Below are 144,179 nucleotides of genomic sequence, written 5' to 3' on the forward strand. Positions count from 1 at the left end.
TGAAAAGAAGAAAGCACAGACATTTTGCACAAAAGCTGAAAAAAGTATTAACTAAAGAAAATAGACTTCCTTTGCAGGAGATACATTTCACTTAATACTAAATGGCATATCATGAAATCAGTTAAAATATTTGTAGCATATCATCAAGTATTTACCAGTTGGGTATTTTCATGGGTCTCCTTAGAGTTTTAGTAGTGACTCTAGGTGTGCTGCTAGATGTAGACAAAATACCCAGTTGCTTATGGCAACAAATTGGAAGAAAGGAAGAGAGAAAAGCAAATAAATTACTTCAGATCTTAGCTCTGCCTTGCTGCTCCCACTAATGTCAGTCACCAAAATCAGAGCAGTGTCTAGGGGACCCATCACCCCACCATAAATCTCAGCTTTCAGGATCTTTTTCCATTTTGCCTTCCAGGTTCTGTCTCTCCTCAGTTGTCCATAACAGAGGCAGTCAAGGTTCTGTCATGGCTGCACACAATTAACCTTTGTCTACAATTCAGAGATGCTTTGAGCCACCTCAGATGCATGTATGAGCATAGGTCCAGATGCATAAATGGGCTTTGCCATCCTTGTATTTAACTTTTTCCTAGCTGACTCCCAGAGGAAACTCTAGGACTCAAATATGAGTGCAAATATATGAGCACTCAAATATTTTGGGCATCTTAGTGGCCAGCATGAGTTCATGAGAACCCCAGGTTACTGAGGGAGGAGCCATCTCTGCTTGGCAGTAAGAAATACTGGGGATCTGGAATCCTAAATTCCCAGTACAGGGACTGGATGAACCATCAGGTGAGACTGTGCAGTATGTGGGCAGGGCTGCCCTTCTCTTTGCTCTTCTGCAACTGAATAAAGCCAGCCAGGCACAGATATTGTTTCCCTCCAGCAGCCAGGCATAACCCAGACTTGTTTACCTACCTAGCAACAGATTAATTACATCCCAGTGAGCTGGTGATATAGAATCCAGTATTCAGGCTATCGGCATCATCTGATTAGTCTATGTGTTTTGATTATTAAATACTGCAGAAGAAAAGTACCTAAAACTTTCATGAGGCATAGGACTGCTCCTACCTTTACACACCACATTGAAATATTCATGGCATTTATAATTTTAAATGGATTTGGATTGCAAGTAACAACTTGGTGTAAACATTTTTAATCTTGTAAATTGGAAGCAAAATGGGTCCAATTTGAAAATTAGCTAGTATTTCAGTGTTTCCCCTATTTTTCTAATTAAGATTTAAAAAGTTATTGAGCAAACAAATAGATTTAGTTCATTCAAGTGGATACTACTGTCACATTGGGTTTTTTCTAATTGGCTGCTCTTCATGGTAAAAAATTAAATACTGTCTTCCTCAATTCTGAATGAGAGGCAAGTGTAAAAGAGTAAGACTGAAAATAAACAGAAAAAATACACCAAAACACTTTGCACAGTTCTTACAGTTCGCAACAGCAGAAGTAGAAATGGTTAGGGAAGAAAATGAGCTTGTGATGCCACATGTTGCACACCTGTATCCATGTGAGATCACACCTCTGATCTTTACAACTCTACCTCTTTGTAGCCCCCCTGCATACCATGCCTGGGGAGCTGCAGACTTGCCTGTTCTCACAGCCTGCTTGCTGATGGCCTGGATTGGCTGCAGGGTCAAACTGGGGGCAAGTGTTCTCCAAGCATCCCATTCTTTCTGCTGCACTCTCCTCCAGCTTTTTAAATTCCATTTTCAAATGCAGCTCTTAACTTATCTCTTCTATTTTACAGCTTACCTTTGCACAGAACCATCTGCTTCTCCATGCTGGTGTCTGCATGGCAAGGGCTGTGGGCTGTACAGCACTGAAGAGGGTTAGGCATATACATGCATAATGAAAACATATCAAAGCATTAAAAAAATGTGTATGATAAATACAAATCTTTGTGCTTAAAATATGGGTGATAAGGATAGAGAGACTATTATTGCTAGTAAAGATTTCAGTTCTTTAAACCATCTGTTTTTGATGATTGTTGGAAGCAAGATACAAGACTTACATCAAATACAAGTTCAAACTGGTTTCAGCACTGCTCAGTTCCTCAGATCCTGGGGTCTCTAGCCCCAAAAAGTAAAAAAAAAAAAAAAAAAAAAAAAAAAAAAAAAAAAAAAAAAAAACAACAAAACCAAACAACAAAAAACAACTTAATAATAGGAACCAACAATTAAATAATTATTACAAATATATAAGTATTTTGCCTTTTTATGTATATTTTTATTCTGGGACCTTTCTCAAACTATGTATGTGAATGAGAATTAGTGGTGACAGATTTTTGGATAAAGACAGCGTTGACACAGGTACTGCAGGAGCTGTGACTGATACTGAGCAATTACTTCTGCCCATCCAATCTCCAGATCAGTCCAATTTACTCCCATCAGCTCTGCAATCAGTTCTCCCACTAGCCTTTTACACTTCCCCCTATCAATGTGCCTGCTGTTTCCTTCTCTTTGCAGGGAGGCTGCAGGTACAGCCAAGATACTTTTATTTCTCTCATTCTGAATGGAGCAATAGATACATTAATTATTTTTTATCTCTTGACCATTTCAGTAGTTTTTCCAAAATGAAAGTTTTTGGAGTTTTCTTTTTGTCTGTTTCAGATAGTTCTTTACCCACAAACAAAAAAGAACTCTTTCCTGTGACAGATGTGCCACAGGGTGGTAAGAAACAGATTAACAGTATAATTTAGGATGCACACCTATGGCATGCAGAATTACATGGAATTAAGAAGTGTCTATAGACATAGTGTCTTCCCTATGAAGACCATAGAAAATCAGACTCTATTATATAAACTCTCCAATTTATATGCAGAGTTTCTTTTGATTTTACGGTAAGATTTTACCCTTCATAATTTTACAACTTTGTGCAAAATAAAATACTCTGTCAAGTGTGCAACAACTTGACAGAGCAACTTACGTAAACTATAGATAGTAGACAAGCTTTAATTACAAAACGAATACATCAGGTCTAGGCTAGAAGGCAAGTTTGAATAAATCTCTTGGAAGTTGGAGGTACAGCAGAAACAGCATCAAGCATGGTTTTGACCTTGCAATGTCAGACCACAAGGACAATTAAGTTAATTAATACAAGCCTTTATGGGCTCTCATGCTGGTTCTTCCAGTCAGTCTGGGCGAGCAACCCTCACTTCACCATTGCTTGGTGTTGAAATGCTGAAACTGGTATTTAAGCCAGCTTTTATATTAAGTGCACTTACATACACACATCCATACATGTGAATGTGTATCCATGCACGTGTGCCCACACAGACACTTATCTAAGCGTGCTTTCAAGGATTTCAAGGAATGAATGGCCAGTCCAGCTGTCAAGACAAATACACTTCTCACCAGGGAGAACTTGGCTATCATGTTTTGCTTTTCTCATTTTTATTTTGTTATTTAATGCAGGATTGCAAGGTGTTAAATACAAGTTAGAGTAAATAACATAGATACAAAGAAAGCTTGCCCTCACCAACACCTAAAAGTAGCTTCATTGAAAAATCTAATCTTAGGGTGTGACATTCTATGTCCCACTGATGTGTGGCCTCACAGCACAGCACAAAACTGAAAGCAGAATCAGGGACCTGGGTTTATAGAATGGGCATTCCTTGAAGAGAGAGGAGACAGAAGCCAAGGCCCATAGCTTCTCTCATCTCCAAGCTTTTTAAACTTCCTACAACCACTAAATCAACAAAACCTCTTAAAAAAACAGTGCTCGTAACAGGAACTACTTTAAATAAGTTCTTTCTGTATTGATGCCCAACCTCTCTTGCAGCAGGACCAGCCATTCCTTTGAAAGTGAGATTTATCATCTCACAGCATTATTTTAAGCACCATTTCATCCCTTTTTAATATAAAACTGTCAGAGGCATTCCTCTGGTTTATTGAGGAGTGTGTCTTTCTAGTCATGTGAACACAAAGTTCTCTACAGAATTACAAAAATAACATGTAAACAAGTATTTAATTTGTACCTCCTGTTGTCATCACATTTTCCTTCCCTGTGCCTCTAAGTTTCTAAGGCAGAATAGCTATTTAATGATCAAACAAACTAACTGGCACTGTTCATTCCTAGAAGAAAAACACATCAATAAAACAAGAAATACTTCAGTTCAGTGATAATAGACCAGGTGCCACAGTTCGGAAAGTAATTACCTGTAGATAACAGAAGATTACAGCTGAAAAGAATTAGATACGTTTTCTATTATTACTGACAAAGAGAAGACACTACCTGGCCTCAATTTAACAGCTGGAATTACATCAAGAAATGTAATAAAAAATACTCCTCTATTCTGAAAATTGTACTTAATAGCTGCCTATTTGTTCACCTGAAGCTCAAATTCCCACTGTTTTACAGCATGGAAATGAAAATAACACATATAATGAAAATATAATGTATGTACATAACTATCATGGCATATGATATAGCAATATATTATATGTATTATAAATCATGTTTGAGTGTGTGTGTATATACATACACACACATAATAATAGTAATGTTAGCATTATGAAGCATTAGTGTTGAACCTACCAGTTTTTCTGTCTGTTAACAGAGGAACAGGAAAAGAATAACTGAGTTGCTCCCATTTTCCTCAACTTTGGAAACAGTAGTCAATTTTTTATTTTATTTTATTTTATTCTAAACCCAAGGTGGTATTCACAAGGCAGAATACAGAGCCATCAGTGATGATGCATTTTGATTTGAATGGAGATGTCATAAGCTGAGTGTTCCCCAGCAAAGAGGCTGGGCAAGGTCTCTCTCTGCACTTGGACTGACAGCAGGCCCAGGAAACAACTGATGATCCTGTGCCAGCTGCCTACTGGTGTTACTGACGTTGTTAACTGTGCTTTTATTGAAATGATGAACTGCTTCATACACAGCATGTCTGGAGGAGCAGTTCACCACCAGGTGGCAGATACCACAACTTGAATTCCAAACGCTAGAGACCAAACGGCAGCACTGATTCAGAAAAACCCTATCTGTTGCACATGTATTTTAGAAAAGTAAACAACATACTCACTCTTCTTCTTTGACCAAGTCCAAGGATGTACTGCATGGACCCTACTGTGCTCCAAGTTACAGACTAATTATAGTTGATTACAGTGTTATAATACATTTTAATTCCCAGATGAATTCTTGTTAAGAAAAAAATAAAAGCCTTTTTGGTTCACTACAGACCTTCCTAGTGTAAGAGTAAATATCTCATCCAACACTTGCTTATTTATACCTGTATCGTTCTGTAGGCTAAACTCTACATTCTTACCAATTTGAAACATACTGGTTCAGAATAGTGAGATAAAATTGGTTCCTGATAACATTCATGGATAGAATGAAGGGCAGAAAATGAAAATATTACCAAGGTATTTCAAGAGTGCTTAATTCACTCTACTAAAGCTATTCAGTCCTCCCTGTAAAAAAGCATTACGAGCAATTTCCAAATGCTCGTCCTTCCTTTGTTATCTGTTTATCGCAGATCAGTACCACAAGTTTGTATAATTTGTCTAAAATGTTAGATTGCAAATGCTCTGAGGCAATAACCAGTTTTTGTCCCTGAATTTGCAGAGGGTTTAGCATGCTGGTATCCTGACAGAGCACTGAATCAAATAGTAATAGGTCATTATCACTGTAAGTCAAGGTGGTTTACAGACAGTTTAAAAAGCTTTGAGAAGCAAGTATTTGAGCAGGAAAAAAGTGGGAGTTGAGGGACAACCATGAAGCAAATGCACTCTTAATAAGTGTATTGACTCCCAACAGTGCTAACATTTCACGAAGTCTGTGGTATAAATGAACCTGAACTTTGAAGATTTGTTTCTAGTATTTTTTTTTAAGACAAATGTATTTTCATTACTTTTGTAAGCTTTGTCAGTACAAACTTGCATTTTTTTCCCTACCAATATCTCCCATCAAAAAATAAGAAGACAATGGCTTTTCGATTATCTTCTACATGGACTTGGAGCTGCTGTTGTCAAGACCTATTCAAGTTATACTTTGTTCTCTGTGTTTTGTAAGTGTTAATAGTACTTGGTTCACTGTGGAAGTGCAATATAAAAGCAAGAAAATTTCTCTGTATTTTACTGATATATCTGCCTCAGGAATTTTTTGAAAATTAAAACACGGAACTTATCACTGGACTTTAGATTAGGCATAACATACTCCAATCTTAAATCTTAAACTGTTACCTGAACTGCATTAACTCTGTTCCAGCTTCATTTAGCATATGGCCCAGGTGTGGATATAGAGAAATACTATTACACCAATTAAAAAATACTATTTTAAAGAAGATTTGAAACATACCCTCATTGTGTTTGTTCAAGTATATTTGCTGTATTAGGACCACAAATTATCAAATGAACATAAAACCAACACAATTAAAGAAACAAACCACTGCAATTTAATAGCAACAATCTCACTTTACAAGATAGCAATGATGGAAACTTTGCAAAGGAATGTGAAAAAATAATGTAATTAAAAATGACAGATTTAAGACAACAGAAAACTGGAAATTAAATAGCACAAAAATTCTAGTATGCAGAAATTTTATTCAGAATGTTTACTTATGCAGCATTCTGATTAATAAGTGACACTGTATTACCAGCACTTACTGACATCTGATAAATACTATGCCCTTAAAGTCGTATTTTTCTGTTCAGACCTTGCACAAACTGACAATAAGTAACCCAGAGCCCAAAATCAATTCACAGGTGGTCATTACAAAATTCATAAACAGAACAGGAAAGGACCTGCCACATACACAATGAGTAAAATGTAATTTAGTGCTAATATGGTGATTTCAATATTCAATGCACTCCACAATATTTTAGATTCCTTTTACAACATATACCACTTTCAAACATGAATCAAAACAAAAGGTGATCTGGCTTTGAGGATGGAAAGGAGCATTGACCTGGGAACTAGGAAATCAGGATTCAACTCCTGGCTAGAGATCAGGTTCCCAGGTAAGACATACAGTAATATGGAAATTACAAGACTCGCTTTCTATGAAAACCTTGAAATTTACTGAAAATAAAGTAATGAATGTTAGTTGGGGCTTATTATTACAAATTAAATAGGAACTATATAGCACTTAAATCACTTTGGAATAATGTATAACTTTAGTAAGCATGACTGCTGCTAATCTGCATAAAAATAACTGAATAAAACATGATAAACTGAATGTATACAAAGGATTCCACATGGAAATCACATACTTCCTCTTCTTTGAACCCAATTCATGAAAAAGTGAGAAGAGTGCAGTAAGTGTGAGTACCCACAGAAATCTCAGAAAGAAAACTGGCCCACGGGAAGTGTGACTCCAAAGGGAATTTTGGTGATACCAGGATTTCATTTCCAATGTATTCAGTGATACTTAAGCAAGTCATTATGTATTTATCAAGATACAGAGTATGCTTTTCTGAAAAGGGGTCTAAATTTCAGTATTCACTTAAGATCATGAGAACTGCAAAAGAAAGTAAGTCACATGAGCATAAATATGCACAGGAAAAATGAAATCAAAGTATTTTTAAATACCATAAAATAATGTGATAACCATGAACAGAGAAAATAAATTCACTAAGATACTTTTTGCAGTTTATTTTCAATTATAATTTTTGGATAACCAAGCAGCTCTGTATGGAAAAAGCACAGAAGAGTAATTCTGGCACTTTTGGATAGTACATTTGTGTTTTCCTCAAATTTTTCTAAACACATTCAGTCCAGTTGCTCGGTCGATAGTCCATTTTATATGAGCATGATTAGCTCATGGGATTCCAGAGGAAACTAATATATACAGTCAATGGAACTATCTTCTTGGCTACTCTGGGCCCTTTAAAATGTCTTCTAAGTCTATCCTGGCTAAACAGAATCCACAATATACATGATAGCTATAGAATACACTGTATTGAAATGAAAAATGCTTAGCACAAAATGGGACTCTTGGCATGCAGCTTAAAATAAAAGGTAGAAGTTCAGAAGTTTATAAAATCTCAAATGGGGTCAATTAAAAGGACTTAGCAAAAGAAGGGACTGTTCATTGTTACTGTAAAAAAGGCACTTTGAGAAAATGGTACTAGAATTGGAGGAATCTTAGTCGACACAAAGTTCAGTTTGGTTTCATAAAAAGGCTTCAATGCTAAGGGATGCTACTCAAGTTTCCTGCAGTTGTACATTAAAATAAATTGTTGAGTAGTTCATAATAAAGGACATAATATGTTTACAACCAACTTGTAAAATTAAGAAAAGCATAGTATAAGCAAAATATTACTAAAAGCAGCAATGCATAGCCTTTCATTGAGATAATGCACAATTTTGGACACCATGTGCCAAACTCCTGTTTTTAAGATACTTTCAGTAGCATTATCAACATAAAATTGGCCTACAAAACAAAAGCTTTACCAGCTCCTATTCATAAGGAGATTGAGGTCATAAACCAACCAAAACAATTTGTCAATATTTTCAACATCCTGGATGACCAATATCAAGTATATGGAATAACAATCACACTCTTTGTTCAGCTATCTCACTGGAGGCAGCTGTTAAATCAGAGGAATGATTTTAATTCTTTTCTAACATTTACACAGTAATGCATTTAAGTTCTTTCAAATGTTGCTCACCACAGTTTGTTTTTCTCTTTTCTCTCCACAATATTAAAAAAAAAAAAAAAAAGAAAAAAAAAATATCAAGCACTTCCACAGAAAGGATATTTGGCAATTTTATACTCCACTGTAGGGTGGATTTTCACAATAGCTCATTTTAGATTGAAAGTCATTAGTGGTCTTTCCTCTCGTTTCTGCCAAGGACTCTTCTTATCTTCACCTTGGTCATCTTCCTCATCCTCCTCATCTTCATCATCATCATCTTGAATGGATGTTCCATGTTCAGGACTAGTTAATGGCTCTGGTTTGGTATCCACAGTTCTGGTTTCCTCCTGCAGGCTGGGCAGCTGCACACCACTTCTCTTACTGGTGCCTTCTAGGAGGCATCGGAGAGCATTGTCCTCAGGGCTACAAACTGCTGTTCCACACTCGCTGCCACTTTGGTCCATATCATCCAAGTACACAAGCTGTGTGTAAGCTGTGCTATCTGAAACATTCCGCTCTCTCTGCTGGTGCTCCTGCACGGGGGGGTGGCTCTGTGGTGCAGACAGATGATCTCCTCTTCCCTTTCGGGCAGATTTCGGTTCATTCATGTCAACACCAGAGTCCAAGCTGGCATCGTTACTCCCGTTCCTACCAGCTCTTTGGAGATCAATGTATGAATGTCTGACGTGAGCATTTGAACGCCCGTCCAAAGAAACAAACCATGCTCGAGGATGAGGCAATGGCTTTCCACCTCCTAATTCCATCAAAGCCTTTTCTGTAAGAAGCTGCACTTCGCTATTCATCTGAGCCAGGGATGCATCGTTCAGAGAGGCAGGAATGGAAATAGATTCAGACATGGAAGCATTTTGCTGACTCCACTCAGCTGCACCTGCATCTTGCAAATGTTGCTGAGATATTGCTTGGGATGCCAACTGCTGGGGCTGCAGCTGCTGGGCAGGGTGTGGGAAAAGCCGTGCGTGAGGGTTGGGAAGCTCAGCCTGAAGTCTTTCTATATCAATCTGCTGGTCAGCTGGGACAACCAGGGGCTGGCTAACAAAAGGGTGTTCTCCAGGCAGCTTCATGTAATGACCTGGGATGACCAGTGCAGGCAAAACCTTTCTGTAAACACTGTCGTTGACTTGGTCGACAGAATTGCAGCAGATTAACTGACCTGGTCGAGGGAAAGACGCAGGCCTTTCAAGGTGATCAACTGAACGAGACATCATACAATCAGTAGGTCTGCAGTCCAGCAGCTCTTTTTCAGGGGCTGAAGGTGTGGGGTATATTTGTTCCTGAATATTGTATTTACTTCCAGTAGCAATATGGTTCATAGATACTTGAATTTCTCTCTCTTGCTTTTCAAATAAAGGCTGAGACAGCATAGCATTGTAACTTCTCCTATACTCATCTTTGATAGGGGACTCATAGCCTTCAGCTGTTTCTGTAGATTTTCTTGTCTTTAGAGGAAAACTATCTGCTGACTTGTGGTAGTCTTTTCTTAGAGACCCACTGGGAGTCAGGTCATCCAAGGAAATTCTGCTCTTGTCTTTCTCCTTGTCAGAGAGCAGTTCCTCTCGGGAGCTAAACTCCTGGGAAGTACTGAAGGAGTGTTTGAGCATAGGTGTATGCATATCTGCTTCTCCAGTAGGTGATACCATCTCCATGTGGACAGCACTGATTAATTCCTTTGCCCCTGAGTTTTCAGCGTGTCCGTTGCTAGCAACGGACAATCCACCTGGAAATTCTGACTCACGACGTGAAAATATTAAATTTATATGGGACATTGAGGTTGCTTGATCCTTCTTAGAAGTGTCCAGTGCTGTTGAAAGCTGTAGTTTCTTATGATGTTGACGTGGTCTTAGACATTTTCTTCTATAAAAGGCAGTAACAAAAGACGTTAGAAATTTATGAAGAAACAAGAGAAATAAGTGTGTCTTAACAGAAGATTTTAAAGCAGTGATTAGTATTAGGGGAATTGAACTTTTATTACATAATCTAAAAATTAAAAGCTTATCCCAGCAGCGAAGATAAAATTAAAGAATAACTAATGTCATTTGGGAAACATTTCAAGTGCCAATTACAACTGGAGTAAATGTCTAGAGAAGGCAAGTATAAAATCACTCATTAGTACGCATTTGCTGATAATTTAGCATTCATTTTACTACAACACTAATAGATCATTTTCAAATGCATAAAGGTACAGAGATCTTGAACCTATGCCCATGTTTGATAGGAAATTACATAGAGAACATAGGTACAGATGTGTGTGATTCACTTGACTACCATCCTCCCAAAGGCAGAGATTTATATGCTGTACGTAACTAGGAACACAGGAAATTTGATGTTTCTTTCTTTTTCAAGTGTTTGCTTGCCTTTTTTCCCCACAAAGGAAAAATGTTTCAATACATAAGTTTTTCATTTCATAAACACAAAAAAGCTTGTATTTTCAACAAGAACTAAGTAACCAGGATGGTGACTCTTACCTGCAATAATACAAAAGCAGACACAGCAAGACTAGAAGTATGAGAGCCATCCCTCCTAAAATTGCCAAAAGAAACATTGTGTGATAGCTGGTAATGTCGTGTGTTACAACGGGACCTGGAAGCCAGAAAAGAGAATTTAGACCTGTACCAATCTGCAAATAGGAAGAGGAACAACAGTTGAACAAGGAGAGGGACACTCTCCCTTATTATGAGGGTGTTAAGCAAGTGCTGCTCATAGCCCTGATGCCTACTGAACAGACCATCTCTGGAGAAGGGAGCAAGCTGTGGAGAAAGCATGTGCTGGTTTTCATGACTTTAAGTCCAAGTAGCTCATTCTGTGGAAAAGCAGTTAGTTTCAATGGGAGCATGCATCAGTGAATACTGCTTTCCAGGTCCTAATGTTGACACCGTGTGCCAAAAAGCTCTTGCCACTGGAGAAAATCCATCTCAGTATCTCCCAGCACTGTAATGCACAAAGCAACACTGTGGGCAACAGCTGCTCTGCTCATCTGTGGCTCTTCACACCAAACAGTACAGACAGTGTGTACAGGATTCACTGGAGGATGTGTCTGAAGTCTAGATCAAGCCAAGCCAAGCAGATCTTCTGTAGCTTTAATTAAAGGCCACTAGTGAAACAGTGTTGTAACTCCAGGTTTAAATAATGCTTAGTAAATGTTCTAACAAACAAAGGAATGCACACATGTGGACATCTGTTCACAATTATGCATGTGTGACCCAGTTGGTTTGTAAAATCCTTATGATGGGCAAGGAGGTACAGCACCAGCTGGCAGACTAACATGCATGTACTGTGAAGGACAACAAACTTGGCCAACTTAGAGGGTCTAGTCATAAAGCTTGCAAAACCTCATTTGTTGATCTTGAGTGGTCTGTAGAGCCACTGCTAGGAAAACAAAGATAATTTTTGTCCATTTTTGAGATTAGAAATCAAATAGATTCAATAAGGAGATAAAATATGCAAAATTAATTAACTTATTAAAATATTGCATTTGGGAAATCTAAATATTTATACATTCTGTCCCACCACTACCATTACATAATTGATTTTACAATTGCTTTAGGACATTAAGGAAAAGGAAGACAAGATGAATCACTTGAATTTTTCATGAAAATGTTGTTTTCATTGCAATAAAGTTTTAGGAACTCAGATCTAGCCCTAGAAGGAAGAAAAAGTAAAACACAAGTAGAAACTCTGCCATACAAGGTAAATCACAAGGACAAATAAGCATTCTCTTGTTAAGAGTTACAGGCCTTGTAATCTCAGAATTACAAGCACAATTCCATGACTATTGTAACTTCCTTGCAATCTGGGGCAGAGCTGTACTGGGAAATGTTTGGCTCAGAGCAGTTACTTTTTCTTCAAGAACAATTATTTTGTAAAATTTTGTAAAATTCCAATAGATTTAGGATGAAAGCTTATTCAGATCTGCACCCACCTCTAAATTCTGTTCAGCAATGAATCAGCTGAATATTCCAGCATTTAATATCTATCATTTAAAAGAACCTCAAATAAAAAGCTCACATATTATGAAACAACTTAATGATACGTATGAGGAGACTTTAAAATCTGTCCTTATGCAAGAGTTTGGTTTTGTTGGTTATATTTAGTTTATTGAGCTTGCACAGCCAAGGCAAGCATGTTTTCATTTCTATTGGATTAGGTTGTTATCTGGAAAGCCTAATACAATCTGTAAGGAGTTCTGGGTTGGATTTTTTTTTATTGATTGATTGGCTGATTGCCTCATTTATACACAGAGGTATTCCAGATTATTGCTGACTGAAGAGCTTCTACCAAGAAATCTGAGGCAGACACAGACAGAAAAAAGGAAGCAGAAGTTGCTTTGCAGCATAAATAAAGCTGCAAAGCACATATAATTAATACCTCTTTCAAAGCCATTTTTTACAGTTATGTGAAGAGGTTTGCAGATGGCAACCAATCAGCTCTGTACTAATGCCACAGTAAAATACCTCCTGGAACTTCTAGGCTAAGTTATTCACAGTGTAAATTAATCAGTCACCAAGAGGATGCAAAACACAACTCAGGGCAAAATGGGCATCTTCAGTGCAAAAGGAAAAAAGTGTCAGTCCATCCATCCATCCATCCATCCATCCATCCATCCATCCATCCATCCATCCAAAGTGTCTAACCCAGGATAATGCTGGTTTTGGGCAAGTTCATATCTCTGAGTTTCTGTACAGAAACTTCACAGCACCTGTTCTACCTGCTGGAACACCAACACACTGATGCTATCACTCCAACTGTTTTCTAGTAATGGCTCTACCAGGCAGTGGTGACACAAATGCATCAAAGCAGAAGCACATTGAAATGTTCCCCATTCAGATATTTTGAGGGTTGCCCCACACAATCCTGAAAAGATTTAACTCTTTACTTTCAGATTTCTGTTTTCTAATAATCCATTAGTGATCAAGCTGTGGCATCTTAGATGAGGTCATTCTGAAAAACATAAACATTATATATAAATAAATAATTACCCAGTGCTGCAAATATCAGTAAAATCCAATTCCATCTTACCTGGGATAGTAGGTGACATAGCTGCAACCCAGTAGCCCAGCTGAGGTGCAATGTAAGTCCAGGTCAACTGATTTCCTTCTTGTTGTACAATGCCCAAACTACTCTTCAGCCATGTCCCTGTAAATGTAGAAGTTGTAGGAAGATGTTACAGATATTCACATATTTCTCTGCAAGCAAGAGGAAAATCAAGCAGTAACAATGTCCACTATCCATGTGCACTAGGGCCTGTGTGTGTGAAGTGAAGTGGGAAGTTGTGCCTTCTGGTCACTGGCATTTGAGAGCACCCATGGTTTTCTCAGAAGCAAAAAACCCCAAACCCAAAACCTTTAAGATTAAATAAAACTAGTAAATCTTCAAAACCTGTCAAAAGAAAATATTTATTGTCCTATTGGGTTCCCCTCTTTTGAAGATGGATATTCCTGAAGCTGATTATATGCAGATAGCCCACTTAAAAAATATAGTTCAAGAGACATCTCTCTGACTACACTTGATATCTACACACCACCTTTCTACCAGCCCTGGCTGGCAACTTCTAGAAGACAGAGGAAAAGGTTTCCTCAAAATGGCTTTCCTATACAGACAGCAAGCTTAGTTACTGTCAGTGAGGAGAATTACATTGCATCATTGCTGTGATTAACTCTGTTAATCATTCAGTATCTGTATAATACCCCCAGGAATACTGTTTGGTAACAGTTGATGAGTTTTTTAAAACATGTTTCTCAAATGAAACAAAATTAATTTTTTTTTAGAATTATAAACTGATAATTCCAAAATAAGTAAGACTAACAATTTTAAAGCAATGTGTTTAAATTCACATAACGCTTGTGTGGTCCAGATTGGCAATCTGCACTAGTTGAGAATTCATCTACTTCATGAAGATTACTTTTATTCCAAGAGTTGGGTTATGAAGACCTTCATAACTGAACCAGCTGAACGCCCTATTGTAATTCATTAATATCCCTGATTCTGGGACTGTCACATCAGTTTCTGATGTAATAAATACCCAGAATGGGTTTTAGACTGCTCCTATATTCATCCTCTTTGAACAAACCACAGAACTGCTGGCCTCGACATGAAGGGCAATCACTGAGAGGCCAGGCAGTGTTTCCCAAACCTTCAGTCCTGGCTTGGCACCTCCAGTAGGTGCCATAATAGAAGGCTTGGCCTCCTTAAGGCCTCACATATTTTGATGGCCACTACCAGGATGCTGCTCTGTGTACACAGAAGGGACAAACCCCTCTGCATTTCTGTAGTGCAGTTCTCTATTTCTGTGCTGAAGGGGGAGGAATGCTGTGTTTCCCTTACCCAGCTTCAAATGCTCACTTGAAAGGCAAGCTGCATCGTGTACTTGTGATTCCCCTTCCTTTAAATAAGTCTCCTACTTGTAATTCCCAAAATGGTGCTTTTCATTAGATGTCACTTAGGATTAAGGAACAGCATTTTAATGGATAACAGTCATCTGAACACTCAGTATTAAGTACAGAACACACAGAAGAGGTGCTGCAGCTGGGTTTGTTGTTTTTATAATACATTAAAGATCCTGATGATTACTTCTCTGTTCCTTAGATTATCCACCTGTGCAAACCCTCTACAAGAATGGCTTTTTTGAGTATTTATTTCCTCCCTATTACTGATTTTTCCTATGTAAGACCACTGTCTTAGGCTAATAATAAATCCAACTGAATACAGTGAAAGGTTTAGAAGAATACGTGATTGAGAGGGTTTCTAGACTTAGATGACTACTACTGCCAGATGCCAATTGTATTTGCAACCAAACTGAATTTGTTCAGGGAAAAGGAATTACTGATGTAATTATCAGTTTTTCAAGTATAATTTCCAGTCTGTAGAGGGTAGCAATAATCTCTTATTTCATAAAGAAAGCCATGCAAGACTAGTAATTTTAATTTACAGTACTAAAAGGACCAAAATCTGTGTACACAGATTTGCATATGTGGCATGTATTACTGTAACAGAACATCTTCATGTAGTCATTCATTTACCTCTCTTAGGGAAACATTTTCAGGAAAAATAGAATGGAATTGTCCACAGTTACAGGGAGTTTCTGGAAAATCTACGAGAAGTAGATTCATTTTTCTCTATTAACATGGCCACTAACCCTATCCATGCACTTCCAGGGAAGAAGTCATACTAATAGCCCTGAAGGTGAAAAATAGCCTTTAAGGTCACAAATTGCTCTTATCTTGTCTCTAAAATGCCATTTGGTTAAAAAACTCTGTAATCTTTAACCTTGTCATTTTTCTTTTTCTGCAAGATCTGGATGATGAGAATACTACCGATTATTGAACTACACAACAATGTGAAATAAAATTTTAACAGAGACATAGAGTGCTGATTAAAAATAAAAGGAAGGACCAGGGTGATGAATACATAAAGTTTACCATATTTTTCCTATAACCTCCAAGCCCTTTAAATTCACAAGCAGAGTGCAGACGTGTACATAATCTGGTGAAGTTCAGTACCTTCCATGTCTATTTCTACAGCTGCCTCCTGGAGCAGAAGCTGTTACTGATCCTCTCACTAGGGGGAACTTGTGTCCAGCATGCCTTACCCACAGGATGCTGCCTCCCGAAAAGCCTTTTGCTCAGTAATACTCTGCATAATGCAGCCATCAAGAAGCTCAGAGGGGCTGCAGGCTTATTGCCATGAGCAGAGCTCTGCTGCTGTCCTGCCAAACCAGCAGCAGCTCAGGTCGCTCATATTTTAGCAACAAGAATCCCTTATTTGCAATGGAAGCAAAGAAGAGACTACTGAATAAGCCTCAGACAGGTTTCACACTTGTCTGCTGCTCACTTAGTTCACCTGTTCATAGTAACCACTGGATTTACTCCAGGCAATATGGTGCTCTGCATAAATTAAGGAAAAATGTAATTCTGTCTCTCTGTTATGGATAGTTAAGACAATTCAAATACATAAAAGATATATCCAAAATTGGTCATCTTTAACCAAAAGATATGCAGCTTTTGTTGACCATACCCGACAAATTGGTGTATTATGACAGAAAATAGTAACTTCTAAATGGCGCCACCCAAAGTTCCTTCACCAGGGTGACACCAAGTGTGGGTTCCTGTGAACCATGAGTACACAATTTCATCATCAGCCCTTTTTTAATACTTTAATTGTCCAACACTATGGTGCTAAATTTGCCTAAAAAAGTTTCACCATCTCTTACCAGTAGTTCACTAATAAAACAGAGCATCCTCCTACATCATGGGACGAAGAAAGCAAAGAACTCCATCCTCTACAACAGCAGCCAGCAGCAACAAAACAGGTTTGAGTGGAAACAGCTGAAAACACAAAGTCCTGTACTGTTTCTTTTGTGAACAAAGAGCTGAAAGCCAACCTGGTGTTACTGGAGGGAACTGATATACCTCCAGTATTCTGCAAATCCATCAGCATTTCCAGGTCTCTCGTATTTCATTCTTTATAGGTTCTGATTTCCTGGTTGCTTTTTAAGTATCATTAAAAAAGCAGTGCTCTTGCAGTTCCTTACATGCAATGCCCTGCTGTAAAGACTAATGTTGGACCTTCTATTGAGCAAAACTCAATTGCTTGGTAGTGACTGGCTGTGCTCCTACATTTCACACTGTCTTATGTGATCAAGAGTTCATTGCTGTGCAGCCTTGAGAACAAATTCTCTATCCTGCCTCAGATTCCTCCTTGGAGTGGAAAACAAGATGCTGTCCTGTTCTAAAAATGAAGCTAATGACCCTCTGTGTCCTCACACACTTGCTGCTGTAAGCAAAGGAGGGGCAGTCAGTAAAGATCTTTGTCCATTTTTCTATCAATTCCTATGCAGTAGCCTGCAAATGGAAGAAGAGCAAGCACCATTCATTCTTTCTGTGTTGTCAGGATTACAATTGCAGAACTAAGCAGAAGCATTTAGAAGGGAAAAGAGGTCTTATTTCCCTGTATGCTGTGTTCTAGTAATTTAATTTATTTTCCGATTATCCTGTAACATCTACTTCTTCCTTCCACCCAAATCAGCAAAATCAATGAGCTTCACTGCTTATTAATATTTACACTTGATTTGTAATAACTGTTAAGTAACAAGAAATATAGGATTATTAAAAAACCTGAAACCAGTAAAATGAGCTGGATGTAATGGAAGTGATAATTTTTGTTCAAGACTGTCATTCCAACGAAAACTTGTCTATGTCTCTTTGGAGCAGAAACAGCAAGCTCAGTGTAGTTTGTAAGCACTGCATGATTTGGGCCAATTCACCATTAATTCTTAAAGACTGGCTGGTGCTTCATGGAAAACTTATACTATATATAGAGACATTCTTGCTTATAGATAATTTTTACATTTCTCTTCCTGTTTTTCCTCTCTTACTGCTCAGTGGAGCCAACATGCTGATCCAAGATTCAAGTCAGGGGAGCTGTCTTCTGGCAGCAGGGGGAGAACCTACATGCTTAATGCTTTTCTTACCAAAATTATACTGCCTGTTACTGACTTTTTGGAATAAATGATGTAATTTAACAAATTTATTCTTCATTCTTTCTTAAAAAGCTTTTGAAGCATCTACCCATCATATGTTCATATATAGAACTCAAAAGCAAGGTAAGAGAACACAGCAAAGAATGTAAAAATCAGAGTACTTCAAAGATACACAAATCAAAAAACAATCAGATAAGGAAAGCTGATGTCCATCGGACTGCAAAAATACTGGAGACGTTCAAGACTTCAGCAGAGCAGGAGATAAATTCTGCTAGAGAGAAGCATCTTCATACTTCACAGTAACTTTGATTGTAATGAACACACTCATTTATCTCAGGCAGCTTTTAGAATTTGCCAATGGAGGCCAGAGGGGTCCTCCACTGAACAAATTTAACAAAAAATGGCTTGCAATTATGAATAAATCTAACAAAAAATGGTTTTCACATTAAATCCCTATTTCAAGATACATTCTGCATTAGACAACATATTTTTCTAATTTATTTTGGTTTAGTTTGGAATCAGAGTGAAAAATGGCACTTTGAGCAAGGAGTGCCCAGATGGACAGCTACTGCAGAGAAGCCACTGAAGAACAGGTATTCTAGACTATCCCCCAGCACAATCAGGTCACTGCAAGTATGGCTGGTTTGCCCAGAAAAGAGATGTCCTGTTTTCTTCAAAGACATCAACGATTTGATGTGGCAGCCTGCTGGAACCAGGCAGCAAGAAGGAATACATGATGCCTCTGAGTAAGACATTGCTCCCATATTTTAAAGCTAGGCTTTATTATTTTAAATTGATCTGTAGTGAAATCCAGGGAATTGTCCCTCTGGCTTCCATGTGTGACTGTGCATGCTGACAATCCCACGCTGCTCCAGCTCAAGCAAATGGCCAACTTCCCACTGGCCTTGATGAGGCAGGAGTGCCCCACAGCACCATCTGCTCTAGGGAGAGATGCATGGGACTCTTGCTACAGCCGAGGAGAAGCAGGACAACCTCCCCTCCTGTGATCTGCCTGCGAGGGACGTTCTCTTGCTGGCACCCCAGCACAGAGCTTGGCTCTCTGGAAGGATGTATAATGCTGCTTGCTTCAGGTTTAACGTCCCAAGCTGACCATTTCAGAGCCTTCCAGATCACCACTGCTGCAGGGACTTCTGCTGACTTTGATTGTGCTTTCTTTCTATCACTGACCAAAACAGTTCTAGTAAATGACTGTCAGATGGATGTGCTGCAGCCAGCAGGTTCCCCCAAGGACAGTCATAAAGCCTAAATATTGCTTGTGTTTAATATATGGTAGCTATGCTGGTTTATTTCCATAAATTATTTTACATGTAAGCTTTTGGTAAGAAAATTCTTCCATTGATCAAACACTGTTTGCTTTTAATTTTGTTTCTTTTAACTGGCAATAGGATCATCCAATTCCACTCAAGCAGGGAACCAAAACTGGTTATTTACAACACTAATTATTTCCATCCAAGAGGTTTGACAAAGAAGAGTATTTGAGAGAGCAAATAAGACAAATTTGAGACAAATTGAGAGCAAATTTGACAAGTAAGAGGTAAGAGAGTAAATTAAACATAATCCCACATAATATTAATTTATTTTCAATCACAAGATGAGCTTCCCTGGACAAAAGCCCTTTGGAAAGAAAAGAAAGGTACTTTTAACTGTACTGCTTAATAGCATAGATGTTTTAAATAAATATTCCTTAATGAGAAGTGCTTTTCTTTCAGTATGGATCTCTTGTGCTGTCTATGATGTCTCTTAAGATCGCCCTGCTTAGGCAGAGATTCACAGTTAAACAGAGATACATGTGTCAAAAGGAATGAGGCAGGTTGTTACCAGACAGTGTAGGACAGCAAAGGATATTCAAAACATACTAAAAGTGCTTCTAAAAGTAATTGATTTAGACACTGCAAACAGCAGCATTATTAGGAAGAGTTAATCAAGGGCAAGTTTGTGAAAAGAACTTCCTAAAGCATGTTATGACATACATAAATTGTAGCTTTTCATTCCACCAGTTTAAAGCTGCTTATCAGATTTCTTCTTCCAACTGAAAATCACCTTTAATCTGCATCAGGAGAGGAAGTTTTACTAGAGAGGGATGATTTGGGATGTTTTGATTTTGTTCATTTTCTAAAAAGCTAAAAGCTTGAAATGGAAGTTAAAAATTCCTTCCTGAATATTGTTGGCGCTTACTCTCCTCCTCACCTTCCCCCAAATACACATGGGTTTAAAAATTCATAGTATTCAAGTTAATATTACAATTTTGTTTTCAGGGTTGCTAGGCAACATCAAAAAATAAACGTCCCTGCTCTGAGAGCCCAACACCCTCATTATTCTTCCACTCCTACAGAATTTGTTATACAATTCTTCCAGGGCTAAATCCTGCTCCTGTTTTATCATCATTATTTCGTTAACTAAAAAGGAGATGATTTTACCATTCTTGAATATTTTAGCAAGGAAATCAAGTAGTTCCATTTATTGTTTGTGCCTGAGAAACTCTGTGGGTTTTTCCATCTCTTCTCAATTTTTCCCCTTAAATCACCTGTCAAGTGCTTAACAAAAGAAAAAAAACATTTACATTATTTAATAATCTTAATTATATCTGGGCAGAAGGCAGGGCACATTGTATACAGACCTGCTCACACTGCTTTGGTCCCCTTGGAGTATTTCCTTCCAGAATGTTGGAACAGACATGACTTATGAAAATTACTTCCACACGTAATTACTGGTTAATAACTGTATTTCAAAAGGAACAACTTAGTTATGCCTGTTGGACCACCATCCCTAGTTACTGGTATACATGAAATATATAAAGATACTGCCTTTAGAATCTGCTTTATCACATTATTAATCCTATTCAGTCAGTTACTGACAAAACTATTAGAACATGTAATAAATAAATGCACTTGCACAAAATACTGCATGCCTTTTCCTTCATTCAGCCTCACATCAGACTCACATTCAGTTTCTATTTTTCCAACTGGAAGTGGAAGGAGAGGCACACTGGGATTTGATCTAACATTGCAAGGCTGCAGAGGGAGCAGTTCCCAGGTTCTCAGCCTCTCCAGCCCCATCCCGGCACTACCCACTCCTGCCTGAATTCCCACCAATCTCCAGGTCTTCTTCAACTGAGGCAGTTGCATAAGCACAAAGGCATTTTCTCAATTTCTGAAGTTTTGATGCTTGCCTCTTCCTACCTTCTCCTGCCATGGCTTCTATAGGTGGAGCTATAGGGCTGTCTACATGACACTACATTATTCAAACCTGCTCCCAGAAGCCAGGGATCTGTTTCCAGTTTTATTTCCTTGACTACATATTCGTAGATTATTTGCACAAAGATCACTACATTTTGGCACCAATGTGATTCCTTCAATGGTCTCTTAAGCATCATCTTCATGCTATACCTCATCAGCTCAAATGATGTACAAGGTGGGCAGAGGACTAAGCAATGCATTCATGCCCTTTCATATGTGTAAGCCACAACATTCATTTTGAAAACACACACTGATAAATAAGCACAACCGTCTCCTGTGAGTCTCTCCAGAAGAATCCTGAGAGTGAGAACATACCTGAGTGAGCTACATTGTGAAGCATCAGAGGAAGAGCTTCTTTTTCTTTCAATGCTGAGGTCTGTCTAAAACTCTGAATGGTATCTGCACCTATTATGCAGACACTGTACATGGTAAAAAGCTGTGTTTGGTAGCTGCCATTTCTATGGCAACATACAAATTATGAAATTCTGTGAGAGCAGTCAGTTAAGAACCTGTATTCTTTAGTGTATTTAGTCTTTAAGAATAATTTAAGCTTTCCAGCTGAGATTAAAAAGGAAGTCAAAATCAAATAGACAAGGAATTTTTAAACTACAGATGTAGCTTAACCTTGAACTTCTGTGGTTTTCACCTTTGCAAACCAATCTCCATGATACCACTGAATCTGGTCTAGAACCACATGTTCTGGATCTGATTATACTAAGCTCAAACCTTTGTGGGCAAGGAATGTGATTTCCTGAGCACGTTCATTTCTCATGCATAGAAAACCCACTAAAAGTCATGGAGAAGTGTATGAAGTCCCAGGCCATGTGTGCAGCTGCATGCACTCCAAAGGCAGACCATCTCTCCAAGGTCAGAGGCACAAATCACACCAGTGTCAGATCAAGTGACAGGCTGTGAATGTTTCTGCTAAATTATTATTTTCTGTCAGTCACACAGAGTTATGAATGTGGCGGCAGTCAGAAATCGATCAAATTCACAACAAAAAGAAATGTTTTATTTTTAAACTAAAAGACAATATCTTCTTTGGGTGGATTATCACTGCTACCACCTGGGAAACTCAAATCCAAGACTTTTATAAATAAATCATCCTATTTGCAAACAATGCACAGTGAACTAGACTGGTAGATGTACAGTAATCTGCTTACATTTTCTGCCTGGCAGTAGCTGTTGCTCTCTCCCTATAAACACTAAGAACAAAAAACAAACATAAGTTCACCTCTATGAAATTGCAGTCAAGTTTAAGTAGGCACCAATACTGCTTACACATAAGTATATCCTCGTGACTTCTTCTGAGCACAGAAAATATTATCTTGATTTTGCTGAGGAAGGAACCTCTGGAAATTCTGGTTCTACAAAAATCAATACAAATTTTACCACTGACAGCAGAACGTTACCCAGAAAAAGAAAGTACCAGACTTTTAAATGCTTTTAGAAATCTATTATGGAATTAATGCAGTCAGAAAGCAGCAACCAAGAAGAGGGGAGTACATAAAGAATTGTTTTTTTATGAAGTCATAAAGAGTTCCCCAAGATACTTTTCTCCATATTCTGCCATGACTTTACATGAACACACAGCTGAAATTTCAGGCACTGGGGAAACAACCTTCTCTGCAAAGAAGCCAGTCATTTAAAGACAACAAGGTCACACCCAAGATGTACAACCAAGTGCTTGGGGAGAAGGAAGAACAGACACATGGTATTCTGAACTTTATTTACATGTAGTGCACAAGAAAGAACATATTTTAAGGAGGATGAACAAAAGGACTAAGGATTAACCCTTCCACTCCAGAGTCCTTTGCCACAAAACTGAAAACAGTGTTGAAAATATTTTCCTATTATTGGATGGGAATAATTAACTAGCAGCTGGATCATATTAATAAATCTCATTTTCATATTATGCACACTGGAATATTTGGTAGAATTTTGAAGTCCCTCATACAGCTCCAAATGTGGATCTAGAGGTCTAGCTGCAACACAGTGCTTTCATATCACACAGAATGAAACAGAGGACTTAAAATGGAGAATGCTGGTCTTAACAGTTTTGCTCCCTGAATCCAATGAAAACCAGACACCTTAACATAAAACATAAAGCATTTCAATGGGGGCTGAGGAGAATACAGCTGAGCAAGTGCTGTGTTATTCAGTCCAGCTGGTGGGAACTGGAGATGACATAGGAGGCAGAAAGTTTCATTTCTACTGGGATATGTGGTATTTCTGACTTAAGAGGACAAGGCTAGAAAGAAGTTTTGAACAGAAATTTGGTGTCCAACAACATAGAGATTAATTATACTTCTGTAAATCCTACTGACATCAAGGCAAATATACATGGAAGAAGTCATGATCCCAACCATCTGTTTACAGATAAAGAAGAAATTATTTTTTCAGCCCCCTCAGATTTTGAGAAATCCAACACAGCACTTGTTAGGGAAAAAAACCCCAAACCCCAGAAAACGCCACTGAGCACTCCTGATCATAAAAATGAGAATTCCTGTCTTTTTGTTCAAACCTTTTAAGTGCATACCATGAAATAAAACCACTGTCCCACAGTACTGTGAGACACAAGACGTGGGCATGTCCACAGCATGCAGTGATTAAGTTGCATTTCAGCATGTAATATCTCTGTAACATCAATGCATCTGTGTTTATTACTGCCAGCACTCAGAAATGCTGCAGGAAATGGTGGTGGACCAACACAAGAACAAGGTTACATGTATTCACTTATCCTTAAAACACCTCCAGGGCATTGAACTGATCTTCACTTTATTAACTATTCACAATGGTATTATTGCTTTAATTTGCTTGCTGTGCACACAAGGCAGTAGGTTTGTTTCATAATGAAAAATCTCATTTGGAACAGTATGAAATAGATGCAGCAGATTGTCTTGTTTTGATGTCAGCCTGTTTTTTCTGGCTGCTTGTTTCATCAGTGTCAGTGGAGCCACTCTCAGCCTTAAGCAGACTATGCTGCTTCATGTGCTTCTCTCCCAAGGATAGAAAGCATGGCTATGAAAATACAGATTGTTTATGGTAAACATCCTAAAAAGCCATTAGTTATTTCTGGCTACCGTAAGATGCCTCGTTTTTGTGGAAACTACAAAAATCTCTGCACTTCCAGTCAGATGCCTCTGGGTTCATATTAGTTCATCATGAGCTCAGCAAAAATGTATGAGATGCTAAGGATTAAAATATATCTGTAGTATTTCTGTCACTTCTCTATGTCCTCTAAAAGTGAGAAGTACTTCTGCTTTTTAGAGCAGAAATTGTATTCCATTCAGTAATGATGACAACCTCATGGACCCTAAACAAATGCAATGGCTTGCACGAACAAGTGCCTGCTGCACTGCTAATCCACGAGAGAGAAGTGCTGTATGAGCCTGGTAAGACAGTCACAGTTTTCTGTCTGTGGCATTTACTCACTGTTCAGATAAAAGCATGAACATTTATGCCAATGGAAATTTACTAAGGAGAGACCAGAACATAACCAGCACTGAAGAAAAACAGCCATGAAATGAAAGACAAAATCAGAATAATAAAGCTGGAGGTCCTGTCCTGACAAGGCACAGATCTGGCAGTGCAAATGGGTTACAACAACTTATCTGCCAGCTAAGGATTCCTCCAGTATGGAGCCATCCCAATCGTTATCCATCCATCTCCCTTCACAGTCCAAGCAACACAGGGATGTGGAATGACAGGATGCCACCATGTTCATGATACATATGGTTAGTTTGACAGAGCTAGGGTGTTAAAGTAGCTTGCACAAGACAGTGTGGCTGCTCTTGGGATATGACCAAAATTCTAGTAGAACTGGCATGCTGCAGTCAGGGCTTAAAATGCATCTTTGTTCAACACCTTTGGTTGCACAGAAGGTTGTTTACTTCAGCTGAAGTGTGAGCTGGATCCTGAGCATATCATCTTCAATACCTTGCTCTCCACAGCTTTGTGAAGCTAAGTGGCCTGACAAAGATGCATTCTGTTTAGCAGTCCTCATGCCTTCTCCTCCCAATAACACATGTGCTCCAGTAGTTTGTCATGAATCAAGCAAGGCTGGACTCGTCTCAAGATTGGAAGCCTCAAGCCTGCAACACGAATTAACTGCTTATATTGCTCTATACTAATATATATACTGCACACAACAGGGTAACTAGCTCTTTACATACAAAATTAAAAACTGTATTCCATACTAAAAGAGCACCTTTGTGGCCTCACTACAGGGGCATGGAAATTTGGCCATAAGTGAGAAAGCTACATAATCACAATCAGAACCATTTACTTGCAATGAGTAACTAGCAATGAGGCAGGCTGCAGCTCTAGCACAGCTGACAGGAAGTACTGGAGAAGGACTGCTTCTTATAGGGAAAGTAAACTCATTCTTCCGTTTTGTTTTGTTTTTGTTTTTTCTTTTTTTTTTTTTTAACAAGGGAAAACAAAATAGTTTCCATAAGAATTGTTCAGTTTCAGGAAGAAAGTAGTGAAATTTATTGCCAGTGTTATTATATTGTATTCAAATTTACTCTTCACTAAATTGTACTGCTTTACCCTCTAATACAGGCCACTTCTCACAGAAGATTCATAGACATGCTTTTTGAAAATACATCCTTTTTTTTCAGCAAACCAAGGTAGGTAATAATCAAAACCATTTTTTCCCCCTTCACCTCTCTCTTCCTCCCTTCCTCCAACATGCTGCTTTCATGCCTGTTCCTCTACTTGTAAGTGTGATCATCAGCTGGCTCAAACCATTTGTTTGCAGGACAAACCCCCACTGATTGTCTATACAGACCCATATTTCTGGCTCCTTTTTGTCTCAGCATCTACCTTTCTCACCTTCCATTCTCCTTTTTATTAACAACCATGTGGCACATACTTCAGAAGGCACAGTACAATAACTGAAGAGGGATCACCAAGACAAGACTTAGGCACTCCTTTGCCCTTTAAAATCTGAAGCTGTAAGGAAGGCCAGTACAGTGTACCAGCTAGACAAAAAAATGAAGAAAATAAATCTTAAAAAGAGCCTAAAACATGTATTTCTGGGAAAACTCCTCTTCACAGTGGCAAACACTATTCAGTAATACAAAAATTTGAGTGCATTGTACAAATTATATTAATTAATCATTCTGTCCTTTCAAAATATTTCATTAGTTTTTCTTCTCAAAAATTCATTTAAATAATTTAATGTATTTTCCTGACAGTATTAGAAAATCTCAAAGTGATTTAAAAAGAAATCAGTACTATATTTCCTATCTGGCAGGCAGGAAACAGAGCCTGAGCCAAGAGGAGGACCCAAGGTCAGATAGCTGGCTGCTGGCAAAGATAAGGCACGTTTCCATTTCTACACACTTCCAATTCAATGCTGTAGTGAATACATCTCTCCTCAGTCTCTGGGTAAAATGAAGTTCTCTCAAGTTTTTAAATAAAATATTTAATAATTGAAAAATGGTACATTTACAAAAACCTTTGGTTAAAACTGGCACACAATGCTAACTATATTTGCATATATACCATATATTACTTGATAAGTAAAACTCAATTGTCTCTTCTTTTAGATAGAAAACAAAAGCCATCTAGGAAGCCACAACGAGAAGTTACCTACCAAATTTTTGGTCAAACCTCCATGCTGGAACGTGTGCATTGTGTTTCAAGTTGCTGTTTGCTGGCAGAGGCACTGTTACATAGATGGGGCCGTTCACGGGGACGGGGGTCCCGTCGCTGCTGAGCAGGTGGACGCTGACGGCAGTGACTGGGGTGAGGTCATACCTGGTGCTGTTTCCTGACGGGAGAGTGAATGAACACCTTGAGTACAGAATGCACAGAATTTAAGGGACACCTGTGTGGTTCCACACTGCAGTACTGCATCAGTGCAATTCTCAAGGGATGGGAGCAGCAATTTCCTCCCTGCCTTACAGAAGAACTTTGTATCAACCAACCAGCCAGCCAATCAATAACCCTCCCCCTTCCAAAAAGACCAAACTCAAGCCACAAAATTGAAGGAAGATGTATATGGTCTATTTTTCACCTAATTTTGGAAAAATGTGAAGACAAAAAAACTACAGAGTAAAAATCTCCTGCATATATTTTTCATGTTAATTCATCTTAAATAAATCTGTATGAGTAACACAGTTTCATGGAAAAAAAATATTTTACAAGTCTTTATTGTAACTGCAAATGCCCATATTGTTAACTAACAAACACCAAAATAACCACTGGCACTTCACAAATGATCAGTCACATGTTTAAGAATGCTAAGTTGCATTTCCTTTGGCCTTTCACTGAAAAGAATCATACTAAATGGATTATTAGCATATACTCCTTATGTTTAAACTGGATGCCAATGAATGTTACTTCATGACAACATATTTCTAAAAAGCATTGTAACCCTTCAATGATTTAACCAAACGAACCAATGACAGGGATAAATATCACAGGTATATGTACACACAGGCGAAAAAAATCCACTTGAGTTTAAAAACCAAGATGTGGAGCTCAAAGCAATGGCAGGTTCAAATTGGAAGAGATGGAGTTCCAGTTTTGCAAGGGGCTGGAGCCCCACAGGCCCGTGCAGCTGCCAAGAGCACCATCCCTGCTGCCTGTGCCGTGCTGGCTCCAGGGTTCCCAGCCGCTCCTCCTGCCGGCGGTGAGCGAGGGGTGCCCGGCTGGCAGGGATGGGTAAGCCTGGAGCCTTAGGCTGCACACTGCCTGTGAGGGCATCTTCAACCCAGCTGGGCTGGCACGGGGCCTTTGGTATCCTCAGGTATCCCGGCGACAGTGCTCAACAGGATGAGTACATTTCAGGGAATGGTGGCAGAGCACTGAGACCTTTATGATTTCTCATAACTCTGGTTAAAGCTCTAGGAATAGCCTTTATTAAATCTGGGGTCTCTGAGTAACAGCTCACCAAATAAAGACATCACCAGGAAAGGGGTTGGGAAGTGGTAAAGCGAAGGAGAAAAAAAGGTGACAAAAAACTTTGCCGAATTTTAAATTCCTTGGCTTTTGTAAGACTGCCAAACTGAAGGAATGGAAAATAACCAGAAGTAATGTTGCACGTGGCTCATTTATGAAAGCATCTAGTCTGATGCACACTTTGCCCAGATTTCCAGGTGGGTGTCACTGTTACACAGCTGATGTGCAAGGGACACACATGCTGCCTTCACTGACTGTGAATGGAGGGGCAGATGCTGACCTTACAGAGGGATTAAAGTATTGAGAAAACAGGTACTGTGAAGGTGGCCATGTAGGAGAGACACAGACCTAACAGATTTAAAACAGACAAGTAAGCTTTGAAAATTCAGCTGGGGTGTAGGGGAAGGTTGCCAGCCTACCCATGCATCTGTAAATATAGGCTCCAATGATAACCATTATTGTCACCTTAACACTTCAGAAGACAAAACAGCGAAACAGAGGAAGGAACTGGTGAGGGAAAAGTTGTTTATTCCTGATCATTCACTACACTGCCTCTGCCATGCACCTGTAACTTCTGTCAGATTGATGCTTGAACCCTGGACTTAGGCCACTACGGTTCTCAGGCTGGTATCAGAGAAATCCCTCTTGCCAAGTACTGTGTCCTGATGACATTCTTGTATATACAAATTCCAAACAAAAAATTGTGTAACTTCAGATTTTAGATTCATATAAAGGATTAAACAGTGTTTTATATTTTGCATCTTTTTAGATATTGAAAGTGTTGAATTTTTCTTTTATTACTGTCTTGATATAGTATATATCTGTAAAAATTAGTTTTCAGTCCCAGAAAAAGCATTCGGATGGTGAAATACAATTTTTAATTAAGATGCACTAATACTTTGCTCAGCACTGGACTGAATAATTTATATTAGAAGATGAAAAACATCCTGAAATCCACTGACCTCTAGCAAGAAGAAATAATTTTCCAACTTGCCACCTTGTATAGTATAATAATGCTCATTAAAAAGATAAAATGTTTCTCATTTTTGTTGTGAAGGCAAATTAAAATCAGTGCCTACGAAACTCTTGTATGCTGTAAAACTGATAAGCACACACACAGATTAAAAGGGAATGGACTTCGATAAATGTCAGCTTTCATTTATTTCTTGTCATTTTTGACATCTGGTGACCTGTAAAGAGCTTTAAAAATAATCAGATAAAATTCACTGTCAGTTCAGACATGATGCTTTATAAAGAAACAAGCAGCCACAAAATGCAAGTGGAATAATGGTTATCAGCCAGCTTGGTCCACTGAGGCTGATGATAGAAAGTTTTATTTAGTTGGGTTAAAAGGACAAGATTTTGTGAAACCATCCTCCTGGTCTCTAACTGGTGATTAATATGAACAATAAATTAACACTTTGCAGGCTTTGCAGTGAAATTCACTGCAGAATTTGCAGTGAAATTCTTCAAATTTTTATGTTTATAACATGCTGATTCATGCAATTAATTGTCACTGTTCTGTATTACTAATTACCCAATTGGGATTTTATGAAAAATGCTGAACTCACAGAGAATAGGTTTTAGCTAAAATTACTACAAAAGCCATTCTGGACAAATACTCCCTAAATGGAGGGACCTTGTCAAAATGCTACAGACATGTAAATAAACTGTAGAAGAACAGAGAAGTAATTGTGGGGGAAGGAGAGGAGGAAGAGAGGGAAGAGACAGTGTTCTGCAGAATTCCAAAATTTCCCATGCACATCAATGCTAAGATTTTTTAGAATTTTAAAATTATTTTTAAAATATTTTAAATATTTTTAAATATTTTAAATATTCTTTTTCTCTTGATAACAAAAGTATTAAAAAATCTCCAGCAGATGCTGACCTCATTTTTTGTGCTTTCAAAAGTTTTCCAGGCTAAGCCTTCACCAAGTCACTTGTAGATATAGAAAAAGATGTTAATCCCACTTCAGGATTTTAAAGTTACATGCTTCCTCATCAGGAGAGTCTTCTACTACAGACAGAGGACATTTCACTTCTACTATACTGCATAATAAAATACATTACATTTACAGTCTGTGTTACACCATACTGAATACCCCAGTATTTGGAAGACAAGGCTCTTCTCAGTCTCTTAAACACCATTTCTTTGCCAGTCATTTTGGTCTTTTATAACACAGTTTTGCCTGAAAACTGAAAGTCAAATCCAGGGTCCCTGTGCTCAAGCAGAGGTTTCTGTCACGCAAGAATACAGAAGACTGAAAAACCTAAGACTGCAATTATTGTTTTATAGGGGGCTAGGAGGTAAAACAGGAGAAAGACAATACCCTGGTTGTGCAGTTCCCATGAGATGGGATCATCTGAAGCCTTGGCAAGACCTGTGATCACTAAATAAATGCAAGAATGGGAAACTGGGTTGCTGAGTACTTAGGAAAGATTTAGGAAAGAGGAATCCCACACACATTGCCAGCAGTTTGTTCAGTTGTTTTGCAGATAAAAGAAGATGAGAAAGTAGACAAATGAGGGAGATCAAATGCATTCCTTCATTTTAAAAAAGCTAAAGAGGTTTTGATCATGTCTGAGTATGAAAAGTCAGAGAAAACTGAAGGTTGAAGATGAGAATAGGGAAATGACAGGGAGGTAGAATGAGATAGGATAAGATGTGCTCACTGGAGCAGACAGAAGGAGTGGAGTAAGGTTGCAGACACATTTCTTGTTGTAATAGAAAAGGAGATGTGCAGATTTGTACAAAGGGAAGAAGGGGGAAGCTAGCAAGCTACCATTTACACACATGACCTAGCATTCAAAGTCACTTAGATCAACACATCACAAGTAAATGCATCCTGAGAAACAGCAGGGAGAGACCTCAAGGGGATATTCAGGCTGCTTCAAAGCAGGCTCAGCTATGCCTCTGCCATCCTCACAGGTTACTGTCTCACTCTGTTCAACACCCTCAAAAAAGTAATTCTACAGCTTACATTATTCCCACCATAGCAAGGTTTTCCTAATCACTAGTCTGAATCTCTCTTGCTACACTGCATGGCCACTGATAACTTTAACTCATTACAGGCACAGAAAACAAATTACTCTCCTTTTCACACCAGCCTTTTAAGAATTTGAAGGCTTCTGCTCTTTATTCTGCTATTCTTCTCTTACCTATGAAACACCAATTATTTGACTCAAGACTGAATGAAAACTGGAAAAAGACTAGCAGGCAGCCGCAGTCATAAAAATGTATTACAACTTTGAATTTAACAGTGGTTGTTTCTACTATGAATATTCATTGTTTTCTCTTTGGTGCTAGACAAATTTGCACATTTTGGCTACATTCAAAAGTATCCACAAAGCCATTGAAACAACACAGTATTAAAATCTTGATATGTAGGCATTTTATTTATTTTTAGAAAAAAATATTAAGAATTTTATGGCATCCTCAGGTTAAATTCTCTCTTGCTCCTTCACATTGATTTCCATCTTTTATGTGCACAGGCAGTGCATTTGGACACTCAGCTCTGAACTAGAAGTGTGACCAACTTGTCTGATCTCCCAAGGACAAGAGTTTTCATCTTTGCTATTCAGTGGCCTCATTTAAGGGATGGGAGACATTACCCTCTTGTTCACTGGAACAGCATATTGGTAGGGCAGTGGAAAATGTCATGTCACCCATATTTGAAAGAATGTTTGCTGGAATGGGGAATGGAAAAAATTATAGGATCAAAAGTCGAGCCCTAGACCAATATGAAATGAGAACAAAACCAAGGTAGTGGGTTACCTGTTCCATTTCCATCTAATCCCTGCAAATAAGGGAAACTGTCCACTTCCCAGGGTGAACTGGCTGCAGTCAGATATGCTGTCAAATCACTGTAGCTAGTGTTCTCTGGCAACTTCACAGATCTTCTCTGAAAGTGAACTTGTGGCTGAGTCCGTGCACCTAAAAATATTAAAAGTGACTTTATATCCAAGGTGGGCAGAATATTTAGGTGTTCATATTCATGGAAGCAATCTTACATTTTTTTCATTATAAATTGCAGCAGCTTGAGAAGGACAGAGACATCAGAAAGCTATTATGAAAGGCAGTCATTTTTTTACATTTTAGATTTATTTTGCAGTTTCCATTATTTCTCTCCAGAGCAAAATTGTGGAGGCACCTACTGTCTGAAGCTTTACTGGCTATGTTGCTTCTCCTCCACTTCCATTACATGCCTCGTTTAATTAGTAGAACTGAAACTAAAGCTAAGTTCAGAGGTAGGGTATGCAAAAGCATACCATGAACTGGAAAGCATCCAGTTCACCATATTCGTTCAAATTTTGTTTTCCCTGAAACAGCAAGATAAATGCAGTTTATAATTTTCAAAATTATTTTCTAAGAGATAGTTCTACCTATAGTCTCAATTAAGTTATGTAACTTCTGTAAAGCTTTGGCCATGAAAACTCTAGAACTGAGACTGATCACTACTGGAATCACTAGACTAAAAGATTAACTTGACAAACCTTGGGTGAAAAGATTTTCCATATTTCCCCACGCAAAGAACACATCTAAATAGAAACAGATTACTTGGCATGTAAGATTTCTCTCATTTTCTTTGTCTTGTACAGTGTTAGGGCTTCTTTCAAGCTCACTAGGTGTTAATTGAAGGGCCTTTGCTGCAACGTGATTTAAGACTGTTTCATGTACTATAGCATTTCATGTCTCATTTAAATCCCAGCTTATAAAGTCAATAGTCTTTTTCAAAGGATACTCACCATTAATACTGTTTAGCAACACACAGCAAGACTCCATCTGCAAGTTTGTGTGCACAACATGCAAATTAATTTTTAAATCAAAACCTATTGTATTCTCCAGAGCTCATTTTGAATACACACAGTACACTTCCCACACAGCACAAAATCAAGAGGCAAGCAGTTTTCTTCTTAATTCACATTGGACTATGTGATTCAAAGATGTCAACTTGAAACAATTTTGCATTTTTTCCCCCTTTAGTCTCTGGCAGCACTTTTAGGTTACATGAAGCTTCACTGTGAGAAAGAATAACGAGCTTGACTTCCTCCTAAGCTTTGTAACTACCACTGTCATTAACCTAGAGACTGGAATCTTTCTTGCATAATTTTCCAGCAAGAGTTCTAGCTGTGAGAAAACAAAACTTAACAGAACAAAATGTTGTATTGGCTAAGAAAAATGCCTGTGTACAGGAGTAAGCAGCCCCAAAGAGCTGATCATTTTTTTGCTGTCATTTCTTTGGTAATTCTGCAAGAAAAAACTATGAAATTGCTTTTATTTCTTAATTTCTTGAACATTTTAGTGTTTACAGCAGGCTCTCAATACTGGCAGTATCCTTAAGTGTTAAAAATCGTCATTAAACACCTGTGAGGCATGGTAAGAAATCTCCCTTATCTGATTTCTAAGCATAAATGGAAAACTATATAAAAGATTAAATAAATTGACTGCAACAAACTCAGGCAGGATTTATCTCCTGTGTGCTGTGCAAGTAGCAGTTTGCTGTGCCTCAGGGACTGATGTGCTCAGGCACTTTGGAACCCTCTGACTGCACTGCTGAGTGGGTTCCTACAGCCCATGGGTATACATATCCACAGTAACAACACAGGGTAAAAAAACCCACAACAAAGGAACTGGCCTTAGGATTATCACCAATAGTTCACTGTAAAATTGTAGGATTTTCTGCTGTTTAAATGTCTGGTTAAGATGCATTATTCAAGTTGCCAATAACTGGTGTTTTATTTCCAAAGATACAAACTAAGCAAAAATTAGAAACCAAGTAACTATTGTTGAGTCTGTAATACATTAGTTTGTGGGTTTTCTATTAAAAAAAAATTGATGGATTTTAGCACTGAGAGAGCTAGATAAGAAGGGTTTGGAAAGCCAACCTCAGTTCCTTCAATCCTACAAGCAGTACAAAGCCTTCTAATGGCTGAGTCCAAAACCTGGCAATAAATCTGCACACCAATGAACCCACCTATAAGCTTTGAGGGTGAAGAAACAGCCTCCTCTGTGACAGTACATACACAGACATTTAATACATCAGTGCTGAGTAGCTTATTCACACCCTAGAAAAACAAATTCCTCCATACTGATGTTCACCAAAAACCTGCCACTCACCCTGACTCTCCCTTCAGTTCCTCAGTTGGGTCTCCCATACCTGGCAAGACTCCAAATGGGCAGAAGACTGGGAGCTTCCAGAAGAAGGCGTGTGAGGAAAGCAGCTACCAAGGCTTTCACCTTCTGTCACCACCTTGCTGGAAGATAATCCAATGTTCTCCTTTATCAGAGGCCGTAGTGGATTTTGGGGCATATGTCTGGGCACAGATTTATTAAGGGAATTGGAAATGGTAGAAACTTGTACTGATCAGACTCTTAAAAATATTTTTTAAACAAGTGATCACTTATCACTGGGAGTGGGTTATTAGTATTGCTTCTATTACTGAAGATACCTATTTTTTACTTATAAAAACCAAGCACATTTGAGTGTAAAATGTGCATGTGAGCTCTTCCCACATGATATGTGCTGTGAAGTAAAGACTAAGTACTGATCTTACCTTCTTTAAACAGCCTCTTGTCAACACATCAGCCAGATTTAAATGCTGTCACCTCCAGTTTGCCAGTACACTCCTGAGGAAGTAACCTCAAGGAGTCCCTGTAAGGTACCTCTTGTCACACTACATATGTGACAAGTGGCACCACACCAGCATTTGAGGTTTAATCTATGTGAAGTAACATCTGAAGTCTCACCAATTCATGCTCTGATTGCTCATGGGTCAGAGACAGAGTCCCCATGCAGGTTCCATTCGCTGCACACTGAAATTCAGCCTGTCATTGTGCTGGCTTTAAATAACTTAAATGACCCAGGGGCTGGCAAGCCCCATCCCTCACAATTACTGACAGCACAGCAGTGGATTGTAATGCCATCCTGAAAATGAAGCTGCCTGCATCAACTCACACAAACTTCTCAACTGCATAATACATTGCTTGCTTGATTAATTATTCAAATGCAATTGGTAAGTTAGTGCACCAAGACAGGCCTTTCTTTCCCTTTGACTGGTGCTTCAAACACCAGTGTTCCCAGTCTGTTCCTGCTATAATGAGTTCTGGTTTGCTCTCAGTTTTACACTAAGGTAACTCCTGATCAGCTCTTTTGAAATAGCGTGAGGTTACTGGGAAGTAAATTAGAGAAATAACAGAGAAAAACTAGGTCACAAGGATTTTGGATGGAGACTAGAGAGGCTCCATTCAAATACTGGAACAATGTCTAGGCTGTCTTTCTTTTAGGCTTCATCACAAGAGAAGTCCCAGGAAAAGAAATGAGGACTGGACCCATAAAAAAGATTTTACTGGGCAGGACTGCAAGTTCAAATCCCAGTCCTTAGAATACTTCAGGTACCCCTTTCTTCCTTTATCCTTTTTTTCTGCTATCCCGTAGAAGTAGAAGCAGTTAAATTATTCTCATTAATATATATTGTTAACACATTGGATCAATATACTGAAGGAAAGAAGATTATGTTGAAAATATTTATGAGTCTCACTCAGCTGTTAAATGTCCCTCTAGTCCTTTAGCACCCCCTGTTTTTTTGAAGGAAGCTGTGAACATGAAAATACTGTTCTTTTCCAGTTAATTGAATAATATTAGCACATTTGCATAACAATAAGAATATTTAATACAGCATGATAATGGAATACTGTTGGTAAACAATGTTTCATGTCTTGCCTAATGGAATCCCTTGTGTTTTAACAGAGTTCACCATCCATCTAATTTACCCCATTAGACAATGTCCAGCTCTCAAACTGCACAATATATGTACAGCAGCTTTTTCTCCAGTTCCTTCAGAGCATTCCATCAGCTACCTAATTTGTTTAATGCATTTTCAGCTCCAGCCATATCTAGTGCTATCACTAATGAAAAGCCTATTGAGTCTGGATGGCTTCTAACTAAAAAATATGTTAGGAAGGCATAATTGTATTATTTTCTCTCAGACAGAACAAGGTTATCTTGGAATACTATTGAGGGCACTATTTCCTTGTTTATTAACTATCCAGTAGAGTTTAAAATTATGGAAAGCATAAAATTTATTCTGAATAAGACAGCATTTATGCCCAATAAGAGTGCCCAAAGGAAGGATATTCCCATGTTCTGATTCAAAGTATCTTTAAAATCACCTGTTCTTTATTAACAGACTTACCTCAGCCAGCACATTAGTTGGACTAATTTATGTCAGACCCCTAAGTCAAATGAAAATTTTATTCTTCCCTGTGCAGTTCAGAAAACACTGTTCCTCTAACTGATAACTACAGTTACTTTAACATCTGTGTTTAGTCCTACAAAAAGGTTATCTTAACTTTATTTTTCTAATACGGTGGGTTTCAATGTGTAGGACTTAGGTTTGCAGGCAGTCTGACAAGGGGTCCACACAGGCTATACAACAATGCAGATACAACAAAATTTTCAGTTTTCTATGCCCTAAACAGCTAATTCATGCACTCTAGGAAGCAAGAAAAAAAATAAAACCAGAGAAAAATCTTAGACATAAAGAACACCAGAAAATGTCTCCTTCAAGGATGGTTAAGTAAGGCTAGATGAAAAAACATCCAACAGACAGTTTAAGAAATTTAATCTCTAGCTCTCAAATGGCACACTAAAATCCAAACTCATTTATTACTGTGTAACTTGAATTCCCTAGTCACAGCAGTGAGGGATGAATTCAGCTATTAATTTGGTAAAACAATCCCACAGAGAAGCATTCCCCAGGGAATTCAGAACTCCCCACAGAACACCAGTCTCACTCACAGGACAGAGTTCAGAAAGCACTGCGCTGTCAGCCTTTTTCTTCAGTGTCCCTCAAATTTCAATTCTGACTTCCCAAAGCCAGCATACCTTGAAATCCTGAGACAATCTGGACTACATCATCATAGACCATGAGAGTAGCTGAGCGTTCAGGAAGAAGGCCAAGGCTCAGGGAAGAGAACACTGTGGGAGAGAAGCGGTTTAAGTGGCATATATTTAAATTCTTATAAGCATAATCCAATAACAACAGCGCTTACTTTCTTCACATTTTTGCAAAAGCAGGCCACCCAAACTATTAAAATCATATTGTATACATGACAGAAACCACATGCATTTTCTGAACCAAAGAGTTAAACTGCCAGAGTAACTACTGAACTAAACAAAATGTTCTACTCTTTGACTCCTGCACGTCATGCATGGTAGCTCAAAGCACTGGAGAGTGCAGTGTGAAGTAGGGTTTCATGCCTTACATGAAGCATTTCCCATCTCCACAGAAAGACAAGATATACATAAAGAGAACTGAAATGCTAACTCAGTCTGGCTGAGTTATTTTTCTGTGCAACAGCTATACTTCTTACCTCAGAAAGATTTGAATGAAATTTAAGTTTTAAGTACTTTGAGATACTTACATAAGTTATACAGAAATGCAAAATATGATGATTAAGTCTGAATTATTTGCTTTAAAATGCAGCATGTACTGAGTCACCACCCACACCAGAGAAGTGCTATTTACAGCAGAACTCCTGTCATCCTACCAGTGGTGTGAAAGAGGACAGATCAATGGTATTTGCTGCAAGAAGTCTACCTGCAAGGACCATCTTCCCCACTGGGTACTGACACTCCTTGTAGGGGGTTGTGTCAGTATGCACACACATCTTTGCAGAATGAAAAATAAGATATAATTTCATGCCAAGTTATTCAGTCCCAGAAGACCCAAAATATGGAAGGAATTAGCCACAGAGCCCACCTGCCTCCTGCAACTATGAAAACAGTAAGGAGCATGACTGCCTGCAGTCCACATGTGGCTTTCAAAGATAGAACAAGAGAAGACTAATGCAGACTAGTTATTTTTGGTAATAACTTGCTACTATTAATAACTAGTAATAACTGGGCAGCATCCCATACCTGAATGGGACTCTCCTAGTCTGAAGTAAACACAAGTTGAGGAAGGCATTCTCAGAAACAGTCAACAGAAGTACAACACAAACTCTTCTGATTTTCCGGAATTTTATGAACTTCCTCTAAATTAATACACATTAATGAATCCAAGAAACCACACAGATGTTAGCTACCAGTAGGAAGACTACACTATTTCTATTTTAAGAAATATATTCTCCTTTTAAAGAGCAGAAATTTTAGTGTTTGGGAGAAGTATGGGAGAAAGGAGAAAAAACTATGAGAAACACACTGAAAATAACTACCACCTAAAAGATAGTCTTAACAATATATACAATTATTAAAAGAAAAAAAAAAAAGAATTAGATATAATGTTATTGCAAGTACAGCTGGGCATTTTCTTTCCACTGCCCAAATGTGAAACAGATCTATACATTAGGCAGCATAAGTCAGAAAGCCTAGTGCAAGTAGCACTAAGGCCACACAATTACAAAATTTGTCTTTACTCCAATAACTTAATTTGTATGAAGAAAGCTAATATAATTTAGACACCCTGGGGAGCTCAATACAATCAACCATGCCAACATCTTCTTCCATATGTGCCAGACTATAACGAATATATAACCTCTAAACTTCCCTTGGGCTTTTCTGCACAATCTTTTCTCAGCATGACAATGACAGAAAGACACAGCTTTTAAGGCCAGAAGGATGACAGCGACGATCCAGCCTTATTCCTGTATAATTACAGCCTTCCTGAATTAATTATTGCTGCAGATTCAATAGCTGTACCAAAACTTGAAAACATGTTGTAGAAAAACTCCAATTTTATTTTACAGGTGTCCAGTGGTGAAGAACACACGACATCAATGTTCTAATAAATAATTATGAGGGAAGTTAAACAGTGTGCCTCTCTACCCATCAAAATTTATACAGGTTCGATTTCCAGCCATTTGATCTTCTTTTTATACAGGCCTGCTAGACAGAAGAATTCTCTCTTACCCGTTTCCTGTTCTCTATGAGGGCATTGATGGACTATGATCACATTACCCATGAACTTTCTCACTAATGAAGAAAATAAATTAAGCACTTTCAAGTCTTTCCCTGTATACTGCATTTTCCAATCTTTTAATCACCCCTGATAAAAGTCCACAGTTTTAAACATTCTTCTTGAAGCATGGATCCAGAGCTGGACACACATTTTCCTGAATGGCTATGCCAAGGACAAGTCCTGAAATACTATACTCTGCTTTCCCAGTTTTTAACTTTATTTTACAGGTAAACAATTCCAGATGAGCTCTCCTCTCCCAGAAATACCACAATAATCATCCTCCACTCCTAAAACTGTATTTCACCACAGTGAATACCATAGTTTTCTCTGACTGAGTGTCCTGGTTTCAGCCAAGATGCAGCTATTTTGTTCTCTGCTGTTGGTACAGGGCAGTGTTTTGGATTCCGCATGACAATGTCAGCAACACACCGATGGTGTGGGTGCTGCTGAGTCGTGCTTACCCTAAGTCAAGGACTCTGCAATTTTTCATATATTGTCAGTGAGAAGCTTCTCAAGAAGCTGGGAGGGAGCACAGCCAGGACAACTGACCCAGACTAGCCAAAGGGAAATTTCATACCATAGAATGTTGTGGCCAGTATATAAACTGGGGGAGTTGTCTGGCAGGGGTCACCTGCTGCTCAGGGATGGGCTGGGCAATTAATTGTATTGTGCATCACTTACTTTAACTGGGTTTTACTCCCCACTCTCTTTTGGTTAAGTCTCATTCTTATTATTCTTCTTATTATAAAATTTTACTTTATTTTAATTATTACACCGTTCTTCTCTCAACCCAGATTTTTGACCTTTTTATGATTCTCCTCCCCATGCCATGGAGGCTGGGGGTGAGGAAGCAGATTGATGGTACTTAGTTGACGACTGGAGTTAAACCATGACACTCTACCAACGTATTCTGAGCTGTGCTGTCTCAGCAACTCCCTCTCTTCATTGCATATGCTGCTCCAAAAGAAGTGTCCTTTTAAATAAGGCTAACCAGTCACAAACGTTTTCTTCCAAATTTTTTACGAAGAAAAATCTAAGCACAGTTAAGAGCAGACAGATGAACACATCTTCCATCATGAACACTTCAACAACTCAAGTGATGTTAAATTTATGAACTGTTAATAAGTGGAGTCATGGCTCTGCTGATAAATATTTTAATGGAAGAAGAGATCTTAAATCTTTTCCTCCTACCATTTATCACTATGTAAACAAATAATCCTTCTGCTTAAGCAGCAAAGAGGTAGTAATTATTTTTGTTAATATAAGAGAAGTTAATTTCTGCCAAATTATAAGAACAGAAAACCCTTGATGTTTACTCCTTGGAGGTACTACAATAATATCACAAGTTCAGTGGATGCAGAGCTTTTCAGCATAACACTATTACTAATGCATATTGCCTGTGATAGAGGAATCCTGATCCTTTGGCCAAGTTCTGCTACAGGACGTTACCACCCTTTAGCTTTCAAACCTACCTGCTCATGTTTATAATTTTCCCATTTGTGGTAAAATGGCCATAGTTCATTTACCACAGCACACAGGATGGCACATCAGCTTAAATACTGCCCTGGGTGGAATGCTTCTCAGAATGGGGGGATCTGCTCTGCGGAGGACAGCTCCTAGGACTGTTAACAAGCATTTCTGGGAAATGAGGATGCAGCTGTACGGGTGTGCCCAGACTGCACACTGCAGAATGAAGACTGAGATATGCTGCCTGTTCCCCATCATTCAAACCACCTTAAAAATAACAACAAAACAACTTGAACATTTTTCCAAAGTTCTATATTGTGCTCATTAAAAGCATAATAGGTATTTAAATACAAACAGTCCTTGGAAAGTTTTTTAAAGACTAGAGGCGTCTTAGTCAATACGAAATATAAAAGCTTAAGTATCTCACCTTGTATGTCATGTACCTTTTCAGGACTAATTAAAAGAACAACCCTATTAAAGCCTATTAAATTATCTAGTTGTAACTTGCTTCTATTATCAAAGAAAGGAACAAGTTCAAGGTACAGAGAGCAAAATAAAGGACTCTCCTTCCAATTAAATCAATGGCAAACTATCTACCAGTTTAAGCAGGGGATGATCAGAGGTGAAACGAATCTACTTTCAGAGCTAAGCTCACATTTCAGCCATGGAAAGAAAGATTTGTGGAACCTATTCAATTACTGCTCTTTAACTTCAATGATTAGCTAAAAAAAAAATGCCCTGTTTCATTCCCCTCCCTCAAAATCAGAATTTAAGAAAAACAACAAGCGAAAAACTAACCAAACTCCAGGCTATGGAAGAGTACATTTCATTCAAAAGTCCTAAGGTATAAGCCAAAGACAAGACACAAGGCAAAGTTATTGCATACTTTCATCATTTAAAAGCACATGAAGTATGCTGAGAAAGCAACACTTCATCTTATTTAAAGAGAAGAAAACTCAAAGGAAATTTCTAAAGAGTCACAGAACCATTACGGCCGGAAGGGACCTCTGTATGTCACCTCTTCCACCAAGCAGGAGTTGTCCAGTTGGGTTCTGAATGTCTTTAAAGGGGGACATTTCACAACCTTTCTGCATGACCTATTCCAGTTTTGCTCTTGTAACAGGGGAGGGGTGGGTCAGAGACAGAGACCACACACACCCAAGGTCCCTGTGGCAATAGTGAGACCTTTATTGTTTGAACCCAGCTTTATATGGCAGGTTTGAAATATCCCAGTCTATACTGCTTTTAACACCTCCCAGTTTCCTGACCAGTGAGATGTCTGCAGCTTAGGAAGTTCATGAGGTAATCTGATCATAGTCCATTGGTGACTGGTTGAAGTCCCTGTGTGTCAACCCAGGGGCCAGTTTATATAACCAGGCTGGGTTTCTTACTTATAACTGAATTAATTGCTCAGCCACAGACTAGCTGTGACAGCTGCTGTAATGAATTGTTGCCTTTTACTTATTTGAAACTCTCTTGACTGCAACTCTTTCAGTTGCATCTTATTCTTCCACCACACCCAAAAGAGCTTGACTTAGTCGTTGCTATTAGCTCCATTAAGTAGCTGAAAAACAGTGGAATACAGTATATAAAATGTGGAAGAAGGAATTCTTATCTGAAGCAAGTGAAAGCAGATAAGTAAACAGCACATTGAAATGCCTAAAGCATAGTTCTGGGTTTGAAGAGATTTATGTTCCTTTCCCCTTCTGAAAATACATTTGCTACTCGACCTTGCAGCAAGTCACGCAGCCCTTCTGGCTATGTTGATATTAATAAATAAAATGGAGCCAAAGCATGGAATTCAACACTGCCCTGGGAACATATACACTATTTAAATACTAGTGCACTTAAAACCTCACCTGCCTTTGGCCCTAATTATCAAACCTGAGGCGTGTGTTTAGGTGTGATTTGGGTATAATACAAGCCTGGGACCATTCCCAAATTAAATGGACCCTAATTGGAGCTGAGGATTACAAGAAAGGTAGATGAAACTCAGGATATGATCTTCATATAGATGTTACATCTCGAGTTTTGAAAGCCACCCTCAATCTGTTCTTTTTAGCAGTCAGAAATAGGCTTCATGACTCAATTTTTCCTCTCATGTAAGGTTCTGAGGCATTCTGATAAAAACTAACACACAAGTATTATTGTTATACTTGTTTGCCTGTGGAAGAAGCAAAGCCATGCTAATCAAGTTAGTAAAAATCCTTATATTTGAATAACATAACTGCAGATTAAAACAGGTTTTTTGACATGGCTAAGAGCTAAAAGACCAGGACATTTTTGTACACTACAGCCTATGTGTGTAAGAGATGCTATACCTTGGAAGAGAAGCAAGAGTACATCACAGCTGCTAAAACAAGGTTCTTGGAAACAGAGTTCCCATAAAGAAAAAGATCTGGAATAGATTTCTATTTTCTATGGAGCTGGAGGAGCACCAACAGTTGTTTGAAAATTGATGTAGCACTGTATTTAGGACCTCCAGAATGAGAATGAACCTCTGCTCAGCCTTGATGCTGCAGTTTAACTTAGGAAGAAATGTTACTATTTTTGAAACGTGCAGATGTTTCTCCTCCCACCCAGGATCTCAAGTATTGAAACACATCATACAAAACTGGAGCTTCCTTTAGATGCAATATCTTACCTCAGAACAAAAATAAAGGTCTCTTACCAGGCAATCTTACAGGTTTCCATGGTGCAGAATTTGGCACATATGCATGTTTACTAGCAGTCACTATCAGCTGATTGCCCAGCTTATACTGAAACTTGAGGAAGGCGGTGCCATCTGCTCCTGAGGTTCCAGATGCAATGGAGATCTGGTTGGTAAAAATCTCAATGAAGGCTTCAGTTACTGGCTGATGAGTGCTGGCATCGCTTACATGGACCTTCAGCGTTACTTCTGTAATGACAAACAAACACAGTGATTATTGTCTGAAAAGCTTCTGTGGGAGGCAGCAGTTAGAACAGGCTGACACACCAGGGACTGTAAAGACACCAGCTCTGACATTGTGGTGTCATGTACCATGTACCACTTCTTATACTCTCCTGAAGCTCTCCATCTCAGGCAGTCACTCTTCAGAGACACTGCAGATTCTGCTACAAACTAGACCAGGTCCTGAATTATTGCCTACAGCTAATTTCAGCTGTGGAGGCACCTATCTTCCACCTGTGACCCACATGCACCTGGGCAGCAAATCTCCAGGCAGACAACACTCCCTTTGAGGGGCAAAATGTCAATCATAGAGTACTGCTGTACTGTGCAATTCCAAATGTGTACTATCAAACATCCTGTGGCAGTCATGGACAGCAGGGCATGGAAACTCTCTGTAAGGTCCCTGCCTTGCCATGCCTCTGCTCCAGCCAGCCTTCTCCAGCAGCAGTGGGGAGAGGGAAAGGCTGCAAGGGGGGTTTGCTCCTCACTCCTCCGCAAAGCAATTCTCTCTGTGTAGCAATGGAATGGAGGAAATCTGCTGTGATGAAAGCCAAGGAAGAAAGTGGGCAATAGAGCAGGCTGTGCTGCAGTTGGGTATTTTCAGCTCTGGTGGGAGAGAGTGCCCCAGCTGGCACAGGACTTCCTTGGTGATGTGTAACCAAGGTGGAGAATTCCCACAGGATCATGTCCATGTCCTCAAAGCACAGAACAACCAGGTGGGAGTGCTAGCAGTGACAGCAGCAGCCCTGACACTACTGTATCACCTGTCCCCACATACTACTGGTGAGAAGCAAAGAAGTGATGGTTAAGGCAGTCAGGAGAATCATACATCCTGCAGATATGCAGTCTGAAGACAACACAATTGACTACATTTTTTTCTTTAGTAATTTGCCATTTTTCCAGAAACTAATTACTAGTTTAAATGTTTCCAGATGTACAATATTTGTCCACTCTGGGCACTATGACTAAACCATGCATTGTGTCACCAGGCTTTTGTTACATAAAATGGAGTGGCTTGTGCAAGACAGTCCCTCTGGAAGGCATTCTTCTGTATCTATGATTACTTTTCTGTTCCTACAATAGTTCAATTGCCTCATGCTCTAAAGCAGCAGCTGTTGCCTTCCTGCAATAACTATGACTTAAATGCAATGCTGTGTTGAAAAGACCCAGCAATGATCTACTGCTTCCACCAAGACATTTCTTGGGCTCTTTTCACTTCCAGTTGCCTCTTCCTCATAAATGAACACCTCCCTCCCTCTTTTCTCTCCAACTCTCTCCTTTCTCTCATTCCCATCATAATATCTGGAAATTCTGTTGTTCTTGCATGAAGTTCCCTATATCAGCTTACTCCATTGCCTAAGGTAGTAGATCGTATGTTGCAAACTCCCTTTTTGTGTCAGGAACCTTCAGCCTTTCACAGCCAAGATCCTCCTACTCCATGTGCAAACATTCCTGCATGTGATGCCCAGGAAAGAGGGTATGACCTCCTGTTCATATATATTCAGAAACATTACACTGATTTCTACAGAACAGTCCTGGTGGTACAGTTCTGTTCTGTTACTAATGCCTTATAAGAACTTACTGTGGTTTAAGCCCTAAGACAGCAGGACATGACACCAAGAAGAAAACACTGAACTTAACAAAATGTTTGTGGCAAGTTTCAATAGTAAAATGACACAACTGAGTATGGGGAGAAACACACTGTAACAACCTAGAAGTTTAAAAGGACACGAGGACCTAATACAAAGTATCATCACATCTGTCCTAAGGGCGTTCCAGCCAGAAAGATCAGTATCTTGGGCCCTTTCATAAGCAGAGACCTTCTCTCTGAATCCTACAGTACTGAAAACATCAATATCAAGCAGACCTGAACAAAAATCCCATTAAAGAAATTAATCATCATCGCAGTCATTGCTTTAGAACTTGGCAATGGAGGATGCCAATTTAGATGGGATCAGCATGAAATATATTCCAGCTATTAAAGATTCTGGACTTCTTCCCAGTTTTGCATTTAGTAGTCAAAGGAAGCAAAGTACACTGAAAAGCAGTGTCCACATACTCTGGTGCCCAGTACAGAGGGCCTCCTTAAAAACCTTGCCTTGACCACCAAGCAACTTGTATATGTGAAAGGAAGCCACATTAATCAATGAAGGAAAACATATATATTAATGTATTTACACACATGAGGACAACAAATAATGCAAGTTCTCATTTTCAAAGTGGAGTGATATGCTTAGATCCAAAGCCAGATAGGTGTGCTCTTAGCATTTTTCACTTTGAATTTCCTAGCAAAGAATGCAAGAATAGATGAGGTTAAGAATAACGGGTGATGCATTAAAGAAAAAGCAAGAGAACAGGACAAGCTGAACATTGCCATTAGCAATTTCAGTAACATGGAAATTCAGCCTTCTCTAAAAGCAACCACATATAAGAAGGAACCAGGGAGCTCTGGAATATTAAATAATATTTAAGGAAGAGGGTAAGAAAACAACAGAAGTATCCTATCAATTTAATTCCTTATATACATCCAAGATTCTAGAAAAGAGACTACTACTAAAACTGATTATGAGAAAAAACCTAAGATTTTCCTGTATACACAAATCCATCTTTCTCTTCCCAAATTGGAGAGCTAGCCATGGGTATCTCCAATAGGAAATTTCTTTATCTCCCACTCCATAGCTATGTACAGGCTTCTGTCTGCATACTTCTCTCTTTCTGCATCCCTCTCTCTTTCTGATAAGGAAGGACAGGGGGCTTCCAAAATCCTTCTTATAAACAGAAATGACAAAGGCAGACCCAAGACAGAATGCTGATGTCCTGAAAGGCAGCATATTGGAACTGCTGTTCCAAACCACACAGTCCCTAGATCAGACACTGGGCTTGTTTTCTCCTTTTTGATATTTAACATGTTTTTTTTCCTGAGCAGATAGATAAAACCCTAGCAGCCTGACCAATCCTAATTCCTTTTCATGTGTTATCTTCCCTGACAAACATGTGAAATGTATACAACTTGCTTAATTCAGGGCCTTCTCCCACGCAACAGCTCCTTTTTCTTATCTAATGCAGCAGTGAAGTCAGGAACACTAAACCTACGTTATCACTGTAATTTCCAAAGCAACTGAATGATTAAAAGCTTAAAACCAGAAAGAATTTTTGAAGAAAACATCCTCTCAAACAGTGGCGTAATGAAAACAACCTATAAAAAGAGACAGCAAGTTTCAGAATTGCTAGGATATATTCAGGCACTTCTTGCAGATCAGAGGAACTGAAGAAGGGAATTCAGACAGCAGAGTAGGACAACAAGTGACCCAAGATCAGTCTGATCTCTAAGAAGTAGGGAAGTCTTAGATTGAAAGACTAGGTATACTAGATGAAATCAACTAGAAGCTGTTTAGAAGACTTACTTTAAATTAAGGAATAGAATATTTAAAATATCTGGCAAACTTTTTAGTTGGAACTCTCGGCAAACAGTGGGTATAAGGCAGGTACATTATTCTTGAGTTTTGCAGCCTACACAGCAAGGAGCTCACACAGAATTAAAGACACATGGACTCAGAGAAGAAGCACAGCTGCAGATGAAGGCAGGGAACTGAAAGCACTGCAAAAGATGAACTGCTAAAGGGAAGCCAAACCTGCTTCATTCTCATACTACTGTATATACAGTAGAAGTATTTGCTAAGTTCTGCAGGAGCTTTGTTCTGTACTGCTAGTGAGGTCCTGGAGGGAGGAATGGGACATAAAGGTGAAGAATGCTGAGCCTTCCTCATTTAAGAGCAAAGCAGAGATGGTTGAGGTGATAGACCCTGGGCTGAGGAACTCACCCAGGGCAGCTGTAGTCTCTCTCACTTCCCCAGACAAGCCAGCCACAGTGAGGACAGGCTATGCTTGAGCCATAGCCCTGTCTGATGCACCTGGCTCCTGACTGGTGTGGTGTGAATGTGTATTTTTCAGACCTCATCTGTCTGGCATGTACTTCCCTGTTGGCTGGTGGGCACAGGTACAGAGGCAGAGTCACTTGTCTGCACCACTGTGTGTGTTCTGCCATTGTACCCTTACAGCAAAGATTCAAGTCCAAAACAAGAAGCACTTACAACTGTCATTTCCAGGAGAAAAAACACAGGTAAAAACACCCTTTCTGGAAGGGCAAAAAGTCTGTGTCTCCCTGTTTAGAAGTGCAGGTAGGAATGGGCCACTCGCAGATGTTAAATAGAGCAACCCTTCAACTCTGCTTCAAGAATTCCAAAAGAAAAGAAGGTTAGTGGGAAAAGAGCAAATAAAACAAGCAAATGGAAGGACAAATTCCACAAAAAGATCAAGGCTTATGTATAGGTATGCTCAAGCAGGTCTACTGTAAATCTGTTCTCTTATAGTCCTTTGTCTTCTTTTAAACACTAAACCTCCTGCTTTTCAAATGAGGGCAAACCAAAACTACTAGTTATTGTGAAAACAGCTGCTTAAGTGCAGCACCCTCCTAGTTTTCTAGTACTAAATTTATTGTAAGCTATATAAAAAACTCCAGCATCTTCAAGGTTATAATATGGGAAAGTGAAAAAAAAGACCAAAAAAAAAAAAAAAAAAAAATTCCTAAATGGCAGCATTCCAATCCAGAATCCCATCTGTCTTCTTAATCTGATTTTTGAGATTTTACTAAGTTTAAACATTCTCTGAGCAATCCTTCCTGTGCCATCTGCTCTATGAACTCTACTGCCTCTCCTGAAATACAATTAACCTTAAGAAAACTATTTCTTCACTTGTAATCCTTTCTCATACTCACAACTGCTCTTTACATTGCTGTGACCTCTCAGTTTGCAAATGGTTTCCTTCAGAACTGCCAGCATCACTGCTGTCTTCTATAACTGAACTCTTGAAAAGTGAAAAGCACTGGTTTTAGGTGGTTTGGGGTTTTGTTTGTTTGTTGTTTTTTTTTTTTTAAGTCAGTTATTACACAGAAAATAAAATCCTAAATAACCTGAGCAAAGGCAAACTGTCAGATTCCACATACTGGAATAAACACAGAAAAGTTATGACACAGATTGAAAATCCAAGATCACAACCCTGTTTAGATCCCAAGCCTGCAATTTGGTTTCTGTGCACACACCCCTCTGTCAGGCAGACTCCCACTGACGTCTGCTGGACAGATGATCTCTTTTGGGAACAGGCTGACACAGGCATCTGCGATCACTTGGCTTTTCCTTTGGGGGTCCCTTGTTCATGGACAATGTCAGGATATCACCAAAGAAAGAGATATTTTAATTACCTAGGTTTTGATTAGAAAAAGAAAGCTTCCTGCTCATTTAAAAAAAGCCATTATGAACTTTATGTAAAATTGTGTCCACTGCTCTGAACTGAGCTTACTGGCAACATGCCTGGCTTTGAATCCTATGTGCCAAATGGATAAGCCTTTCTGTCTCTTAACCTTTTGCCCATGTGTGAGGTCAATCCTCAGCCAAACAATAGATTTTCATTTATCTAAAAGAAAACATTTTCCTAGAAAAAGGAGTGTTCCCCTGCTTTAGCCACAGATATCAACTCTAGCATTTACATATTGTATCATTCTAATGTTCTGCATCAAGAAGGCTCTACTGACAATAACACTTCAAAATAGCAGCAGGCTAAGTTTGTATGAAGAAAAGGAAACGTGTATGTAACATCCCTCCAGAAGCACACAGACTGATCTTCACTGATGTTGTCAGCTGGAAGTTCTCAAGTAGCACCTCAAATAGCAAACTACATGTGCTTGAACAAGATTTGCAGTGAAGATGATGACATTTTCTATTCAGAACTAGCGCTGGCCCTCATTACAGGAAAATCAATAGTGCTACATGACCTTCCCCTCCACCACAGGTTTCAGCAGGACTCAGGTTTCAGCTGGGCTGAGTGTCCAGCACTGATTTCTAGGGAACCATGCAGAGGATGGGACAAGGAGGTCTGCTCAGTGCCTGTTCAGTGATTCTCCAAATGATACCAAGGCTGCTTCAGTCCCTGGCATGAAGAAAAATGTTCCTTACTGCACTAGTCAGAAATCCAGTAAGGACTATACAACACAGCTTGGTTCTCAGAGCCAGATTCAGAAGGGATTTAGAAAGCAGAGTAGTTCAGATAAGAGACACAAAAAAACCCAGGGCACAGTGAAGCAGCCTTGGGACTGGCCATCTGAAGAGCATGACCTCCTCTTCTGAAAGAGAAGGCTGGATCACTGTGCATAACAAGGAAACTGCAAAAGATCAAGTCAGCTGAGGACCTTTAGTCTTGCTGACAGAGACAGCCAACAGCTGTACACTAAACCTAAAAAAATTCAGGTGTCATTTCTTGGCAACAAGAGAACAGCTTACTAGATAATAGACTCACTCAGGCTGTGAGAAAAAAAAAATTGGGTTAATAGCTCTAATTTTAGTTCTAGGTGTTTAATTAAGGCTTACAATCAATGTTAAGAGTTAAGAGAATTAATGTTTGGTTCTAGAACATTTATGAAGCCATCCCAAGTGGTTGCATGTGGTGCTTCTTTTTAGCACTGCAATCTGAATTTGCTTAACCCTTTGTACTTTAGAGGTCAAGGGGATGACTTTCAGTAGGGTCCTCTCCACACTCAGTACTTGCAGTGTGATGACCAGAATTCACCTCACACCTCAGAAGTCAAGAAGGAACTTTCTTCCTCAAATGCACAACCGATGGATTTCTGAGTTTTTATTTTATTCCCCTCTCTTGCTCTTCCTCAGAAACAGCAGAATGCAATGAGAACTGCATATTACGCTCTCTTGGCTGACACAGAGAAGCTCCTATGATGCCTGATCAGAGCATTCTGTTCACCTCATCTCTGCAGACAATCAGGATCCAGGATTGTGGAGGAAGCTACACCCGGGGAGCACTTGAGGCTTTTTCACCCTTCTCTGCAGCTCAAGTTGATTCATCCATATTTCTCATCTAACAATCCTTGCTGCTCCAAGTGCCTCAGGCATTGCTGGCTGTGGCTGGTTCCCCTAGTGCACAAGAATTTAATTTCCAGGGGATTTAAATCGTTTATCTTAAATAATTAGTCTTAATCTTCAGTCTTCAAATACAGCACAGTTGTCTTTGATATGAAGGTCAGACAGGTGCCTTACTTACCTCTTCAGGTTTAAATTCCATTAAACAAACTAAAATGATAAACTAAAATGATAAATAAACTAAAATGATAAATACATTATTTCACAATTCATTATCTCATAGGGATAATGCACACAATTTTTAGTAAAATGTCCCAAAAAGTTTTCTACTATATGAACTAGAGCAATTTATGCCAAATATGATGAAAATCAGGCTACTATACAACCCCTGCATTCAAAGGGGAGGGAGGGGCAGTTACAGGATTATAAAATAAAGACATCCATCATGCAACAGTCCAACATGTAAAAGAAGATTTGCATATCCTGACCTGCTAGAGCCTAGAGCATTACCACCAAAATTAATTTCTTGGGAAAAAAGGTAGGAATTTGCTTTAATTAAGAAAAGTGGGAGCTATATGCATTATGCCTAGATGAGACTCCGATACCCTATTGTTAAGTGATTAAACAAGCATTTATAATTAACTTGAAACTCACACGGCTATGAAACTCATGAATAGCAATAGTTGCATTAACAGGTCTGCCTTTGATCTCTACAGGAACTGTGCATGACACAAACTAATTTCATTTCCAAACTTTGTCTCTTAGACATGGAATTAAATAAAATACTGTCATGGAGTGCAGATGGAAGTTGAGTTTTAAAGCTCTAGTTTGCCACACGCATAATGTGTTCTTTAGAAAATAAGAAAAAGTAATCCCGACTTAAACCCTTCTTTTTTTTTTTTTTTTGTTATAGAGTTCTTTGAAACTCTGGAGATCAATATGGAATGAGAAGTTAATGTACTGTTATTTTCCAGTTGCTCAGCATTAGAGTTCTCCCCTGACTCAAGATCCCAGCTGATTTTTGACATCAGCTCTGAGGATAACACCACACTGAGCTCAGGTGCTTGGGGTTTTAAGCCAACTTTCCTGCTAGACCATCAGTCTAGTTTGGAGGAGGGCAGAAAGGAAAAACTTGGATTTGCTGAGCCATAAAAGCACGTTACATTTTCTGAAAATAACTTTATCCTAAGTCTATTAATAAAAGTATGCATCTGATGAAAGCAGTTTAAAGCAGATGTATTCTATGTCCAATGTATGCTCAATGGGCCAGTGATGAGACAAGCACTTTTTTCCCCCCTCATTTTCAAGCAGTTTTAATCTTAATAGGTTTAATCTCTAATTTCCAAAGCCTGTTGTGAAAGCAAAGCTAGATATCACTTTGGAAGAGGGTATTTTTACTTGCGTTGTTTGTTTTTAAACAAACCACTCTAACAATTCAAACAAGCCCATCTCAAGGGCCTCTCTGCATTCCCATTGCAGCCTGCAGTGCAAACTTGCACTTTTATCTCAGTAATCCACTGACGTAAGCTCATGCACATACAGAGGCAAACTACTGTGCTAAAATTTTATCTAGGCACTTGCACGTACCCTTTCTTCAAATAACTCGACAGTCGATTTATAATCGCTTCATTCCTTGCAGAGGTTATCCCCAGCTGGCAGACAGGAAAATCAAATTGTAGGTGAAGCTACACATGGTAACCATCTCATTCCTCCAACTCAGCCAGCCTGAGCAGAGAGCTCTGCAGAGTGATAAGGAGTGCAGCACTACTGTTCAGCTACTCCACAGCAAAACCAGGAGCATCCCTTCCCTCCCCACCTCTCTGGTCTGGCTGTGGATTCTTGCTCCTTCTCTTGGGCTACCCCGCTTCTCCTTGGGCCTGCTGCAGCTTTGGTTGCCTTTACTAACCCAGCACTGCACCAGCCTAATGAACCTGGCTCAGTGCCAGGTTATCAGGCTGAACTGCTGAAACAACGCAGCCCCACATGCCAAAATCAGCAGAACAGGCAGGTGTGGGGGTGGAGAGTGATGGCCAAGTGCAACACTGGCAGAGGAAAAGAAAGGATTTGGGACCACCCATCCTGGTTCACAGGCATTTCAGTCAGCTCTGATGCACTCCTTTGGAAGGGTACCTGCCCGTCTCCTGACCTAGGCAAGCTTAAGGTCAGTATTTGGCACATACAGTTGTAGTAAATCTTTATTCTGCATTAATTCCAAATCAGCCTACTAATTCTCCAATAACTTCCCAACCTCCACTGCTGCATACTGGCACCACAGCAGGAAACTCTCCTGGCTCCCTAACTACAGGATGCTTGTGACAATGCCAGGAAGGGGTTGGTTGGTACGGACTTTTGCACAGGCATTACAGAGTGTTTACAACAGCTCCTGAACACCCAAAAACCTCCACAGTCACTTGGTATTTACGACTGGGTGGATGGAGGAGGTTACTATTATTTCCTCCCAACCCTAAAAAGCTTCCTTTTATTAACATCTCTACATGCCACTTCCTCTGATTTCTGTCACAAGAGCACCAAATGGCACCCAACTTGTCTATATTGAAATTTTCCTATCCTCCAAAATTATTTATTTCCAAGTTTTTGAGTTTTTCTGTTCAAAATAGTATTTCTATTTCCTCATTTAGAACTGCTTAAAAATTTTATTAATCTGTGATCTAGGTCTTCTAGATAATCAATAAAAACTTTAAATAAAATAGGACCTGTTTCAGTTCCCTTTATCCTAACACTGTAAAGCAACCCCAGCTTAATACATAGCCATTCATCACTACAGTTTGTTTTCTCTTTCATCCAATCTCAATCACATAGAATAAGCCTTCTGATCCAAGTCAATTAATTTTTCAATTAGTATTTTTGAACCAGGCTGCTGTACTGTCTATACTTCAGCTGTGATGACTGCATATATATGCAGAGCATACATAATTGACTCAGCAACCAAAACTTGCATCAGTTTAAATTACTCTAATAGCCATGGTGATCCAAATTTTTGGCAGGGGATTATTTTTAAGGGCCATTATTATTTCATGAGAAAAATAATTCTAATCAGATTGAAACTGTGAATGTTGAAAAATTACTTTCTATTCCCCTACACTGGAAGTCAGTTATGTAGATCAGAAGTTACTGGTTCTTCCACAAATTCACAATCATAATGGAAAGGTACAGTTACACTGGCAACATTCATCTTTCTTAGACTCACTGTATATAGAAACCACAATGTGACAATGAGGGTTTGACATGCTGCTCACACACCTTATCTTGCCTTCCAAGATGGGAAGAGCTCTGGAGAATACCTTTGTATTTCTTGGTCACCTTGCAGCTCTGATTCCCAGAGCTGCTTATCACAGTCACATGATTACCACTGTAGCTAGAAATGAAGGTTTGAAGGTCCACAACCCAGGCTTTGGGAATGACTGAAAGTAACTTGGGAGCAGCCTGTTTGTTTAGTCGTATATATAATTGCCTGTCTAAGGGGGAGTCTGAAAGGGATAACACTCTGCTGAAGGACTCCTGGGGTTCACAAATCAAAATTCTAAAAAGCACCAAATCACAGCTGATCAAACAGATCAGTGAATTATCTGTTCTATTTTGAGATCAATCTTGATGTAAAATGCTGTGACTGGCCAAGAAATGGCAGAGGAAGGCTGAGAGATGGGCAATGACAATGTGCCCTGAAGCTCAGGAAATAATGGAGGGTGGGACTGACCACAGCTGCTGCAAACAGAGCTGACTGTATCTCAACACAAATGGCACCCGAGGGTGGCCTTGGTGTTACATGAACAGCTATGTCATTTGAGTGAGTCAATTGACTAGACCACCGCTGAGTGGATCAAATATTTCTCCAAGTTCATTAAAAAAGTGAGAACGTCTCCCAAACTAGCACAGGAAAGGCGTACATACAAGGCTCAGACCAACAAATTGAACAATTAGCAACATAAATAAATAAAATCAGATAGCTGTGGGCTGGTTTCAACCCATATATTCCTTCTCAGCAGCTGGTGATGGCCAGAATCACGATGGTGAGCATATTACTGAGACCAAGAACATGTACCACATATTGGTGTAGTGACTGAATTATTATTATTTTTAATACATTTCATATTAACAAAGTACTAAGTACATTGGCATTGTGATTTTGGTATATTTTTTATCATTATGCTAAATCAAAAATCCCACGTAATGTTAAATGTACTTTCAAATAAGTAAACTTGATATTACACATGTAGCCTACCTAAAAGAGCCCAGTCAGAACATATAAGATGCTGGCAAATGCCAGCATTATTTATTAGTTTTTCCATTTGACAATATAAAAGACTTATTGCTTTTACTCTGGCATAAGTCCATTCTAGATATTTATAGCTGTAAATGACACTCTGCTCAAGCTCTTTCCCTCAGCAAAGAACCCCCTAAATTCTTTCATTTTACCTCATCTGTTTCTTATACTTGTACGACAAAACACATATCTATTTAGAAGTAACACCATCACACAGGACTGCTGGTGTTTTCAGTTGTACAAATACAGCCACTTTCCCACTGACAAGCAGATACTTAGAACTGAAAACATTCCAATGGTGTGCTCTGCTTTCTTGGCACAGACAGCAACATGAATATTTTGTAGGCAACTTAGTCTATGCATTAAGCAAGCATTATAAACTATTATTATACTGGTTTAAACTAACAGCTGTATGTCTGGAAAGCGATCTACTGTGTACAAACAATGCTTACAGGAGAGGCAGGAGGAAGGCCTTTCTGAATACCCAAATCATACAGATGCTACACTTATACACAGCCATTGAATTAACAGAATGTGCTGTGGAAATTTGCTGGGGTGCAAATGAAAAAGGATATGAGGCCAATAATCAACTTCTAGAAGAGTAAAATATGCTTTATTACATGTTGTACCCAGAAGGAATATAGTGTTAGCACTTGGGGACATGGTTTTCTGATGGACATGGCAGTGCTTGGTTAATGATTGGACTTGATGATATTAGAAGTCTTTTCCAACCTTATAGATTCCATAATTAGCAGATAAAAGGTTCATGTATGTTATGCACGTAGATATGTATGCTAGGTTAAACTGAAAACACAAGGTACATCTAATCACACTAAAAATTACAGCACTGACTTATAAGTTTCCTTGACAGTACAAGTTGTTATCACTTCTCTGAAATCCATTCAAAAACCTAATTTACAAGCACTTTCTTGAAGTTAAGAAAACAGGGATATCTCCTCTTTGTTAATTTGTAATTTATTCAGCTCTTACAAAGGAGCTGCTAAGAAAAATTGCAGTATTCAACAGTTAATCATTACTTTAAAGGAAGTAGCCCAATAAATTTAAAACATATTCTACCACACTTAGTCATAAATACAATTCCAGTGAGTAATACCAGAGTGCTAGCCTTCTAGTAAGCATGTAAAATAAGAGATATAGATTCTTCATCTTTCCTTCTCAAATTTAACAGCTGTAGGAAATCTATAAATACCAATTTTTATCAGCATATTCAATGTCACCTCATGCTATGTCTTATTTTGACATTCACTTTTCTAAATCACTATACATTTAATTTTAAAGTTCACATAGTCCTGAGATTTTTGAAATTAACATTCTACAATACAAAAGTAAGGTATTCTTTCTGCTTTGCTGAGCATATGTTCTAAATCAAAATTTCTCTTTACTTTTTTTGCCCCTCCTCACAGTAAGACTCTGAAAAAAAAAACCCAGCCCACATAACTCAAAGGATGTGTGTATGTACATACACTCACAATCTACAACATACAGTTATACAGGAAGGCTGATTTATTTATTTCAACAACAGATCTAAGAACACAAGTGGTCAGTTGTTCTCTTGAGGTTACAAACTTACTAAAGGGGACATGAAAAAGGACAGTAGATTGCTATTACTGCTCAAAGCCAGCCTGAATCCCCAGCCAGCCCTGTGCTACCACAACAGCACAAGGGAGGATTCTAGCCATCAGCTGGCCAAGCACAGCATACACCCCTTTAAAGAGCACAGAAAGTTGAGAGGTTAGGAAACCCCACAGCACCCATCCTGAAGAAACCAGAGGTCTACTGCAAGGATGACAACAACCAGTTCAGTTGCATTAGATGTTTATAAAGACAAAAGGACTTGGGGTCCACTGATCTAGTACAGGATCAGCAACAAATACCACAGCAAAATATTGACAGTTCTATGTAGTTACAATAAAATTCTACAGACACATTAACATCCTGTACCCACACACATGTGGATGCAATATATGAGAAACAAAATAATTAAAAATGCAATTGCCTTAAATGGCAACTTTAAACAGCTTATTGTCAAACTCAAGTTTCTCTAAGAAATGGCAGCGTTACTCTAATGCTAAGATGTTCAAGGTGGACAAAAAGGGTTTTAACTTCAGCTTTAGACCATTCAATCAGATACTCGCATCTGAGTTGGTAGCTAAAGAAAAAAAATTGAAGCAAGTAAGAAATATTACTAGCTAATTAATATTTGCACTTCATTTTTCTAGCTGTTAAATGACTATTAAAATTAGGCTGAAATTATTTTGTAGCTACATTCATATGGAGCCCAAAATGCTTGGGTCTCAAATAGCATGTAACAGCAAGATAACAGTTCAGCTAAGTACAGCAACTAATTTCTTTAAAACATGATGATTCTTATGTTACCTGCAATACCAAAGCCAGGCAAAATACATTTCATATTCTTTTCAATGAGTGCTCTTACATATAAAACACTGCCGCCTACCTTGGAGTTTGGATTAGAAATTCATTTTTGTTACTGCCATGCTAAAACTGCAGTGAAGTGGGTGGAATTTCTTAGAATCTCTTTTTAACTAGGAACCTCAGCCAAACTGTTTTTGAGAGCCACTGCTCCAATTCCCTTCGTAGAAAGGACTTTCAGAAAATCAAATAGGTAACTGTGAAGCAGAACGGGTGAGATTTCACAATCCACTTAGGGATGCAGTGCTAAACTTGCTGTCAACACAGACAGTGGTAGAAGCAGATGGCTCTGCAGGCCATAAGCTATTTTGCACCATGCCTATCCTTTTCCACAAATCACAGGGGTTTCCTGGCAAAATGTCCTGGGAATTGCCTGTTACATTAGCAGTAACAAAGCCTGGACTCTGAAGATGTGGCCTTCACCTTGATAGCGCTCCTATTTCTGTTGCCCAGGCTACATCACGTGCAGAAAGGGTCTGTGAAAGGCAGCTGCACTCCATGCCAGGAATCCTCTCTGTCACGCAAACCCATTGCACAGCATCTTCCCAGCCTGGGTCCCTGGAGCAGCACAAGAATATGTTCAAGTCTGAGGGCCTCCTGCAGGAATACTGGCCTGGGCTGCTTTCTGCTCTTGTGCTGAAGACTCACTTGGCTTAAAATCTGCCACTTCTTTGGCTTGATTACGTACTGCTGAAACAACTTTGTTAAGATGACATATTTAGACCCTCAGCTATTAATTTTCAAAACCGCTTGTGAAACACCTTACTTCATATTTAGCTACCTTCATCCTGCTGTCCTCATGTTCCAAGACTCCATCACTCACTAATACACATGTTTTTAAAAGAGAAACAGAGAAAGCTCCGCTAAATGCAATTAACTGTAATAACATGAAATAAATTGATTTACACTGGAACAATATATCTTGTTTAAACTTCATTTTATTTAAGTAGCAGTGGTAGCCAATATATTTAAATAGCATTTAAACTGCCAGAGTTTAAAAACAAAACAACAAAACACATGTACTTTACTTTGGCTCTCTCTACAACAAACCCTTCCAAGTTTCACATGAGACTGTATCAACATGCAGAAGAAAACAGGTTTCAGAAGTTTGTTTTACAAAATGTACAGAGACTTTTTAAAATACGAGTTTTCATTTTTCAACAGCTTCATTACAACCTTTGCTACATTGCTCCCCAAAAGCATCCTGAAAATATGGATCCTTTTCGGATCACTTGCAGTGACAGCAGGCACACTGACATCAGCAACTGTAACAGCTCAGTTGTGAAGTTACAAAACCTTTTTGCCAAATCAATCAAACCCAGAGTTCCAAGACACCCAAAAGCATGTAGCAAAATATGTCAAATATCTGAAACATGATATGATCATGAAGGTTAGAGCAGGTGGGTGGCTCCTTGGTACAGCAGAGTCCTGGAGCTCCTTCCTCCAGGGTGAGGATGCAGTTTCCAGCAGATTCACACAAAAGCAGCATCTTCCTGTCATTTTGTGTGGGCAGCCACAATTACTCTTGCCTATGACTCAACTGCAACAGTTAACAGATGGGACTTGATCTACTCCCTTTTGAAGAAAGCAATCACCTGCCAGCCTGTTTTGGTTTTCCCCCACCTATGGCATTTTTTTTCAGGCTCCATAAAAGGCCCTTGAACCTAGAGATTACATCAAATGACACCTGAGAAAGAGCAAGTCATGGGGCTTGCCACATGCCATTTTTGCTGTTCCTAGATTTTTAAATATATTTTAAATAGGATCCATAAAGGCAAAAATGTTAATAAATACTGGTGAATGATGAAGAAAGTCTATTAAGATGGCAGTGGGGCTGCTTCTTGGTTTAGGGTTCTCAGGAAACAGTCACAAACTCTATTTAAGAAAAGGAGCTCTGAACTCAGATACAGAAAATAGTACAATAACAGAGTGAGAGATGTAATGGAGAGTGCAGCATCCAACTTTTATATGAGTTTAATGAAAGCCTACAAATAGATTTATTCGAACAGTTTTTTAGCTTGCAGAGAATCAACAAAACATTTCACGTTCAGTGGGACTTTCACCTCCTATTAGATAAAAAAAGATGAGTGAATATATCCTTGTGAAAGGAAAGACCTTTGGGCAAAAGCAGTAAATGGACCTTAACACCAGAGGTACACAACTGGGAGCCTGCCTGGATACCTGCCACAAGTGTCAGCCTGGGTAAAATGGGAGGGGACAGGAGGGCAGGGAAAAAGGTGGACAGTCTCCATTCACTGCAACAGGGAAACAAGAGTGAGGAGAGATGCTTAAACAAAGGTCACAGGTCTACATATGTCCCTCCATGCTCCTAAGTTTAGAAAAAATTCTGTAAATGGGTTTTTCTCCATGAATACCAAACTCTCCTTCCTTTTTAAGTTCTTATCACATTCCAGTAATTCTCGTCAGCTCTTGACTGACTCTTGCTATTTGCTCTTGCTTTTTGCCTCAAAAGTGACCCCAAAGCGTTCAGAAAAGCAAGATGCAGAGAAAACTCTTCCTTGGTGCAGCAATGAAAGATGGACCCCTACATGATGCCACAGGCCCTGCTCGCTGATACAGCCATCGCTCCACTTCACTGATGTGCCAAGGTCTCTGGGATGGAGGTGTAAGGCAGCTGTACTCCTGCCAACAGCCAGGAGCTCTGCTTGAAAAGCCCCATCCCCCAGCCTTGGGCTTACACACTTCATTGACATCACCCAAGATTCACTCCCCTTCCAGCACATCCACCCCCAGACACTGAAAACATCTGCTTTGGGCCAGAATACCCTGGCCTTTTGACTCCCATTTCTCTTTGCAATCATTTGCTACATTCTATTTATTACAGCAGCTGGATGTTCAGGTTTAAGATCCTCCTATGCATGTGGGCTTTGTATATATGAAGTATCATCTCCCCCTGGATATGGGGGTGTTGGGTGGGGGAAGGGAGGAAAAAGAAGAGAAGCTGAATATTTCAGGCCACTCCCTTTGATTTGCGGAGTAAGTACATCACTGCTGTGTGCCAAGACACTTCAGTCCAAGGGCTGTGCACAGCTGTCATGGAGCCAGGTCACAGAATCAGGGCAACTCCACTCCAGTGCACCATATGGGTCACTTCTGCCTCTTCCCTCCCACATATACCACCCTCAGCCCACCACCTCAGGGCTGTCAGCCAGCTGGCAAGAACTGAGGTGGGGAGGGGAGACCAAAGAATCACAGGCTCTGCCTTCTCCTGTCACAGCAGTCAAGACAAGCTAAGAGATACAAACACTTGCCTACCCACACATTGTGCTGTGATGCTGTTCAGGACTTGCAGGACTATTACACCCATCCCCTCAGAGGCACACAGTGACTCACAGCAGCACTGACTTCACATCCTACAAGCATCAAAACCAGCAGCAGGGTTTTGGGGGCAGGGGAAGGAATATCGAATATGCCCCAAAACCACCTGAGCTGTGCAAAACAGCAAGTCCAGTCTTGTGCAATAGGACCCAGGGAAACACCATGACTGTGGGATCTGTACCCACTGCTCCAAGAGATCCCAGTCCATGCTGGGAGGACACCTGGGAGTGTCCCATCCCTCTGATGTTTGCAGCATGCTCTCCACAAGATGAATTTTGAAATGGCTGTAACCCATCTGAGTCCCACCCTAGCCAGAACTACAAAGCACATGGTGAACCCCTTCTCCCCCTGAAGCTTTGGCATAGCCTGTGTGACAGCACTCAGCATGTGGGACATGTGCAAGATAAAACCAAGCAAGCTGCAAGCAGAAAGGTATCTAACACTAGCACGGGTCTTGCAAACACTTAAGCAAACCATAGGTTAATTAGTGATGTAAATGCCAGAAGATGATCTGCACATTGCTTTTTGGGACAAAAAAGAAAAGAAAAGTCAAATGGAAAAGATTTATCACTCAGGAGAGATAAATGGTGGTAGAGGACATCTATACACATCAGCAACCAGATACAAAGCAGTACCTAAAAACAGTCAAAGGGAAAATTAGTAAAATAGTTAGTATGCTTAAATGAAATTACATGATATATATGCAATATATATGTTGTAATGCAATATGTGATATAGATGCTCTTTATATCATGCCTTGCATCCAAAAATCTTTGTGGGATCCTTTGAAGTTAAATGTCTACAGATTATTTTTATTTTTTTAACCAGTTTAATTATGCTCCTTGTGGAGAGTAAAATATTTTCTAGCTTTTAGACAAGAATTTTCCAATAGTTTTATCTGGAATGCGCACTGGTTCTGCAAAGGACAGCTGTAGGACTTTCACTTGCACATTCAGCTACTTCAGAAACTGCAAGCTTTAGCAAGACCAGAAAATGAAGTTTCCTGAGTGGTCTGTATATAGCTCCAAAGGCTGTAAGGATTCATGTTCCTGTGACATCAGCATACCTTGGAGAAAAAGTCAAGCAACATTTGGAGTATAGATTTAGGCTACTTTTGAATGCTCTGCCTTTATACATCTAACAAACTAGTTCTAAATTGTTCAAAGGTCAGTACAGGAAGAAAATACTAATACAATTTTACTTTGAAGTATGAGAGATCATACAGAAAATAAAAGAGTATTTATCAGGCAGTTGTTTAGTTCTATACCCTACTCATGTCCAGCTGACAGACCATTAAATGCGCACCTAGAAAAGCAAAATTTTAAGGTTCAAGCACATAGACAACACTCACAAGGTCAATAGCACCAGAAGTGTGAATAGCATTATGTATCATATCTACCTTCTACAGACCTGTAAGCTTCCTTTCCAGTATTTTGGCTTTTATTATACCGGGATTTTTGAGATTCACGAGGTGAATTGTGAATTGGTGAGGAGGTTGAGATTCTGCCATTGGTGAAGAGAGCTTATTAATAAGCACAGATTATTCAAGTTTTATATACCACAATATGAAGATTTAATCAACCTTTGTTTTTAAACATACACACAATAAACTCATAATTTACCAAAGAACTTCAAAACCCACACAAAACAGGTATTTAGAATTATTCTTACTTATATCTGCTCTGAAAAATTCTACAGTAATTTCTTCACAGAATTTATCTTTAAAAAATAGTTACTAAAAAAACCCTAAGTCATCTGATGTGTATGAAATTTGATTCCAAGAACACCACTCTCCTAATAGTTTTAATGTAGCAAAACGGGCTGTGAGGGTCACCAAGTGATCAGACCTCTCCCATTTTCAGCCTGCATCCTTGCCTAGACTTGGAAACAGAGGCAGGTAGGAAGGTGACTGGCTGAAGTTTTGTAAAGAAAGAAGGATGACAAGTACTCCTGTAGTTTGAAGGAACAGAAAATAGTAAGACATGGGAAAAGTTTCTCAGTTCTGAACACTCCTCATGCCAAGGAAAGTGGCATGTTTAGCCAAAGTCCTCTTTTGTACATTGCTCCCATCCAGGGAAGTGCAAAAGATGCTACAGGAAATTGATGTTTCTATCAACATTTTTTGTTTGTCTTATTTGGGGATGGTTTTTGTATTGTTTTTTTAAAAACAGATTGATAAGAACTTGATATTTTGTGAGCTGTGTGGTGACCACATAGAAATATTTCTTCATCGTGCTGAAGGGAAGACTGACTCCCTGGCAAGTGTGTTCACAATGCCTCTTTATTCAAAGCCAGCTCAAGAGGGCTCACAAGGGGGTGAGTGGGCCGACGATGACAACCCCTTTGCGAGAACAGGCAGGAATCTGGTGACGCACTAATCGCTGCCTTGTTTTTTTCACTGCAGAATCCCTTGTGTGCCTGTTTCAGAAGCCAACTTTCACCCTGCTTTGCTGCCACAGCAACACAGAAACCATCATGTGGGAGTGCTGAAAACAGATTTCCTTGTGTTACTGAAACCAAGAGATCAAGCAGTAGATGAGGAACTAAGAACCACTCTTTTACCATCTTGTGGACTCATCACACTCGAGTCTCAGAGACAAGGCACAATTTGAGGCTCTTCCCCTCACTTAGTCTTCAAACAAACATATGCACACACATTCCTGTCCCTACAGATAATACTAGACAACAAAAATACTCCTGACTTTTCTTGTTCTTTGAGTAGATGACTGTTTTCTCAGCCTGGCCTTAGGCTGACTCAAAGATCTATGAACCTTCACAGCATCCCAGTGGAAAACAAAGACTGATATTGGGATTTGGGCTTGCTTTGCAAAGATGCTCCTGCCTCTTTTTACTTTATAGAAAAAAAAACCTGTGAAGGAGAAAGAAAGGCTGTGCAGATCACTGAGACATCTAATTACACTTCGCTTTTTTAACTTCAGGTAGATTTGCAGCTTTCTGACAAGTCTATAATGATATAGTTTTTCATTTTACATTATAAACCTTAACAGTCAATACCCCGACAGGTACTGAAAGAGGTAATAGGTTGCTGAAATTCTGTAACATAGAAAATTCAGTCTGTGGGTGGTGTTTTAAAAGTAGCAGTTTCCCTCCTCTGCTCATAGGGAGGTGAAGCTAACAGCAGGACACTCACTAAAAGCCCACTGCTTCTGTCATGCTCTATGCTACAGACAGAGCATTACTTGGCCACCACAAGAATCCAACACATTTTATTACTATACACCCTCGTATAGTTTACAACTATTAGTGATACCACCACGTGGCCTATCTTAAAATTATATTTTCATATAGGAGAAGGAAAGAATGTTTAAGATGAGGTATTTATTAAAAAGCAAACAGTTAAATGGGAAGTTTGCAATTTCCTTCAGCCAAGCTAGAAGTGAAACGTATGAAAATCAGTCTCAATTTCAGTGCCTCAGTATATTCTTTTACTTGGGTGACTATTTTCCCACAAAACTTTGTGGGTTTTATGCATCACACTTCTTATGCATTCCCTCTTCAACAGAAGTACCGGCTCAGAGACATAAAGGAAAGTGAGGACTAACTTCCTTGCAGTTAAATCAAGAAATCAAAGTTTTCACTTCAGATGGACTTCACTTCAGGGCTGGAATAATCCATCATATGGCATTACTACCAAGCTAAGAAATCCAACCAGAAAGGCCTTAATCATACTATCAATAAAGTTGCAGACAACTTTATTTCAGCTCCATTCACTTTGGTGGTTGTTTAATTCTAAGTGGCAAGCAAAAACTTACTATACCTGATATTTCAAGGACTAGAAGATTTCAGCTGTTGCTCAAAATCAGGAAGGAATATTTATCACCATATGAACATAATATGTTTAAGAACTGAAGTATATGATCTCAGAAGAGATATAGCAATGTGTGTGGCTGCTGGAATCACCATCTATGCATAGCATGCTGACTGATAAAAAATTACTTTGATGCAAAATCTTACAGTGACAGAGCCAGAAGCAGAGCTCTGTGAAGATTCTCCTTTTCCCCTGGGCAATCAGACACCACATCCTGGTGGCCATCAGACAGTTCTAGGAGCACGACAACTGTACCATGATGGTCTTTGGTGACCTCTAGATCCACTGAGGTCATTCCCCATGACTGGAACTCCTCAGAAACTCTGCAGGTTTCACCACCACAAGAAAGTAACAGGACTGCCCCATACAGGACTCCTACTCCCTGGCATTTGACCTGCTTTTCAGATCTTTCATCTTACTTTAACTTCTTTTCTTTATGGATCAAGTGCTGCAATTATCAGACCAATCTCCAAGAGTGTAAAAATGCTGCACTGAAAGACATTATGAAGAGTTTTATATAATCTGCTTTATGTTGCCAGAAGCATTCAAATCTAACCGTTCAGGAAAGGTCAAGATTTCTCCAGTGACAATGAGGAATACAGTATGCTTTTTTTGGTACTTCTATTCGTAAGCAAGTTATACACTCATACTAGCTTAAAACTGAGATGGAAAAACATTTAATATATGAAGATTTATGTAAAAAAAATCATAAGGCAATTGGAAAAAAGTTTATGGTCAAACTGTTTCTTCCAGGGAGTAGTTGGAAAGCAAAGGGAAAAGAAGACTGATGGAGCAGCATTCCCTTTAGTTAATTAAGTTCAGCTGTATTAATTTATTAACAGATATCAAAGACAACAAATGATTATTTGTCAGTTTAGAGCAATTTCACAAAGCGATCTTTAAACCTCAGTGGTATTATTTCCCTTTGCTTTCTGAACACTACGAAGCTGCTAAAAATGTAATCAGCCTGCTATCAATGTTGATATCACAATGAAGGTGAAAAAATGCATAAACACCTTAGTTTTCTAGGAAAATTATCCAAAGCAATAAAATTAAGAAATATTATAGTTTTCAAATGTTTCAATTCCAGATTTCCTGGAATCTCCAAGAAATCAATCCACAAACACACTGCCTACATAAAACCTGCCTACAAAATTAAGACTCCTGCATTTGATATGCTCACCTCACCTTTTAATTATACCTAAAAATGAAGAAGTTTGAGATTTTAGTTGAGATGTCCCATGTCTTGCAACTGTATGTTTTTTGCCCACTATCCACTGTGTTTAAAAGAGAAAGTAGAATGGATGTTGTACAATTTTATATAGCAAGAAACACACCTCATTCAATTTTGGCTGCAGTAAGTTATTCTAAACCGTGGTGGAAGAGAGGCCTTGCTGAAAGATGTACTTTTAAGAAAACACAGCAGAGAATTCTGTGGAAAAGACAGACATTAAATCAGCCTAAAAACTGTTATAAAAAGTAATCTGTTTTTTCTCCATACTTAACAGAGAACATCCTCATCAAGCTACTTTTTAAAATCAATTAGATTCCATTTCTCCTTTGATGCTTTTATTACTGATGTCTCCTAATTACTGTTTGTACCTCAATTTCCTTTGACATTTAACATCCACATTAAATGCTACCTGAAGGTGAAAGCATCTTACTTAACAGTTCCTATATATGAATATAAAGGATATATCACCTGAATTACAGCCAATTCCCCCTCCCAAACAACAACCAAAAAAGCCCAACCACAAGAAGAAGCCAGAGCTGTAACAGTGCATTAATTTACCACAATGTCATAAACAAAGGACAGTAGTGGGCAAGCTTTCAATGTACAAATTTTTCTACTGTGAGAGTCCTCCTGTTTTCAATCTGTTACAGCTAAATGCCCATACTCATTGAAAGCATGCTTTGCACAAATAGGACTTAAAGAGCAATGAAATGCTTACTTCCAAGGAAAAAATGTGGTTGCTCACAAGTCAACATGATACAAAAAAGCAAGATGCAAAAGTAGTATCATTTACCTGTCAAGAATAATATAAATCAAACAAACCCAAATTGCTCCATTGTATTTTTTCCAATACTACCTATAATCTTTCACTTTTAGGCAACTTAAATTGGCTTAGATGACTACCATAACTTGTTTGTCCTTAAGGTTCTTAGTCAATTTAAGCATTACAGTAAATTATCAAAATTTTAGTAATCCATAATTTTGGTAAATATTTAGGAAAGTCACTTGATGCATGCCTTAGACCTCCTTGATGAATGTAGAAAAGGCTTACTTATTTTATTTCATAAACTAAGGTAGGTAGTAACATTTATGAAATACACAGTACATATGACTTCAGACAACCTACTTATGGAAAACAGAGGTAAAAAAGCTACATGAGTGAAAAAAGAGCAAATTTAAATCTTTAGAAAAATGTTCTCAATTAACCACATGAATATTTGACTGAAGGGATGTTTTTCCTGAGTATCCAACATACAAAAATATGGCACCTCCCAACCCTTACCCTCATCTTGTGTCCTGGAACAGAACAAAAGGAACAAATATACACAATTTTCTTCAGAGGACAGAAAGCTCCTCTGGCACACAGCACTGGAAAACAGCACTGATACAATTATCATATGAAAGCAAAGCACACAGAATTTCAAAGTGCAATTTGACTACTGTCCTGTTCTTTAAAATCACATTTTTTCTGCAAGATACCCATTTCTGGTAAGTACAAACCTAACTGGCATTAAAACCATGTTAACTTTTAATGGACAGCGCTTCATATTCAGCTTTACCAGAACTGTTCTGAGCTACTTCAGCAACAGCACACAGATGCCACGCATTTGGGGACTCTGGATTAGGCAACACACCTCACAAAAAGGGTAACATCAAAGAAATGGGAGGTCCTTTTCTCTAAAGGAAGCTTGGTTAGAAAGATCTGAAGGGTCTGCAGATTTGTCTCTCTTGCTCTGCAAGTTTATCAGTGCTACTGGAATATCACTATACTGTCTAGATAGAAGGGGAAAAACTCCTTTAAGAATGCTAATACTTATGGGTACTTGAAGCAAAGACATTTATATTTTTAGTAGCCTCATGATCCTTTTTCCCCTCCAATTCTTCAACTTTACAGGAAGTAACACTAGAAGGAAAGGACTCCATCTTGAATTCAGGAATCCCAGTTATTACTTTCTCCAAGCCTTGGCTTGTTGCTAAAAAGAGTGAGCCTGAGCATATGTCTGTGTAGGGGAGGAAAGGAGGGAAATCTGCTATAAATACTGATGATGACCTTCAGAAAGTACCAGATGAGATTCCAACTTGGTCGAAAGCGACTGCATTTTTTCCCAAGAGAAAGATATATTTCCTTTCTCTTCTTATGCCTAACTATCAGCTTTTTGCCCCCCTACATCTTAGCAATATCATTTACATTAAAAAGCAGCAAAAAGTCAAGTTCTTCTTTGGTTTTACTCAAACTGCTGCTTCCCTGATGCTGATTGTACCCATAGTCCTCAAGTGTCCACTCTATAGATTTACATCTTTGTAAATGACAGTTGCTTAATTGTCTTTAAACATCAACTTTTCCATAATCCACACATCCTTGCCAGTGACTATATCTGCAGCAGGTTGGAAAGAACACAAAATTAACACATTTGCTGGTATAAAAAGACAACCAACCATCACAGTTCCACTGAGAAGAAGAAGGATGTAGCCTCTTAAGCCGTAAGAATGTTGAAAAGTGCTTTTTCTCAAGATTAGAAAACTACCTAATCAGAAGACTCTTCCCCAGGCAGTTATAGAAGTGTCTGAAATCAAGTTCAATGTAAGCCACTGTCAAGCACAGTTATATTATAGACAGCAAAAGCAAAATCTACAATGAAGCATGAATTACCACCAACCTCCTCAACTAACCACTTAAAACCAGAGAGCGTCTCAACTGGCCAGTCATTTTATATTTGTTAAGATATCAACAAAAACAATGCAAAATATTAAAAGTAAACCAACTCCACTATTGAATGAACTTTTTGAAAAATGGGATGTTATTGTCCTCAAAAAACCAAACATATCCCAATTATTCCCCAACTGCAACACAGGGTACAGTGTCCTTTAACTGACAACAAGCGAGGCAGAGAATTGACTACCCCATTGATTTCTGTTTGTGTGTTTGAGATGGGTTTTAGCCACACAAATTTAAGGTTATCCAGAGCCAGAGGGTAGGTACAGTGCACCTGATAGATTCTCTGTGACAGAACTCAGTCAGGGCTTTGACTAAAATCAAGTATCAACGCTGGGAAATGAGGCTGAACCACTAAAATGTGCCTTCGGGCAGTTTGGGTGGGTTTTTTCAATGGCAGCTGCAAATGTTACTTTACAGATCAGAGTCTCCTGAATTATGTATACAAGATGAACTCAAACCAGTGATCCTATAAACTGCATTATCTTTTGCTGGGTTCTGCAATTTACTAGTGTGACTACTGAAATAATTAAACCTATTCACCTGATTAAACCATTATATTGACATTCCCAAAGGCCATATACTCTTTATATTTTAGACACAGCTTAATCTAAACTCAACCTCAAAATACACAATTATTATAAATTAGCAATATTTTACTGTGGTTTGGATTAAGTTAATCAGACTTTAAACTAACAGATATATTTTTAAAAAATAAAAGAATGAAAATAGGACTTGCCACACCAGATCAGGCCACTACTGTATCTAACATGGTATTTGCCTTCAGCATTGGCTCGATACTGTGGACTGCCAAAAAAGTGACAAAGTCAGTCTAATTAGAAAAAAAAGTTGCATAACATACATATATGGAAGTAAAAGAATAAAGGATAGCGTAAAGGGCAAAGAGTATTGTCTTAGATAAAATCATGTAATACACCATGCATTTGTCCAAGAGTTAATTCACTGTTCAAGGTTGTAACTCTGCAAGCAGTCCAAGGAACAATTAAGAACAATGCCAAAGTATTCTCACAAGCACTTCAAGTGAGAGCAAATTTAGAAATACAAGAGATAATGGTAAAATGACAGATGGGGCTCCGTCTGTCAAGCACTTATATTTGATAAAGTAATTTCAAAAGACCTAATGGAGATGAAAATTTTCCAGGGGGTGCAAGAAGAGCCACTCTTCAGATGTAACTCCAGAAAAGACTCACTCTGGGTACAGTTGCATAAATATATATACATATATATATATGGTGTGGTTAACAGACTTTAGCTAAAAAGTTAATTAAGAAGAGAAGGATAATTTCTTTTTTTAACCCAAACCAAGTAACATGGTGTGATGGTGGGCAGTGATGGTCCTAGTACAGCCAAATAATGGTAAAGGCAGATGAGTGGCTGGGGACAAAAAGAGTGGAACAGTACCTCAATTTTCACATTTGCATAAGTATCAGTATATTCGTTTTTCTTAAGTAGTTTTGCATTTTGTCAGGTGAGAATAGTTGCTTACAATGTACAGACTTTAAGATGTTTCATGGTTAACAAGGAACTTCCCACAAGGGACTTATTTAGATAATCAGGAAACAATTCCCATATCCATGTTACTGGGGTGTGGTGTGTTTTTTAGGCAAAAAATTGCTCACTTCAGACTGAACTAAGTTAAAAATCTACATTTCTTGTAGACAGACACAGCAGCCATGGGATGGCATACTATGATCTGTTGAGGTCCAACAAAATTCTTAAGTAATGGATAAAGAGAGGAGAAAATTAAACCAGAAAAAAATAACCAATTCCATTCCCCTGTGCCACCTCTTTCCTCTCCCCTGACAAAAGAAAAAATCTAGAAAAATATTTGAGAAAACTAGCCAGAAAATGATCAGCTTGCCAGTTAAGCCACAGTGGTATAACATGTACCACACTGGAGCAGTAAGCAAGGCACAAGACAAGGCCACACAGCAGATAAAGAACTTGTGCCTGGTATTAACTTTTATTGCTGCTTCACTTTGATGGGTTTTCAACTAACACCTAACAACTAACAACAACAAAGCCAAATGTAAAAACAGAACATTCTTTGATTAAAAAATGTTAAAACATGAAATATTATTGAAAATAGCTAAATAGTTATTTGCAGTAAACTTGAACAGACTTAGCTGTGTGGGGGACTTTGTGAATAAGGGTATTCCACAACCCAAAACATTCTCACAAAATCCTAACATACAATTCCCACCAAGAAGCAGGCAGAGAAATTGAGGTAAAATAATATACTACATTTTTAATATGGATGTGAATTAAAGGCAAAGAAGCATGAAGAGAGGATTGAATTTCCCAGGACAAAGTACAACATACTAAATGGAAAGACTGCCATTAGCTATTTCCAAGATCATGATTTTCCACAGACAAAATCCAGAGGTTTCTGTTGCTCTTCTGTGAAACTTAGCAATATGATGTACCCAAGTTAATACCTGTGCCAAGGTCCCGTTTTTGGCACTATGAAAGGCAAAGAAAAAATTACCATATTCTGGCAGCTTTATGAGCTTCTTGAAACAAGTCAGACCACTTCCTCTCTACAGAAATTTGATTTGTATACTAAATGAGCTGAGATTCATTGAAACTTTATACACTTTGCCCCAAAAAACTCATTCTAATGTTTCTACAGTTCTGAGTTATTTCAGCTGTTGGTCAAAACATCACACTGTAGCCAAATATGAATCAATTAGCTCTCTAAATGAAGAGTATCTCTCTGTTCTTATCCAAGTGGTAAGAGTACTTGTATAGCCTTTTTAAAGCTTCCACTTATCCTGCTTTATCACCCAAGTCTTTCACGCTACAACAAGCACACAAAAAACCCCACAGATTAATGTTTTGCAAGCAGATTTGCTGGAGAACACAGGCACCATTAGATGCATTTCACTCCATCAACTCAAAAGGCAAGGTGTGCGGTAATCACACTTTTGCGTGACCGTAGAGTAGGCACTTAACAGACATTAAATTCTTCCCAAAATTAAGAGCTACATACACAAGTTTCCTTTGCTTTTCAGTTACTCTTGGTATCCAGTGGTGGTTTTGCATTAGTGTTTAACAACAAAGCAAATTCTTCCATATTCAACTGTCATTCACATCAGCCCTGAGATGCAGTTACATGTTTTACCTTTCAATCCCTTATCTAATATATTAATTATTTTCCATGTGGACTGAGAATAAAACTGTAACTACTTTCAATTGAGTACAAGTTCTTTTGCAGCAAGAATGGAAAAAATTACTTTGAAAAGAGTAACCTGTATAAAAATTACCAAGGAATACTAACATACAATTCCTAACTGCAACAGAAGTACAAAAGAAACTGTAAATCTCATGAAATTAGAGTAACTTTTTCCACTCTTTGTGTTGACTTTAGTTTATAATTTAAATAGTGAACTATCTCAGGCCATTTTTAGACTAGGGGTTTTTGTTGCATTCTACTGAAAAGGAAAAACTAAAAACAAAGGAAAATATTTTTGCTGGACCTTCACTGTACTATTACCTTTTTTTGTGCTTCCATTCTTCTCACTTGTTCTTAGCAGGAGTGTTTTACATTAGAATATAAGAATATAAAGGAACCTTGTGGATAGTCAGATGCAGGCCTCTGTTATCAGAAGAAACATGCATCAAAAATGTCCAGATTTTCAAGTTCTGTCTTAGAAGAGGTAATTGCTTCTTTTCCACACCCACACAACTGGCTGCGTGCCACAGTCCCACTCCTCAATGGCTACTTCTTTTACCTGCATACTTTTCTGAAAGACTGAACTGTCAAGTGCTATACCTGCCTTAAACAGGTCCTTTCTATATCTGCAAAGAGAATCACTTTTTATGTTTATTTGGAGTCTTATAAAATAACCTGTGAATGACCAACACTCTTGTATCTGTTTTTTCCTCCAACTAAGAGCTGGTAAGCCTCCAACTTAGAAATTAATGTTATTGGTCCCTAAATAGAAGAATTTATACTGTAATACAGTTGTTTCATTTTGTAAAGACTCTTATGAAAATCAAAGCTTTATAAATGTTATTATTAGAAAGGTGAATGAAAACCTACTAATATAAATATTCCACATCTGTTCCCAGGCTACTGTGCTTGGTCACACAGAAATACTTTAACAATGCCAAATGTAAAGCAAGATCCTTATGAAACACTACTAATAGCTTTGTTACTACAGATCTGGGGACATAATCGGAAAATTATCTCTCTCATTCAATACTAACAGGAGCTTATGCGCAATGTTGACATGTTAGAGAAAAAAAGATCCAAAATAGCTTTTGCAACAGTCTATCCATCAAAATCTCCGCTTTGTAGAAAACAACTAAAACAGTCCTGAATGTTCTTTGCAATAGCCATTTCCCACCTCTTACAAATAACGAGCAAAAGTAGTATAAAATGACAATTTCCCTAACAAAACAAAATGTCAAGAAACGCAACAAATCCCAACAAATGTAATTCAAGCAAGGTAGGGGCAGCAGGTCATATGGATTAACCTGGGGATGGCAGAATCCAGCCTTCAAACAACCAGCTTGAGTAAGAAACATGAAGAAATCTTCCCCAAGCTCTCCCTATGCCCGCTTTTTTTTTTTTTTTTTCCCTTTTCTTTCTTTCCCTTCTTTGAGAGTTTTACAAGTACCACGATGAAGTGTTAGGTCACAGAAAGCTGAAATTCAAAAAAGAACACAGCAATCTGTACTAGACAAAAACTGAGTTAATTATGCCACAAGGAAAAAAAATGCCTGATTGAGCAAGTTCATGTGTAGTGCAAAAGCTAGGTAGGAATGAACATGATATAAACAAAACATAACATTTAATAATTTATTTATTATCTCTAAGCATCTGACAGTGATGTTTAGATGAGCATTCAGGACCTGAAGCGTCTACTTCCTCCTTTCTGGGAAAAGAGGAAAAAACTGGATGTAATGGAGCAGTGCCAGGTAGCACAAACTGACAGCAAGACAATAAAAAGAGTCCCACATGACTTCACCAAGCTGTGAGGTCAGGCTAGCTATGACAACCTTTTCTGTATAGGTAAATAACACTCACCTCTGATTAAGCAAAAGAGTAAGACAGCTTTTTGATTGGGATCAAATTCTGCCAGAACGGCTGCTCACCGCAGATACCAAAGGTGTGTGAAACAGCGTAACCACAAACAGCAGCAGCAGGTGAAGATGCTCATGCTCAAGCTGCCCAGCACCATCCCTCATCTGAGTATTATTACTCCTCCATCTGAAAGACTGCAGAATGCCAGGTGAGCACACCTCAGCCCTGTCTGGGCAGCCAGGCAGTGACTCCATGCACCAACAGTGCTCAATGGTTTTGCTGAAAACCAGCTGGAGTTATCTCACCTGTGGAATGGGGATCTTGCAGTAACTGCTGCAACATCCAAACCTGACTATGCTAGATCAGAAACAAAAATATGGAAATATTTTAAATGTAAGGAGAAAATAGTACAAGGAATATGTTATAAAACTGCTTATCAAATAAAATACAGATGCCAACACACATGGCACAAAAAGCATACAAGCAGGGCACTACCACAGCTCAGTATATATAAAATTCTACATAGCCAGAGCACTGAATAGACAGATGAAGTGTGAAATCAGAGTTCCTGAGGCCACAGGCAAAGGTAAAACATCCAAAATTTCTGGCAGTTCATTGGAATCATTGCTGTTCATATTTTAACAACAAAATGCTATGAAAGCAATACAACTCTACTCAAAATAACCTGGCATACTGTATACTTCTTGGCTGTGGTATGGAATTAATTTTGAGGAAATATTTGCTTGATTTCCCAAACAGGTATCCTTCCACTGAAAAAAATAATCAGTAGAAGTTTGACAGGGCTCTCAAACACAGAAATCTTTCCACTCTTTCCAGCCTTAACAGTAGCAGCACTTTCCAGCCAAGTACAACTCAGAAAAACCAGCTTTGAGTGTGGCATAAACATGCTATGTCACAGTTTTTCCTCACTTCCTATTTCACTGGAAAGATGATGGAATCACATTTTCAGTGGTGCTCAGTGATAGAACAGAGGCTGTGGGCAACAACTGAAATAAAGGAGGTTCCCTCTGAACATCAAGAAACACTTTCACTGTGAGGGTGACTGAGCACTGGCACAGGCTGCTCAGGTAGGTTGTGGAGTCTCCATCCATGGAGATACTCAAAAGCTGTTTGAAAATAGTCCTGGGCCACCAGCTCTAAATAGAAGGTCCTGGCTAAGCAGGGAGATTGGACTAGAGGTACCTTCCAAACTCAACCATTATGTGATCCTATCTCTAGGCTATTTCAATGTCATTCCCCAGTTTGATGGATATTACCCATCCTTATTTCCCTCCTTTGACTTATCTCAATATTAACTTAACAAAATTAAAGTCACAGCAATTGTACTAAGGTACGTAGAAGTTGAAAAACCAACTTTGTCAGAGATATAGATAAAATCTTAATGCCTGCAAGCTTCTTTCTTTTTCAATTTTCCAAAGTGGTCTAAAATGTTATTGTTCTAAGAAATAGGACCATGTGCACACTACATTCATTTGAATAATACTAGCGAAGGGAAATATAAGGGATTATCAGGCTCTAATTACCTTACCACCCGAATAAAAATTAATTGGTTTCTTTTCTGAACACTTGTGGCTCTGTAGTGCTAAGTGTTTTCAGCATCTCTGTTGGTGATGACCCCATGTACCCAATCTTTAGTTTGTAAATTTTAAATTGACCTCTTTTTTTTTTATTTTAACTGGGTATTTGTGCAACTGCAACTTTCACTGAACTCAACTAGATGGATCAAGCTGTTGGGTTACACATGGTAGTAAAAACCAGCAAAATACCGTATTTCATGGACTTTAATATTTCAGTTGCTCTGGCAGACAAAAAATATTGAAAAATTTGCACAGTATTACTGATAACTAATATTCCAAGTGAAATGCTCTGACTCATAATGGTGACGTCAAGCAGAACTCAGTTTTAAGATGAGGTCAGTAAGATTCAAAAAATGCTTACAAGGTACTTGCTAAAGAGATGAAAATCCAGTCTGTTCCAGTACCATATTCCTACACTTTCATAGGGTTCATGATTCATATTCAGAACTGCACTCCAGACATTTTTAATCAAACACAGAAGTTAACATATTGCTGTACTTAATTATCTTTCTGTACAAAGTGAGTTGTGGCACATCTTAAACACCACCTGTAATTTCTGCAGCATTACATTCCTAGATTGCAGGGCAGAAGGGCCACTTGGAATGATCAGCAATATAATACGAAGGAATTTCACCTAGCCCTCACTTCTGCTCTACATACAAGCACCAACTGCAACCATGCAGACCAAGCTACTCACTCGGAGAACAACATACAGTCATTCTTCACACTAGAAAGGAGAAATGAGACAGCTTCTTTTTACTTTCAACTCACAAAAATTTGCTTTCCATGTTCAGCAGGTAACAATTATCCTGCTCCAGGCTGAAAGCAAAGCAGACAAGGTAGACTTATGAGATCAAAGCAGTGGGGAAAAAATGTTGAAATATAAAAAAATCAGCAATCCAAGAATCAAATACAGGCTATTGCTGGTGCCTATAATAGCTCTCAGAAAGTCAAATAAACACAGATGACTAACAAGGAAATCTGAAGTTTATGTAACACACAAAATCTTGAGACTATTAGCAAAAGCTATTAAGTGTTCCAAAATCTGCAAATGGCCCCCAAGGAAATAATTCTAAAATAATAATAATAAAAATTAACCAGAAATCACAAATTGCATTTATTCTGGCATAAAACCTGTATATTTCTTAGAATTAAATATCTGTCTTTCTATTGAAAACATCCATGTCTGATCAAGCTGGGTTTAAAACATGACCAGAAGACATTTACTAGATTTATACCCTTGCTATCATGTTTTAATTCTTTAAAGATTCACACAATAAAAAGTCAGCATCCGATTCTTAATAGTTGACAATAAATTCAATTTTTTTTCATTTAAAAAAAACCCCTAACTTTATTCCTCACTCATAATATAAACCAAGAAAGAAACTAAGGAGTTAAAGTGGTTTTGCCACTGTTATTTTAAACTCCTTTGGGTTTTACAATTTGCCGAGCATGTAAGTTTCTCCACACTGGAACTTTTTTAAAACACTCAAGCAGAGGAATGTCATAGCACCATCATCTGCCATAAGTACAACAGTCAGAGATATGATAGAGCAGAGGACCTCCTCCTCCCAATCTGTCACTTGTAATAAGTTATGGTGTAGCCAGGAGCTGGTTGAGACCAGACAGACAGAGAAATTAAAATTAAGAGAATATGTAGAATCAGACATGACCTATATAGAAGTGACAGGTAAGGCTGAAGAGAGCAGTATGATTTATTAGAGGGAGAAGATATGTATGGACAAGGGACAAGGACAGAGCCAATGACTACTCAGTGAAAAGGACAAACAACCGCATAAGACCTTGATTACTGTTATTAAAAAACAGCAGTTTGAGGCAGCATTCAAACACACAACACACTGGTTTCTTGTTAAAGGTGCTCAGAAAGTAAAGACCAAACATGGCACTAAAACCCAGCCACAGCAAATTTAGCTCAAAGTCTGCATTGCAAGACTTGCTGGACAAATGCCACACAGCAAACAGATACTGTCTTTAACCAGAATACCTAGAATAGGTTTTGCACAAATAAGAATAATAAATGCTTATGTTTATAATTCTTCAAACAAATGCCCTTTTTCCCATAAACTCATCTTTTTTACACCTATTGAGAAAAGCTATTCCATCATACAAACATCCTGTCCTTACATCAAGTCCCTATATCTGGGCAATACAAACCCTCTCTCAAAGAGAGATCCAGTGACAATTGAATAAAAATAAAATGCTACCCCATCATTTCCTAACCTTGCACTAAGTTTACTTCCTCTATTAGCATCCACTTCCATTAAGTCCAAACTATCAGCATGAGCTAGTAAACAGTAAACTACCCTCCAGCTCATACTTGGTACTGCAGGACAGCAGCTCTGAAGCACTCCTGAGCATGCCAGCCTTTAGCAAATAAGGGTGGACACCTCCTTCACTTACCAGCTTAGAACAAGCAGCCAAAGCCAGTAAGACACCAGTACGTACCTTTCATGCTTTCTACCGTGTTTACCTCTTTCAACTATTTGCATTTTCAGATTAACTTGTTCCCTGTTTCTACATTACGAGCTTTTCTCTGATGCACAGCCTACAACATTAGAAGGAGTCACAAAGCAGAACTTCTAGTATTTAGCTCCCTGGCAATGGAAAACATTTGAAGCCACAACACCTTGACAGATTACAGCCCAGCAGAACCCCAGTCACAAGATGAGGCCCTCATGCACTACTGCTATCTACAGATATCTAACAGCCAAGCATAAAGTTACAACAGTGGTAAGCAGGGAAGGCCCAGCATCTCCAAGCACTGAGAGCAAAAAAATGAGACATCTGTTCCAAGCTCACACAGCAAGGCAAAAACAACTGCACAGCAGCCACCATTCTTCTGAACAGGAGTTCACAAAATGTTCATAAGAATCATCCTTTTATTTTATTTATTGCGGATCCATACAATCTGGATGCTCTTCCCAAAAAGCAGCAGCAGTGGGGCATGGATGAGGGTGAAGAACAGGAGCACAGACTGCTCACTGCTCTACATTCAGCCATACCAGCCCATGCTGAAGAATTTGCAGTTTAGGATCCTCAGTTGACAGAAAGCAAACACAACAGACCACCTAAGTCTGGATGCAACATGTCAAGAACAAGGGACTGGCCAACACAACAGCAGTTGGTAGCCATCAGATACTGCCTTGGCTGTCAAGATAAGCAAGCTTCCCTCAAGTACGAACAACAAAGAAACAGAGTGCTCACTACAGCCTCATCTCTGCACATCCCTCTGCAGTACTGAAGGGCAGCAAAATGCCTCATTCCACCTACACACTGAGCATCTCTCACAATGAGCATAGGCAACCAAATCCTTCTCAACCTCCTCTGATGGGGATTAAGAATCTGGGAACCAGACACATGGATTAGAGTCCTTCAGAAGCTAAAATGCAGTTGTATTTGAAGCAACTAGAACAAGTTGAAACACTGCCCAAGTTGTCAGGGACTTAGAGTTATCAGATGGAACACAACTAACTCCTTTAAGAGATGTACATGTGACACTTAAGGACATAGTTTAGTGATGGACTTTGCATGGTTTAGTGATGGACTGTTGTACTAGGTGATCTTAAAGGTCTTTTCTAAATGATTCTCAAGTTAACATCCAGGTAAGAAAACTTCTGCAACACACAGCAACAGTTTCCTGTTGGAAACATATGTCAGAGGCAAGTTTACGTGAACCTGACAATGCATAAAATGTCTCCAGAGTCAACACAAGGATGTGTCTGCAGTCTCCAGAAAAAAAGAATCAGGAAATAACTAAGCAGCTCTCAGCAAAACTCCCTGATAAACTGTTCATCTCCTTCATACTTTGGCCTGAGCATGCTCCTTGCGCTATGACAACACAGCAGCACACTGAGGATGACACATGTTCATCTCCTCTGAAAGTCAAGGTCATCATGACTATGTGATGAAATTACTGGCCACTCCACAAGCTGGTTATCTACACCAGAACTGCTGGCAATTGAAGTCCTGTTGTCAAAAATTACAAATATGGCTGAAGATTCAACTATGAGGCGTATTCTAAAGGGATGCTTGGAGTGCTTACAAACCATGAGAAAAAAAAAAAAACAAAAAAACAAAAAAAACCCCCACAAAAACAAAAACCAAAACAATGTACAAGACACATCATGTTACCTAAACATGTAACTTGTTGTTGTTGTTGTTTTACATTCCTGATAGAGAAAAATGACAGTATATCAGTTACAAATAAGTATATAGGAACAGTTAGAACCCAAGGACCTTCTATGACTACCAAAGAGAAAAATCTACCAGTACTGATTTTCAGTACTGAATTTTCAGTCATTTACAGAGTACGACATCTGATTCAGCATCTGGTCAATATTTAGGATATCTTAACCACCCTACTTACCTTAATACAGATAAAACATAAACAGTAGGTCAGTTCTCCATTTTAATAGTAAATGTATTTTTGTGTCAAGAAAGGATATTTTTAAATAGTATCAAAGGCACTACCACAAGCTAAAGGCTGAATTGTGTTGAGCTACTAGAATGAGACCAAAAACATTCTAAGCGCTATAGTTTTAGATAAAAGATATAAAGGTCTAATACCAAAGTTCATTTTTTCTGATAAAGTTGGAAATTTGTAAGAACTCCCAATAATAGTATGAGATACCATGAAAACTGCAGAAAAAACCCCAAAAAAACAACCAGGAGCCAGCAATGTTTAATTAGAGGTCTTAGATTGTTTAAAAATCCCCAACAAGGCAGTATATATACTCATCCACTCAATTAGTTCACATGCTTTCTATCTGCTAGCAAGCAGTTGTTGCAAATCTACCTGCCATGAACAAGAAGGAACAAACACATCTGTATGCATTTGAAAGCCAAAACTGCTTTGAACAAAGCCAGTGAGCAGAAAAGATGATACAACTTCTGGTGTTATTGAAATATCCACAGCAACCCAAGGACAAAATTGAAGCTAAGTATCCTGGAGAACACATTAATTTCACAGAATAATGACCACATACAAAGGACAATCTCTGTAAGTTGTTCGAAGTACAGAGTATCATGCTTTGAACACGTAACTGAAAATAGTGGAAAATGCATTACAGTTTTACTGCTGTGAGGTAAGCTTTGATTCATACCATATGGCTGGCCTTACAAGACAAGCATATGTGCACATCTGCACATGTGTGCATGAATGCCGAGGTCTCCAACCAACTGCAGCCATCCCAGTTTCTTAGCAGAAATAAGAAGACATGATTCCAACAAACAAATACATAGTTTTGCAAGAGTCACTCAAAAAAACTAATCCTACTGACTCACAAGTTTTGTCTCAGAAACCTAGTAATCAAGACAGAGACAAACAAAGGTGTAAAGATAACTAGGTATTCTAGCAATACTGTATTATTACTGTATTATAGCAATACTAATTTTCATGCTCATATTTGTTTTACTCTTTACAAGGCTTAAAAACCCCCCAAACAAAACCAATCACACTAATACATGAATAATTCATGACAAGGAAAATCAACAGACTTACAATTAAGTTATTTTATTTTTGCCTATTATTTTTAAGGTGGTATAAAACATTGTTTTTTATTTTGTCCTCAGGTGAGGTCCACTGAATTCAGAGCTACCTCACAAAATCAGAGGTCATCAGTTTGGGTGTAAAGTAGCAAAAATATTAAACTTAATATTATATCTGTAAGCATGGAGAACATTGAAATACGCAATTGGTTATCAGCAAAATTCCTGAAATCAATGTTTATCAGTGTTGTCTCATTCTTTGAGTTAAAATAATTGCTTCCTATGGTATTTTCTGTGTTGTAACCATAGACAAGTCTTGACTTTTTAAAAGCACTTTGAATCTAAGGTGTTTTATCCTCCACTGCTTCAGAGCATGAAATAAGATTCTGATGTTATCTGCAATGTCAAGTTTTGTGAGTATGTTTGAAATACAAATTTGTTTACAAGACTATGTTTTAAAACGTAGGTTATCTTCTGTCAAAATGAAATAAAGTTAAAAACTAAGCTCAACTCAGAAGGAAAGGGAAGGTGAAGGAAAGTGCAAGAATAAAAGGAAGCAGGATCTTAGTAATCGTAGCTGGAATCCATTCAAACTTCATTTCCTATATAGGAACTTTCATGCTTTCCTATCACCTTTATGTTTTTTATTTTTACCCCCTTTTTTAAAATCTTCTTAGTTTCTTTACATACACATATTCAGAAAAAAATGCTTGCCATTCATTTTGGGGACAAGTTGCTGTGTACATAAAAAAAACCCCAAAAAACTCAGATTTAAATATCAGTGTAACAGGTGGGGGCTCTCTGCATTCCCAGAAGGCTGAAGGCAAGCCCAGACTGCTGACACACCACTGTGCTGCCCACTGCCAGGCAAATTTCTGGCTTTACCCTTTACACTCATGCAAGTGTGACAAAGAAAAGCATGGAACTGCAAGAAGAGGAGGAATAAATCTGAACATTATTTCACAAGGGTCCAAGCAGAAGCTTCATTAGTAAGTCTCAATTCATTAAAAGTTCTCTAACCACTGAAGCAAAAATGGCATGAATTAAGAACAAACTCTTGTGTGGGCTTGATTTACTTCCCAGCCCTGACCTAGAAATGTATTGTCTTGGTCACTGCACTTTCTCTTTACTCCTGACCTTATTTTATGCACAACAGACATACCCTCCTCATCCTGTGACTAGAGAACAAGCAACAAGCCTTTCTTTTCCAAGGAGGATACGCACTTTTATTCATTTCAACTTTTATTACTTTTATTATACACTCAAGAAACTGTAAGAATAACTTAGAAGACCGAACTCAGAAAGTGCTGTCCTTTCTGGCCAACATTCCCATCGCCTTCAAAGCCTTTGTGCTGTTAAAAGCTATTCTGAATTATAACATTTGGAGTAATGAAGGCTGTATTTTACTATATCCACAATGACACACCAGAAGTAAGCAATGATCTACAACCCAATAATGTCAGATACCATTTGTTTATAGCCAGCCCCATGATGCACCAAGGCTCTGTCAGAATGGACTGTTTTGAGTACATCCTTACTAGCTGTTAACCTGTACAGCATTAAGCAGAATGGCATGAAATTACACTGAGGCCATGGGATTTTCTGCCCCATGTCACCATCATGGTAAGAAAACAGTGCCACTCATTTACTTTTCCTCCCATTCAATATATTACTTCTTGGAAATGCTAACATCACTACAGGCACACAGAGTACATAAGAGAGCTTGGCCAGAAGAATTTAAGCTTTAATATTTCCCCCACTGCAATCAGGCTAGGGGTAAGGGATGATGACATTTGATTACCCTGAGTAGCTGACTGATGCAAGACTTGATCCTCAAATGCATCAGATATTAAAAAGCATCTTTGTTCATGTGCAATCATCTATGGTAAGCAAAGATTCTCTACCACTCTGAAGGAACCTACAGGTCTATCACTTAGTAATAAATTATATCTTGAGAGCTTATATGCATTTTTTTTCAATTTTTTTTCACCAGTTTAAAGCACACTTCAAAACATGCATTAACTTGCACATAGGAATAACCATCACCTTTCTAGGAGTCCACCACAAAAACTCCTCTACTGTTTGCCTAGCTCCTCACCCCTCAAAACTCAAGGCTATTTTTCTGTGCACAGAAAATCTTGAGACATGACACAACTCTGACCCCTCTCTAATGACAACATCTGCTGAGAGGGCTCACTCAGCTCTTTATGCAGCAATAGTAAACCATATCTTAAAAAAACCTCAAACAAATGAAAAAACCCTTCCAAGATTCACTTAGAGATTACATACAGGTAAAATTATTAATTAAAACAACATCTTAATCAAGACTCTGAACATAGCTAAAGAACAGCATGTAGTTTTGGCTGAGATAAAGCTTCATAGAGCAGGTACGTATTCATATCTGACCTCAAGGACGGCCTTATCAAGTGTCTGGAAACACGAATGGTTTTTAACAAGAACTTTAGTATGGCAGATTCTCTTCCTTCAACAACTGATTCTTAAAGTACTTATACTAATTTAATATTCTAAAGCCCACTGCAGTTACAGCTTACAGCAATAAGCAAATTTGAAATTCATCCAGTTTTAAGTTCTAGCTCCTACTGCTTCAGGCTGCTTGAAGCAACTGTATATTTAATTTTCATGTAACATGCTAACAACAATATTTACATTGACTAAGTTTAATGCCATAGTTCCCTCTAAAAAGTTTTAACTAACAGTATTCTAAAGAATGAAATAAAAATTCCTTTGTTCTTACAGGACAGTTACCTTTTGAAGTAAAAGAAAATGTAACAGCCCCCACACACAGGTTCACCACAAAACAACGAAAACACAGCTCTCATTTCAAACATATGTTCCTGGCTCCTGTAAATCATACACCATGAAGCTAGAGACTGGCCCAAGCTTAAGTTACATCCCAGGACTTCAAATGCTGAAATAAGCTGTGAATGCTGCAAGAATATTCTGGGTAATAGCAATAAAGATAAGACACCAAGTATATCGTTGTGCTTCACTGTGTCTGTCAATGTTATTACCCCAAGTAGCCTTTTTAACAGCTGTAATATTTGTCCAGGTCAGGTTTGAAAACCTGCCAGGACCACAATGCATAGAGAAGAAAGCTCCCATCTTGAGCTGATGGCTCCCACTCTGCAAACACAGTGCAAAGCCTAGACAAGTTTATCCCCACCTGCCTCACAGTGTGGTCCTGCCCTTGTTCACCTCACTCCCTGCAGACCATCAGTCCTGTCTCCAGAGCTCTTGGATACCTTCATTTCTCTAGCAATGCTTGCCCAATTCAAAGTGAAACAAGAAAAGGCCATGAACACTCCCTAGCACACTTTGCTGCCTGTCATCAGCAAAAACAAACCAAGCCTTTCAGGATACGAGAGTGCCAACACAGAGGTAGAAGGAGGAAGGGTAGGATAAAGAGTTAAAAGTTCTTATCTCTCACCTGACACTCTAGTCTTGGAGACATCAGCGCAAAAGTGCAGTAGCTAAGGACAGTGAGGCAATTAGCTGAAGGAAGATGGGAATCACTCTGGTTGGCACATCAGAGAGGAGTGACCAGACACTACCAGGCATCATGCGCTAATCATGTCAAATCCTGTGCTGACAACTGCTGGCAAAACTTACTCTACCAGAAGACTATGGTAAGTGCCAGTACTGCCAACATGTTTCTTTAGCATTCAAATGAACTAAAATACATCATTTCCTCTCAAGCCATTTAGAACATCCAGAGAAAAGATGACTTGGGTACTAACTCACCTGTTCTCCTACAACTGGGAGAAACACTTGTGAGCACTTGAGTCACCACAGTACATTTGAGCTGAAACTATGGATGGAAGTCTGTTTAAACTTCCATGCAGGCTACAAACTCGAAATCCTGGACAGGGACAAAAACCTGTTCTGACAAGAGAAGGGTGCAACTGAAAGTACCTCAAATCATCTGCCAGCATCCACATCCAGGTCTGCCAGTATTAACTGTATAATGAAGGTTTTTTCCTACTGTAAGCAAATTGGTTTTTCAATAAATTCTTTATGCTTTTACTTTGAGCAACAGAATGGCATAATATTTCCAGATAAGAGCAGTGTCCTTTAAGTAGTAATTTTTAAAACAGTTGCTTTCTAAATGCTGTACCTTACGTCTTATGCTTTAGTTCTATTAAAAAATGTAATCCTGCATCAACTGGCACTGCTGCCATGAAGTCCTGGTTTTCCCATACCAGCTCCTCCCAGCCCTTTCCTGCACCAGCAAGAGCATTTGTATAATTTCTGATTAATCTAGTCAGGGAAATGATCCAGGTGAAGACTGAGTTGAAGCATACAGGAGTTTTCAGTTGGATAACTTCCTTGATCTGGTTTACCACATTGCTACACAAATGCCAGTGTGAGAAAACAAAGATGAGAGTAACGATGCAATTTGATTCAGAATAAATCAACCCCTGGGAATACAAAGCTAATTAAAAACATGGCAAAAATATATAGGCAAGTCCAAACAACTCTACATGCCTCCTTACTTGTTTCTAAACTTTTCTTTTTGTTTATTTACTCTAGGGAGTGAAACACTTAGATTCATAAGCATAATGCTACAAAGACAAATGGTTTAGAAATGTAAATAGACAATAACTTGTTTGCGTTTTGAAAAGCACATAACCCAGCCAGGTAATCCAAGAGTGTTTTCTTTCACATAGGTTATTACACTGTATATATTCAATAGCTCAAGGCCAAGCCAGAGGGCAACACGGAGGGAGGCACCAGTGAGGGAGGATTCATCTGACTAAATGGAAATTCAAATAGTGTTGTATAGGCTGCCATGCTCATCAGTGAAGATTCACACAGTGGATATTCATCAACCCAGATGTGCTTACTCCAGGTGACAGGAATGGGACTTGGCTCCATTAGGTGAGATTAGATCTTCTTGTCTGTAAAAGGACTGCGGGCAACTCACTACAATGCAGACACTTGAAGACAGCAGACACCCAAGTCAGACAACATGCATCCACCCTGGATGCAAACTGCACATCCCTCACATGAGGAGTACTTGATATGTACAGACTGAGATATGAGATATTTGGGTCTTAACTTTTCACAACTCTTCACAGTATGGTGAAGAGCAAGAGGGCTGGACAAAACCGCTGATACATTAATTTCCTTGCAGTAGGAGTAAAAATGCAGCTTTAACCTTAATTTGGTGCTGTTTTCTTAGCAAGTCTCACAAAATCACCTGAGAAATACCTGTTGTTGTATTAGTATATGCCTTTGCTTACAAAGGATGAAAGAAACCATGTTTCAATAATGACAATCACAAAGGTGGGATGAAACAAGACGAAGAACCAATACCACTATCACTTCTGTTCATCAATGCAGGAAGAAGGGCTCTGTTTTCTTTAAGAAAGCAGGAGTACTTTATGTACTTCTATCTCTTATTTATCTCAGCATTCATGGACTGTCATGGTGAGCTCCCCTTTACTGCTAAACACTATTATTGTAATTATACCTACCACATAGTACAGCAGCACTCAGCAGTCCTACAGCTACAACTAACTGGAAGCACTATGCACCTCACTGGATTCAGCTTCTTTGTTGTCCCCAAGTTGAAAGGATGCTGCTACTTCCTTCCCCTTGGCTTCTGCTCCGTGCTCCATTTCCTCCCTGCTAACTTCAGCTGCCACTGTGTCTCCTCAAAGCCTTCAGGGCAGAGAGGCTGAGGATGCCCCAAACAAGCGACTCCAACTCCAGCAAGGCCCAAGTGGTGCCCTGTATACTGTTACATGCTCTTGCCTCTCCATCTGAAAAGCACCAATGACAGCAGCAGTTTGCTATGGCACAGATCCCACTCACAGCAACAGGGAGGCTTCACCTGCCAATGTATGAGTTCTAAAATAATGAACAAAGACAGGAATTCACTCCCTAGAATGCTGCCACTGAATGGCACGGGCAGTGACAGCTCACAGAACTGCAAAAGTACAAGTAGGAACAATTGAAAGATATCTTTGGTGTTGGATTTCCAGGGACTTTTGTTCCCTGTCTGCATAAACTGCTTGTACTCAGAACATACTTTTATACCCACTGCAGCCCTGTTTAAATATATCCAATCCTCAAGTAACTAGTGATGATCCCAAAGTAATAGGGAGTCAAATTTAGAGACTATACTGTACATAAGTGAATTTTTCCTTCAGTTTTTCCTTAAGATCTGTTGCTCTTCAAGCTAGCAAGAGTGGCATGGGTATATCTGAACAGAACATCAGCATTTTACAGAAATGAAAATGCTGCTCTATGTTGGAACATACTTAAAAATACTCCTTTCAAGGGCTCAGATATGCCATTAGCTCAACTGTGATTCTGTCTTACTATTTTAAAGTGGAAGATTCTTAGAAAAAGCAACAAGAAATTACAGTATGTTCACATTTTTATGCCTCTGTATAAAAAAATACATATATATTTCCAGTCTCTAATAAAACTAAAAACGGTATTTGTAAAAAGCATGTGTATAATGCTTATTACCCATGCACAGCAAGCCAGATATTACATTAACTGAAAGCTTAATGTAAACCAGCCTTCAGAATAATGTTTCTGGAATTTCTGAAGGAAAAAAAGAAAGCACTCAGTTCTCTCTGGCACTTCCTAAAACAAAATGTTTTAGTGTGCATTATTAACATGTATTATATTAGTATCATTACACTGATTTTTTTCTAGTAAATACAACCGTTTACACACACTTCTTGCCTCCTTTATTTTTGCTCCCTGGCATGTATATGGTAAAACCATTGGGACCTGTGGGAGAAGCAGAATACCAACACCACAGTTCTCTCAGAAGTTGCCTTCTTTCTTTCTATCTAAAGGCAGAACAATTGATCTTACAAAAAATGCAGCTTATATAAGGTAATGAATGTATAAGCCAACAGAAATACTGAAAATGCACTGTTTTGATTTCAAGTTGCATGTATTTCTGAGAAATAACCTCGTTTGCCTTTGTCTGTACTGATCCAATGTACTGGCATTTGACATATGGAATAGAAACATTGCTCCCAACCACACTACTATGCAGTGGTTAGCATTCAAGCAGGGCTGTTAAAAAATGTCCTTTAAGCTCAACCTCCAACCTGCCAGGTATAGCACATTCGTATAAATGACACGACCAAAGCACTGCATTTCCTTGACACACATTTTCTTCTTGATTTTCTTCCTGTGCCAAGCCTGGCTTTGTCCACAGAACACAAGAGTAAAGAACTCATCTGAGGTTTATAGTAACAGGAAGTAGAGTGACATTTCTGTTCCTCCATTTTATCTAAATCTCTGGAGATTTCTGATATTTTAAAAAAATCTAAATGCATAATTCTTCTTCCTCTGCATCACACAAATACATATAGCCAAGCTTCTGTTAACCATTACAATGAAAAATTGTAAAATTGCATTTCATTGCTACCAGAAACTTATTTGAAACCATTCACTTAGCCAAAAGTTGATACAGCCATCCGTAAAAGATTCATGAACCCAGTTTTAGTCTCAAGCAGGAAAAGGCATCAGTGCAGTGTTAAATAAAGAAGACAAAAAATAAGGAGAGAGGGAGAAACACATGGCAATTAACACTATCTGAAGACACAAGTGGGCAAAAAAGACACAAGACACAAGTAGACCCACGGGAAAAGCGAGCATATGAATCTGTCACTTCACGAGTGCATACATGCATTATTAAAGGTACCTAGAATCACTTAGTGCAAGGTATTGCAAGACAAAAGGGTGAACATAAATGCTCAGGAGAAAAAGACTGCAGTTTTAAACCCTCAGATCTCCTAGGTAACTTGTTCATCTGACTGAGGGAAATCAGTTACTAGGCATTTGCAGGCATTAGTAGTTCAAGACAAACATGAAAAAACCCAACCAAAACCTAGTGCTCACCTGGATCTGATAATTGATAAAATCAATAAACACCTCATCTTCATTAACATTTTACAACACTATCTAGTATGGAGTAAACAATTGGCTCCTCCACTAAAATAAAGCAACATCTTTTTTACTGCTTTAGAGCAATTTAGCTTCTATCTGAGGAGTCCATTTGTGGCCTCAGTGAAATAAACCTTTGGATTTGATGGTCATTAGTAACTTGCAGCTGCATGAGAAGAGACAGTAGTAAGGCAGTGTAAGAGGAAAGACTATAAAGACTATTTCTGCATCATCTAAACTTTAGCATAATTGTTCTAACTGCAAGCATAGGATAATCAGTTTAAAAATAAACAAACAAACAAAAAAAAATCAACCCAGAACTGGAGGGTCTTCTCAGAGCTGTTACTGTGCTGTCCAGAAAAGCAGACTTTGCAGAATGTCCAGCTGAAATTAGCTGACAAATTGAAACTGTGAAGTTAGCTTCCACAAAGTAATGGAATGGCAGCTTGCAGGAAGGCAATTCCAAAAGGCAGCACTCAAGCATCAACCCTCCTGTCCTCCATGCACACAGAGGGAAAAAACACTGCAGATTCTGACTAAGCAGCAACATCTGAATTTTTATTCACCATCATATTGGAAAATAATTATCTACTTAATCTCATTCTGGGATTGTGAAGGTGGGATATCCTGAGCATATTCGTCTACTGGTAGGCTAGTAGTTGTGGGTGCTATTTATTACTCAAATGTTATTTTATTATTCATAACTTCTTAATTTTGAACAACTAATAAAATAGGAAGACCAACTGAAATACAAGCTGAAACCATACACACTTCAGCAGACAAATATAATGCCAGATTTCAGCACTAAAGCAGAATATTCTAGGATTTCTCTAAAAAGATCACCCTAACATCTATAAATGAATGATCCTCATTTTCTACTGAGAAGTAAAGTTTACAGGCAATAAAGAAATTTAGTCCGTTCCCACATTACACTGATTATGCTTACATTTTCCCTGGGTTAATGTTATATCTTCATATAACTCTTAAATTCCTATTTGCCAGAGGTCTGTTGTTAGGTTTTACACAAGACCTATTAATGTGAAAAAACATGCACCATATATTTTGTGTACACACCAAACAAATAACCAGTGCCAATAGGAACTCAGCTTAAGGGTTAGTTTGGAGGCTTATTTCTTTCTGTTAATATATGCACACATTCATTTCAGCACTAGAAGAAACTGAAGTTCTGTAATACCTGTTAGAGCAATTAGAAAACCCAACCAAAACCAGAACCAAACAAAAACCCTACAAAACCATAATTCAGTCCTCATTTGAAATACCTGTCAGGCTTTATATACTTGAGAGAAGTTACCGAGGTAAAGGTTCTAAAGGGTACCTTCATGGACATCTAACAGCCTCACTGCTGGAGTTCCAAGCACCAACACTGACAAAAGCAAACTCATCTGGGAGAATTTTACCTTATTAAAGCAAGTATGTTACTGAGACTTAGAGGGTACCTCTGTGACCTTCACAGGCCACAAGAGATCTGCATAAAAAAGTAATTCAATTTTCTAAATACGGTGCTAAGTGCAGAGCTTAATAACCAGTACTTCCATATTCACAAATTACGTAACCAGTCTGGCTGAGGAGAATTTGAAGCTGGGACTGTCTGAACATATGTCTGAGACCAATAAGGGAGAGAAATACTTGATGCAAAGCATCCCTCCTCATCCCTTCCTAATCAGAACACTGACTACAAATACCACCCAAATCCAAGACCTATTTATTTGGCTTGTTAACACAGAGGTGGACCATCTTAACCAAGTCTCATTTGATCCGTCCCACCATGAGGAGGTGTCTCCACCCTACTCATGTAACCTGTCCAACAACAAATACTGCAGCTGAAGCAATTATTCCCTAATGGCATGTTCTGGTTTTCTAACTTCTACCTTTATTTCAATAACTTGGTTTTTATAGTCCAGTCACAGCCAGAAAGGAAAAGACAGTCATGTGCAAACATCCCTGAACTTTGGCAATGGCCCTTTACTTGTACCTACAACTGTGACCATGATACTAAAAGGGCAAGAGGGAAAACCTGCTAGTTTAGGTTTTACAACCATTTAGCATTTACTGTGCTGTGTGTATACAAATTGGGAATGTACCTAGCACTAAAACTCTTTTCCCCAGAAAATCACACCTGATGATCAGATAGTTATTAAAGGTTACAAGCTGGCATCACATAAACTTTCAAAAAAACATTCACACTAAGGAGGTGGTAATTAGGAAGCAGAATACTCTTTGATACAAGATCAGCTCTAAATATTCCCTTGTACCAATGTACATGTCCAAAGAATAAAGACTGGGCTTCTAATCAGGCTTTGGAAAGTGATATTATGAAAACTCAGATGTTCTTACATGGAAGACAAAATTAGACATTTCTATTTCAATAAAGATATTCTCAACTCACTGACATAGCTGTTATTACTCAAATAATCAGCCATCAGTCTTGATGTAGAAGCTACAGACAAGCCTTTCCATGCCATCTGAATTGAGCCTTAGAAGACAAGATCAGTTGAAAGGCACCTGTTCTGCCAATACCTCACCACTCTGATTACATGAAGGAGATTTTCCATATGATATAAAAATTATAGTCAATTTTGATATTACCTTGGTATCTGAAGTGCTAGCTTCATTGGCCCCACACAGCTCTGGTTTTCTGGCATGCTTATCAATAAATTCAGTGTATCCCAAGTTTAGAGGCCTTTGAGTTTTAGTTAGTGGTTCTTATTCCAGAACAGCTAATTTTTTTGTTATTTTAAAAAAGGCAGCAACTAGTATTACATTTGATGTCAGATTGCCTGGCATAGTAGGTTTTCCTACAAGACTCCCTTGCCTTTTGACTATTCTGTGTGTGAACACATGCCCACCCAGATTATATTTAGGGTACCTAAATACAACCATGAAAGAAGGAAATCAAGAAGGTTACTTTCAATGTTTTATTTCTTGCAGCAAGCATCGCTTACTGATTGTTACCTCTACGAGATAAGGAAAGCTGTGAGGAAACAGGACATAAGCAGACCCTTCACATGGTGGACATCCACCCCAGTGCAGTGGGAAGGATGCTGCCAGCCCGCTGCCATGAAGGCTCAGCCAGTCTATGATTGCTCATCCCAGATGCCACATTTAGCCATTTGACAGTACATACCACAAGGCAAACGCTGACCACAGGGGAGGATGCATTTCCTTCTAACATGTCTTGTACCCCTATGCGCACAAGTTTTCTGCATCCTGACATGCCCATGGCCCCAGCAGGCGCGATGCCGCCGCAGGATCCCTGCTGGAGCCCGACGGAGGGGCTGCCCTCCCGCAACCAAACGCAAGGCCAAGGGCGAGGAGGGCACGGCGGTGTTTCCCCCCTCGCCCGAGATTCCACACGGGGGAGGGCTGGAGGGCAGGTGCACCTCGCCGGCCGAGGGCTGCCACACCACGGCACAGGTGAAGATCAGGTGAAGATCAGGCTTGCCTAGCCCAGGGCAGGACCCGCAGCCCGGCACAGGAGCATCAGGAGCTACTCCAGCTGCCCCCGGGGGCTCGGGCACTGGCTCGCTGCGGCTTCTGCGCCCGCCCGGGAGAAGGCGGAGGACGACCCTGCCCGGCCGGGGAGCGTCTCTGCCCGGCTGCCCAGGGGCAGCGGTGACAGACCCCGCCCGGCCGGCGGGAGCCACGGCGCCGAACAAAAGGCCCGGCGGAGGCCCGGAAACGTCCCGGGGCCGCGGCCGAGCCGCGCCGCCAGCCCGGGGGGCGAACCCCAGCCCGGCCGCCCCGCACGGCCTGCGGCCGGCAGTGCCCCCCGCCCGCCTCCCGCCGCCGCGGCGGGCCCTGCAGCGGGCACCGCGAGGAGACGGGAAACCGGGAGAAAAGGACGCAATGCAACAGCTCCGGCGGCGCCGAGGGACGGAGGGAGGAACGGAGGGGGCAGCACAATGAAGCCGGCGCAGCCCCTGCCCCTGCCAGTAACAAAAGCTCCCCAGCCGCGGGGCTGCCCCCGCTTCTCCGGGCTGCGGGGTCTGCGGCGGCCGGGAGAAGCCAGGAGAGGTCTCACATCACCGACCCGCTTCCCCGCCGTGCCCTCGGTCCGGCCCCCCGCACAATGCAGCCCCCGCCGCCCCGGGGACCGCCGCACAAAGCGGGCCGGTCCCGCCGCCCATCCCGCACCGACCTTGAGCCGCCTCGGGCGCCCCTAAGGTTTTGGTCACCGCCTTCCACACGTTGCAGCCCAGCAGGCAGAGGAGAAGCGCCGCCGACCTGCTCATTTCCACCCGCCGCCGCCAGCCGCCGCCAGGGAGAGAATCGCCGCCGGAGCCGCTGCCCGGAGGAGGAGGAGAAAGAGCCGCATCAGGGGCTGGCCCGCTCCGCGCCTCCCTCCATGTTGCCGTGCGCTGCCCCTCCTGCTTTCTCCGCCTGCTGCATTGTCGTCCCGCCGCTGCGCCCCGGCTCCGCGTCCCGCGCTGTCCCCCCGGGCAGGCGGGCGACAGAGGCGAGCAGGAAGGAAGGGGAGGCGGGAGAGCTCCGCGGCCCCGTTGCCTGTCCGCTCGGGTTTATTCTTTAATTCCGCTCCCGTTCATCCCCCCGCTCTCCCCGCGGGAGCGGCCCGGGCTCCCCGCCCGCCCCTTAACCCTTGGCGGCCCCCCCTGCCCTGCCCTGCCCGCGCCCGGCGGCGCAGCGCCCCCTGCCGCCCGCGCCGCGCCCTGCCCCGCCGCGGGGCTCGGCAGCGCCGGCGCTGCCCCGGCCCGCCCGCGGCGGCCGCGGGTCCCGCGGGGCGGCCGGGCCGGGCCGGCCCCGCGCCCGCCGCAGCCGCGCTCACCTGCCGCGCTCACCTGCCGCGGGGCGCCGCGTCCCGCCCGCCGTCCGCTCTCCCTCCCTGAACGGCTGCAAAATGGCCTCCCCAGCCGTGCTGGCCCCGCTCGCCTCCCACCGCAGCCAGCGGGAGGGACGAGGAGGAAAGCGGGCGCGGTGACCTGCTCTTCTCTCGGCTGGGGCGAGCCGGGTCGCACGGTCCCCCGCGGCCCCGCTACCACGCGTGACCTCCGGCCCGGCCCCCGCCGCTGCTGGAGTATTTAAAACTAATTTAAAAAGCAAAACGAACCAATCAACCACAAAGCAACAGCAAATGCACCCATCTACTGGTTTTAATACAAAATAGCTTTTAAAATGCTATAGCAAACTGCACAGGAACGGTGAACTCTGGGTTGGAAATCGTGGCACTGAGGGCTGAGACCGGGCACGGTGCCTCCCGCCCCGCGCCGTGCGGAGAATGGCAAGGGTAGCACTGGGGACATTCTGCCCCGGGCAGGGTACTCTCCCTGGGGGCTTTCCCAGGGTGGTTTCCATCTTCCCTAAGAGCATCTCTCGGCTTGCTTTCCTTCAGGCCAGCGGAGGCAGAGCACAAGGGCACAGCAGTCACTCCTCCCTTCCCGTTTCTCTCCTGGGCATTACGCGTCCTAAGGGAGAACAGACGCTCCTCATGTTTCCTCCAGCGCGGAGATTGCTGCTCCAGACAGCTATTATGGCAAGTCTTTACACAGCTGTGCAAAGCAAAGCCTCTGCCCCACTGCTTCACGGATTTCCCACGATCTACTCTCAAACACTGCCAGTGTTTCAGTTGGCCTCTAAGATTGAAGTTTGTATACCTACAAATTTAATCTCTCACTGAGGTGTCCTAAAGTTTCAGGATTTATTTGTAAATCTATTTTAAAATATCATCTTCCAATAAAAATGTGATGCATTATTGATTGATTTTTAGAAAGCAGTACATTTGTTTATTTTGTCATGTCAGTATTGGACCAGAGTAGCTACATCACAAGCTTACAGGTTGTTTATTTTGTGAATTTTATGAAATTCTGGTACCCTAGAAGTGTTAAAACTGATTTAACGTATAATTTTCAGACACACTCCAGTTGATTACAACATATTTCACTTTGGGTTTACTGTTTTCAAATACATTTTCTGAGACTTGGTAAATCCTGTGTAGACATGCAACTTTGTCCTTTTATCCTGAGAATTTGGAGGATTTATTTGCAAAGTTCAATCCCATTAAAAAACTAAGTACAAAAGGCCATTCAGTTCACAGAGAAGACTAAATGAACAAATACAGATCATCTGATCTTACTCCTGCTTGCCATAAACAAATATTTCAATATTGTAAACTCATGGCATGTCTTAAGTGTGGGGCAACTTGTTCCTAAAGAAAGGATGTTGGCCATGTGGCAAATAATATAGCTTTTTTCCCCCCTTTCTCTGGATGTTCATGAACCTAAATTAGCATATGTAGGATGATCTCAGAGCTAGAAACTTATTTAAAACCTAATTCTGTCTATAAGGAAAGGTAGAGCATTTTGTTACAAAGAGTGCATTTTCCTGAATATAGTTGTATTATTTTCACAAAAAAACCAAACAGATACAACAATTCTTGCAACATCAATGAATAACACATAATGACTAAGGCTGGAAAGAAATGAGGTATTGCACGGAGAAATCACAGAATTCAAATGGTTTGGCCTGGAAGGGACTTTAAGGATTACCTGATTTCAATTCCCCTGCAAAAGCAGGGACACTTTCCACTAGACCAGGTTGCTTAAAGTCTCATCCAATCTGGCTTTGAACACTTCCAAGGATGGGGCATCCAAAACTTCCCTGGGCAACCTGTTCCAGTGTCCCACCATGCTCACAGTAAAGAATTTCCTCCTGCTATCTCATCTCAACCTGCACTCTTTCCATTTAAAACCATTCTCCCTTGTTTTATCACTACATGCCTTTGTAAAAAGTCCTCCAGCTCTCTCTGGCAGCTCCCTTTAGGCACTGGAAGGCGCTGTACGATTTCCCCAGAGCCTTCTCTTTTCCAGCTGAACCACCACAGCTCTCTCAGCCTGTCTTTACAGGACAGGTGTTGCAGTCCTGTGATCATCTTAATACCCCTCTTCTGGACTCCTTATTTGGAGCCCCCAGGGCTGTTCAGAGTACTCCAGGCAAGGTCTTGTGAAAGGAGAGGGCAGAATCACCTTCCATCATTCAACCTCCTGGTCACTTCTGGTGATGCAGCCCAAGGTACAGCTAGACCTCTGAGCTGCAAATTTTGAAAGCACAAGCTGTGTATAGTAATGCACACTCCCCACATTTCTCTTTATTTCAGCCCTGAAAAATATTTTTATCCTTACAAACTGTGCTGGGCACACAGGGCTTGTCTCTTACCTGAAAAGGCTAAATTTATGTATATAATTACATGGTAACACTCTCATAAATGCTGCTATTCATGTAATGAAACTGAGCTATTCTTCCAAATAGCTTCTCTTGAAATGATCTTTTCTTTGTTGCCCCAGTGAGCACTGAAGCATCTAAGACTGACATACTGGTAATGACATTGATTCCTGGATGAAAACTGCCTGTGACACAGAGGATAGTTGATGTCTTATAGCTCAGTTCAAATCCTCTTCAGACTTAAACAAGTATAAGTTATACCCTAGGCACGTTTCCATGCCTTGTTTGCTGACGCTCATTGGCTAGATGCCCTCAAGGAAAAAAAGGAGACAGTTTACTGCAGCCTGAAAAAACACCACAGGAGCAGTGTCAATAATTAACATTAATACAATAAAATTACCTAAGTCAAGCAGTAGTGAGTTCTCAGTTCTAGTTTGGGTCATACATGAGCCAGCAGAGCGCTCTTAGGGCAAAGAAGGTCAATGGTGTCCCAGATTTCCTTATTCAAAGCATTGCCAGCAGATCAACAGAGGTGATCCCTCTACTCAGCACTGGTAAGGCCACACCTGGACTGCTGTGTCCAATTCTGAAATCCTCAGTCCAGGACAGACACAGACACACTGGGGAGAGTCCAATGAGAGGTCATGAAGATGAAAAAGGGACTTGGAGGATCTCTCCTATGAGGAAAGGCTGGTCAGCCTGGAGAAGAAAAGGCTCGGAGGGAATCTGATCAATGTGTATAAATACCTGAAGGAAGGCTACAAAGAGGATGGAGACAGGCTTTTGTCGGTTGTGTAAATTATACAAACACATTTCAAAGACTTGACTATTCAAGTAACAAATACTAACATACTTAGAATATGAGTACCTATTGAGGCTCTGTGCACCAATCATTAGTAGACAGACACATTCAATGAGTGCCTTGGAGACTATATGGATTAGCTTGCAGGTAGGCTTACAGTTAAAATTTTCAAATTTTAATTCTACAATATTCAGACATCCTTGAAAGGTATGCTGAATATGCTTAAGCAAAAAGTTGAGCTAATTAGCTCTTTTCTGTTCTTTCTTACAATGTCTACTACTGTATTTCTTGTGGTATTATTTCCACATAGACAAATATAAGTTATGAAAGCAGTGCTTAGACAGCCAATGAAAAATCTATGGAGGAGTTAAATATTTAATATATAGCAAATTAATTCAGTGACCAGAAGGTGCAAATATTTATGATAAGGACATAGCTCTAGCAGGTTGGCAGTAGCAGCGTGTGCATTTGAGAATTGCTTTGAAGTACTTTTATAATTTCTATAATAGTCCTTGTTTACTAGTGCACAAGTTAGTTTACATATGAAAGATCACACAAAACTAAATCTAAAAGAAAAAAAAAAAAAAAAGAGTGAACGTCAGATATAAAGCCCTGAAGATTATTTTGCAGTGCTCCTGGTAAATTGAGCCAGCTACATATTATGTGGTAGTAAACATTTTACATGAAAATTATAGAAGCTATTTAGTCCTGGATCTTTCAAAGATAAAAGCAAGGTTTTATGACTAGGTCAACAATTATTCCATATTCTTTTGAGAAATCTAGCAGTGATTGAGTACTACTGTTGTTTTAGTTGTAGTCATGCTGAGCATGGATACCAAAACATGATGCTGTCTTTGGCGTAAATACCTTTCACCCTGAAGATCTCAGATCATTTCAATATTGACATACACATGCTGTGCTATTAATATGAGACTCAACTACTGCCTACATGTGCTCATAAGGTAAAGATATGTTTGGCTCAGAAGACCTAAGTATTTGTTTACACAGGGAAGCCAGTGTGAAACAGTTACTTGTGAAATACATCCCCATACCTGACTGTACATTAAATCCCTTAGTAGACAACTGGCTGTGGAACAGCTTGAGACTTCACTAAATATTAGAGCCAAAAGCAGCTTTTATTGCCCTATTTCTATATTAAATAAAATTACATTTATCTTATGGGAGCTGCCAGAATAGGACTAGGCTAAGATTAAAAAAAAAAATCTGTAAGCATTGCATAAAGATTGCAGAGGAAAAGCTACCAGGGAGTCTTGAAGTTAGTGTGGGTTTGGGGAGGCCAGGCTCAGCAGCTGAGAAGGAACTGGAAGATCTGAAGCAGGAATGAAAGGATGACTGAGGAGTTGGTGGGTTTGGGGACAGGGGAAGAAAGGATGACGGAGCTTTTGGGAGCTATGGGAGATATCAGAGTATTTTGTGACAGGTAAGGGGGTTTTTCAATCTCTAAGGTAGTTCTGTTTTCTAGATTATCTTGCATTTCTGAAAGGTGAATTTAAAACAAAAAAAAAAATATTTGAGAGGCCCAGATGAATCACTGATTCTGAGAGTTAAGGTTTTAGTAAGAACACCAACATAACAAAATTGTGAATAAAATAAGAAAAGGCAACAACATTCATAGTAAGGATTATTATACAGTTAACATAGACTATAATTAAGAGCAAGTTGTTATTCAGCATTAAAATCCTTCCTTGCCCTTTTCTGTTATTTATGACTGCATTCAGCTGAAAGGATGTCTGTCATTTGGATATCAGCTAAGTGAACCTGAAACTTTATCTAAAGATGGCTTGATTTAAACTCTGCTGGATATTATTTACATGATTGTCTGAGCTGCCACAAAGCTTTTATGATACAACAAAGAAAAAGTCAGATTAAAACAAGCCAAACTTCCTTTATGCTACAGCAAGTGATGACAAAATATACCAATAAAATAGAAGTCTTCTAAAGTATATTTTGGCATAAAGCCTTACTAAAACCACTGTCTTCCGTAAAACTCTTAACAACTAAATCTAAGAGCCATCCCTCTCTGTTTAATCATTTTGATGAAATACCCTCAAAGCAGTTCGGATCTGAGTTCCTCACCAAGTCACACCATTGCTCTCAGCTCTCTCCTGGAGGCCACCACAGCAGTACAGCTCTTGTGGAAGTCCATAGTAACACAAACACCCATCCAAGCACAGCTCTGTTCACAGAGTTTGTGAGCGTTTGTGTTTCCTTGTGCCTTCTGATGACAGTTCATTTGAGTCAGCAAAAATAAAATGCAAAAGGAGTCTTGCCTAATGGCCTTGAGCTGTCACTACAAGTCCTGGACTAAAATCTTTTGGGAAGGGAAAAAAAATAAACCACTTTATAAATCAATACAAAACCGGCAAAAATTGTTCTCAGAAGCCATAATCTTACAAAGATTTTTTAAAAAATTTTTTCACTGAATTTCTAAAGTCAGTTATGTCTTTCTGGGCACCCCTTCCTCTCCTCTGCATGTTACCTCTGTTCTCATATCTCCTGTCATCCAGGACACTTCATTTATTCTCATGGTTTCAGCTACTGCCTATATCAATCAAAATGTAATTTATCTTTCTGTTCTAAATTTTATTTACTTCAAATTTTAGTTTCAAGGGTATCAGTTTTACAATTGGAAATGATCACATTCTACTCAAAAATACTGAATTTTCTTTACCATTTAAAACCGGATCACTGTTCCTTCTCACCCAAACTTCTAAACAGCACTTGCTTTTTTTCTCTTTGTCTTTTCTTCTGTTTGTTTTGTCTCATGCATTTATACCAGTTTATATTTCTGAACATTGCCATACCTACTGCCATAGCCTTGTCCAAGCAGTTTTACACAATCTCTATTACTACAGGTATTCCCACCTTCCTACTTCAATCTCTTTCCTCCCTTAATCTAAATTGAGGAATGTGGATTTTTTTACTGATCAGAACCCATCCCTTATCTTTGGTTGGTGTCAATACACCTGCTGAGTCACACAGACAATGCTGCATCAGTATGAATCATTGTTTCTTCGTAAAAGGTAGAGAATTGCAATTTTTAAAGCTCAGGGTTTTTTTTCCAAATGCCATTATGCAGCAGCTTTAAAATAGCTCAAAGTTATTGGCAATTTGCAAATACCTGTGTTCCAGAATAGAATAGAATAGGATATCCTGAGTTGGAAGGGACTCAAAAGGATCATCAAGTCAAATCTATCTAAAAAGCTCAACTTTTAAAATATTTCAGGTATTCATTTTGCCATATTACGGCAACAGTCCTTACTGAAAATAATTTTGGGAATATTTTAACTACCTAGTTAAAAACCCCAAAACATTGTGGCACTTATTGATACAGCTTTTCTCAGATGACTGTTCTGCTGCATCTGACTGCCACACACATCCCATCACGCCTTAGTAATCCCTTCGACAGCTACAGCTGTGCCAGCAAACACAAGTAGTTTCTTAGCTCCCAAGGGCCCAGCTTTGAATTAGTGAGTGCTAAACACTGTCCCTCCCACAACAATTTATATGATGCATTTTGTGATGGTTTTTGTTTTCCTTCTGTCACTGAACTCAAGCTCAGAGTTTGCTACAAAGCTGTTTCACATGACACATAAGTAATTAAATTCTACAATATTAGTATGTGGAAATTGCTTTGGTTTTCACATGTGTTTATGCTTATAAATGGTTCTGATGGTTTACTTGCTACTATTCTGAGTCTTACAGGTCCCAGGATGTCCCAGTGTCTCAGGGTACATCTTGGTGTACTTCTGCTTTTTTCCTTGTCCTGCCATCTCCCAGTATTTTGGATATAATCAAAAGCCAAATGCAATATCCTTAAGATTTTTGTCATTCCCTGCAACTTTTATGCCTGGAAGTAAAGATAATCACAGTCCTGCTGTTTTCAGGTTTCTTCTGAAGACGTGGAATGCACTTGTTCTCTGTGCATAGCAAAGAGTGGGGAAGCAACAGAAATGAGTTTCTATATGAAGCAAAGTGTCAAAGGAGCATCTGGCAGAGAAGGAAGGAAGACAGTGTCAGAAACCTGTCAGAGTAAGGTGACCAAAGGACTGATGAACAATACAAATGTTTCTGTCAGCTGGAGGAAGAAGAGATGAATGTGTTCCTTATGCCAGGGTTTAGGAGAAAATTAACTTTGTCTCTAATGGAAAGGAGATAGCAGATCTTTCTCTATGCATTTAAAATACAAATGATAGAATTAAAAATAAAGGGTGTTTTCCTGCAGAATAAAAGACAATTTAAATTGGAATGCTCATCTCTCTCTCTCTATTTTTTTTTTTTTTTTTTTTTTTTGTGGCTTGTGCCTTTTCTTTTTAGAGACAAAACATTTTATGTATTCTAGATTCAGCCAAAAAGTTAATTCCCATACTTTAATTAACAGTATGTGCCTCAACAATTGTGCCCAAACTTCTCCAGGTCAAGGTTTGCATATCCTCCCTCATATTTCCTGTATACCTATTAGAAACGTACTGAACTCTGTCTGCACTAATCTCTCCTTTTAATTTTTCCCCTTGTTTGTCTATAGTATGGTATAGGCACATGGTGTGATTCTTGGTCCTGTGCAGCAACAAGCATTGGATGATCCTTGTAGGTCCCTTCCAAATCAGGATTTATTATTCTATTCTATTCTATTCTATTCTATTCTATTCTATTCTATTCTATTCTATTCTATTCTATTCTATTCTAATGGCTGAATAGCCTGTTCATTTTAACTGTGATACTTATCACAGTAAGTTTGTATTATTCTTGATATAAAGTAGGTCATACTGACTAAAGACATACTGACAGAACCCATCCCTGACTACTTCTAATTAAACCTGACATCTGTGCTGTTGATTACAGATGTATTAAGATTGAACATTTGTTGAAATTCTTATTAAATGGCATTAAAAAGCTAGGGGAGTGTTTATTGTCTTGGTTGCTATCTGAGAATCACCTCTTCCCAAGTTTTTGGAGGACTTTCTATCTGAAATAGATACAGATTTCCAAGGGAAGGGAACAGGAATGAGAGAAAGAGCATCTGCTGATGCTTTTGTCTAAAATAATCATCATCTGGAAAAGACAGAGCTTAACTAGTGTGCAAGGAAAACACAGTGAAATGTGAAATACTGAAATGATGGGCAGGACTGTATATTTGTTTCATGAGTGAATAAAACCAGGCATTGTAATTTATCAGAAACAGAACTGGCTGTGAAGGACTTGTCTCATGACTACTTAGGAAAAAATTGAGGCTTTCTCAAGAGGCACAAGCCTCAGAAGATGGTGCTGAAGTGCTTTTGTCTCTGGCCTTCCAAGACCTTTGAACACTCATGTGAACAGGCCTGGCTCTGGGAAAGGCAAGTGGGTAGTTGGGTATTGGAGCAAACTCCTTTGAGCAGCAAACTGCTGCTGTTCACTGAAGCAGGAAGCAGGAATCAGCTGCTTCTAGGTAAGTCAGCAAACCTCTGGCTTTCCCAGGTCCTTCCACTTAGCTTGGCTCCCAGGCTTTGCCTGATCTGTTGGTGTTTCCCACCATGCTGACACACCATATGTCTGCTTGATTATGGATTACCTACTTTAATTTTACACCAAACCCTCTGCTGCTTCCTGAGGAATATCCACTGAGCATTCTTATACCTCAGGATGCTCCAGCCACAGTCTTCCAGCTGAATGTATGACTTCTATAAATTAAAAATTAAAAAAAAAAAATTTAAAAAAGGGGAATAAAAGAAGAAAAAAGTAAGTTATTATTAGCTTCTGCATCCAGTCCAGAGAAAACTAAAGCAAGAACATTTATGGCCATACATTGGGTAGACAGAGTAGAGACTAATAAGAAATCTAAAAATATAGTGGCTTTTTTTCCCCAGGATGGAAGAAACTTATGGGTCTGCTGAGTGTGGAATTGTGGAATAAAGTCCATGGATAAAATGTCAGGCTATCCCTGTAATGCAAGCCTCACAAGGACTACTCTGTTTCTCTTACAGCTCTTGTACACTGAAAAGAAATGGGGAAGACAGGAACTGGGAAAATTTATTGAGATTACTTATTGATGAAGGTGGTATGGCCATCAAACAGAGTACAAAAGTACTGTGCTACAAAACCTGAGGTGATGGTAGTTTCTGCTTTCATGTGAAAAAATTATGCAAATACATATCTGCATTGCAATGTATTCTCCAGAGCACAATTGTCGCTATAGGACATATGAAAGCATGACGCGAGCCACCTGCTATTTGCAAGGTAAAGAAGAAAGTTTATTATCTGACTCCGACTTTTATACCTTCCCAAAGGTGACATTGGATTGGAGAGTGAATGGGCCACCTCTACAAAGACATTGGACAAACCACTAGTACATCAAGTTTCTCCACCCCCATAAAATAATGTAAACAATATGTTGTTTACAGAAATTGTGTGGGAAAGTTCTCCAAAAGAATGTAAACTCAGAAGGCTTTAGAAAATCTTAAGAATCAGGGTGACACACAATGAAAACAGCTTTTCTGGGGAAACCTGGAAAATGAGAGGTGAGCTCATTACATGTATCTTATGGTGCTGTGATTTTCTGAAGCTTGAGAAAATGAAGACACAAATGAATGGGTTTGACCCAAGAAAAATAGTCAAGCCCCTAAGTGTATCACATGCTTGCAGAAAGAGGTGCTCAGAATCCCTGCATTTGGCCTGGTTGTGGGGACATTATTTCAGCATGAGAGTGTCTCAGACTAGTCCCAGAAGTTAATCTGTCCAAATGTACATTGAATTTGTCTGCGTCTGCTTCAGACTGGCCTAGCATGTGCCAGCCTGCTTTTGAGATTTGCTTGCTTTGTGTTGAAGGACTTCAGTACCTCTATCAGGCACAGTGTTCACAGGAATATTTAGACACACAATTTCTATTAAAAATAAGGACTCAGGCTAATGAACACTAATGAAATGGTCACTGTACGAAACTGAAACTCTTCAAATGTTAAGCTTAATCATGTGTGCATGCATATGCATGTGGATATACACAAACTATTGAAAATGGAAATCCAGTAGGACCAAGACAGAAGTTGTAAAGTTTACGACCAAGACAGAAGTTGTAAAATTTTAAGCACGATTTTCTTGGATTTCCTTTCCACAAAAAGCATTTGTTTATGTGTTTGCAATGCCACCATGAAAAATTGTCCTTTTTCAATCTTTCTATACATATTGTAAAATGAAATGTAGATATATAGCAAGACATAAATACACACATGTAGACATACAACTATATCTGTGCATGATAGGAAAATATAAATATAAATATAAATATAAATATAAATATAAATATAAATATAAATATACAATGAAAGTGTTACTTGAGTAAAAGACTTTTATTCTTTGTTTAGTTTAAAATCTCTGGAGTTAGTATAATTCTATCAAAATTACTATACTGTATAAAGGCACACAAATACCACACATTCAGCAAAAACAGCTTGACAAAACAAAAGCACATTGGTACAATCTTACAGCTCATGTTCTTACTTTCCAGTAACTAAGATGTGCTTCAGAATAATGTTATTAGAGGCTAAGCACAGCTGTGATTAGAATCCAGGCTAGCAGACCCTGCTAGGATAATTAGCATGACCTCCCTGCTATTGCCATTAAGAGACATTAAACTGAGAGAATGTACAAGGAGTAAAACAGAAGTGGAAAGGACCAGACAAAGATGAAGGTTAGGGAGTGGGAAAGTGGAGAAGGTTGCAGGGGATTCTAGCTATGAAAATGTTGGAACAATGGTTTCATATTCTGTAATATGATCTAATGGTCCCAGCTGGTCTTTACCCTGATGGAAAGGCTTTGTTTAAGAACTATAAAAAACTTCATTTTTCATAAACTCAGAATAATCTGGGAAAGAGAAACTTTGTCTGATCTGAATTATGTGGTCTTTGTTCAAAACTGTCTTCCTTACGGAATCTAGGGAACAATATGAGAGCCCTCCTGTGGCCAGCTGAACACCTGTAAATTCCCTTGATTACAGTCAAAGACAAGACAGCCCACTAGATCATTTCCTAGTGTCTGATTTCTTGTTTAATGGGAGTAAGTTGTTACTATCACACTATTTATTGTGTAGAGGTGAGCATGGCATTCTCAACAATAAATCAAAGGAGTCTGTCCTCAAACACTGATGTTAGAGCATCTAAATTAGAGCACAGACAGAGTGAAGTGGAACACAGAGGTAACACTACTACAGAACATAATGACTTACTATCTACTGCTGTAAATCAGCACAACTTCACCAACACAGACAAAAGAAGATAAGTGGATTGAAGAGGTAACCATATGGAACACTTTAACAAAAAGCAGTGGACTTGAAATGGAAAGGATGGCTTTGAGTGCCAGTCTGTGTCTCCATTCACAATGCACTGACATTTACACTAAGATGGAAAAGATGTGAAATCCTGTGCTCTGACTGGGTATTTTTGATATATCCCTTTGCAGAATGTAGGTACTGTACAGGCTACCCAGCAGGAATCTTGTTAATAGTCTCCCATTTCTAGACAACTTGGACTCTACCAGGCTAATCCATATTCACATCAACTTTGTTTACAGAAATATCAGAATAAAAAGATTCAATAGCATAAGAAAGGCTGAGAGAACACATTTTTGATACCCATAACCTCTCTAGCAAAAAAAAATCCTTCTGCTAAAGGGGCAGAGAAAGATTCTATGCAGCCTCTTTAAAAAAAGTGAAAAAAGTGAGTAGCTTGTCTAAGTACATAGAGACCTTAGGCATTACGAAAAGATCAACTTGCATTATAAAGAATATGAATCAAAATAATCCCTCTAAAGCTAAGAAATAGATACCAATTTATCCCTTTCATAACTACAAAAATGAAAAAAATCTTTATTTTATACAATCAAATTCAAGAGGACATACTGAGAAGTGACAGCTTAGCTCCTCTGAACAGATATGCTTGACGCTTAGCCTGAAGAACCGTGTGCCCTATGCAATGCAATGCATTACATTATTGAGCTCTTTAAATGGACATAGGCAGCTGAATACCTTGGGAGAGTTGTCAAAAATAATTTACACAATATTGGTGATGAATTTCATTAGCAGGAGTAAAAGTGCCGGAAGAAAAAGCAGTATTTGATCCTTCCAGTGCAACATTAACCAGTGTTGCCTATCATAAGGTCACCAATTTTACGTATTTTGTAAGTCAGAGCAAATGCTGTTCAAATAATCTATATCTGCAGTTTTTCCAGCAGCAGATCTGCATTACCCAAACCCCCTAGTTGCTCCCTGAAATTCTTGAGTTTCATGATCTTTCTAGACTTCTAAATTGAGCTGTCTCTGTTCTCCTTGTCAGGCATGTGCAACATGTGACAAACTCTGGCTCAGTGCAAGAATTTTAACTTGTGAATTGAAAATCTGCAAATCTAAATCCAAGTGGGGGCTTTTCTCTCTTGGTAGTACAGGCAATTGATCAGTAGATGGTGGTGGTGCACTGTCACCTGATGCAGTTTCCTGACGAAAGCAATCAGCTGTTAAACCATTTTTATTATAGAGCACACCAGTAACAGTTTTGGACATGGCTGCATTTTTAATACATCAGAACATTAGAACATTAAGAAACAAAAAATACTAAATATGTGTGTCTTATAAACAAGGAAAAATATTTTCTTTTTTGTTTGGTTTGTTGCCCCCTAGAGTTTCAGCAAACTTAAAATTCTTTTTCCTCATCTTGTATTTCAATTCTGTGAGAACAGAGTTCTTTTGCTGTCCTTTAGCTTTTGCTGTTTTCACATACTAAATAGAATGATAGAAGCAAGGAGAAGTAAAGTAAAGAGTGAGAAGATGCCTAATTAAATTGTCAAGCTCGAGAAATCCTTTCAACATGGATGTTTGGCACTTTCCCTCCCACATTGACTTTGTCACTGCAGTGACTCTCTGGAGATGAAGAAGGGACAGAAGGAGCTGGTTGTAGTCTCCTTTTCCCCGGCAGGTAATGTGAAGAGGACAAGCACTGGGGACATCCTTCAGGTATAGTATTCTGTCATGCCTTTGTCTCTGAGTCTTGACCTGTTGGCACTGCTGTGGGTATTTTAGAGCTTCTTTCTAGGGACGTGTATGCCGTTATGCACCTGCAGCCAAGGTGCTTGTCATGGGGATGGATTGTATTAACCTTGGGGCTGCTACTGAGAAAGATGAAATAAAGTCTTGGAGCAGGACCCCAAATGAGTGAATTAGTGCTGCCTTTCGGAGCAGTACAAGAGCTGAAGCTTTACAGCAGGACCCGTGATGGGAGTGACATGCTGAAAGCAGTTGGGATATATTGTAGGCCAGGAGCCACGTAGCAGGGGCAGATCAGATTTCCAGTTAAACACGTTTGCCACCCGCTGGCCAGGCTGCAGATTTGCCTGCTGCTGCAGTGGGAATTAGCAGCTTCTATTAGAAGTATTTACATATGATGGATGATTAGAATGTAGAAAGCACAGTTTAGCAGTAAACTTTTAATATTTATAGGCTTTTGTTTACAATTTTAAATGTAATGACTCTAGAACTGAGCAGTTACAGGGCCATATTAACAGTTTTAACTTGCAACTCACTTCTACCATCAAAAGCAATACTTTCTCAGTTCCTAGATCATACCTCCTAGGCTGACTGATACATTATGTCATGAACAATCAGAGCTAAAGAAGCAATTGCATTTGGGCTGTGCATAAAACCTATTATGAAGGTAAAACCAGACATTAATTCAAAATTGAACTCATACTTGAGAAGAGGGTGAGAAAACTGATCCGAACTGTTCCTTTTCCTCAACCATCTGGTGCCAGAAGAATCTGGTGTCAGAAAAGAGAATTGAGGGGGGAGTCCAGAAGACCTGGCTGAAAGTGTTTTGGTTCCTATTCAGTTTTAGTTTTGGTCCTATCTTCACCCAAAACCAGAACTACATTGTGGGGATGGATGGGTCTTTACCTCATCTCAAAAGCAACAGTAAAAGTTGGGCAGAGAAACAAAGAAAAATGTGCCCCAAGGCTAGCAGGCCAGAAACAAGAACGTACCTTTTCAGATGTACCCAACATGAGTCAGGTTATTTCTCCTTTTCTTCCTCATTACTTCACTGTAATTTTTTTGTCACCTAGAAAGAAAAGTATGTTTAAAGATGTAATATAAAGAGCAATTCCCATGCTACCCCTTTTAGATTTGAAACCTGGTAAGAATTTATTGCTCAGTAAGTTAAATCTGATACTGTGACATTTTTAAGGGCAATGGTTATGTAAATACATCCTTATACTATCTCTGGGGTGCCACTGCAAACAAAAAACACAGTCCCCACAGGGTAATGGTATCACCTTTACATGACTGAATATAAAAAATGTAAGACCATAAAAATAATATTTTATGAACAGTTTCTCTTTTATTAGGTCATGGAAAAATATGTTTGTTTTGAAAGGAAACAAAGTAGTGAAGGAGTGAGAAATTTAAATAATTTTTCATGTTACTTCAAATATTAAAAAGGAAATACAATAAGATACAAAGAAATTAATAAACTCAGATTGCTCAGACATAGTTAATTTTGCACTGTGAAGGTGTCAGTGCAGACACAATATCCCTGTCTCAGGATAAAATTAATATCTTAAAGAAAAATCATAACACAGCTTGTACTGTAAGGCTTAGTCATTAGTGAAGTTATTTAATATAGCTGTTTCATACAGTATAATTAAAACTATAAGTTAAACATAGTCATGACAGTTCTTCCTTGATTACTGTATATTATTCTTATATCAATCTTAGAGTCATGAACTTTTGGTAAGTGGGGTCTAGAACCTCTGTATGGATTAATGAGGTTTTACATGCAAATACAGCTTCTAACCCTACAAGCACTGAAGAAAATTTACTTCAATTTAAGTATCTCCAGTAACCAGATGTTACTGGAGCAGATGGTCCTTTAAGGTATATGAAAGTCATGAGTCTCTATCTCTCCTTCTGCCCCCATATACACACACACACTTTTTTTTTTTTTATGTAGTGTTAATGTTAGTTATCACACCTATCTATTTAATGTGAAATCTCTATTTTTCTTGTCTAGGTGCCTGGCAAATGATTCAGGGACAAAGCAATATCTAAAGAAAAATATCACTGTCAACACTGCAATAAAAAAAAAAAAAACAGGTCCCTCTGTTCCTTACCATGTTATAGGGCAAGTACTGCACTCCCTGATTCTGTAGATGATGCCTATATGTAAAGAAAGGCAGACAATTGAAGTAGAAATTTGGTCTTGAACTTTGACTTGAATGCAGTAATTCATTTTGTGCTGAATATTACCTCACTGAGACTGTTTCCAAGAAAGCAACATTTAGTATTAAAGGTGAATTTCATGCTTTCCAAGGCATGCTGTGGGAACTTTCCTGTTGCTTTAAGAGCTAATGAATTTTTCAAGATGATTCTTTAAAAAATTGCCACTCAGCTGATTACCTCTTTCGTCTGCTGTTGATAGACTTACGAGCAGTATTGGAAAGACTTCCAGTACTGGGAAGAACTCTGCAAAGCTGCTCTGGCCCTTCTTCTGCCTTAGGCTACGCTCAGTCTCTGCAGTTCAGCCCAGTTTTCCAGACCGTATGTCCCCAGTCACTCCCCAGGGAAGGTGATTCGTAGGCTCCACTGCTCTGCCTGTTCAGAAACACTTTCTAACATCTAACCTAAACCTCCCCCAGTGACACATAAAGCTTTTAGGTTTTCATCCTATACAACACGAACATGGTAAACAGATTACTTCCTTTTGCAGCAGCAACTTTTTACATGTCGGAAGTTGATGTCTGTCTCCCTTCTCATTCTTCCCTTTTGGCTGTCAATCTTTGCAGACAGTTAATTATTCTTACTTCCCTCCTTTGGATCCCTTTCAGATTATTCAGATCTTTTTAAAATAACTGGAGTTGCCAAACATCTCTTATAATGTGGGATTTCCCATGTTTAAGCCTCAAATCTCACATGCCATATTAAAAACATGTGAAATATTTCCTGCTTAAATATTTCCTCTGTATTTGAATAGGTGACATGGGTTCTGAGGTTGAAATATAGAAACTTGCAGCTGCTCCCCTACCCATTCTTCAGAGCTGCCTTTGGCAGCACAGAGCCATGACTTGGATGTGGCTGTGACAGAAGCAAAAACCAAAGTGTCCTTAACGGAGCTGAGAAGGTCTGAGGAACAGTACACACCTTGAAGCACCAGAAAGGTGTACCAGTGTTTTAAAATTCAGAACTCAGTAATTCTGAGATTCTGCCCTGCATCAGATGTAATATTTCACACAAGGACTCACCAGTGTAATAGGAAAATAAATACTCCTATGTTTTGTAGACAATGCTTTTATTTATACAGCTCAGGAGATGACATTTTAGGTCTCTGTCTCCTCTTTTGCTTGGGATTCTCCATGTTCTCTTCTGTGCAAAATGCTATCCAGCAAGTCATGCTCAATACTGCATTTGCTCAGTTCCTTATACCTAATTACCTAAGGACTTTGTCTGCACTGTACTTCCTCTTTTTCTTATCACTATTTTTTTTTTAGTTTGACAAGATTATTCTGAGTTTTGGTCCTGTCCTCCATTACTCTTGCTGTTTCTCCCTGCCTGGTGTCATCTCTGAATTTAATGTTTGCTTTCCTTTCAAGTATACAAATTATTTTAAAAAAACCCCAACCAAAACTATAACCAGGCCTTGAACTTTATCTGATGTATCTTTAATTTCAACAAAGAATCATCTGCTATATTATTTGGAGCAAGTCAGAAGCAGTACAGACTCTACTCCTCAGAACCATTTCCATGGATATGACGCAACACAGAGGTATGAGTTTTCTTCTACTACTTCCAGAGGTATGGAAGTACTGTGTTGCCAGTATCAGCTCTTGTCTCTGAAAGGAAAGACTGGGCAGTCATTCTGAATGTCCTTAGCCCTGTCCACTGTGGGAGAAGCCCTGTTTCAGAGATGTGAGTGGACATTTAGCTGGGGCAGAACATGAGATCAACCCAAAGGAATAAACATCTCCTCTCAGAGCTAAGAATACTCCAGCACTAAAAATGTCCTCTGCAAAATATCTACTTCAGCAAATAGGAATGCTTTTCTTAGAGTCCCTAGGTAACTGATAAAAAACAAGAGAGAAACTACAGCCTTTTTCAGGCTCTAAGACCTGTGAAATTCAACTCTAAAAATATAAACTGTAACAGACCCTAATTGCATGAGAAGAATTTCCTCTAACATCTTCAAAAGGTCTGAGATCTCTCACTTCATGAAGAGTTTTAGAGGAATCTTTTAATAATTTTCTATGAATATGTATGAATCTTTCCAGTCTGGGCCTATAAGAAGAGTGAAGCTTAGCATTTAGGAAATACTTGAACCTAATTCACTTCATGTTTTTTTGCTAGCACTCTGACCAATGACATTTCTGTGTAAAAAAGGCTTTGCAGATGACCTTTCTATTCCTGCCAGAGACACCTTACAGGCAGTGGCAAATTCTGTTGTTACCCATGGTGAAAAAGATACTATTCGTCGTTATCTAGTCTGGACATCTTGGCAGGATCAGAAATATATTTTTGGTTAATTCAGTCCCAGCACAAAGCTTTCAGTGACCAAAGTGGGTAAAGGGATTGAAGAAAAGCAATTTGAACTATATTTGAAAGTTAATTTTACTCACTTATTCTATTTCCAACTGAATTTCTAACTTTTAAACCAATTGTTATTGTGTTTGAGACCACTAAAAAAAATTCCTGTTGAAAAATGCAATGGTGGTTTATACCATCCACTTGCCAACAGTGAGAGTAGAAGATATGAAATGTATAGCCTGTGCTGATAGAACATGGGCTCACAGGATTTATATGCACTCAGGGACCATTTACAGGACTGTTTTGTGCCTGAGTGGCCAGTCATGAGAATGTCATGGGCTGGTTTTTCTTTGCAATGATGCAAGAAGGTAATAATTCCCACATTTTTCTCTCTGTGACAAGAGGAAGGTAGCTTTAAGAGCTGGAAGGCTGAGGATTGGGACCTCTAGTTTTTCCAAGATGATTTTAAAAGATTCTTTAACTCCACACACGTATTACTAAGCTCCTTAAAGAATTATGAAGTTTATGACAATAATTTTTCTCTGTGAAATTTCCTTTCTGGTCAAGTATTTACAGGAAGAAAAAGTATTCTTCCCCCCATCCCGCCCCAGTCAAGTCAGCAAATCTTATCCTGTGAGAATTTCTGAATGAAACGGGGAGATTAGTGTTTCAAGAACATACCTTAAACTCACTTTAGAAGCATTTACTGGACTTCCTGCCATGCCTTCTATCCAGCTGGCTGGGCAGTCACTGCCCTGCCTCCCCCTGGAATTCAGCTTTATTTTATTGGAAGGAATTGGGGAAAAAACTTCCACAAACAAGCTTTGAGGTGCTTTATATCATAAAATCCCACTTGGGATGTGGTTGCTTTTGACTAAAGCAGGGGGGATGTGATTGCTTTTGACTAAAGCAGGGAGCTTCACTTAATGAGATTAATGACATTTCCATCTGCTTAGAGGACTCCCCTTTTCTCTCCCTCTCATTGACAGGGGAGAAAAGTTAAATTGTAATTGTATTGAAGGATAATACATTCAATGGCTTTTGAGTCAGCCCACGGCTATTGCTGCCTCAACTGTACAGAAGAGAGCTGACTGCTCTCAGGGGTTTTACCAAGACCTATTTCTCACCAAGACAGAGAATATTTATTTTGGTCCTTAGATGCACTTTGACATTTACAGAATTATAGAATATACTGAGTTACAAGGGACTCATCAGGATCATCAAATCCAACTACTGGCCCTGCACAGGATCCCCCAAGAACCACACAGTCTGCCTGAAATTAACAACTTCTATTTTATGTCCTGCTCACGATGTTTGGGAAGAAATGCAAAACAACTTTTTTTTTTTTTTTTTAACATCAGCTTTTCACAGAAAATCACTTCAAACTAATTTCCTTTCCTACATCTTTCAGTTTTGGAGTATGCTTCACTGTGATAGTGATGGATCTGCATAGTAGGATCACACAACTGTTTTGCTAGAACAAAGTAAGATGTAGAAAGACAGTAAAATACATAAATCCATCTTAAAAATAATAAGTCCCACACCAGTGCACAAATTATTTACATTATTTTTTTGAGATTAGTACAGTTCACTTCAGAAAGTCAGTTATCCTTTCACTCTACTCTACAAGTTTATCTACCTTCACTGAGCTTTATTTCTCCAAAATATTGAGGAGGTATTTAAAAAGGTTTATTTTTAAGATTGAGAACTACATGATTAATATGCTGTTATTGGGCTTTTTCTTTCACAGCGTAAGTAATCCTTAGTTGTACTTTTCACATGTATGTTTTGTTATTATAATTGTATCTGGCAGTAAGTTCATAATTAGAAAAAATAGCCCTATTCATAATGGTTTCTAAAATCAAACCAGTCTTAGAGTGGTGTAATTTTAAAAAGCAGATCATTACTCAATTATCTGCCCAAACACGTGTTGTTATTTAAGGTTACTTGGTATTTAAAACTATCAGTGACTTTTTATGAGGCAAAATTAAAAATCTGGGCCCTAAGGAGCTTGTGAAAGGTTTCATCAAAAGAAAAAGGTTCAAATGTTCATAAGCATGCCTTGTTCCAGTTTGAGGCAGAGATAATACGTGTGACACTCTATATACTTAGAAATTTTCTACTTTATCTTCTACTGTCCAAAATGTGTTTTATATTTTCATTTCTCTGTCAAAGTCTGTCATGCAGGCCTATGTCAATCTCTCCTTATGAAGGAGCAGAACCAGCAAAGCTGATCCACCAGGATGCCAAACACACTTGATTCAGTGTGTGTGGGCACTGGGGTCCCCAGGGAGCACCCACTCAGCATCTGAACCATTCCCACCGTGGAGTTCTCTGTGCCCTCTCCCCTCTCCTTCATCTATGGGGTCTATATATGCATGATTTCTTTATGTGTGTTTAATATTTGATATTTAATTCAACATATGAAACTATTTAACAAATACAGTTGTTTTAATGAGTACACCAGCATTTTTTTACTCTATGGATTTGAAGATAGCTGGATAAATTTTGCTTTTACTTTAAACATTTTCAATGGAAACTTGTATTTTCAAAGAAACTATAAAGCTTGCAGAAACTCTTCAACAAGGTGAGGTATCTTCTATCTTATTTATCTTCTAAATAAGTTTTCATTTTTTCATAAGGAATCCAAAATATTTAGAAGTTTGAAGTTCATATTCTTTGGTTTTGCTGCAAGACTTGCAGGAAGCCTCAGGGATCTTTATTAGGAGTTCTATCACTTTAACATTTCTTCATGTAAATGAAGCTCTTGTTAAATGCTAAGTAAGGTTAAATCATGCTCTGCAGAGATTGCTAAGAAGTTTGATTTAAATTTGTGCCCTCCTCTTGATTACCTGATTTTCTTAGGAATTTCACTACTTCTCCAATTGCCACGGAACCTAAACATAATTTTGAAATGAGCCAGAATTTCCAAACAAACCCAAAAACTGCAGAAAAATAGAATAGTAGCAGGAAGAGAAAATGATCTGACCAGTAGGTAGGAACAAAAATTTAATTTGTATTCTTCAGAGTGCATATCATTCTTGGAATTAATCAATGCTGTAAGAATACCAAGAAAAAACAGCCAACCTCCATATTTCATAGAAAAGGAAATATATAATATTACATTACTTTTCATTAATATGTTACTTTTCAGTGCTCTCTCATCACTCTTTTTTCCCACCACAAGCCAACTAGAGGGGCCTCAGGGCTCTGAAGTACAGCTTGAATGACATTAATCACTATTGGAAACTTACAGACTTCATGCTCACCTGGTTCCTTGGTGCCTACATCACTTAAGCACATTTTTACTCCAAGCATCTCCCAAATGAAGCCCTCCACAGATTACATGCTTCCCAGAGGAGGAGTTTTGTTATTTAGTTCTTGCTAAGGGCTGTTCACCAACAGGAAAATGTGTATATGAAAAATGTAGGTTATGTCCATATAGACAGGTTGAAAATTTGATCAAATGTTGGACAACAACATATCCAAAGTGTTCATTTTCCATAATGCAGCAGTCTTATGGCCAGTCTCTCCAAAACACCAGAAGAGAAAAGATGCAATAGTAGAATCTTTTATGTAGAAAAATACTTAGCAAGGCTGCTGAAACATCCCCTGAGAGGCTAAACAAATTTCTACTTGTAATTCTTTTATATCTCCTTTAAGATGGTATTTTCTCCCTAAATGCAACATTGAAATTCTACTTTTAGCATGTTTAAAAAATGAAAGTTGCATTTTCAAAACTGAAAAAGAAGTCTCTGTGAATAACCAAATCTCAAGAACTATAGCTACAGATACAGGATTACACCACTCAAAAGTTTAAAAAAATACAGTGTTTGAGCTTAATAAAGCCAGCATCACCTGCAAGCCAGATTAGTAGGAGGGTATGGTCTCCTGCCAAACTTCAGGGAAAAATCATATTTTTAAGAATTCATAACTCAGTTGTAAAATATTAACAACTGTTTTCCAGACTTCTCTTTGGTACACAAATTTCAGTCCAGAAATCCTTCCATTTAATCAAATACAGTTCATGTTAAGGGACAAAGAAACCAATTTTGAATCTATTTACAGTGTTTTGTTTACAACACTGAAGTTTCACCATTAAGAATCAATGAAAGACACAGAACACAAACAGTTATGTTTATTTGTACAAAATGAAGAGTAATATTAATTATATAAGTACCTAATTTTGCATACTACTTTTCACCAGTAGATTTCATGAAGTCAGATGTCATATTCCATGTTAATTAGATGAGCACCTAGTTCTGTGCAGCACTTTTTAGCAGCAGTTGCCCAGAAGTCAGGTTTGAGGCCTCTGGTCTACAATCAAAGAAACAAGTTGACTGACATATAAGCTGATCTACCAGACTGGGAACTGAGGTAGGAAAAACATCTGGAGATCTTTACTCTTAACTGGGCCTGCTCACCACAAAGCAAGTTACATGTGCAATAAAAAGTACAATGCACTATCTTCACACTTGAATGCATATTACAAAGTCAGGTCTGTAACAGCCTGTTCACCCTACACAGCTCAAATAATGGGTGTAGTCATGGCTTGCTCTGGCCAAGAGAGTAGCTCTACATGACTCCAGGGAGGGTTTCATTTGCCTTTCAGGGCAAGGAGACTGGAGCCTGTCATCCATGAGCTTTGGAGCATGCCATGCTGGTATGTTTCTTTAAAAGTAACAGGAGATTATACTTATAATTATATTCACAGTATAATTATTATACTGTTACAGTAGCCTAAGAAACAGGGTTTAGGTAGAGATTTTGCAATTGTCCTAAACACCTAGATATCTAGATATTGAACCTACAAGTTTTAGTGGTACACAAATTCAGTTCCCACCCATCCCCCTGCAAAACAAAGCAGGGAACAAAGTCAACCAGCATTATCCTTCACCTGAACACCTCTAATAGCAATAGTTTTTTAAAGCTTTCTTTTACAGTATCTATTGAATATAGGCATTGAACACTTCATATGGCAATATGTCATGTGAAATTGTCTTCTGTTGCAATTTGTGTTCCTTAGTCTGTGAAAACCATGCAAAAATAATAAAGTTTCTAAAAAAATTAAATACCAAGTAGTGATCTGATTCCTTGCTGCAATATAAAGCTTAATCTGCATTCTTCAGTCACCTCTGTGAGCTTATTTGTATCCCAGTCTAAGCATGCCTGTGACAGTACAAAAAGAACATCTGTTTATGTAGAGCAAACAATTATTACCCATTATGAGGACAGCACTGGAACAGAGATATAATTAATTACAGTAAATTTAGCACTATGAATTGAAGGACTTGACTCCCATTAGCAAACAGGAGACGGAAGCTCAGCAGGCAGATTACATCTTTTATAGACAGGGATCACATAAATGCCCATTTCACACTTATTTAATCTTGCAAAAACACTGTTAGAGGAAAAAAAGTTGTTCCTGAAAAACAAATGAGCTATTCTCAGGCATTCAGACACCCCCATACAGAGTTTGCATTGAAGAGAGCCCTCAACAGTCAGGACAGCCCATGATCCAAGCTGACAGACCTGCTGGGAAATGATGGAGCCCTGAGTGCCCCATGGACAGATGCAGAGCGGTGCTGCCAAGGTGCCTGCCTCACCCCTTCAGAGTGCCAAGGTAGGGATGCACCAGCATCCATGCTCTGCACCCTAACTCACATGTGGTGCACACGAGATGCTGTCTGGGGTAAAGGATGCCAAGTGGGGCAAGGAAAACTGTGCAGGGCCATGCAGGCAACCTGCCCACGGTTTAAAACCTTCAATAAGGTTCTGCAGTGAAAAACAGCGTGTGATTGTTGGCATACTGCCATTCTCTGTAGGTAAGAGCAGCCACCAGAGTGGGTATGTTCTGGTGAAGGTTCCTGAAAACGAGACCACCAGATTTGCGACCAAAGTGTTATAACACCTTTCTCTTTATTTCCTAAATATGTAGCAATACAAAGCAGAAGACAAGTTATTAGGAATCCAGCAGTGGATTTGAGATGGGAATGTAATAAAACACCAGAAAAAACAGCTCACTCTCCAGTATCTAAAAACCCAACCAGCCAAAATTTCACCTGTGAAAAGATCTAAGAATTAATATACTGACTGACTATGAACTGGATCCAGCTAGGTTGGAGGCTAGATGTTGAAGTTTCTACAGGACTCTTTCTGAAACACAGGGTGTATCAGAGAAAGTAGAGCAGGAAATACTTCCTAAATTATTTGGAACCTCTTTTTTATCTTCACAGATAGGTTTATTTCTATATATTGGCATCTAGTGCTGGAATCCTTTTCCCCTAATAAGGTATAGGTGATGAGAACAACACAACAATGAGGAAGGTCCCTTGCACTCTGTAACACTGTTGTCAGGGAAGAACTAAGAAATGTATAACTGCTTTGGTAGTTTTGTAGTCTTTGGTCCATGACTGAGTAATTGGTGCTGAAGATTCTGGAATAGGCAGCAGTACCCTGGTTTTGTATAGTCACTTTTTTCATAGCTTGCAGGTAGGAAAACTTTTAGGTTAAAGCTTACTGATAACATATAATAAAAATATTGACTTATTGACATTTTAGCATGAAAGTTATTTTTAGAAATTATTTGGAACCTCTTCTTTATCTTCACAGATATTTCTATGTTGCTTGTGAAAGAATATAATTTAGGTGCAAAATGTTTGAGTTAATTCCTCTCTACAAACCTTTTCTTACTTATATCTGTAACTTGATGATAAACATCATCAGTTGCAGAATATTGTAATGTAATCTTTAGTTACTCAAAACACACCATGTTTCCAAATTATTGCAAGTCATTTAAGTGTCCAAGTTAGCTGCTAACCCTGTGTGAAACTGAAACTTGGGCACCAGGGATTTTGTCAAATGGCCTAAGTGTTCATTAAAAATGACAGAAGGAAAAAAGACATGGGAAAAAAAAAAAAGTAAATTCTGAATTCTAAAATCTAAGCCAAACATTTGCTTGAGACTTGAAAACAATAGTTTCATTTGTAGTTTTCTCAGGATATCAGCTAAAAGTCAGCATGAGTGTACACAAACAAAGCACAGATCTGGAAATACCACTGTGTCAGATTCTCAGCTTTTACCACAGACAATGCCGAGGTGTGTATATTAAATTTCTGTGGCTTTAGGTATGACACTGTCTTCCTCATCCTTTATCCCTGACCTCCTTGCACAACTAGAAGGAACACCAGCAACACCAGTTCCTGGCCTGGCAAGTGCATTGTCTAGACCAAAACACCTAAAAAGTAATGTTAGTGATTAGAGGGAAACCACTGTCCCATGACAGCACTCACAGAACTGTCTGTCATGTTTTTCTATCTTCAAAGGGCTAAACAGTGATCAGTGTATGACTCGACGGCTGTTTTCATGGATATTTTATAATTCAGACATCATGTCTCCCAAAACTTATCATATGTAAATAACGATATGCATTCAAAAGCCTGTTTCTTTATAAAGCACTCCTGTGCCCAACAGCTGTGTTCAAGTAAAATATGTAGCAAAATCAAACTGGGTATACACAATCACCTACAGCTTCTTTAAACAAAGCCACCTCAGAAAGGTAAGAACAATAGTCTAGGAAATGTTGAAGAGCCTTTTTTTCCAGACAACATACACAAATCTACAGCTAATTTGTTCCCAGAGGGCAATTTTCCTGTATCACATCATGGAAATTGTTGCTTCATTTGGCCTGAATTTTGGTATATTCTTAACAGTGCTTCCCTAATATCACTGTTCATCTGCTATTATAAAACAGTACTTACAGTTTGTTTACACTTCTAGCTGATTACATTCATATATTCTTCATAGAAGAGTTTTCTACAACAATTCAGGAGCTACAACCTCAGTAAAGCAGAATGATAATCCAGTACAATCCTTCCCATACTAATAGTTGGAATTTATTTCTATGCAATTTCTGGATCATTTTCAGCCTTTGTAAATCTTACCTAACATTCTATCATCTAGGGAATATTCTAAAATGAGATTCATGCACGTATAATTTAGCTTTTCATTTAGTTTTGCTGCAATTTCTATTCTGTAGCATTTCTATTCTGTAGCATTTATAACTCTGACAACTCTCAGAGTTTGTACCTTATTTGAAAGTTATGTATTTGCAGATGGATAAAAAGTATCTCTGTATTTTAGTTACAGCATTTGCAATACTTGACCCTTGTCAAGTATTGTGATGGCAACAGTCAATTTCATCTAATGATACCTTCTATAAGGACATTGCATTTTTATATCCATAGACCAACCTCTTCTTATTTGAGTTAATTTCTGATAGCACCTCTGGCATACCTCCTCTAAATGTCTAGTTTTCATGCTATTGCTGCAGGAGATCTGCATTAATGCACTTTATTGAAGTCTTTTAGATTTAAATTTAGACAATCTGGGTTTGTCTTTACCACTGCTGGTGAATCTCAACAATTTTGTCAAGCACCAGTTACAGATTTTCCAGTTACAGTCACCTTGCCACTTCATCTCATTCTGCTTGTTTTCAGGGACCCACGTTGAGTTTAAATCTCTAATTAATTGGAAAAGCTCTTCCTGCCTTCAGAAACTCTGTATTGAACCTAAATGGTTCAAATGATCAGGCAGCTAACACCAAACAAGTCTTGAGATAAAGATGAATAGATGGGAACCAAAGGGGACAGGAAAGAGACAGAGGCTGCAGTGGGCTGGAGAACGAGCTTCTGGTTTAGGCAGTCTGCAGCTTTTCGTGCATGTGAAGAATTGCAGCTGCTGATATTGTCAATATGCCAGAAAAAGGAGCAGCTGCAAGAGAAGAAAGAAGGGAGGACTTTTTAGGACCTCCTGACTTGACCCCACACTTCTGTAGTGTAAATTTTTTCTCCCCTCTCCCCTGCCATTCTCTACCCATAAAAATTTGATTACTATGATTTCATGCAGGTGAAGTGAATTTCACTTCTAAGGCTTGAAAGTTGTTTCATTTTCAAATCCTGAGGGTTTACAGTAAGAGAGTGGGAAATGAGCTGTGAGAGATCATGGGTGTGATTTTATGTGTGGGATTTTTGGCCACTCAGTTTCAGGAGCTGGCATTTTAATAGTGCTGAAAGAAATAGTGCAAGCTCTCAGGTGAATGTCATAAAATGAAATACCATCTCTGCAGGATGTGGTTTGTCTGTGTTAAATTTCACATCTGCCAGTCATAATAGCATCCCTGTAAATGTAAAAATTCAATGTTAATGTTATTCTGTATTTAAATAAAAACATTAATTAAAAACCTATTTTAAATCCTGTCATTTCTTGATTTGCATCTTACAGAATAAGCTATGACTTTTCAGCATATAGAGTGACTGTAAAAGAGAAACTGTAATTTCCTATGTAGTTAATTTTTTTCTGAGTCTTATTGCTTATCTAATATATTTCAGTCATATAATTATTACATGCTGTTTCCATAGTGAGCTCTTTATTAGATATTTCTCTTGGAAAAAAAAATTTAGAACTTTCCATTCTATTTTTTCCCTACAAAGCACAACTGCAGAGCTTGTACATTTAGTGGGACATATTCATGTTGTGGATTTCATTTTTTTCTTCAAAAATCAGTGATTCTTTCTACTACTTAATTTTTTTTAATATTTGGTAGACAGCTTTACAGGTGATTTAGACAGGTCTGTAAAAAGAACCATAACCCTTCATGACAGCATTATGACCTGTGGGAAGCTGGGGAACAAGACCATGGGCTACTAGGAGCACAAGGCTTCTCAGACAGACCTTGCTCCTGCCTGGGCTAAAGCACTGACAAGTTTGTGAAAGGTTCTTTGACATAAGAAGCCTAAGGGCTGTATGGGAGGAGCTTGGGTTTGGTACCTACAGTAGGAGCCAAAGATAGATCAAGAGAGATGGATGTGTGGAGGATATGGATCCTGACAGTGGAATTGGCTGGGTGCTCTGATATAGACTTCAATTTTCCTTCCCATAAATAAACATTCTCTGTGACAGGAAGAAGAGGGCTGGTAGGGCACACAGCTCACACTGGTAAAAGACTTACCAGTCTGGGCGCAGGAACGTTTTCAAATCTGAGTGTTCATATGTTACCAATGGACTATAGAACACTGCTCTTTCTTCCAAATTATTTATTTTCTCTTGTATTAATTGATTCTAGTCCTTGAAAATATATGGTGGAGTCTTTCACCCCAAGCCCTCCTTCCTGCAGCTCACAAAGGATGGCCACTGCTCTCTAGCTTACTAATTCCTTATCTAAAGGGAAGCTGTCCTGCAAGTGCTGCTAGATAAAAACACACTATCTATCACACTTAATAAAAAAGGAAACACAGGGATATCAGGCAGCAAACATAAACACTCCCAGAGACCTCCTGCCACCATAAAATAATTCATGGGGTTGGAGCTAGAGCAGCATTTTGTCCCTAATAATGTTCCCAGTTGGCTTACTAGCACCTATAGTTTCCCAGGGTGTTTGCAGAACAACCCCAGCTCTAGTTTCAGTTCAGTAACTTGCTTATTTGTAACCTGCTGTTAAGGAAGCTGCAGATGTGGCCAAGTCTCACTCACTGAGCAGAAAATTGTGTCAGGTATATGAGAACACCCATCATTGAGGTCACTCTAAGCATTGTGGCTTTTCATATAATAGTACCAAAAGAAAAAGTCTAACTGCTATCAACTCATCTTTCCTTTCTGAAATATCTCTCACAAATCACTGCAAAAGGTCTAGGGAACAAATATCTTTCTTAGACAAAATGCCCAAATGGAGAAAATAAAAATAGGCTATGGACAACATTTAACATAAAATCCAATACTCTTCTACATCCAAAACTGCAGTTCTGTGAGATCATGTGGGAAACTACCAAAATTTCCACCTTTTCTCCTACAGGTGCTATGTAATAACACAGTTTTCAGTGGGGGCCACATTTTTCTTGCCTTAGGAGATTTTAATAGCATTCTTATCACTCTCTCATTCACAAGAATATTTTTAAAAGAATGCTAATAATTGGTCTCTTAGAAAGTCAAGTCTATAGGAGAAAACCTGAATGGAAAGCACAAAAAGAGTTTTCATAGCTGTAAAAGCCTTTTCTGAGAAATAGCTCTGAGTCCAAATGGGAAAGGCTCAGGCAATAAGTAGAAGAGTGAGTTTGCATGTACCAAGTCCTTTAAAAGATACAGCTAGATGTGGTGCCAAAGAAATGTCTATTATTTTCTACTAGGCATGGAAAAATCGATGACAAAGAATGAAAAGGAAAATGATATAGAAAGAACGTGCCAGTGGCAACCTGGGGCTCCAGCAGAATACTCCTATTGCAGTCAGGGATTCAGAGGCACACAGCAGCATAACAACATTAACTCAGATGTTTCTGTTAAATTTGCTCTCTTCTGTTTTTTGACACCATCATTGCAATAGCCTTTTTACTCCCTTATGGAGAAAAAAATCCAAATGAATGTGAGAACAACAGGTGAACTGAAAACATTTCTTCACTTGAGTGTTACATGGCTTGCGCTAAGACCCAAACAAAAACGTAGTTCTCATATATAACATAACACTGGGCTTTTAGGAACATAAATCTATGGATACACAACACAAAATTAATTGCAAAATTGACATAACATGAATGAGCTGCTCTTAATTGAATGCTATTTCCTTTTCCCCATTATTTCTCTATTAAAGTGCATGGCTGCTCTGAGAATCTGTACTGCTAAAATGAGTTGCATGGGTACATGACACTCCCTGCTGTATCATTGCACATTTTTCCAGCACTAACAAAAGAACTAGAATAAGAGTCTGAAAATACTTTTGTTCCATTATAAACTCAGAAATTTAGAAGCTTGATTATTTCTTCACTCATTGAACTCCATTGCAAAAATAGGGCTGGATCCAGCGTATTTTGGATAGAAGGAAAATGCACTGGCAGCACATCATCGAAGAGAGTGTTTGCTGCACCAGAACAGACTGAGCTGAGCAGTGAAAGCTACACTAGGAAAAGGATTTAGGGAAAGGGAAGTATTTTATAGAAGCCATGAAAGTTACAATCAGCAATCTGGATCCAAATCATAAAGAGGCTATCTTCTCTGTAAAACCTCCTGTAATTAAAATTGCCTAAGTTCAAAGGGGAAAACCAATGTCTTACTACATTCTTGTGTAGTATGAAAGCCAGGATATTGTAGTGTCATTACCTGAAAAAAATGTAGGCTGAAATTTTGAGAGTCTCTGATGATAAATATAAAAGTCAGCTTGAAGGGAGCCAAGACCAGACTTTCTTGCTGATAATAAAGTTAAACAAAGTAATACTTATTTCATTAAGAGTGGCCTGGAATATTTTCTAGTTTAATCTCTTGAGTCACATAAAAATACATTATAAGTTAAAAATCAGAATAATTGAAGTAATGGCTATATTTATAAATGTTGCTATTTCTTTTGCCAGGTAATTTGGAGTGTTCTGCAGCAAAATAAACAGATGTTGAAAATATTAACACACTAATATGAAAACAACCTCAACATTTAAACAAGGACCATTTGAGAAAAACACAAAAAATAAAATAAAGAATCAGGAGGAGGGAAAAAGTGGATAGAGGCAAAAATTACAAATCATGGATGAAATGTAACATAACTGAACCCCCTTTGGTGCAGAATGCAAGGACAGAAATATTTAACAGAAATGCCCCTTAAGATGCTGTCTTCTGATAACGTGTAGGAGAGGAGTAAAGCTCTGGCACCAATACAGACACTCTCCAGTGCTAAAACTCGTAAGAAGCACCATGGACATGTATGTTTTAGGGGTGTTCCCACTCTGCCACTGCAAAAAAGAAGGAAATGAGAAAATATTAATATTTTCTCCCTTGCAAAGTAATCATTGGCACACTGCTCTCCAGGAATGTGTTGTTCCAAAGCTCATGGAGAAGCAAATTTCACAGGACAAACCAGCCCCATCCATGCCCTATCTCCAAAGGGAAGAGACAACTCAAGAGGGGTGTTGCTGCCTGGAGGGGACTGTCTGTGCCTTAGCCCTCTCTGTCCCTTTCCTTGCCTTAACCAATAAGTTGCAAAGCTGGAATAAGGATAGTCTGATCCAGAAAATGTCTGTTAAGAATTCAGGACTAAGGGATTTAGAGCAGGTGGCAACAGATCAGAGTACCCTTGGCACATAGGAAGTCTTCACAACTCCTAAGGCTGCTGAGGCCCCTAAGACCAGGTGAGCCACCAACCTGTTTAGCATTGTAAACAACTACAGAAAACCTCCTCTGATGGACACAGTTCCCAGCATCATGGGTCTGTCACCAGCCATGACAGTGCACAGGAGCCACTAACCACTCTAAACCACTCCACAAACTGCTTGACATTTCCAGCTTCAGATGTTGGACTTAAGAACAGAAAAAAAACCCCTCAAATGCAAAATAAACATGTACATTTCCCCCTTATAAAAGTCATTGCTTTTTCCTCCATAACTTTAAGGCTTCAAAATTAACCACAAAAATTTCCTGTCCAAGAATAAATAAGTCCTAAGCAATTTCATGACTCTAAACACCCTCAGCATCACTCATTCACCTTTCTTTAAAAGAGAAACAACCCTTATATGTCTCCTCAGTAGTTCTGTGAGGCCTGAGGCTCTCACCTCACAAAATAGCCTAACTTTAAGCACTTAAACTCATGCAGGGCCCAGAGCAGTAACACAAAAATGAGAGTGCAGAGTGTAATGTAACACTTTATGCAACAGAAAAAAACAATGTATTGTTTGAGTACAAATTCTGGCAAAGAATACATTTTCTTTTTTAAAGGAAAGACCAGTATTTTGAAATGAAATTAAATCCAAATATGAGCTTGGTTCTGTGTTCTGATACACAAAAATCTCTAATGAAGTGAATAAATGCCATTTATTTGAGTGTAACATTGTCATTAAAGACTATGTGGAGATATTTAACTGCCTCAGAAGAGAAATTGAGGAAATGCTTTCTGGTTTTGCTGCTCAGTGTGACCATTGACTAACAATAAAGTTATTCTCATCACTGGTATCACCTAAGCACAATAGAGTGTTGAAAAGCATGTCTGAATTATGGATAGAAAAACTTGATCAGTGGTATTTTTAATAAGCCTTTCAAACTTTCATTAGGAGGAATGCTGGGTACTGAGTGTACTGAGGCCTATACGGAGTGCAGACTTTCTGGATTCAGAAATTTAACTCTTCCTAAAGAGTTAGCAACACTTTTCAATGGCAAGTACCTGAACAAAACCTTGGGTAGCCTGGGCATACTCAGACTAGCATGCAGTGTCAGAGACATCATTGTACTTGTAAAAGTCTTCTAGGCACACAAATTAGGTTTCCTTCCATTTATACAATGCCTAAAAGATACACTATTAAAATTTAATATAGTAAATTATCAATAAGGAGAGTTCCAGGAACATTTGGTGCTCCATATTCTTGACTGCCTTCATGACGGTTCTGCTTTCTAAGTCTTAGTCAATCTTCCTGTCTTAGGAAGATCTATTTGATCTTTCTACTCCTAGAACAACTGTAGTAACCACATCTGAAGTATTTGAAGTGAATTGTCACACAATCTGCCTGTGATTTGGCCATGCTTTAGTCCTGGGGGAATACAGCATGGGGCTGCACATCCTCCTCTCAGCTACATGCCTCCTTCTTCTGTACCTGCCTCATGCCGTACCAGAAAAAAACACTCTCAGCTGTAGAGCTCCTGGTCCAGAGAGGTACATGACCTTGAGTTGTTTAATTTTAAATAGTCTTTGCTGAAGAACAGTTAGGGAAGAACTGATAGGTGACTCCAAGATACTGGTGTTTTTATAGTTTGGCACAGGGACGTGGACAGGAGTCCCAGCATACAGAGATTCTAAAATCATGGGGCCAAATGTGTCTGTATTGGCACTAAGGAAGTTACATCTGGGATGAGTTTGGCCCTTAGTTTGAGAAAATGAAAACCTTATGAAAATCTATTGCTAAGTTAATGACAATGCTGAGCAGTAAGCAATTTTCCAGTAGGATCCAATACACATGATAATGAATTGTTTTCCTGCTTTATTGGCAGCCAGCCCTGTTTAGTTGGGTTGCTAGAAGGTGGGAAGTATCCAGACATCCTATTTGTCAATCTGATTTCCTGTTTGCTCCTTGAACACAGTATCTTTTAGGGCTGACTGTATGTGCACCTGTGATGCACCAGCACAGCAGCTGCTCCTGACAGGTCTGCTTTGCCCAGCAGCATCCAGACACAACCTCCACTGTTTCCAATAGGCTGGGGTTGGTGGAGGAAGCAAAACTGATGTCTGCCAGAATGGTGGAATGGGACATCTCACTAATGCACTAATTATTAACTTGAATGAGATACAGCTGGAGATCAACTCTCAGGAGAGTAAGAATATAGTCCCACTGAGACATGGCCTGTGCCAGAGATAGTAAAGCTTGGAAGAAAACCACACCTCAGCAAGCAGAATAGGTGAAGAAATACCTGTTCCCAGTGCAGCTGTTTTACTCTGCACTCTTGAGAGCAATACCAAATGTACAAATGGCTTTCCAGAAGGCCTGCATGGGGCACAGGAATGTTCACTGTGAATATCTCCCTGTGCCAAATTCTCAGTTCTGGTTGGAAGGGGATGTGTTGCAATCTCAGCAGATTTTGACACTGAAATAAGTTTTGCTCTGTCTGCAAGATCCTAGGATTCATTCTGTTGCTGTAAAAAATACTGGAGAAGAATAAAATACTTTTTTTTTTAAAATTAATATAATGTTCCCTAGTGTTCACAAAAATGGAATTTTAAAAAGAGAATTAAAAAAAATCCATAGAAAAAAGGTTTTCTTACAACCTTTGGTTTTCAACCTCTTTCCTACCACTGAAAACAGTGGCCTCTGTCTAGCATTTAAATTTTCCTGCAGCTTCACAGAAACTTCAGCTGGAACATCAAAACCCCATAATATGTGCTGTTGCTTCATACTAACCATGATCTCATTATTATGGTACAAATGAATGTATCTTTCACAGCAGTCATTATACCTATAAAGAACTCAATGGCTGTAGTAGCTCTAAAGACCTAAAACAACTAAATGAGTTATAAACTGTTCTATCTTTCCTTAATCAGAGTGAACCTTTCCAGGTGTTCTTTAGCCAAATCACTTAAGCAGTATCCAAGTTTATAAACAAACAATGTTCCATTTGCTAGTTTATAGTTTCTTGTCCTTTACCCTCTTTAAAATGTGAGATTCAAATATGCTGCTTCTTAATGTCCAGGAATCTCTTGACTCTTGTGATCTAGAAAATGTCAGTGAAAGGATTGCAGATGTGCCTTTCCTAAAAACTTAGATTATCTGGACTTCAGGCTCTGTTTGATTTTAGTGCATCTAGAGGTTTTTGTAGATGATATTGCTGTTAATGCTAACACATGGGAGACTCTCACCCACCCTCCTTTTCCTTTCTGCAGCTACAAATGAGCTGCTCAACAGATGTTCTGTTTGCTATTATCCAATATCTATTCCTCACTATCATTTTTCATTGACCAATGATTATCCTTTGTCTGGTGTGTGTGTGTGTATGTGTATAAGATTATATAACATTTATTACACTAACCACATAGAAATTCCAGAACTGGACAGTTGTAAGACATTATTTTATGTGGAACCAAAGTCACTTATCTGAATGATTTACAGATGTGATCTCAGAGCTGCCTCCAAGTGCAGAGGGAAGAATGTTTACTGTGACCAAGAGCCTCCCACTCATGCTGGAGTGGGACCACTGTTTGCAGTGTCCAAGTCAATCTCAGCCCCAGCTCCTAAGCAGTAAGATAATCAAATTATGCAAAGAGGGCAAAAAACCCTTTTGATGACATAAACAGGAATGCTTATTTTCAATTCCTTCAGGAAAAGCAAATGAGTTAATTCTTGTGCTTGGATGACAATGCTCAGAAGTACATGGATTTGAAATGATTCCACTGATGATGACTCTGTCACTTTACGTTGGGGTTCTCCACATGATTTCTAGGGCATGTTGGAAGAGCTTACAGTGCCCAGTTCTCAGTAGCAATGGGGTTATTCTTTATTTGCTTCTGAAATTATCTGTTATATTTTGTTTTCCTCAGTAGTTTCCCAGAATCCTTCAGTCTGTGTTTCTACACAAAACGTAGTGTGTTTTGTATTTACTAACACCTTTTCTTGTTTATTTTCAACCTTTTGCCTGTTACATAACTGTAACACCTGTGATGTACAATGAGGATTGAGAATGCAAAAAGTGATTAGTAAGCCTACTGCCACTTAAAATATTATTTATGTTGCTTAACAATTCACTCCCTAAAATTGTGTCTGTTTTTTAAAACTATCCTGAGGTATAGCAGATGTATTTAGTATGCATTATAGGAACGAATTAAAAAATGATGACCAACAAGAGAAAAAATTCTACTCACTGTGACATCCTTCTTTGTAGTAGCCAGCCCAAAAACATCCCCTGTAGCAGAAACAAAATTCATTTTAGTGTCCAGGTAGGAATAAACACCAAAAGCCAACTTAATTTATTTAAATAAATGTGATTAATGTATTTATTACTGTACCTTCAGTTATCGATGTTAATTTGTGCAGTAATAAAGTAGTGATCATCAGTAAGAAGTGGACCAATTGATGTGCATGTGCAGCACCCAGCAGACACTAAATAAATCACAGGAGAAATGTGATTCTCCTGAAAAGACTGATATTTACAAGGAGAATTTAGCCTTTAAATGTTCAGTAGGTCTATGGTGGGATGTCATCACATCTTTTAATTTTCCCCATTTTGTTCTGCACGGTTCCCTTTGAGCTCCCCTATACTGAGTTTGGATAATGATTAGTTACCATCTGATAAAGCACTGTGGCTTATAGATTAAGGGAAATTTTATTTTATAGAGATTAAAATACATTAAAGCCAACTGATTTTAAAATAAGTTATCCTGAAGTCTCATTATTTCATTTTCTGCAGTACATCAAATTTTATATTCCTGTGGTAAACCATGGCTTTTTTCACAGCAAAACAGAGGCAAAACTGGTCATAGCCTATCAGATAAATGTATTTTCCACCAGCCACACACGTCGGTGACTTTGCTCAAAGGCGTCTGTTTCTCCCTGCCAACAGTCATGCTGCTTTCAACCTCACAGTAACCCTCAGTTTGTCTATAACGACAAATACAAACTCTGCTTTACAGCTAATATTTAAGCACGAATATTTGACGTGGACTCCCTAGTTGCGGGGCAGGGACCGCACACTATTATTTTCATTATTTAAAGTTCCCGGGGGCGCTTGGGCGGGCCCCGGGCCGTGGGCGCGGCCCGCTCCCCTCAGGCGCGGGGCGGCGCGGCCGCCGGGGGGCGCTGCGCCACAGCCCACGGGCCGGCCGCGGGCGCCGAGGGCGGGCAGCGGCCGCGGGCCGGGCCGGGCCGGGCCGGGCCGGGCCGGGCCGGGCCGAGCCGGGGACGGGGCCGGGGCCCGAGGGCAGCGCGGCGCCCTCCTGTCCCCTTCCACCCGACGGACGCAGCCGTGTGCCCGCGGAGCTCCCCCGGTGCGATGCAGGCTCTCGCCTCCTCGAGAGGGCATCTCTGCCCGCCCGCTCCCGCGGCGGGCACAGCCCGAGCCCGGTGACAAGATTCTGCAGGCAGCACCCTGCAGAGAACCGAGGACAGCTCTTGGCCTCAGGGCAGGCGCCTGTTTTGTTAGTTCTGGTTTAAGATAAAATCAAATTCTTTGCTGTCACTGAGTCCATTTAAAAATTATTTTTTAACTTATTGTAGAATGTTCATAGAATCATAAAATTGCCAAGGTTGGGAGAGACGTTTAAGATCATCAAGTCCAAGTGTCAACTTGGCACCACCACTGGAACCCCTAAACAACTAAACCACAGCACCCAATGCCAGATCCAGCCACCCCTTAAACACTTCCCGGCATGCTAGTTCCACTCCCTTACTAGAAGCGTGGGGTCAACTGTTAAGGTGTTCAAATGGACCTTAAAGATCTTCTGGTCCCAAACTCCCTGCTATGGGCAGGGGCACCGCTCACCAGAGCAGGTTGCTCAAGGCCTTATTCAGCCTGGTTTTGAACACTGTGAGGGATGGCACACTCACAGCCTTCCCAGGAAATATGTTCCAGTTTCTCACCACCCTCACAGTAAAGAATATCCTAATATGTAGCCTAAATTTTCCCTCTTGAAATTTTCTATCCATTGCTCCTTGTCCTATCACTATAGTTCCTGACTAAAAGTCCCTCTCCAGCTTCCCTGTAGGGCCCCTGCATATACTGGAAGGTTGCTATGAGGTTTCCACTCAACCTTCTCCAGACTGAACAGCTCCAACTTTCTCAGCCTGTCTTCTTTGCAACTTCGTGGTCTTCATGGACTTGTTCCAACTTGTTTCATGTCCTTCTTACACTGGGGACACAATTCTCTTCCTTTTTTTTCCATGTTAATTTTTATATCTTGCTCCAACCTTTTTGCATTTTTTATTTCTATTCTCAAAACAAACAGAAAAAGTGCTTTCTTCTGGTTTGTTTGCAGCCTCAGGGTACCATTCCAAATATTTTCATTCACTTTTTTTTTTAATCCGCATACTTATCTGTGTCTTATTCAGAGTGAAACAAATACTTGAATATTATGCCAGTTCCTCTCAATTCTTCTGCTTGACTGTGATTACACAGCACTATCCGAAACACCCTTGAGACAGTGAAGTGCTTCAGAAGTGCTGTTTACAGCCCTTGACAGAGGCCCCGTTCCTCTTCCAGCTCTGTCTCCAGAGCTGATTAAAGCAAGCACGGTATAAAATCAAAGTTGGGGCCATTTGTGCTTCCATCCTGGTCAAAATATACCTGGTCCAGAATTAGAGAATTCTGACTTTCTGGAGATTATTTTCACCTCTGAGAGTCAGTTGAGAGACCCAGCAGCCCTGGGCAGCTGGCTACAGCTGCCAGCCTGATTTGTGGCCAAAGATGATGTATTCTATTTTAAACATAGTGTTTAAATTAAAGAATTATTTTTTTTCCCCCATGAGACTTCATAAAATATCATAAACAGGTAGAAGTTAGACCACATATTCCTTGATATTTCTAATCTTTAGGCAGTTCTACAATCTTTATTTTCAACTGTGCCAAGAAAGCACTGACTGGCCCATTCTGCCTAAAGCTGTCCTAACCTTGGTGGAAGGCAGTGTCACTGGAAGGGAAGAACTGCAAACTTTCTGTATCTGAGATTAATTTTGTGGGGGGGAAAAAAAAAAATGTTATTATTATCTACTTGCTATGAATTACACTCAAGTGATGACATACTAAATCAGAGAAAACATTTAGAAATATCAAGATCTGGTGGTTCAATTCTGATTTTTTCTCTCTTTCACAACAGTCATACTATCAAACAGAATCATAAGATACCTTCCTTGAAAGAAATCAGAATTTCTTACAGCCATGGAAAGTTTTCTTTCTTACTTACATTTTGCATTGTAACACCAAGTTATATTTGCTCTTTGCTCTCTTTTTGTGGGAGCACTGTACAGGTGGCTGGAGAACAAGTAGGACTAAATCTTGAGAGGTAAGTTGAGAGCAGATGAGTCAAAAGAATTGCGTAGAAGAGACAAAATTTTTATTTAAAAATATTATGTCCTTTGTTTTTGTAAGTTAATATTGGGGATATGATTAACCCAGCAATGTGTGATGCTCATTTATTTGATGACCTTGGGACCTTACAGTGAACAGTAAGGGACTGTGACACAGGCCAAGTGCTGAGAGGCAGTGGACATTAGGTTTGTCACAGCGCCACACCACTGATGACACAGCTTCCACACAGGAGCTGGCTTCTCTCCTGGCAGCTCAGAGCTCAGGCAGAATGAACATGTGTCTGCCTGCACCCATCTGCTCAAAGTCTCTCAGATTTCCCCAAAGGTAAGAAAATGCATTACCATGCAGAACATACAGATTGCTCCATGAGGCCTGGTTCACATTTGTGCAAATGTTACTGATTTCCATATATTTCTGATTCATCTTTAAAACAACAAATTTTCAGGGTTAACTAGCTGAAGTTCTGCTCCTATAATACTGTCCTGCTGATTTTCTAGAGTTCATGTGCAGTCTCTTTCTCTGGTAGACTGTGGAGAACTGCTACTTCTTGATTTGAAGAGGTTATTTAGGAACTGAGTAACAATTCTATGATGATATGAAGCCATTTATGTCTTTCCTGCTGGGTGCTTGGCAGTGAGCATGGGTTATGCCGTCTAGTGCAGTGCACAAGCGTGTATTAATATACACACAAACAATCTGAGCTGGAATTCCAGTTCCTCTCACTCCCTCTGAGAAACATAAATGAATCCCAACAGAACAGGATTTTGCCCTCCTGACTATACCAATAACCATACCACATCCTCCAGAATATTCTTTCAATAGTGTGTTTATGGGATAAGTTTTCCCACTAAAAATCATTGCAGGAACATCCTCTGTTCATTAAAACATGAAACCAAGTGGCTGCTGCTTCTTGAAAAGCATGAAGGCATTGTGAATATTGCACAACAATATTCACAGCAACAATATTGCCTTAGTATTTACAGGGGAAGGGAAAAAATAGCAGCCTTTAGAGAGGTTTAACTCAAATCCCCATGTGCACCAGTGCTGCCTCCAGCCTAAAGCCAATATAGTTTTTGATCCCAAGCCTTGCAATCTGAAGTTATCCTGTGGTTCTGCAGTTGTGTTTATTTTGGAAGATACACAACAAATAACAAGGGGAAGGATATACGAGATAACACAGAGAGCTATAGGAAAAGGGGTTGCAGCTCCAGTGAGGAAGGAACTATTTGCATGTGGCCTCTGAAAACCAAAAAAATGTCTGTAGATAATATTTGCTTTTTCTATGCTCCCTTGGGCAAACAAAAATAAAGGGCAGAGGGAAATGATGTTTTTTCTAAATTATAGCCCTGGGTTACTAAGGATCAGATAATGTTTTAATCAGTTGATCTACTGAGGAGGGGAGCAGAAAATTTTAGCCTCAAACTCTGGAGAAGGTTGTAGAGCAGACAGGAAATCCATGCACTGTAAATGAGAATCTGCTGTGAGCTGGGTGAAATGCTGAAGTTCTGTTCTGGGGGTAAAAAATACCCACCATCTGAATTTGCTTTCATCTCTGTTGGAATGAAAAGCTAGAATTCATACTCACACATATACTAACTATTCCCCAAATCTGAGTTTTGGGAATACAAAAGTGGCCTTATCAGAACATTTAATTTGGGTGAAGTCATAGCATTTTATCATTATAAAGTCAACAGACTTTTTTTCAGCTTTAGATCTGGAAGCTCTTTGACAGAGAAAATGATGGAAGCCTGTTCTCTGAAGGATGTATTGCTCCTCAAAAATCTCATGGATTGTTTTTTCAAGCAAGCTGGGGCAGAAGTTAATTGAACTATAACTCTGCAATGATGGCCAGCTTCACAGTAATCCAAAAGCCACTAAACCATTTTAGTAAAAGGCAGTGTGTGACAGAGTGACAGAAGCTTGAAACTCCTTAGTGCTGGCAAGGATGTGATTTTTTATACATTTATGCACACATTTGTGCTACAGTATAATGAAATATATTGGAAAACTGCTAAATGTTTTCAGTTAAATTTAAAATGAGTGCAATTATGTTTTAGTGGTAACTAGCATTTCTTCTCCTGAGGTCAGCTCCTCTAGAAGATGACAGGATAGCCTTACTTAGAAGCCAACAACCAGGAGTGAAAAAAATATGGATGGAAGCATTACAAGTAGATTAAATGTTCATCAGTGGGAACTGGGAAAGAAAGAGCAAGAGAAAATGTTATTGTCCTCAAGGGAATTATAAAGGTAGCAAGCTAAGGAACCTCCAAGCAAGGAAGAGCAGGATTCTGACTTAGAACAAGTGAAAACACATTATCTTGGCCCAAAAAGTTCACTGCTGCTGATTTTCTTGAAAATGAAATCAAATGCAGATCCAAATATTCAATAATAATTAAAGAGATTATTAAAAAAAGTTGTGTAACTAAATGCAAGAAGGTGAGCAGGTAAAGAAGAGGGGATTATTGGTCACAGCTGATAGGAGCAAAGGGCACAAAAAAAGCAAGAGAGTGATGAAAACAGTGATTAACTGTAATTGAGCTCTTAATGGAAACAGATTGATTTTGGGTTCTACAAGAGAAAGACTTGAAATATTTACTCTATTATCTGGTCTGATACCGAGGAGGAAGGCAGTTATTTTAAAGGAGATTCATATGGCTGATAGGGAGGAAGTAAGTAAGGACAAGTTTAAATTAAGACATGGGAAACCAGGGAAGAACAAGACAACAAACACTGTCAAGGAGATGGACTAGGTGACCTTGCAGGTGTTCTCTATTCCATGCTTCCTCTTTATGAAGAGAGCAGGGTCCTGGTAACAGATATTTAGGATGCCACATTAATGGCAAACTTCAGCAGATGTGTCCTGCTAGAAAGAAGTAATCTGCTTCTCTGCAATCTCTTTAGAATAATAAAGATACTAAAATGCAACTCAGAGTTCCAGCAAATCAACTCTTTAAAATACTGTTAATGACCAGAGGTGCAGCTTTTCTCCTCTTACTGTCTAATATAGTGGTATCTGAATTGAGAATTATTTTGGTGTTTTTTCCAGCTGCTTTGTACTCTGCTGAGAATAACTAGGATAATTGTTTGGGCTGATCTGCAGTCACTTTGCACAAAAGCCATCCTGTCTATTGAGGGGCTTGCATCCAGTTTGTATTTGTGGGTCACACTCCAGTAGTTTGCTACAGTCTTACACTGGGGGATACCTCAGCCCACCATTTTCTTGAATCCTATAACAGTTTGGTTGGAACGAACCTTAAAGATCATTTAATTCTAACTGCCCTGCCATAGACAGAAACACCTTCTGCTAGATCAGGTTGCTTAAAGCCCTATCCAACATAGCCTTGAACACCTCCAGGGATGGGGCATCCACATCCACTTCTCTGGGCAACCAGTTCCAGTGTCCCACCACCCTCACAGTAAAGAATTTCCTCTTATATATAAACAAAATCTACCCTTTTTCAGTTTAAAGCAAATACCACCATGATCTATCACTGCACTCCTTGATTTAGAGTCAGTCCTATCTTTCCTCAGGGCCCGCTTTGAGTACAGGAAGGGCACTATAAGGTCTCCCTGGAGCTTGGCTAAAAACCCCAACTCTCTGTCTGTCTTCACACCAGAGGTGCTCCAGCACCCTGATCATATTTGTGGCCCTTCTCTGGACCCATTCCAGCTAATCCATGTCTTTCCTATTCTGGGGGACTCAGAGCAGACTAGAGGGGAAGAATCAGCTTTTTCAACCTGCTGGGCATGCTTCTATTGATGCAGCTCAGGGCATGATTGGCTTTCTAGTCTTCCTGAGTATATTGCCAGCTCCTATTCAGTTTTTCATCCACAGATATCCTAAGATCCCCTGTGCAGGGCTGCTATCAATGCAGTCATTGCCTAGCCTGTGTCTGTGTTTGCCCTGACCTGACCTTGTTGATCTTCATGAGGCTCACATAGGCCCAAATCTAAAGCCTGTCAAGGTCTGCCTGTATATCATCCTTTCCAGTCAGATTATAAACTGCATCACCAGTCAGCTTGGTGTCATCCACAAATCACTGTGGGTGCACTCAATATCACTGTTCACATCCCCAGTGAAAATGTTAAATAATATTGGTACCATATGCCCCCCTGGGGGACACCACTCATTACTGGTCTCCATCCAGACATAAAGTAACTATTTGAGTGCAACTCTCTGAGTGCGACCATTTAGCCAATTCCTTATCCATGGAGTGGCCGACCATCAATTCCATGTCTTTCCATTTTAGAGACAAGGATGTTGTATGGGATAGTGTCAAATGTTTTGCAGTAATCCAGGTAGACTTGAACTGGGCTGTTCTTGAAGTCTTAACATCATGGGGAAAAGAGAATGAGAAAACATCAATCTTTGCATCCAAACCTGTGGAAGTATTGAAGAGACTTGCTAAGGGAATAGCCAGACAATCAGAGGAAAACAAAGGGTACTAAGATGGTAATCCAGTTGGGCCCCCCATTGTCTGCATTTGGATGAGTTGGATGGGATTTTTGTACTGCATACCAATGTCTTGGATTTGATTCTTGCAAAAGAAGTAACTGAGTACTGTCTGGTGCTGTACAGATATATGTGGGAATCCAGCTGAGAGCTAGTAATGCTGGCTCCAGGCAGCCTGGTCAGGTGCTCCTCATCCCCAGCCTTTTCTCTCTGAGAACACACATGTTGGAAAAAGCACTGCAGTAGAGTTAAACCTCCTCTCACCAATCACAGAATTACAGGTTATAATACATGTCTGGGAGCCTTCTAAGTCATTAATTTCAGGCACATGCAAGGTAGTTGCTTTCTGAGTTTTTCTCAACTAACAAGAGTGACTACCACTGTGGAGATGATAGTAAGGTACTTTCTAGTAGTTCATCCACTGGTTGCTTCCTTCCTAAGCACTTCTTTTTTTCCCTTCTTGCCTGTATTCCTTTTTATTTACAGTCATACCCTGACAGTTAAAAAAGACAGCTACATTATGACACAATAGGCATAACTGCTGGAAAACATCTTCTTCAGGGCTGCACTTTACCCCTATTTTCCTTCTTTGTTGGGCAACCCTCTCACTTATGCTTAATCCCCAGCCCCTGCACAAGAAGCATTTTAGAATCCCCCTTCAGGTTGGGTATATGGTCAGAAGGACCTTTAGGCAACTATTTCTGTCTTTTATTTTCATGCAAAGAGCAAGGTGTTTCAGTACAACAGGAAATAGTCTTATTAAAATTCATGTCCAGTTGATTTATCAATAGCAAAGTAAATGAACATCCTCTTATATTTGCATTAGCACCAACAAGATCACAGGGTGATTTCATTTCATGGGACACGTTTTCCCTCTGTTTAGAGGGGAGATTCACAGTAACAAATCAATAGGTTGGCTTAGAGGCTTTCAATAGCCCCCATAACCCAATGGAAGGGGCAGCTCCCAGGCTGTCTGAAATTCACTCAGATATAAAAGGATGCAAAGAAAACCATGCACTTCTACGACTATGTACTCTGACAGGCATGCTCTTTTGTGATATAAGGTCAATGCCAACACTGAGATGTCCTGCCCAGGGAAAGCAAATGGAGGACATCAGTTGACATCAGCATTGCAGAGTTTTTAAATGACTGGAACTTGTGATTACTGAAACCATCCACTGCAATTTTCTCTAGCTCGACTATCATCATCATCATCATCATCATCATCATCATCATCATCATCATCACATAAATGAGTATATAATATCTTTTAATGAAGGAAATACAGTAGGTGGTTGACCACTGAAGGACAGCACATCTGTAGTGCCAGTTTCCTGAAGGATCCTGCCCTCTATTTTGGTTTAAACAACAGACCTTAATGATCTGGAAGCTGTTTTTTCAGAATCCATTGGAGGTAGAGAGGTTCAGTACTAACAAACTCCAGACAAAAACTCCAGGCAAGGTTTACTAGTTTTGAGAAAATTGACCTTTTATTAATATTAGTGGCTTCTTTCTGGTGCATCATCTTGCTGCTCAGTGTTTGTAAACTTCTCAGTCAGTTCCCCTAGGGTCTTTGAAAAGTGTGGAGCTGCCAAAGTTCCTCCAGTCTGTTCCTTCCTTGGACAAATCTCAGTAGCAAAGTAATCTGAAACACCAAGATCCACTACCAGAGAATTTGTGAGCAAGGTAGAGGTGCAGGCTAATCAGACTATCTGTTGCAGATAATTTGTCCAGCTTCAGCTTTATAAGCAGTATGTAATCTGCCTTCTACCACTGTAGAGTGTGGGAGACAGTGTGTACAAACACAACTGGAAAAGCCCCTGATACATACTGCCTTGTAATCAACTATGTCCTAGAGAGGGAAAGAATAAACATTAGCAAACAATTCTGACTTTCCCCTAACCTTTGCAATGAAATCATCTTGTAATTTATGGTTTGATTTTTTTTAAATGACTTTTTATTGGATGAAAAAGCTCATGTGTGCATAAAAGTTCACCAGTCAAGAACATCAGTCAAGACTAGGAAGACCAGGCTCCTTTTTAAAATTTTTCCCCCACACAAAAAAAAAAAAAAAAAAAAAAGAGAATCATGAAGAATGTTTTGTGTGTGAGTTGGAATCCAGATAAAAGTAGAAAAAACCTTGCTCTTTTTGTGTTTTATGGCATTCTACTATCTTTTTAAAGTTATGGTTTTTTATGTCAGCACTCAGCAGATTTTAGGTGAGATAAAGTGTCCATTCTTTTCTTTTTACCTCCTTTTTTCCACCATAGCATCTGGGATCTTAAAACGTAAAAAAACCCCTTGTGATTTATCAACCCTAATTGTCTTGCACTGGGGTTTCAGAGAGATCATTAGCACACTTGGACATAAAGCAGATGTTCCAGTGATGACATGTCAGCAGAAGGGAGTGTGTTTCTTTTTACCTCCTCCTTCTTTCTTATTCCTTATCAAATCTCATTTCCCTCAACACATTTGTCATTTACAGGGGTGAGATGTTTGTTGGTGGCAGCAGAGGGGCAGGAGCTGCTTTTTCAGCACGTGCACTGTGAAGCCACCTGTGTCCTCTGCTCTGTCTGGCTGTGCCACACCAGCACACAGGCAATGTGGGTCAGGACAGTTGGTAGCACACAAGGATTAGTAGCCCTGCCATGGATACACAGGTGAGTGGCTGTGTTTAAGCGTCACACCTGAGAAAACCATTCCAGCACAGTTACAGAAGAAAAACTCAGCTGCTGTCCTGGCTTCATGTCCCAGCAATGAGGCCCTTTCCATGAGGCTGTTCATTCACCAGCTGCCTGGGTGGAAAAGGCTCGTAACAATTCAGCTTCTGAAGCACATTTATTTAAACAAAGTATTATTTATGAAGATTTTCCTTTTAAAAATAGATGTCCTCTGGCCTGAGAGAAAGTAATAAATACCCTAAATTATGTTCTCAATCAAGTGTTAATCTAGATGACTGGACAAGGAAGTAAAGAAAGGAAGAAACAAGAGCTTCAATTTATAAAGAAACGTTTCTCCCCCAGCTGCCTGGCAGTCTATGTTGGGAAGCACAGAACATAGCACATCTGAGTCTGAAAAGGCAAAGAAAAGAATTATGATTATATCTAGAATTTAAAAACATTTTCTCTAAGAAAAACCTCCAAGGAGCAGAAAAGATGAGAAAGATCCCAGATAGCCATCTTGATAAGAAACATTTCCCAAAGAAAAACCAATAGAAATCCTGCCAAATCAGGATTCTTGGTGCATGGTTATATATCAAATCCTTCCCTTTCCCCCCTTAAAACTATGCTGCATGCAAGATTTATTTTATTCTTGTCATGGTAAATAAATTCATGGCTGCTTGCCATATTAGGAGTGAACACCAAACTTTAAGTACAGTTGCACCCATTTTAAGTTTCAGTATATCTGTACACATAATTGCAACAACACATTTACAGCAGAAATGTCACACAGAGGCATCATATCTCCCACTACATTTTATTTCTAATATGAAGAAGCTAGAAATGGGCTAAGGTAGAATGCTTATCAACTTCCAGCTTCCGATTTCCCTTTTCAGTTAAGAAAGATGTGGAAGACTTTGAGAAGAGCTGAAGAGCTCACAGTTGCTGTTCTACCATTCCACAGCCAAGATATCCACAGACACAATCACCCTCCCATCATTCTTTGTATGGAAAGAAGGGAGGGTTTGGTAGCAGCTCTGATTTTGTGATGGCAGTGGGATGGTCTTCAGTGCTCCTGAGTCTTTCATAGATGAACATTGCCATTAAAATCAGAAACACTTCAATCTGGAGTAAGTCTTGGTAGTTTTGTGAGTAACCCTGTGTTCTGTATGGCTAATGTTCTTCTCTACCTTTATCTTAAAAATGAGATTATAAATGTATTTGATGAAAGCTGCAGCGCTAAAGAAGTCTAAATTCTTTAAAACATTCTATTTTTTGGGGTTCTTTGACTGCAAAATAATTGCAGTGTGAATCAGAATCAATGTGGCTCACATTGAGTGGATTACCAACTAAACAGACAAGAAGTGACAAATTTTAACTTGGAAATAGGAGAACATTGGCAATGGAGTCTCATCACTGAGCAGGTGTTTCTAAAGGTATCCAGTTCTACTCCCATATTATCTAATGTTTTACATCAATAATTCCATAAACCCCACAAACATTCCTATAATATTGAGATACAATAAATATTGATATTGATATAACAATGATAGCAAACTCCCTGTTCAAAGACCTAGTGTAGGAAGATGAAGCAACTGCTGCAACTGAGATGCAAATTTTCAAGACTGACAATGGCTAAATAGCTGGCAAATCAAAATATCTCTCAGATGAATTTAACATAGTGTGTAATTAATTCCTACATAATTGGATGCTCAGGAGAGGCAAATAAGCACTCAAGCATGAATGTCAAAATCCAAGGGCAGTATAGTCTTTGGGTTTATCATGTTGGACTGTCAGCCCAGTACTTCCATAACTGTCACGTTGGGACCACTGGATTTATTTCAAGAGTGAGAAGTGAGATGTCCTCCAAGGAGAGGTCTCTGTCCAAGTTTTTCCAAAGTGTTTTTCACCATTTTCCAACATAACTTCTCCTCTACATCCTTTCTGGTGACACATATAGCTACCAGGAATAGTTGCTGTAGATGGTGCAGGAACAAGTCAAACACACATGGGAATGTTTGAAAGGCTAGTTGCTAGATGCACTGCAGATGTTGCTTGTTTGGAACACTGGTAGCTGTTCTCCCCACAATTATTTCAAAAAGTACACAAAACACTGATATGAATAACTTATTATTTTTTTAATCAATACTTTCATTTTGCCATAGTTTTGTTCTATATTAGACATTTTAGAAATGAAAGAAAAAGTGACTGCAAGGAAAAGCTAGAATATTTCAGGAAAAAAGAGGAAGATCCACAATGGGGAAGGCTAGCTTTTGTTTTCTGCTGAATGGCATTTTTAAAAACAACTAGAATGCAGTACTTCTCACAGAACCTTGTCCTTAGTCTGGCATGCTTATGAGAAAAGCAAAAAGAGAACAGTATGCACGAAATTGTATGCTGAAAATACTCTATGCCTTACAAATGGAGAAAAAAAAAACTTATCACTGTAGATGTTACAGTCTCATAGCTTGGTTTTTTTTCTTTTCCCTGAATGCCAAGATTCCAAAATGAATTTCTTTATGAACAAACAAACTTAGAAAACATGTAAAAATTTGGGAGATAATGATTTTACAGATAACACATTAATTTAAAATAAATTTGTATGTTTTACTCAAATAAATATTAAATGTTTCAAACATTGACCCTTCTTTTCAGAAATGGAGTTGTTTTTAAGCGGTTAAGTTGAATGTCTTTTAAAGAATCTGATGCAGATTCTGAATTTTAGAATCTGAAATTAAGTTCTCATTTAAAAAAAATTAATGACAAACCTTTGCATTTGCCTGAACAGGGAGTGGTTTTGACCTGCATACCACTCACCTGCATGGAACAAAAAAAAAAATTCAACCCCAGCCTTTGAGAACCGTAGTCTGAGGGAAGTCCTAGACATGCAAGAGAAGTTGGCTAGACTCTGTATGTGTATTTCCCCATCACTAATTTAAACCAAAGAAAAGTATTTTCCTTTCCTCTCTCTTCATTCCACATGCTCCTCAAAATTCAGAGTTGAGCCTGAAGGTGGAAGATGTCACCCTCCAACGTAATATCTCATAGGGGAATGAAGCTGTGAGCTTGTAGTGGACTCAGTGCTGCTGATCTCAGAGTCACCACCTACACAGAGTCTTTTCCTCTCCAAACATCTCCAATACCAGTGACTTCAGCGGTGACTACAAGCACTTGGCTTGCTGGAAATCCATACCAAAAAGTACCAGAATTGGCCAGTTATAAAATTTGTTGCTACTACTATGGCTGTGGCTTTTGTAATTAGTTTCAGGACAGGCAGAGTTTCTGATGCTGAGTTGATCCTGAAGGTGTGCATGAAGCTGAGTGGGTAGCACGGATGTAAATCATCAACCTGCTCTCAGCAGGGATGCTGTTGGTGTTCCTCACTGGAATGTGCACTGGGGCTGTGCTCTGTGAGCAGCAGCAGCCTGTATTTGTACTTTTCAAGTAGAGGAAAGAAATGGCTTTGTGGAAGAAACTTCCGCATTACAGACATTCCAGTTGTTCCTTTGAGCCACAGCCATAACTCTCTCCAGATGTAACCCTTCACTTCTCCCTCTTTACAAGTTTATTTTCCTTGTAAGGAAGAAAAACATGGAAAAGATTTTTGGTGGGTGTAAACCAAACTGAGAGGTACTGAATGTAAAGAATGAAGAGGGCTTTATACAACATTTGGCAACAACCAGTGAGCTGAGTCACAGACACAACGCCATGGAAGAGCTAAACCCCATCAGGTGCTTCTGTCTAGGTGAAATTCATCTTCTTGCCTAACATTGCATGGGAGAGGAGTATGTGTGTGCTGGTGCAAACACAGGAAGGGAAATCTTTGCCTAAATTTATGGCTTGACCAAGGAACTTTGGCCTCTGTAGCTCCTGCTACAAATTTTGGGCCAGACTGAAATCTGGAGGTTCTGTACATGGCCTGCCTGGGAGGGCTCTACCATAGCAAATATGTATGTACAAGGCTATGGCAGACCTATAGCTCTTATGCTTCTCTGTAGAAGCAGTGAAAGCACTCAATTTTCATGTTTTTAGTGTTCTCCTGGTAAGAGTATGGTGATAATTCTTGATTTCAGTTTAAGTTTTGGGTGTAGGCATGTACCTTTCTAGTTTTTGTATGAAGAATACTTCCTAGTTTTCAAGGCTGGAGGGTCCCTGCAGCTAAACCTATGTCCAGGCATGATAAAAGAGTAAAACACCTTTAGTTCCCCCACCTGGGAACTCTATCTCACACTGTGACTAAGGGCAGGGGTAAAGGAACCACAACCATGTGTGCTACTTTGATTTTTTGGTGAAAAACAGCATTGTGGTAAAAGCTGAAGTGCTGATTGAGCTGTGCTGCCTTTTACCAGAAATCCCAAAACTCTGCTGTCCTCCCAGAGGAGCTGTGGATGGACCTGCACAAGCATGTTCACAGCTGTGCTGTTCTCCAGAGAACCAGCTGGGCAGAGAGAGGTGTTGCAAGAATAAAGTTTAGACTCCAGGATAACTTTGGGGTTATTTTGGACTTCAATCTACTGGATGGAGAAATCATAACAGCAGTCTCAAAATAGTCATTGTATTGACTCTGCTGCTGTATTGTTGTTCTGTCTGGCCATATCATTGAATGAGAAAATGTGGGCTTATTTTCCCTGAAAAAATATAAAGGACATCTTGTCAAGGGACCTTAAAGCAGATATTCAGCTTTTCCTGAGGCTGCAGGTAGGATGGTGAGCCTATCATATTTGTACCTCCAAAACCAAGCCCCATTGACAAATTGTAAATTTAAAAACAGATCAAGTAATTTCTGATGCCAGCAACCCTGGGCATCTCCTAGATAATGCCAAATTTGTCCTCATACCATTAACTTTTTCTTCCCCCAGAAGCTCTCTTGGGGCTATCAGTTTTCAGAGTGGGCCTGATGCCCAGAGCTACAGCCCTGGGGCAGAGGTCAGCTATGACAATAGCATAAGAACAGAATACACAAAAACCTTTACTCATCAGTGACACCAAAAATCTTTTTTGAGACTGCCCAGGAAATTACCTGGGAGCAAATGAAAACCTTCTGCTGAGGTGTGGTGAATGCCACTTCAGAACATCTCAGTATGGAGCCTGCTGTCTTGGTATGTGTGAGATACAGTAGTTCTCTTCCAAGGATAGGCTGAACTACTGATTCTATAATTCACATTTGAAAGAGAACTCTGCACACACAGATGCAGTAGGCCAGGATTATTCCATATTTTATGTCAACACATAGATATCCTACAGAGCATTGTTTTTCTTTCCTTCCCCCCACTTCTATTTTTTGGTCTGGTTTATGTTTAGATTCTTATTGAAAACATGTGAGACTATCGCAAACATGAATTTGGCTGCCAAGACTTAGGTCCCTAAAGCCATATGTAGGTCTCTAGAGTGGCTGATTTTCAGAGATCAGAGTTCAAAGTATGGCAGAGCAAAGCATTGATTTAGGTGCCTACATAAAAATGCAGTTGCTTGTTTTGAATGGCCAAATTAGAAAATATTTTCACAGTATAT

The 144,179-nt window shown here is 39.2% G+C and overlaps 1 protein-coding gene across 1 annotated transcript; it reads right to left on the reverse strand.

Annotated features, from left to right (window-relative positions):
- Positions 1-6,383: 6,383 nt before the first annotated feature.
- On the reverse strand, positions 6,384-93,032 carry FAM171A1 (family with sequence similarity 171 member A1). Its single transcript, XM_021551668.3, has 8 exons — positions 92,645-93,032; positions 43,354-43,581; positions 37,142-37,234; positions 32,032-32,190; positions 26,947-27,123; positions 13,626-13,742; positions 11,075-11,189; positions 6,384-10,463 (listed from the first exon to the last, which is right to left on the reverse strand). Exons 1-8 carry the CDS (start codon positions 92,736-92,738, stop codon positions 8,759-8,761), a joined length of 2,688 nt encoding a protein of 895 aa, XP_021407343.2. The 5' UTR covers positions 92,739-93,032; the 3' UTR covers positions 6,384-8,758.
- Between the last annotated feature and the right edge of the window lie 51,147 nt (positions 93,033-144,179).

The sequence above is a fragment of the Lonchura striata genome, chromosome 1 (genome assembly GCF_046129695.1).
Source record: "Lonchura striata isolate bLonStr1 chromosome 1, bLonStr1.mat, whole genome shotgun sequence".
Taxonomy (NCBI): Eukaryota; Metazoa; Chordata; class Aves; order Passeriformes; family Estrildidae; genus Lonchura; species Lonchura striata.

Excerpts from the sequence above, each read along its gene's own strand:
- FAM171A1 (XM_021551668.3), bottom strand. The coding sequence starts at position 92,738 with ATGAGCAGGTCGGCGGCGCTTCTCCTCTGCCTGCTGGGCTGCAACGTG. Across the intron at positions 11,190-13,625 it reads TATGTCACCTACTATCCCAG|GTCCCGTTGTAACACACGAC; the intron begins GTAAGATGGAAT and ends TCTGGCTTCCAG. Across the intron at positions 10,464-11,074 it reads CTGCTTTTGTATTATTGCAG|AAGAAAATGTCTAAGACCAC; the intron begins GTAAGAGTCACC and ends TGCCTTTTATAG.